Consider the following 142,499-nt stretch of genomic DNA (forward strand, 5'->3'; position numbering starts at 1 on the left):
GATGGTCCTTCTCCTCTTTAGTCCTCTTTAGTCCTCATGTTACTGACCTGCTGCCAATTAACCTCCAGCTGTTTCTTTTTAGCAATACTTACTTTTCCAGCCTTTTGTTGCCAACGTTTCTGAGACGTGTTGCGGCCATGAAATTCAAAATGGCCTTGTTTTTTTTCCCCCTTAAAACGGTACATTTCCTCCGTTGAAACATTTCATATGTTTTCTATGTTCTACTGTGAAGAACATACGGGGGTATGAGATTTGCAAATCATTGCGTTCTGTTTTTATTGACGTTTTATTATTTACATTTTACACAGCGTCCCAACTTTTTCAGAACTGGGGCTGTACAAACTGACAAGGATGCTGGCATTGAAAGTGGTATTAGCATGAAAGTTTAATGATTGGAATTTGACCTGTTTGAGCAGTGGGTACAGATAAGGAGGTCAGAGAGCTGGACGGACTAAAAGACCGATGTGCTGCGTCGCTCTCTTCAGGTTGAGATGAAGAAAGGGCTCGTTCCCAACGCACCTCCACGAGCAGGTCGTCCAACAGAAAATAGACCAGAACGTCGTTGAAAGAAGCTTAAACTTTTTAAACTCAAAATTCATCGCACAATAAATCTTGGCTTACATGTTAATTATAAAGATTAATATTGAAGCCGTTCCGGGTGGATGTTTCCTTTAATGAAAGATTAATTACGGTAGGGACACATAAATAACACAGAAAGTAACATTCTTGAAATACGCCTGGCTTCGTGTCGAGGATGCATATTTATTTGCTTCTTTATGGATGAAGATTTACCTCAGAGTGGCCGACGGATCATGACCTGCGCAGTAAAGCGTAATGATTTAGTGATGTTGTCCAGCACCTTGTGTCCTGTCCAAATAACTAATGATCCACACCAAAAAATATCACCTCCTGTTAATGTCAGCGGGGTTTTTTTCCCTGCCAGTTTGGATGAAATGTTTGTTTGTTTGGAGAGATGACTGACCATGGGTCAATATTTATCGATTCACCTTGCTCTCTCCCCTCTTTTTTCCCCCTCGCTTGTCCTTCCTTTCAGGTTTTGTGCATGATTACAGCTCCTGTCACCATGATCCTGTCCTCCAAGCAGGACGCTTCTTTCGCGTTCGCCTCTCTCGCCATCGTGTTCTCCGTCTACATCACTCTAGTCGTGCTCTTCGTCCCCAAGGTAAAACACAGGCTCGTCAACACGAATAAGGCGCTATGGTATAGATATTGTAGAGAAGTGGTCACCGACCCTCTGTGATCTTCCTTCCTGAAGACTTTCGCTTCAACCGTAATCGTGCCCACCTGACCGTCTAATCGTTGCCTTACGTTCTTGTTCGCGATCAACTAGATCATGTGCGTTAGATTTTGGTTGGAGATGAAACCTACAGGAAGATAGATCTCGAGGAAGAGGGATGTATATCTGTATGCATATCTGTATTTATTTTTGTCTGGATGGCGCTGTAGATGCGAAGGTTAATCACACGTGGCGAGTGGCAGTCCGATCAGCAGGAGACCATGAAGACCGGCTCGTCCACTAATAACAACGACGAAGAAAAATCCCGCCAGCTGGAGCGAGAGAACAAAGAGCTGCAGAAGATCATCCAAGAGGTCAACTATCAGGCGACAATCTTTCACTTTAACCAAGTTTCTTGGCTGACAATGGTGGCCTTTTGCTCTTAAATGAGTAACAGATTGTTTTTTGTTTGAATTAACCAATGTACAATATGCATGCGTGGACATTCTTATGATTTAAATCAATGTGTAATATTTTAATTAATCGTTTACTTTCGAGACTCACAGGCTAATCGATTTGGTAAAGTAAGGGAAATTTATAACTACCAGTTCTGAATATTTGAATCATCACAAACTCCATTCAGGAGACACCACTCGGATCAGGAATACTCCCTGGGTGTGGATAGAGTTCCAGAAGTCGATATTAGAAAAATAAAATATATTTAAAAAAAAAAAAGAAATCTCATAAGCAAATCTGTTTGCGATTTTTCAACAACTCGACGAGGCTTGAGGGACGTGTGCGATGATCCGCTAAACTGGTAGCTCTAAGCTTCTAGTAGTTTTTTAATAAAACGGGTCTCAAACTAGAAGAAGAAAACTTCTTCTTCCAGAAGAAAAAGGACTTGTGGGTGAAATATTGTTTTCTCAATAAAAATCCCATCGAACCAGGGACTCTAGAGCTCTCTTTACAATCTGTAGCGATCTAGTCATATCATGTATTTCATAACGTCCTCTCTCAACGATGGCAATACAGACCAAACGGATAAAAAGAAAGCCCCAGAAGTCCTTCGCATGCCTTGAACTCTTTCCGATGGTGGGTGGGTATGTACCTGGTGGAGGTAGCCATCTGAAGACCATTTCACCTTCTGACACTCAGATGATATCAAAATGACATCAGTTGTATACGTATGCATTGTTAAAATGATTGAGCCAAGCGCGTGGTGTAACGTGGATGCAAGTGTGTAACCTCCGTGGGATCTAATAATTAGGACGAATCCAAAGACCACAGTCTGAGTCCATAGCGTCGAAAGTGGTCAAAACAGACAGACAAGGTAGTACAAGACAACTCGATGATCAGAAATCTAAGAAATCCATTAAAAAAAAAACAACCCAGGGTCGAGCTAGTAAAACATCTCAATCTTCCGTACTAGAAATCATGGATTAGACACAACAAGACTTCCCGAAGTTAAGTGGGAAGAAAGCGGGTATAAAGACACAAGTCAAACAAGGATCCGGTGCACATAATCAGAACAAAAACGAGACCAATAATAAGGATTGAGACAGGACCCAGACATGGTTGCAGTGGGAACTTTGACGTGAATAGAAAGGGCGCTATCGTGGCGGTTCAGTGGTTATGACAGTGTGAAGTCTCTGGGCCACTGCTCAAACGGTCATGAGTTCAAATCCCAGTACCGCAGCTGTTGGGTTCTTGAGCGAGAATTTTAATCTGCTCTAGGGGTGCCATATCATGGATAGTCCTGTGCGCCAACCCCAACTATGACCAAGCTAGGACATGTGAAGGATAAATGTGGAGCACGGTGGTGGAGCAGGTAGAGTTGTGGCCTTACAGCTCCGTAATCCCGTGTTCAGTCTTGAGCTCAGGTCACTGCCTGTGCAGAGTCTTGTATGCTTTCTCCATGTCTGTAGGGGTTTCCTCTGCGTTCTCCAGTTTCATCCTACCTCTCAAATAACATCCTGGTAGATGCACTGGCTACACTATATTACCACTAGGTGCGAATGTGTGTGCATGTTGCCCTGCGATGGACTAGCATGCCATCCCATCCCTCATGCCCAGGATCCAATATCGACCCTGATCAGGATAAATCGGTTACTGAAGATGAACGAATGAATATCCATGTTGAATATTTGTCTCCATTTTTTTTGCTTTTTCTAACAGAAAGAAGAGCGCGTGTCCGAACTGAGGAACCAGCTCTCGGAGCGGCAAGCCTTGCGCTCCCGAAGACGTCCGTCGTCCACCAACCTGAATCACAGCATCCCTTCTCTTCCAATCACTCACACTGACCCCAAATCTCTCCTACCTCCACCAGGATACCCTCTTCCCATCTCGGACAATCATTCTCTTCCTCCGACCTTCTCCAACTCTACCAGCGTTTACCAGCCGGACGGCAAGATCAGCCGCAACAACTGCCACGCCAGCCGCCTGCAGCTCCTCTACAAGTGAGGCAACAAAAGCTCAAGGAACGTGGCGGGAAGAAGACCTGAACTAAAAGGGGGAAGGGGCACGACTTTGTTCATCATCTACCTGTTTCCTTGTCTTATACCTTGGTGTTCGTTCCCTCATTCTGAAACATCTAGGTGGAGAAACATGCAGCTAGACCTCATCACATCATGTCAAAGTTGCTCTCATTGGAGCTGCATTTGCAGTGGTATGGGACTATTCCTTCTCTGAGAAAGGCTATCTCTGGGTGACTTGCAAAAGATGTGTAGCCTTCCTCGGAAAAGATTCAGAGAGTGGATCATAAATCCCTAATATGAGGTATCTGGTATCTTAAATGGTTTCCATCTCCATAGCTGAGCTATCTGATCACTTAGCATGTCTCGGCATGTTCTAATAGAGCTGGAAAGTGCTTTTCTTTTATGTAGGAAATGTAAGAGGTGGGTCTGAATTGGTGTTGCATCTTCCTGAACAATAATTATTATAGTCTCACCCACCCCCACCCCCCCCCCCTCCAGCCCCCCGCCCCCAATCTTAAACCTTAAGGCTTTTTTCCCCACCGGACGTAGTACAAGGGAAATCCGTCAATTTCGCAACCGTGTTCGTTTACCATGACATCATTGCTCATCCCCTGGGGCGTGCAGCTAGAAGTGTTGCATAATTAACCCGTGAAAAGCATTTACCTGCTCTTTGTTGCGTTCTTCCACACAACGGGTGTTTCTTTTGCTTCTGGCTATTTTCAAGTTGAGCAGGAGGTGGCAGAGCTGTTCTGATCTGAACTTTCGGGTGGATCCATCGCTTTAAGGAGTAATGGTCAAACATAATAAGCATTATGTTGGTGGAGTGTGTTTAATGACCTTGCTGGTCTTCAGCGGGTGAGCAAGGCGTCGTCAGGATCGTGGCGTTTTATCCTCTTATTATACGCACCTTGAAGTTGTCAAGCACAGTGTTACGAAGCACCATCGCACACCCTGACCCTGGAACCGGGTTCTGTTTAAGAGAAATTAAAAACCCGAAGGTATTTTCACCTCCCGAGCATGTTTTGTTTTCTTTCAAGGCCTGATCTGAACAGATGCTCAGAAATGACGTGCACGGGTCGCTCGGCCTCCCACAGTTTAGTGCAGTAAATGTTGCAGCGTTTGCAGATATTGCATTGTTGCGTGTTCAAAAGCCTGTCGCTTTAGACTGCAAGTGTGTGATTTGATTGATTTTTTTTTTTTTTTTTTTTAGCTCAACTTGTATCCGACCCACAGATTTAGATTTAATCTACGAGCCGCTATAATCCAGTTAGCTTCTTAACGACACTTGCATAGAAGCGTATTCCTGTCATGCAGTCCAGCGATGTTTTAAAGTTGTTATATATTATAAACCCCCCCCCCCCCGAAAGCCCTTATAGTTCAGTGAAGAGAGGGGATTGCTGTAGAATGCATCACATGAGTCACAAAACAACACCCCCCCCACACACACACACTTCTTTCTGTCACGTCTTACAGTTTCCTCTCAGAACAAATCCTAGACTTGTGGTTTCATACTGGCTTTTGATGAAAAAACCCAGGGTGGAGGTACTTTTTCTGAGCAAGCTCTTACCTGTTCTGTTCTGTCTCCTTGCATTGTGCAGTCTTTCTAAGTATGTGCGAGGTGGGGTGTCATTCTTTTGAAATACCAGCTTGGATCCACGGCCTGTGTGACTTTTAACTTGACTCACGGCCTTTGATTCGCCACAGAATCGGTTCCTGAAAGGATTCTGTGCAAGACGCAGCACGGTGTTATTTATCTGTTTACATGAAAAAGCTTGTGACTAAGGCACATAAACAGGAAATTTGATTTTTATACTTTATTATCTCCCACTCATTCTTAGATGGCAGCATTTCTGGCATCTTCAAAGCCGATCGACAAGAAACTCCAGCTATAATCGTCCAGACGTCGCACATGCGAAGTGTGTACCTGTTAACTGTATTCTCTTGCACATACGGTATAAAGTGTGTACGGTAAATCGTATTCCCATGTGGTATTGAAAGTATATTTATATTCACCATTATAGACTTCAGATGTTCACATTCTGTCAGATGCAACAGAATTGGTGTCTATGGATAAATAAAGAGAATTGTTTTTCTACTATAGTGCGTGAGTCTTTTTAGTCTTTTTTTTTTTTACTGCGTTTTTAGTTGACCTTTATATTCTTCGGTAAAATACATGTGGAGAGTGTGTATGTTGTCCCCGGGACATCTGGAGAAATTACCTGCCGAGGCATTACTGAACGTGTGCTTTGCTTTTGTATCATATGTAGTTATATATATATATATATATATATATATATATATATATATATATATATATATTGGGGGGGGGGGGGGGGGGGGGGCTTTGAGTTACATGCTTTGTACTGTGACCTTGGGTTATATAAATGTGAGTGAATGAATGAATGAACAAGCAAATAAATAAATAAAGTTGGTAAGAAAAGTAAACAAATACATAAATAAACAAATAAAGTAAGTAAAAGTAAAAAGCTAAGTAAAGTAGGTAAAATTAAAAAAGTAAGTGCAAATAAGTAAGTAAATGTAAGAAAGTAAAGTGAGGAAAATAAATAATAGTAAAATTCAATTACGTTAAAAAAAAGTAAGTAAAACTAACAAAGTTATTAAGTTAAGTAAGTAAAAGTAAAGCATGTAAATAAATAATACAAGTAAATAAAGTAAGAAAGTGAGCTATTAACTAAGGTAAATAAGTAAGTAAAAAATAAGAAAGTAACAGTATGAGTTAAGTAAGGGAAAGTAAGTTAGTGAAATAAGTAAATTAAGTAAGTAAAAGTACAATAATAAGTTAAGAAAGTAAAGTAAGGAAATAAATCATGAAATGAAGTAAAGTATGAAGGTTATTAAGTAAGTGAAGTAAATAAGTAAATGTAAGGAAATGAGTAAATTAAGAAGGTTGAGTAAGAAAAAGTAAAATAGCAAGTAAGTAAATAAGTCAAATAAGCTGGCCTAAGTCAAAGTCAGACGTTAAATAAAGTACCTAAATAAAGTAAGTAAGTAAAAGTAAGTAAGTAAGTAAATAAATAAATAATGCAAGAAAGTTAGTATGCAAAAGTAAAAAAGGAGGTTATTGAGTAGATAAGCGAAAGTACGTATGAAATGTGAGAAATGAAATAAAGTACCTAAGTAAATGAAGTAACTAAACAGTAAAGTAAGTAAATGAATAATCAGTAAGAAAGTAAGAACGTGTGTCAGAGTAAAAAAATAAATGTTGAGTCAGTAAGTAAAAGTGAATATGTAAAAGTAAGAATGTAAAAGTGATAAATAAATAAATAAATAAATAAATAAATAAATGTTGAGTCAGTAAGTAAGTAAAAGTGAATATGTAAAAGTAAGAAAGTATGTAAAAGTGATAAATAAATAAATAAATGTTGAGTCAGTAAGTAAAAGTGAATATGTAAAAGTAAGAAAGTATGTAAAAGTAATAAATAAATAAATAAATAAATAAATGTTGAGTCAGTAAGTAAAAGTGAATATGTAAAAGTAAGAAAGTATGTAAAAGTAATAAATAAATAAATAAATAAATAAATAAATAGCTGTTGTCAGTAAGTAAAAGTGAATATGTAAAAGTAAGAAAGTATGTAAAAGTGATAAATAAATAAATAACTGTTGAGTCAGTAAGTAAAAGTGAATACGTAAAAGTAAGACAGTAAGTTATTAATCACGTCAGTTAAAATAAGTACAATAAGTACTTTGTGCCTGTCAGAGTACTGAGAAATGAAATTTGTCTCTAGTTATACAGTTTAGACTCAATCTATTTTTAAATGGCTCCTAAAAATGCTTTTTATGTTTCTTACAGAGCATTGTAAGTGATAACTCGTGCTCAGATACTCCGCATTGCTTGCTTTTTAAAGTTCGAGTGCACATTTATTATTACTGTTAAAATAATTGACGTCAAAAACTTCGGAAAAGTCACGTGGGCCGTGACAATGTCTGGCGAGCGCGTGCGGGAAACGGCGTAGAGGTCATTTCTGCACTGTGCTGTCTAAAGCCCAGAGGCTCTCATTACCCCAAACCTGTTTGACTGACAGTCCTTCTCCATAGCTGTCCTTCCTCTTCAGTCTCTCCTTCCTCTCTTACTGTAAATCTGGTCTATTAAAAGAACATCCTCACCTTTTCTCAAGGTCGTCATTTTCCAGGTTACCTGACCCCAGGGTGCGGTGGCGGAGGATGTGGCCTACAGAGGAGGACCTGCTGATGGAGTCAGCGCATGGCAAAATGACGGAGTTCCCCCTTTCACAGAAAAATCACTCCCCCTGATGTAAGGAGATGCAGTTCAAATGGAAAATGCAGTGCATGCGAAAAATTATGCACGGCGCGATTCAGACCCTTACTTCACCATTGCGCGGCATTTTTAACGCTTGGGGAATTACGACCTCAACAAAGTTTACATCTAAATGCAAGTCAAACCTAAACGCATTACTGATGTACATTACATAACTCAAAGTTTTTATTTAGCACGGCTTGACCACATCCTCTCTTCAATCAGTCATGGTCAACTGTCATCATGGTATATCTGGGGCAACTGGTATTTCACTGTGGTTAATGAAATACACCACATACATGATGATAAATTGAGTAATAATATGAGAAATACAGCTTCGCTTCTGCATACACACAATACAGTTCAAATGTTCTTGATGGCGTAAAATTCAGCTTTAATTTTAGATTACGGTAACTTCGTTTTTTTCCGACACAGATCACGCGTCAGGGCGTTCTTTTTCTCACCAACATGACAAGTTGCGTATTTTTTTGCGTTTATATGTAAATTATGTTATGTTGTGTTCTACGTGTTATGTTGATAATGACAGATAATCTAACCCTTAGACAAAAGGGTCCTTTAGGGATCGTTAAAGGATTGTTTGTGACAAACTAAAGAACCTTTCAAGATTAGGTCTTTAGATTGAACTTTTCAAAAATCTATTATGTTTTTTTTGTTTGTTTTTTTTTGCTTGAATGATTGCATTAGATCAGAAATGAAGACTTATTCATTCCTTATGTAATGATATAAATCTACTTCAACTCAACTCAGTTCAGTTTTATTTGTATAGCGCTTTTAACAATGGACATTTGACCCAAAGCAGCTTCACGGAAATACTTTAAATGTGTCGCTAATGAGCAAGCCAGAGGCAATGGTGGCAAGGAAAACCTCCCGTAGACGAAGGGACTCTAAAGGGAACCCATCCTCGTCTGGGTAACACCAGATAGTGCAAGTTTGAATAAATAAATCCCTTCTACGAATATATAATACGACATGGTCCATTAGTTCAGCTGTGTAACCAGGAAAAGTCTTTCCAGTTTTTACATGAAGGCTGTTTTGTTGAATTCTTTAGTTGTGAGTGTTTAAACTGAACTTTGCAGAATGAAATCCTGGCACCGAATGTTTTGCGAGAAACTTAGTATGTGACATCCTAACATATCATTTAAAAAAAAACCAAAACAAAACAAAAAAAAAACAACGCACGTAATAAATAGTATTAAGAATTGTAAGGATTTCAGAAATCTTCCCGTCGTTCCAACCAAAAACAAGTCAGTAAAATTCCAAGACAACACAAAGGATTGATTCTTTTTTTCAGTTTTATTGTTTGTTTGTTTTTGAATTACAAGTTGCATATTAAAAAAAACACACTCAATAAATATAGAATAAATAAATAAATACGTTTATAATAAATATGCATTAAATCATAAAAAATTAATTATCATTTTTCACTTCCTGATCTGTTACGGTAGGAATCTCCTCAAGCATAAGATTTGAGTTGAAGTGATAACTCATTTGCGTGTATGTTTTAATGTAAAACAACAGTTCTTCAGTCAGGCTCTGCCTTGCAAAAGTTCCAAAATGACAATCTTTTAGATCTTTATAAGGAGAACGTTCCGAAGAAGGTTTTCCCGCCGGCGCTCTCCACTTTGGGCAGCAGCTTCTCGTCCATGGCGGTGCGCAGTCGGTCTCCGGCCTCCAGGTTGAACGCGGCCCCGAGGTAGACGGCGCCGTACCAGTATTTCTGGTACTCTTCGGTTGTTTTCTTGCAGGCCGATCTGGTGGCGCTCAGCAACGGCTTCCATGAGCTGTAAGAGTCAGACCAGCGAGACACTTTGTGGCTCATGTGCATCACCTCGCCCTCGGTCTCGTCGCTCTCGGCTTTACAGAGCAGACGGTACGAGGCCTGGCTGTAGACGAAGTAGAGGCCGTCGTGGAGAATCTTGATCTCGTTGTCCTCCAGTTTCAAGCCTAAAGAGAAGGACTGGTCTGCGTTGTCGAACCACTGCATAGATACGTTCGAAACCTGCGGGTTGTAGTGACCTTCGGGGAAAGAAGAACGCAAATTAGACGTGTTTTCTCGTCCCTTTGAAAGGGTTAATACAGCTGCCACATCAAATCGGATTTTTCCCCCCACAAGTTAGAATGGCAAGAATTTCAATTCGGCTCAAATCGAATACATTTCAGCGGCAAGTTGATTTTCTTTTGTCTTAGTCTAGGACTGGAAATTGAAATCCCTTTGGCGCATTCCTAACCAATGTTTCCTTTGGAGCGTTGTTTATCGCAGTAGCTCATGACTCCGGTCTTACCTGAGAGATGGATCGCAGCCTTCGCAGTCTGGGAAATCTGCCTGAGAGAGTGCTTGATTTCTGATGCGAAGAGAGAAAAGAAACGTTAGCGTCCCGAATTTCAGAAGAAGGTTCAGAGCGAAAAGTGACGAATGAACTTTTAATGAACAAAAGTCGAATGGAACTCACCTTGGGTCTCGTCTGGTTTGTTCTGCGTCTGTTAAATGAACGAGAGAGAAACAGGAGCTGTGTTATTGAAGAGGTAAATATTAACACGCTACAGAGCGGCGTCACGTCTCTATTCCTGCGTCTCACCTTGTTTTGAGAAAAGCAGACAGCGGCGGCAGCGCAGAGAGCCACGGCGAGAAGGACTCCACAGGTTCTCCAAACTCCTGAAGAAGACCACGAGGCCTTCTCTCGTACGATCGTCACCCGGGGTCCGTCCACATCCAATACCACCTGACTGTCACTGGCCATCTCTGAGTCGTTTAGTAGTTAGTCCTTCAGGAGAAATCTAGTCGTTCTGATTGCAGCTCCTGCAGTTGATATTCAGAGTTCGGATATCTGACTTGGAGTTGAATTCGATCTTCGTGTCTGGCTTTCGTGATCGTTAATGGTACTCTCGTTCGCTCGTCTGCTTTTAAAGCCGAGAGATGCGGGTAGACATGAGGGGAAACTCCACTGATGTCAGACACTATACGCACTGAAAGGAGAACTAAGAGGAAGAAACCATTTGTGAAAGCCCACACACACACACATACCTCTGCTTAGCGCACACACACACACACACACACACACACACACATACACCCACATACACACAGAGTACTCTTATCTCTTTGTGCCCACACTTTTCTGCTAACTCTTTTGTGCGAACACAATCCATGCTTGTGTTGTAATATTTTGTTTTAAATTTATTTTATTATCATTTAATCTGAAGAAAAAATATAGAGGTTTTCTAGCTGTGGGATTTTTTATTTTTTCTTCCTGCTGCTGTCTCGTGTCTTGTGCTTTTTTTAGCTTTACTCTTCCTTCCTCCTTTCTCTTTCGGCCCAATTTCAGTTTCCTTCCGTGCTTTTCTTCTCGTTTGCCCCCCTGCCTTTCCTCAAAGTAAGCTGAACAGATTAGATTAGTCATGCATATTATTCTGTGCTCTTTAGTCTTTACTTGTCTGGTGGGATTTTGTGGTCAAGGTACACTTTAAATCTAAATCCTTTAAACATCCTTCAGTGGGCGCTTATGAGAAAACAAAACCTACTACAAAGACCCTTTTTTTTTTAGAACACTCAGTAGAGGATGCAAGGCTTTAACTGAATGAATCTGTGTAAGTGTATTATCAGGGCTGTTACCAGGATCAGACTTTTACTGCCGTCCAGATTATCATTTCATTTGAGTTGATGTGTTTGGGTGAGTTTTATTTGTTTTTTTTTTGTGCTAGTTCGCTAGTTTTCCATTTTGCTAATATGGAACATTTTGGAATATTCCCACCGCAAAATTTGACATCACCTGGGTGGGGGTTAAGGAGGAATCTTGAATATAGACAAATTGAACTAGTACTTCCTTTGATAAGACTACAACAAACCAAATCTAATATGATTGACCGTATTTTGAAACATAGTCACTCATTTCAAGCTTGAAATAGTCTTGGCAGTCTATTGACTGTCGACTATCGGCAGATAATTTTGCTACATGGAAGTATTCGTCTGCCAAATAGAAAATAAGAACATAAGAAGAATTCATGCTTGTATAGAAAATGTTTTAATAGTCTTCCATCCATCCATTTTTTGTACCGCTGATCCTACACAGGGTCACATGGAGCCTGGGGACTACACCAGGGAACTCTAAGCACAAGGCAGGGGACACCCTGGATTGCACAAACATTTACACACCCATTCACACACTACGGACAATTTAGAAATACCAATCAGACTACAACGTATGTCTTTGGACTGGGGGAGGAAACCAGAGTACTGGTAACCCGAGTACGATCAGCTGTCCAATTTTGTTTCAAATATTTTAAAATTCAGTTTGAGTCGATGAAGACTTTTGCCATCTTGAAATAATATTCCGATCATTTTTAAAATATATATATATATTTTCCTGTGCTGGGACGCATTGTGTGGCAAAATAAAATATAAAAAAAAAGATTAAATATCGAACCCTTGAGTACTCTTTAGTCCGTCGCTATGGAGAAATCTTCAAAGGTTCCACACAGAACACTAAAACAGAGTGTTTCAACATGAGTAAAAGATACACGCACTTAACTAAGTGTCCTATCGAGTAGTAGTACTACCAGGGCTGTAAAAAAATTTTCGTGACATCCAGCTTTATAATTCCCTCAGATTTTCAATTTGTGCCGGTCGAAAACCTTTGACAAATTCAAATCGAGAGTCGAAAACCTTTTTAAATTTCGAACACTGGCGAGCAGTTTCCTATATTGCGAGCTGTGGTCTGGCTATGTTGTAAAGCTGTGTTGTGACTCATTAAGCATCATGTTCCATGACTGGAAGGAATTATAGACAGTAAGTTAGTGAGCTTCGTTTTTAGTAAACTATGATAACGTCGAAGGAATCGGACCGGGGCTAACTGGAAGGACAGAGGGCGTCGCGTCCAGGCATTACATAACGTAATCTACGTTACCTGTTGATTTCTGTATCACGTTACGCGATGACGTGCTGTTAATACGCCAGTAAACGCTCATAGTACGCTCAACAACTAAAGACGTGAACAGCTATTACGTTTATATTGTTATAGCCCACTAAGGAGCTTACAGCTAGCTAATGTTACTGCAACTAGCAAGCTAATATCATCATTATGTGTGGTCTGGATTCAAAATGAGGTTTGCATTTTGCCAGTGGAAACATTTTAACTAAAGTTTTAACGTTTTAAGTAAAACCTTTAACTAACTTTTAACATTTTATTAAGATAAAATGCCTCATAAACACTCATATATACAGTATATATGTTCTTAAATACACCTAAACATTTACGGTATGCCATGTTAGCCTATAATTATAATTTGAGAACTGTCAAAAGGGGTTTAAAAAAAAATTGTTATTATTATTAGCTACGCAAACTCGGTGCACAATTTAGTACTTATTATTCCCGAATAAAAAGTGAGCTAAAATGACGAGCGAGTTAATTTTTCCGTTTTTTCATTTCCCACCCGTTACTGTGGTAGTTCATTCTTCTTTGAATTTTCTCTCTATATTTTCTGACATCAGACTTTCGTGCTTTCAAAATCTAAATATTCTTGAAAAGTAAGTCCTGGGGCCACACTTGGCTTAACTCTTTTACTCGTTTCCTTCCTTTAACTAAAAATAGGCCCCTGGTGCAACAGCGACTTTTTCATCTGTCCTAATACATTATGCAATTTCTCTCAGCTTCAAACACACGTGGGATGGCCAAGAGAGATCCTCTGCTGTTTCCGATTGTACGGTGCCATGACATTTTCCTATGACATTTAACATCGAAGGGTTAAAGAAGAAGAAATCACAGCAGTTGTGAGTGCAGGATTATAAAGTAAGGCTGTATTTGACATTTTGATCATACACTTCATCACTAGAGGACACTTTATACTCATCCAAAACATAAGATTAGCACAAGATAGACAACCTTGACCAATCAACATCCACGTTTTATTTACGCTCTGGCAAAAGAAGTCAGAGGAGAAAAAAATTCGAGCTGCCCATGTTTATACAATGGATAAACGTGCTAGCACAGTAGAACATCTTAAAGATACTGTATGTACACGGTCTAAATATTAAAGGTATTTCTGCCATTATCTGCGCTTAATAAACGGAATTTTTCAGAATTACCCGGAAATGCTTTTAAGAGTGCTTTTAAGAGTGTGGTTGCACGGTAACATGTCCGGTATGTTCTAATGTATTTTAATATTGTTAAATATTCTACGATGAAATTTCAAGAAAGTTTGTTTCGGAGGAATGTCAGATTTTAGATCATAGTGAGGACACAAACTATGGAATTAGATTTGTGCCAAGAGTATTGAACGCTAAACATGTTTACGAATGCGCTGCCAGAGTTCACATTTACGCTTTCAGAGAATTCGTTTACGTTTCGCACAAACCTCTCGTGGGGGTGGGGCTTAACTCTCATAATACTACTACACAGTACTCTCATTGGCTAGTGAGATTTGGATTGATGGCTACCTGATCTGGAAGTAGAGCTTGCAGTGGTGTGAATTTCTCTGTGTAGTTATAGTGTACATTGTAGTTGAGATGACTTACTTACTTAGTCAGTATATTACTTCGTGATTAATATTTGAGGTTTGGCAGTCTCATACGACTATTTTTTCGAGATGAGCTCTCAAGAGTTGCATCCTCATGATCCTCAGCTGGACACTCGACCTGTCAATCCTAATCTGACTAGCCAATGAGAGTAAATGGCTGTTAAGCCCCACCCACACGAGAGGTTTGTGCCAGAACGGCGGACATAAACTTGTGGAGTGTAAATGAAAACTCTGGCAGCGCATTCATAAACCATGATTATTGAAAAGGAAGCTGTTCACAAGGATTGCTGTTTATTTGAAGGCCATGTTAGGGAAGTGACAGTGGTTATGAAACCCTCCCTGAGATGACATGAGGAAGAAACCCTGCACCTTAGTATTAGTGTTTAGGAATGGTTGAGCTGTGAATGTAACATTCAGCACTTTACAGTTTTGCTAGCTTGGATTAAAAAAATTGTATGTCTTAGATCTCAAAACACAGGTTGACGTATTACAGCGGGTTGGTCTGGGAAGATGGATGACTTTGAAATAAACTTGTCCTGAGTTACAGTTACAGTTACAGAACTCACACACTTCTACACCAGTGGATTCTTTGGGTTCTTTATTCTTTGAAAAGAGTATCTCCCGAATGACTAAGTGTAAATTTACTTATCGTTTTATAGTAGTTTGGAAAAAAATAAGCCTCTATATAGGCCCACACATTACACACCAGAGCTATAAAGCATGACATCCTACATACTATGACATTCACACCAACCGGGGTGATTTCTTTAACTCTTTGCATATTTATTACCACAGGAAATGAAAGCATTGCTCATCAAATATCATATTTATATGAAATGCCCGCAATGTCATTTTAAAGAGTTCACTATGTCACCATACTTAACATATTATGTCATTTAAGAAATTGTGTAATGTGCAAATGTAAGCCGGTGTCGTTTTGTTTTGTTTTTCAGCATGACATTAGATGCCATGACGAATGTTAAAATCAGAATTCATGAGAAATGACATAGGTGCTTCATACATAACTATATTACAAGCTCTGAAGTGAGATGTTTTAGCATCAGTTTAGCATTGGGAGATCAAAGATGAACGTATATCCTAGCAGATATATATATATATATATATATATATATATATATATATATATATATTTATTTATATTTATATATATAGGACAACAACAATGTAGTACATCGCTGGTTTCATATAAAAGCTTTGCGTATGCTTTATACACATTATGTCTTCTGCAGCATCGTTGTTAGTTGGGTTTCTGTGTCTAGAGTATCGTGAATCTGTGTTCAGGTGGAAATTTCATTTTTCATCCTCTGGTAAAAAGAGTGCATTTTCTATAACAGCAGCCCTGACAGTAGTTCTGGCTGTAATTCAGATCACAGGTTTATATTAACGTGCTTCTTCTAAAATGTTATTGTTTCTATAGTAACACTTGTATGGCAGACAGTCCATTTATTTAAAAAAAAACAAAAAAAACAACGTAGTGAATTTTTCTGGGCCGAGATGTTAGGAAGAAGTCTCCGGTTTCTGACATCTTCAGGAATCTGGGCTTCATGCGGTTTCTTAATATTGCAGTTTCGGAACATTAAGGTTTTATGTAACGAGGCCAGCTACGTTTCTTTTTTGTTTGTTTGTTTGTTTGTTTGTTGAGAGGAAAAGTGAGGGAACGATTGTACATAACGATTATACCTGCTATAACAAGTCATACGTTTTTTTTGTAGACATTCCACAATCTTAATCGTAACTATAAATGTATAACAATATGATGTGTTGTACTGTAATTAAGACAAATTTCTAATCGTTAGTAAATTGCTGTGGTATAAGAGGAATAAAACACTCTGGGACGTATTGCTGTAGGAAATAAATCAGCTACTTCAGGGAGGTCATCATCATCTTTCCGGCGCCGTAGCAAGTAGAAGTACGACTCATCAGCTCTCTAGATCTGATCTTATCTTATCTTAGCTTAGCGGATCATATTGGATCATACTACGTACCTTTTCAATCAAATCTTCATCCATGGCTGGCATCTCTACATGTTATTGCCACAGACATTAATCTTGTTCCCTTTGCTATTGAGGTGTGCGGTGTCATCATGCCAAGATCTAAAGAGTTCTGTAAGGCCTTCAGAAAAAAGGTTGTGGACGCCTATGAGTCTGAAAAGGGATTTAAAAAGATCTCTAAATTATTTGAAATAATTTAGAGATGTAAGGAAAATCATCTACGAAAATGGTGAAGATTTCAAACGACTGGCAACCCAGCAAATTCAGCCCAAATTACGTTGCCCTTTGATTTAACCTGGATTATATTTACGGGAACTCATTTAAGTGTGTTTTACTTTTCTGGGTTTCTCAAAAACTATGTCGATATTCTTGTCTGTGGTAATGTAATCACATGCATGACAGGTGTAGTGGACAGAAATCCATCCATCCATCTTCTATAGCGCTTATCCTACAGGGTCACAGGGAACCTGGAGCCTATCATAGGGAGAATGGGGCACAAGGCGGGGTACACCCTGGACTGGGTGCCAATCCATCGCAGGGCACAAACACATACACACTCACACACTACGGACACCTTAGACACGCCGATCCGCCTACCATGCATGTCTTTGGACTGGGGGGGGAAACCGGAGTACCCGGAGGAAACCCCCGCAGCACGGGGAGAACATGCAAACTCCACACACACAGGGTGGCGGCAGGCATCGAACCCCCGACCCTGGAGGTGTGAGGCGAACATGCTAACCACAAAGCCACCGTGCGCCCTAGACAGAAATTAATACGAAAATAACACCGAAACATTCCGCTTACTTGCGCTTACTTGAGCTTTATTATTTGTTCTGAACTCAATTAAACGACGCACATACGGAGGGAGATTCATCATTTTTACATGTTCATTCATGCAAGAATTGCACATGCTGTCATTTTGTAGTTCAGTGAAAGTCAAGACAGAAACAAATAAAAGAAAAAGTCAAGACAACAAACGTTTGAAAAGTTCGCCGGTTAATTCAGCAAGAGAAGTACTATGAGAAGGGAAAGTCGGAATAGATGACGCTGTCTCGAGGTGTTGAGAGGTGACATGAACGCAGCAGTTCCACAGAATTTCACTGTGGTTCTTTTTTTTTTACCGCTGCAGCCAACCAAATATGGAACTGAGCGATTTTTTATAATGACACTTTTATACTGCACACTTTCTACTCTGCACAACGTTAAACACTGAACAAATTTAATGACGGTCGAGTCAAAGCAGAACGTTCTTTTTGATGTCATTGTTGTTATTATCTGTTTAAAATAGATTTAAGTGTGTGAAATGATGATGCAGTTTTGCAGAACCACACAAAAGGGTTTGATCATGGGATTGTGGGCGGAAACTAAACTAACCTGATGGTGTAAAAGATAGAAGCTTCCGTAGAACACCCGAAAGTGGGGCATTTTTAAATAGTACAGTGGAGTTCTACTTCTCTGTAAATGTTGGTGATAAGAAGTAGTATAGATCAGGGACCTGATAAGGGAGAGCCCCGTATTTTTTCCTCACATTTTTGGTCACATCTCTATAGAGCAGCTAAAGTGACTGTAGTTTTGTGGGGGGGTTTTTTTTGTTTTGTTTTGTTTATTTGTTTACTATATCAGATTCTTGAATCAGATTGGTGTTGATTAATTTTCTATAACAGCAGCTCGGCCAATCGTTTCAGCTCCAGTGTAGTGGATGGGTTTATTTGAATGTGTGTAGGGATTTAATATAAAGGGTTATAACCTATATCTCCTATAACCGAAGACGGAAATCGGTTAAACGCCGAAGGTTAAACGCGTGTTTTAGTTTCTGATTTGAATATCTGACTCAAATGAATAATATTTTTAAAAATAATTTATTTCTCTGACTCCATAGATTAATTTTCTACTTAGTGCTAGAAGTGTCAAATATCAGTGTTCTAATAAGATTTGCTCTAAAGAAGCAGCATGTATTGTAGGTGTTGTTTCCTAAAGCTGTTTGATATTTATGATTTCACCACAACCATGAAATATGGATTAAATAAACAACAAACATATGCTGAGGAATATTGTGATTAAACACAGTTCAGACGACCGGTTTTAGATCACCTGGAATCTCTGAAACACATTCCTGATCGTTTTAACCTTCATCAGATTACTGCCACCGTTTATACTATATAAATAATATCTACTACATGGGCTAGTTCTAATACATTATCGTTTCTATAGTAACAGCGCCTACACAGAGATACGACATAATCTAAGACTAATGATTAGAAAAACGAACAGATTTTATATATATATATATATATATATATATATATATATATATATATATATATATATATATATATATATATATATATATAGTGTTATTTAACATAGAAAAACTCCATTCGTATGGTGAAGTTTTCTGTTGTTTACCAACTACGAGAGAGAGAGAGAGAGCGAGAGAAATGAAGCTGGTGAAGGATTATAAGTGATAACAGGAAATAAGTTGACTTGTGGACATTCCACAAGTTTAAATGTAACTTTATACCACAGGGCGGTTGAATGCTCGAATCTGATTGGTCAGAAGGTGTGCATTATTATAGTAATGGGCGACGCACTGACATCACTAAACTTCTGCATTTTTCTTTTGTGATGCTTTTTTCAGTCTTTTACCGCAGCTTCTTTCAGTTGTCGTTTGTTTCGAGGGGTTTCTCTATTCAGTCTCAATTGCTGCTCAATTGGGTTAAGATCTGGTGACCGATTGGCCAGTCTAAAACCTTCCACTTTTTCCCCCTTATAAAGTCCTTTATTGAGTTGTCAGTGTGTTTTTTGGATCGTTGTCATGCTGCATGATGAAGTTCCTCCTGATTAATTCGGATGCGTTTCTCTGTAAATTATCAGACAAAACGTTCCTGTAAACTTCTGAATTCGTTCTGCTGCTCCCATCATGAGTTCCATCATCAATAAAGATTAGTGAGAATGTTCCAGAAGTGGCCATGCGAGCCCAAGCCATGACACTACCTCCACCATGTTTCACACGTGAACTCGTATGTGTTGGATCACGAGCAGATCCTTTCTTTCTCCACACCTTGGTAGAGGTTCATCTTCGTTCCAGAACAGTGGATTGTGAGACCTTCACCCCTGCCAGTTGGAGGTTGTTGGTGATGTTACTGTTGTTTTTGGGGGTTTTCTTCACAGCTCTCTGAATGTTTCTGTCATCAGTTGTTGTTGTTTTCCTTGGCCGACCCATTTGGTGTCTGTTTGTTAGTACACCAGCGGTTTCTTTATTTTTCAAGACATTCCAGATTGTTGTATCGGTTAGTGCAATGGCTCGGATCGATTTTCTCTCGTTTCTCAGCTCCAAAATGGCTTGCTTTTCTCCCATAGACAGCTCTCTGATCTTCATGTTTATTCTTTTTCTTTTTTTTTAACAACAAATGCAGTCTTCACAGGTAAAAACCTACGGATCAAACCAAGACTAGGCGTCCGGAGGTATTCATTCTTTAAACAATCAATTTAACAGGGCACACCTGGCACACAGGATCTCCTCTCTCACATGTTCTACGGCATTACATCTTTACTATAGACTGTTACAATTCACGATGTGTTGTACATTAATAAATTCAACATTATATTCATTAGCATATTGCTACGGTCCTAAGCAGAACAACACACTCCAGACCATGCAGTTATACAAAAAATAATCTACTTCAGGCTGGTCACAGCACTTCACTTCATCACACCAACCCGGTGTGGATTATTTCCTTATAACTGCACGCGTGTTGTGTGTTGTAGGTGGTCAAGCTCGGGGCAAACCGCTTCACACCTCATCATCATGGAAATCAATATATTAATGCCCAGAGAAGAACACTTCACTGAGTATCTCATGGTCTTGATACCAACAACCTGGCTGTAAGTTGTGGAACCACAACGTAATATGTCGTGAAACATCATACTAGCATTCGGTTAATTATTTGGGCAAGCAAAAAAAAAAAGTATTTGCTTTGAGAATTCTCATAAGGTGACGTGGGGTAATGGTATATGGTGACTATTTGTCTTGATGCATCATTCTGAGAATGAAATGGTTTATGAGCAATCTTCTCCATGCCCAGGTTACTTCCACTACGCTACAATTCTATTAATTTCTTAAAGTAATGAATTGTTTAATGGTAAAAAGATCTTGAGAAACTTAATTCGTGTTTTGTTGTTGTTGTTGTTGTTGTTGTTGTTGTTGTTTTAAGGTCACAGGCGCGACTCTGTATATCTGCACCTCACCGGACAGGTTCACTATAGTTTCAGTATTTATGTATGTGCTCTGTACACTCGTAGTCACTCCTTTAGCGCTCGGCTAAGCACTGTATTTATTAACTATCCCTCTCGTATGTGTGTCAGATTATTTGTTTAACAGTTCCCTAGCCGCTATGACAAAAGAAGTGAAACTGAGAAACAAAGACAAATAAAAGGAAACATGGTCAGAGTTCTTGTTTGCAATAGATATGGTTGATTCGAGGCTAAACCATGTGACATCTCTGTGACATCTCTGTGGCGGATGTCATCATGGGATAAGTCGCTCAGCATGACACCCCATGAGCCGGAGTGTATGTGCCATGAATGATGAACACTGTGGGTAAGGTGTGGGACGGAGAGACAATTCATCATCCTGATAATGATTAACTGGACTTCCTGTAGCCGTACACTGCAATGCTTCTGTGTCATTTTCTCACAGGCATATAAGGAATTCGATGAGATTGTGCCATACCATTAGTAAACATTATGCAATTCTAGGCGTAGATGTGTATTGCACACGCTTTACTACTTCCATGCCATATTAAGTAAAACGAATGATCTGGTTTCCTCTCAGCATGAAAAAGGAAATTTGTTGCTAAGAATTTGTTTAACACGTTTTTTTTTGGGGGGGGGGGGGGGGGTTCGATGGCAGCTACTAGGAAGAATCTACAGAAATCTATAAATCTGACACATTTTTGTGTGATTGTGTGATATATGTTTCATGTTTTATAGTACTGATGTCTTTAAAGAAAGAAAGAAAGAAAGAAAGAAAGAAAGAAAGAATGCAAAGAATCTATATTTCAATATTTCAAAACGTGTACAAAAATATCCAGCCAGACTGAGATTTGGAAAATTTTCAGTGTTCACCTCTTTGACCCTTTCCTTAAACAAACAAAACTTTTAGACCAAAACTTCCAACATATCTTATGAAATTCTGGTCTTCTTCAGAATGCTGTATTTTCATGAGTCAGCTTGGTTACACACATCCTACTTTCCCTTACTACTACTATTACCACTAAAATTACTACTACTATTACTGCGGCTGCCACTATTACTGCTAGTACTGCTAATACTGCTACTGTTACTACTACTACTACTGCTAATACTGCTACTGTTACTACTACTACTACTACTACTACTACTGCTGCTGCTGCTAATACTGCTACTATTACTACTACTAATACTGCTACTATTACTACTACTACTACTACTACTGCTAATACTGCTACTATTACTACTGCTAATACTGCTACTATTACTACTGCTAATACTGCTAATACTGCTACTATTACTACTGCTAATACTGCTACTATTACTACTGCTAATACTGCTACTATTACTACTACTGCTAATACTGCTACTATTACTACTACTACTAATACTGCTACTATTACTACTGCTAATACTGCTAATACTGCTACTATTACTACTACTGCTAATACTACTACTATTACTACTACTAATACTGCTAATACTGCTACTATTACTACTACTGCTAATACTGATACTATCACTACTACTAATACTGCTACTATTACTACTGCTAATACTGCTAATACTGCTACTATTACTACTACTGCTAATACTGCTACTGTTACTACTACTACTACTGCTAATACTGCTACTATTACTACTGCTAATACTGCTACTATTACTACTACTGCTAATACTGCTACTATTACTACTGCTAATACTGCTACTACTACTACTACTACTACTACTGCTAATACTGCTACTATTACTACTGCTAATACTGCTAATACTGCTACTATTACTACTACTGCTAATACTGCTACTGTTACTACTACTACTACTGCTAATACTGCTACTATTACTACTGCTAATACTGCTACTATTACTACTGCTAATACTGCTAATACTGCTACTATTACTACTGCTAATACTGCTACTATTACTACTACTGCTAATACTGCTACTATTACTACTGCTAATACTGCTACTACTACTACTACTACTGCTAATACTGCTACTATTACTACTGCTAATACTGCTACTATTACTACTACTAATACTGCTACTATTACTACTGCTAATACTGCTAATACTGCTACTATTACTACTACTAATACTGCTACTATTACTACTGCTAATACTGCTAATACTGCTACTATTACTACTGCTAATACTGCTAATACTGCTACTATTACTACTACTACTACTACTACTACTACTGCTAATACTGCTGCTAAAACTACTACTACTACTACTACTACTACTACTAATAATAATAATAATAATAATAATAATAATAATAATAATAATACTGCTACTATTACTACTACTAATACTGCTACTATTACTACTGCTAATACTGCTAATACTGCTACTATTACTACTACTACTACTACTACTACTACTGCTAATACTGCTGCTAAAACTACTACTACTACTACTACTACTACTAATAATAATAATAATAATAATAATAATAATAATAATAATAATAATACTGCTACTATTACTACTATTACTACTACTATTACTGCTCCTACTATTACTAATATGTCTTTTAATATGACTATGTGGCATGATTGATAAAGCAAACCAGAAATTGTCTAGGGTTGTTAATGTAGCTAGTGCAATTGTAGGTAAGACACAAAGACAACTGAATGATATATATTGATCAAAAGTTCAACCAAAAGCACTGGTTATTATAGAGGATTCTTCTAATCCCTTACATTCTAAATTTCAGTTGTCAGAATTGTAAATGTTGAGACCTGACTATGAGTAGAGGTGGATATGTATGCATATATTGTATACGTACACATGGGAATGTTATTCTTTTAATTGTTTTATATATTTTATGTATATTGTTATGTTGTGTTGGTGTCCTTGTGTATAGTGAAACCAAAGACAACAACATCAACAACAACAACAACAACAACAACAACAACAATAATAATAATAATAATAGCAGAAGAATATTATGATAGCAAAAGACATACCTACAAGTTGATGTGGTCAGCCCATCCATCCATTTACTGTACTGCTTATCCTACACAGGGTCGCAAGGCAGGCATAAGGCAGGGGTCACCCTGCACGGAGTGCCAACCCACCACAGTACACAATCACACACAAACACTCACACACCCATTCACATACTACAGACAATCTGGAAATTCCAATCAACCTACAATGCACATCTTAGTGCTGGTGGGAGGAAACCAGAGTAACCAGAAGAGACCCCCGAAGCACAGGAAGAACATGTAAACTCCATGTACGCAGAGGGGAGGGGAGAGTTGAACCCCCAATCCCAGAGTTACGAGGCAAACGTGCAAAATCTAATTTTGTTATTTGGATTTAATGGTCAAAAATAAATATAATGCAGTTCAGGGGAATATTGGAGCAGCCATTAACAGTATTAAAAACAAGCAGAACAGTATTAAAGTGATTTGTTTGTTTCTTTGTTTATTATTAATACCCTCCACAAGATTCCTATAGACCATCTCTAAAATATGCTTGCTCACGCCAACGTGCTTCGGCCTCCGAATTGGATGCAATCTCTGCATTGCCTTTTTAAAAACATGATCTACATTTTCAACAAAACTCGAATGACTATCTATAAATGTTCCTAAGTAAACTACTGACTAAAACTACTGACTATTTCTACCTGGTATCCATCGAGTATCAAGGGTTGCAAGGGTTTCATTCATTTTTTAATGGAAATGCATGTAGTATAAAATGTTTTGTTGTTGTTGTTGTTTTGTAATGGCTTTAGAAGGGGCAGAACAGTGTTAGGGGCAATGTTGGCTCTGTGGTTAAAGGCTTTGGGTTACTGATCAGAAGGTCAGAAGTTCAAGCCCCAACACTGCCAAGCTACCACTGCTGGGCCCTTGAGCAAGACCCTTAACACTCAGTTGTATAAATGGGATAAATGTAAGTCACTCTGGATACCCCCCCCCCCCTCGAAATGTATATATTAGTTTGTGTAAGTGGGACTTTCCCATCACTGCTCCTGAATAACACACTTGTTTTTAGCCAGGTGGTGGTGTTACCTGAGGAGCGGAGGGAGCAAAGCGAAACTCCCCACACTTTGAAGCTTAAAGGTGTGGAGGAGGGTTTCTGTGCTTACTCATAAGTGCATAACTATTTGATCTGTTATGCACAGGCAAGCCCCTCTCTATTTAATTTCCCCTTTCATGGAACATATGACTTGAAAAAGAGAAGCGTGCTAGGAAATATGCATAGATAAGGATGCAAAGCTTCATCTCTATCTGTAAAGTGAATGAATTAAGACGGTTATAAGAAGGTGTGAAATTCAAAACATGACTTCCCAGATCTGCCAGATTTGATTCACTGTTTCCAAGTCTGTCATGCTTAAGACCCATGTTATTCCCCTGTACACTTTTTTTTTACAGTCCATATAGTATGTACTACACACTTACAAGCAATGGTAGAATATATATATATATATATATATATATATATATATATATATATATATATATATATATATATATATATATATATATGGAATGAATTCACAGAATAACTCATCTCCCTGTACCTGTAGGTGGCAGTGTAGCGGCTTCAGCATTAAATCCAGAGTTGTGTTGAGTGAGACGACAATGCAATACCCACCTCCAGACCTGGAGTTTCCCCATGTGCAACACTGTATAAACTACACACAGGCCACAGGACTGGATTTCCACACATATATGGAAGGGAAGTGTGTTTTTCCTTCTTGACAAATAAAGCATTTCCTCGTCTTGCGCTAAAGCATGTCATCGCACGTGTTCATTATTTTTGACATTTTTCCAGTTGGGAATTTTGTTAAGCAGGCTGAGACAATAAGTAAGTATAACACAATATCCTGTAGCTAGCTCCTTTCTCAGACCTTGTCGTATATTAAGTATTTGTTAAGCTAATACTACAAACTTTGAGAATCTTAAATGGGGCCACATTAAAAGGAAATGTTTACTGCAAATCAATACAAAGTTCTTTTGATGGATCAACTTTATACTACGATGAAACATTCCTATCCTGATGGGCGTGGTCAAATGGACAAATGGACTTTGGCAGCTTTTTATTAGAAACATATTGCTCAGAGTAATTGTTCTGTCTGCCATTTTCCCTCCTGAATCTCCATTTCCAATTTTTGTCCCTTGAACAGAATTATGGGCTTGCCTTTCCCATAAATATGACGTGTGCAACGCTCGTCCAAATGTGTCCAAAATAAGGTGAACATAGAGGAGCTGTCCATTTGAACGGATTGTCTGGATTTCATCTGGGAGTGACAATGTTTTTGAAGTGTCCATTACAACAATATTGTGTTTGTTGAATGTTGCTCTATACAGTATTACATAACTGATAATCCCTCGAGGCTCAGTAATTGGTCCTCTGGTGTTTCTAATTTTAGGGTGGGGAAAAAAGGTTCATTAGCGCTCGCAGTTCCTCTCTCTACTCTCTACAGGGATAATCGCCATCTTTGCATCTGCCTTTTAGAAATTAATTAACTCCCGCACCATTGCATGTCCCGACAACGTCCATCATGTTCGGGTGATGAAATAGTGCCTTTTGTTTAAGTGTAACCTGAGGGATTCATTTAATCTGTCAATCAAAGGATTCCCAATGCGAAGCCTTAAGTGTTAACTCTCCAGCTCTTAAATATGTAGTTAATCATCTGCAAGGAATCTGAATTTCTCACCTCTAATGAGAAATAATCTGTTTTAAACAATCACACTACATGGCCAAAAGTATGTGGACACCTGACCATCACACCCATATGTTCTTGCTGAACATCCCATTCCAGCTTTAGTCCTTCTTTTGCTGTTATAATAACCTCCACTCTTCTGGGAAGGCTTTCCACTGGATTTTGTAGCGTGGCTGTGGGATTTGTGCACAAAAAGTACATTGTTTTGATCCTCGAATCCTTTATAAACAGGGAATATGCTCATGTGTTTTCCTGTGTCCGTGTGGGTTTCCTCCGGGTTCTCCGGTTTCCTCCGACATCCTAAAAACCTGTACGCGAATTGGCTAAGCTAAATCACCCCCTAGGTGTGTGTGTGTGTGCGTGTGTGTGTGTGTAGACTGTCACTCCATCCAAAGTGTATTCCCGACCTCAACTTATTTATTCTTTTATTTGAGATGAATGAATGAATGAATAAAAGAACATAGCATTATTATTGTGTGCCATATCAATCATACTTGCTGTTTTTAATGTCTTACAATTTAACCATATAAATGTTTAGTGTGTGTGTGTGTGTGTGAGAGAGAGAGAGAGAGAGAGAGAGAGAGAGAGCATTAACATCTCTAAAACAGGCAGGGAAAGTGTCTGTGAGTGTGTGTGTGTGTGTGTGAGAGAGAGAGAGAGAGAGAGAGAGAGCTCTCTAAAAGAGGCAGGGAAAGTGAAGCAAGGCAGAGCGTTCCCGTGTGACGTCACGCTTACGTAACGGGAAGTCAGTGTGATCCCGGAAGTAAAGATGGCGACTGCCTACGAGAGGTTTAACCTGTAAGTTGCGATGTAATTATTACTTGTAAAGTCCGAGCGTGTGTCTAAATTGTCTGCGGTTGTTATTTTTTAACTTGTTCGGTGCTGTTTTTTTCTGTACCGGAAGTATTTCGGCGTGTTTTTCCGCTTTAGAATAGGCGCTGTATTTCAGGTTTACTGCTGAGCCATTCAAAGTCACTGGCTGCTCCCATGACAGCTCTAATTTCAGGCAAATTCTCAGCGTTTGCAGCTGTGTGAACCTCATCAACAACTCCATTACACTCTGATGAGTGTGTGCTTGGCTTTTGGTTGTCCTATAGTCAGTATCTGAATGCTTAGCTCAGCTGAAATGCACTAGTGTGCTTTTAATGTGGGTTACAAAATCCAGCAATCAACTATTTACACATTTTTCATTTATTTCTGAAATATACTTTTATATCTTATTACTTACTAGATTCATTACACATGGAATGAAATATTTCAAGCCTTTTTTTTTTGGTTGTTGTTGTTTTAATCTCGATGATTACGGCTTACAGCTCATGGACATCAAAAATCCAGTATCTCGAAATATTCGAATAAAGAATTTATAATCCAGAAATGTCCTGATGACCTGAGACGACTCTAATCAGCGAATTAACTCAAAACACCTGTAAAGATTTCCTGAGGCTTTAATCTCTCAGTCTGGATCAGTACACAATCACAATCACGGGGAAGATGAATGTAAATGCTGCATTTCATTTGGAAATCAAGGTTCCAGAGTCTGGGGGAAGAGAGGAGAGGAACAGAATCCGAGCTGCTTGAAGTCCAGTGTGACGTTTCCACGGTCAGTGATGATTTGGGTTGCCAGGTCATCTGCTGGTGTTGGTCCAGAGTGTTTTCTCAAGTGGAGAGTCGATGCAGCGTCTACCAGGAGATTTTAGAGCACTACATGCTTCCATCTTCTGACCAGCTTTATGGAGATGCTGATTTCCTTTCCCAGCAGGACTCGGCACCTGCCCATTAAATGTAAACGCACAAATGTTATTGCTAAATAACAGACCGTGGTTGTGGGCAGTAAGACCTCTTTTTAGTTATCATTTCCATTTAGGTTGTTTGAAGGCTCTCAATATCTATCCATTTACATTTTACAAACATTTTCCGTACAGCTTATCCTACACAGGGTTGTGGGGGACACCCTGGACACCCTGGGGACACCCTGGACACCCTGGGGACACCCTGGACAGGGTTCCAAGACAATTTGGAAATGTCAATCAGCCTGCAAATGCATGTCTTTAGATTGGGGTAGGAAACCCCTGAAGAACATGCGGTGAGAAGATGCAAACTCCACACACACGCAGGACGGAGGCAGGAGTCGAACCCCAAAACCCAAGTTGCGAGGCAAATATGCTAACCACTAAGCTAACAAGGCTCGATATGGAACGCAATATTGATCCACAGTCCCAAATCCTATCCTTATCAGGGTCTTAAATTGTGTCAGCCGAAGAAGAAAATAATTCTGTACGCTAAAAAAAAAAAAAAAGTCAAAGAAACAAACAGATCATCTTTGCGACAAGGTCAGCTGACGAGCGCGTTTTTGACTCCAGATAAAGGCAATTTGTGCGTTAGCAACCCTGTATTCTTTCAAACCTGTTTTTATTTGCAATCCTGAAGGCCCAGAGCGGTAGTATTACAGAAAAGCACAACACGACTGCCTATATTTTTGCTTTTATGTTTATGGCCTGACGTTCCATGCTTACACTGCTGTTTGCGGTTAGCAGCAAATTTCAAGTGCACATGAAATGTATTGCTCAGCAGTTTTGCAAGGAGCGAGCAGGGAAGCCTTCTTTACAGACCGCACCAGCAACTGCAGCGAGCCTGTCATTTGTAAGAATCTGTAGGAGTAGTTCCTGAACACTTTTCACTAAAAATAAAATCGTCTACTGTACGAGAAGCTACTAGCACCCAAAATACTCAAAACCAAACAAACAGAGCTTTCAGTTGCATCACTTTCTGCCTCATAAAAACATACAATTAGCGGAAGTTCATTTCTGCAAGCGGTTTCTTTCTGAGCACAGACTGAAACTTGATTCGCATCCATATCTCTAGCTATGTAAGGAAAACGGAAAGGAAGTACAGTTTTGCAAGAGCTGCAATGAGCCGTCCTGACAGAAATGAGATCTGCACGGCAGGAAATTAAGCCCCGAACGTAACCGGCGTCTAACGCGAACGAGAAATGCTTTGTTTATCAGGTTAGGGGTTTATTCGAACACCCTGAGTAATTTGTCCACTACAGGAATGCAGGCTAATATTTCCCCCCTCTCCATTTCCATCTCCTCCTTGTACAGGCACGTGACCCCTGATAAGTTTCACATCGAGGCCTGTGATGATGGCGCTAACGACGTGCTGGTCATCGACAGGGCTTCCATGGAGATGACGCTCACAGGTAAGACCCGCGGGACAGATAAACAGGAAGCGTAGAGAGGGAACAGAGGAATCGAAAAAGGACCTTGCGGATCTATTCGTGTACACGGAATACGGTGAAACCAAAAAAAAAAAAAAAAAAAAAAAAAGTGTGCAGGTGTGTTTTTGTAATAAAACGCTCCAACCTTGTCGTTATTTATTTATTTATTTATTTATTTATTTATTTGGGACGCACTATCGGTCTACGTAAAGTACAATTAAATGTAAACGTGTGTGATCTATAAAAGCACAGCTGTTGAAGGACATTATAGACAGTATGTTAAAATCGTTTTCTCTTACACCACGGCGCTGATGAATTCTCCATTCTGATTGGTCAGAAGGCGTTGAGTAATCTTTCGTAACAGCAGCTGTGACGGTAGATCCGACCGCAAGGCAAGTCACGGGATTATGTTAACGCGCTCATTCGAATTCTTTCATTCATTGGTTCGTTCATGGAAGGAGTCTCCGCTCTAAGGAGTCAGAGCTCTAACGTAAGCAATGACGTTTCACGTTAAATGTAACTATAACCGGATAAAATGTACACCGTGTCGTGTGTAGGTTTTCTTCCCCTTCCTCCCCTTCCCCACTTGTTTTATTTCCTTTCTTAACGTTTAATCCGTTCACGTCCTAGCAAGGTCGCGGATCGGACGTGTTCTGACGCGTGTTTCTCTTTTTTTTTTTTCCCCTTAAAGGTGTTATGAACATCCCACCATCAGGAGTCACCAGACCCATCTGCGGCATCATGGGAACTATTCGCCTCGTGGCTGGTAGGTTCCGCTTTTAATAAACAATGGCCTGAGAATGGGAGCGTCTCGCAGATCTAGCGCTCTCCGGAGTTCAGCTCCGTCCAATCAAAGCAGTCGGTGTCATTTGGTGAAACGGATGACGCGCTTCAGCTGAGCGCAGAACCGTTTTTAAGCTCGTCACTGATGCACGGCTTTTTAAAATGAACTAGACCGTCCCGCACACTCGATTCCTTCTGTTAAGGAGGAGGAAGAAATGAAAAATGTTCAGGAGGTAAATGGATCCCTGTGGGGTTCTGTAGAGAGTAAGATTTTGCTGCTTTGCTTCCTCTCTGAGAGTGGAACACGCCGTGGTAGGCGTGTATTCACGTTTATATTTGCTTATTAGTATTTATTAAGTGTTCTTTAGGTAATTAAGGGTGCCTAGAGAGGTTCTGCCTCTACATAGAACCAACAAGCAGGACACACAGACCTTTTAAAAGCGCTATATGGAATCGATGATGTTCTTCTCAGGAAAAATAATATAATATTAACCCATTAAGCTAACACTAAGCATGATAATGTTTCACACTAAATGACACCATTTTTGCTGTTTCATGATGTAACCGCACTGGTGAGTCACTACATAATCTTGCACACACACACAGGTCTCTCATCCTCCAACAACCGATTACAATATAGGTAATGAGAGTCGTGTCTCCGTAGTGTCAGGCGATCAGACAAAATTGGTCGTGACGTCGGGAACGGAGGGATGGCTGCTCTCTCTCTCCTGTCAATCACAGCGACATTAGCCAATCGTGGGCGTCTGTAAGCTCATACACACTGTCGGTCAAAAGTTTGTGGACACGCGACTGAAATGTTTCTCGTGATCTTAAAAGCCTTTTGATCTGAAGGGGTGCGATTAAACGCGTGAAATCGGTGTCATAGATAAAAATATAATCGTGCCGACGTATTCATTTCTTTCATTAGAAAACGATTTATTTATTTATTTATTTATTTATTTATGTATTTTTTTAAATAAACGGAGGACTCGCAGCGAAATATTCCGGAAAGCAGCCGATAAGAGTCCGGCGTCGGTGTGAACTCCTTTAATACTGTTTAAAAAGCATCTCAGGGAAATTCCTCAAGAAATCAGTCGAGAAAACGCCAAGAATACATTTCTGGAATATTCTAGGCGAAAAGGGCGTCGACTTTGAAGATGATAAAATACTCAATTATTTTGGATTTTTTTTTTTTATCACGACATAATTCCCATCGCTCCATTTGTGTTACTCCAGAGTTTTGATGAGTTTTTTATTATTATTATTATTATTATTATTATTATAATAAAATGTGGAGAAACAAATAATAAAAATAAAAGAATGAGTGTGTGTAAGCGTTTGACTGGTGGTGTATGTGGAAGAGGGCTGATAGCGCTTTCCTCCAGGTGTGACGCAGCGGTTTGAAAAGATGCGGCTGGCTGGCTTCACACGTCTCGGAGGAAACACGTGCTAGTCTTCACCCGCCTTGATTTGGTAGCTGTTGTGTGATAGGGAAGAGCTGGCTGCTGGATTGGAATTAGCAAGACCAAAATGGCGGCAAATTAGCGTTCGGTGACCTCGTTTATCGCGGATTATCATATCACCCACCTGTTTTTGGGTTTGTGCTTGCAGGGATGTACCTCATCGTCATCACCAGGAAGAAGAAAGTAGGCGACTTGTTCGGCCACGCGGTCTGGAAGGCCGTAGAGTTCGACCTCGTACCGTACAAGAAGACCATCTTACACCTCTCAGAAACCCAGGTGACCAGCGCTGAAAGCACAACCTTTCCTACTGAATTATTTACATGCAGACATGACCGAGTGTCTCACTGCTTCATAATCAGTTCTACACTGTGGCTCGTCTCTGGAGAAATATCCGGATCTGTTTGGAGCCTGTGATGATGACGATATCTCATTACAGCCATGCCGACTAGGTGCATTATTTATTAATCAGAGCTAACTCGGGCTTTAAAGAAGCAGTATGTATGTATTTTTTTTTTTATTTAATTATTATTTTTTTTATCCAAACATATACCTGGCACAAATCTTCCCTTTAACCTTACATGTACTCAGTCGAACAAGACGTGCTTAATAATTTAGTTTAGCACTGGCGCGACGAGGCTACTCTAGCTAAAAGGTCATGGATTCATATACAGCCTCCGGTTTAGCATAATGATAACTTGGCGTTTAAATCGTCACACGCCGGTCTCGAAGTATCGACGCTTTTATCTTTTTTGTTAAATAACTTGAACATCTCAAACTGTGCGCTTGTAAAGGTGCCAGACGCAATTCTCGTAGCGTTTCGGCGTTTAACCCCGTCTCTTCCTCCACGCAGACGCAGGACAACAAGACGTTCCTGTCCATGATCAACAACGTCCTGAGCACGGACGGCTTCTACTTCTGCACCAACTACGACCTGACGCACACGCAGCAGCGCCTCGCCAACACCAGCCCCGAATTCCAGGAGATGAGCCTGCTCGAGCGAGTGAGACACCCACCCACACACACACACACACACACACACACAGATGCAGACAGTGACAGAGGGACACACAGATGACAGCAGTTTCAACAGTTTAATGCAGTCATTAGTGTAATATCAGGATTTGTAGTATTGACCGCATTATAGATAATAATAATAATAATAATAATGAAGAGATGAGCGTTTCAAAGCAGCGTCTCGGAGTCGTCTTGTCATTACTGTAACGCTGACACAACCTGAAAACACTCCATCACTCTGCACAGTGAGTCTCATTCATATTGAAAGAGTGTCACAGGAGAAGCGGTGTCGAAACACACACACACACACACACACACACACACACACACGCTCTTACTCGTAAACACGTTGATCTGGATTTTCTCCTCTGATCAACCTGTATAAAAAGCATAGAAATGGAAACGCTGATTTAACATTAGAGATATTTTTCTGACAGGAAGTGGACTTTCGGGAAGGCCTTATAAGGTGACGGAAGTAAATGGAGAGGTGAAAGAAAAAAACGATGAACCTAAACTATATGAACACGTCAGGAAAGTGTTATCGAGGCCTAAACTATAAGAGTCCATAATAATAATACAAAGAAGCAGAAGAAAGAAACAATTCCAATAAGGTTACGAGCACTTGGTGCTTGGACCCCTAATTGCTCTCCTATGCAAGTGTGGGCCGTGTAAACGTTTTGTTATACTCTTCTGTCATATTTTTACATGGTTATATTTATAATAAAAGAATATATTCTTATTATTGTAATTCATGGTGGCTTAGTGGTTAGCATTATTGACAATATCTTGAATACAGACACATTGTTGTAATAATTCTCATTATTTAGGATGTTATAAAGTGAAATACGTTAATGATTTTAAATGTATTTCTAGACGTGTTTACTAATCGGAAGCTTATAGGCGGCTGATCTGTTCTATCCACGGATAGATTTAGCTTATTTAAAAACACACGTCAAAACACGTACGCCAAGGAAACGTATAGCTGGTTTAGTCTCGGTTTTACTTCTGAGCTTCAGGGTCTCCGGCTAGATCCTGAGCTCGGGTTACCAAGGGAGATTCTGTGCAGTTTCGCGTGTGTTCCCCCGTTTTCGCGTGGGTTTCCCACTCGGCTAAATTCGTGTCAGAGCAGCGGCACGTGCTGACTCAGACGAGGATGGCGGAAAACCCTTGCAGACGCTGCTGTAGGCATGGCATCCTCCATTCACCGTGAAGCTATAAAGGAGCTTCCATGCTGCGCACTCTCGGTTTCAGAATCAACAACTTGAGCTCCATTTTAAGAATTAGTAAATAGTGTAATGTGAGCGTTTTGATTATTTTGCACATTTATCGCGATGTATTATTTACCTCTGATATTAACAGTGCAGCCTAAGGACACGTCAAAGCAGGAAATGCAGTCCGTGTGTACTGTGTGTAACTGTTAACTGAAGAGATCCGGAGTTCAAAGCCCAGACGATACCACGGCCAGACGAGGGTCCTAGAGAGCAAAACTAGCTGTGGGTGGGACGGATGACTACTCTGTCTCCCCTGTCAATCACATGGACACCGACCAGTCATCGGTCATCTGTGAGCGCATGTATGAGGAAGAGGGCAGATAGCGCTTTCTTCCGAGTGTGTGACGCAGCATGAACGGCAGATTTTAATAAGACGGTTTTACAGTCTGGTTGCATGGCTTCACATGTCTCAGAGGAAGCACGTGCTAGAATTCATCCTCCCTGGGCTGAAGTGGGGAAGATGATTTCTTCTTCTTCTTCTTCTTCTTCTTCTTTATTCCTCCTTCTTCTCCTTCTTCTTCTCCCCCACAGTCTTTTTACACATTGTATAGCTTTGCTTCGTCTAATACAACTGTAGGCGTGTGGTTATCCAGTGGTGTCTTGTCTAATACAACTGTAGGCGTGTATGTGGTTATCTGGTGGTTTAGGTTATTACACTTATAGAACTTTTAACACTTCTACATCACGATCTCTCATTTTTCCACCCTATCTTCCACTGTCTAGCTCTTTTTTTTTTTTTTTTTCTTTTTCTCTCCCCTCTTTCATTTTATCTCTGTCGTTTGCTACCTGTACTGAGATCACGCCTACCCTCCGAGACTCCCTCAGTGTTCGATCAGTTAAGGCCCCGAGTGTTATACCAGTGGCGCACCGCACATCCAGGCTGATCCGTATCTCTCTGAAGTGAGTCATGCTTACAGCTGTTCTCACACAATACCCCGGAAATGTCTTCACTCCTCCGTTTGTTCTTTTCGCAGGCTGATCAGAGGTTTGTGTGGAATGGAAACCTGTTGAGAGACTTCGCAGCACAACCTGAGGTACCGATTCACAACTCACAAGTGACTTCACTTTTACTCGATAAGGAAGCATGTGCCGATATGAAGGATGGGTGAAATATCCTGCAGGCTCCTTGCACAGGTCTAGAAATTCTATTTAAGTATCGAATATTTTTTTTTTTTTTTTTTTTTTTCTTTCCCCCCAAGTTTCAGAAAAGTACAGGTGCAACTAAAAAAAAAAAAAAAAAAAAAATTCATACCATGGAAAAGTTTGGGTTTTTTCCGTAATTAAATTTTAAAAAGCGGAACTGTCATATAGTCTAGATTCATTACACACAAAGTGAAATATTTCAAGCCTTTCTTTGCTTTAATCGCGATGACTACGGCTTACAGCTCATGGAAATCAAAAATCCAGCACCTCGAAATATTAGAATAATATAGCCCTGACCTTAATCACACTTTTCCGTTAACGCGCTTGTTCTAAAATGTTACCGTTTCTATAGTGACACGGGCTTGTAAGGTGAACGCTGTACCTAAACAAATACGTGGAGGAAACGTGTGTGTGTGTGTATATGTATATATGTATTTTCTCATAGAAACATAGGAAAGGTTTCAGTACAGAGAGGTTCTGGGTTTCTCGGTAGTTTGTCTGAGCGAGAGAAAAGAGAACGAGGGCGTCCGTTCATAGCTGCTATAAGAAAATAAGAGATAACAGGAACTGGATTGTTTCACGGACATTCCGCGATACCGAGGAAATAAAAATGGACATAAAGTAGCCGTAGAAGTATCGGCGTCACTGATTTGTTTTTGTTTAAGAGCACGTTTTTGTTCAGAGCTTTTAGTTCTGTCCTGAAGGAAAAATTGCCACGTTTCAATTAAAGACAATATTATCGGTGTACTACAATCTAAACAGGGCAGGATTTCTGCTCCTTACTTAGCCAGCCTTCTTTCAAGTGACGATTCTTTCCAACCCACGACTCTGTCAGCACATGCCTACGTATAATACACGAGATTATCACCTTTGTAACCCCACTGACTTGAGATCCGTGTTGATTTCTGCGCATTCTACTTTTTAGCTCCACAAATTCACCTTTCCTGTCATCCATGGCTGTATCCTTCGATGGCAAACCTGCCACCCTTATAAAGGCCAGTGTTTGTGTAAGTCGTGTCTAGCCTTAACTCTGCTCACCAGTTATCGTGATGAAGCCGTGCTGCATTAATGGCAAGATATTCCAATGGATCCTCATCTCCAGGAGGAGCTGCTTCCGAGCCGGTGTGCGCTACTACGTCCGAGGTAGGCGGCGTCCCGGCACACGGCAGCACGCACACGTTAATCTGTACAGCCTGACATTTCACGAATGCGTACCCTTTCTGTTTTCAGGGATCGACTCGGAAGGACACGCTGCTAACTTTGTGGAGACGGAGCAGATCGTGCAGTATAATAACAGCAGAGCCTCCTTTGTGCAGGTCATTAAAAGCCAGTATGAATCAGCGTTTATTAGCAAGCCGTTAAAAGAGCAGCATTAGTGGGGTTTGAGCTGTGAAATGATTCAGGAGCTGCTATTCAACGCGCCCGATGAGTAAGACGAAACGCCATCCAGGCAGCTCTGGTCAAACGTGGAGGAAACGACCGAAATCTCTAATGAGTTCATTTGTGTTAGCGAAAACCTTAATGATTTTTTTTTTTTTTTTGAAGGCACTTCTTGAACACCTCTAATCACCCACACGGAGTTGTTGTTACGGCGAAGTGTAGAATGATCAGTTCTGAGTGGTCAGAGGTTGGAAGACAAATCACAAGTTATATATTTATTTATTGTTTCTATAGTGACAGCGTACGCAGGGACGCCTGGTGAATGTTCCAAAGAAACGGATTTTAATTGTTGAGAGAGAGAGAGAGAGAGAGAGAGACAGTGAGAGAGAGAGAGAGACAGTGAGAGAGAGAGAGACAGTGAGAGAGAGAGAGAGACAGTGAGAGAGAGAGAGAGAGAGAGACAGTGAGAGAGAGAGAGAGACAGTGAGAGAGAGAGAGACACGGTGAGAGAGAGAGAGAGAGATACAAAGTGAGAGAGTGAGAGAGATACAAACCGAGAGAGAGGGAGAGATACAAAGCGAGAGAGAGACAGTGAGAGAGAGAGAGACAGAGAGAGAGAGATACAAAGTGAGAGAGAGAGAGAGACAGAGAGAGAGAGAGAGATACAAACCGAGAGAGAGAGTGAGAGAGACAGTGAGGGAGAGATACAAACAGAGAGAGAGAGAGATACAAAGCGAGAGAGAGACAGTGAGAGAGAGATACAAATCGAGAGAGAGACAGTGAGAGAGAGATACAAATCGAGAGAGAGACAGTGAGAGGGAGATACAAACCGAGAGAGAGAGAGAGACAGTGAGAGGGAGATACAAACTGAGAGTGAGAGAGAGACAGAGAGAGAGACAGTGAGAGAGAGAGAGAGAGAGAGAGAGACAGTGAGCGAGAGATACAAACCGAGAGAGAGAGAGAGAGAGAGACTGAGAGAGAGATACAAACTGAGAGAGAGAGAGACGGAGACAGTGAGAGAGAGATACAAACTGAGAGAGAGAGACAGTGAGAGAGAGATACAAACTGAGAGTGAGAGAGAGAGAGAGACAGTGAGCGAGAGATACAAACCGAGAGAGAGTGAGAGAGACAGTGAGACAGACGTTTTGAATGGATAAAAGTGTGTGTGTGTGTGCGCGTGTGTGTTTGCGTGCGTGCGTAAATGTTCTACTTGACATCACTTTCTCTCTTTCCCCGTCTCTAACAGACTCGAGGCTCCATGCCTTTCTTCTGGTCCCAGAGACCCAACCTGAAGTACAAGCCCAAGCCACAGATCAGCAGCAGCACCAATCACGTGAGGCCTCTTCTGAGTTTTCTTTCTTTCTTTCTTTTATTTTTTAATGCTGTTACACAGGCTTTAAGTGAGAGAGACCTTCCCACATGCGTCTCTTTCCACGTCCCAGTGTGTCGTAGATCCGGGTTTCCCAACTCTCTCTCTCTCTCTCACTCTCTCTCTCTCACACTCTCTCTCTCTCTCTCTCTCTCTCTCTCTCTCTCTCTCTCTCTCATTCAGGGGAAAAGAAAAAAAAAACAATCTTCAGTCTGAAATAAAAACTTAAAAGGGAGGAAAGGACTAAAACAAAGCGCTTTTTATATATATATATAAAATACAGACCTCTGTGCATTTTAATCTGTTTTTTTTTATTAAAACACGCTTAGTCGAAAAATCAAAACTTTTTAATTAAAATTGGAAAGGAATTTCCGTGAGTAAGATTCATTAATGAACATGACTAATTAACAGTCATTCCTTTTAACACGTGCGCGGGAAGTAAATAACGATGAATATGTGACGATAGAGATGTAGAAGTACTGCATGTCCAGTGGCCCAGTGTCCGTTATATACACATTTTAGCATCGCCGGCATGTCTTCATCATCGCTCTATTATAAACCGTACACACTTCGACGTCAATTATCTATAAAACCAAAAACTACTCCTTACAGTCCGTCTCCGTCGCTCGTGTCGTCAGATTTGGAGCGGTGTGTTTTTTCTGAGGTTGTGAGGGATTTTTCTGAGCTAACATTACAATTTATATAGCGCTTTTTTTAGTCACTCAAAGCGCTTTACATAGTACGGGGGTGGGAGAGGAATCTCCTGAACCAGCACTAGTGTGTAGCATCCACCTGGATGATGTGGCGGCAGCCGCAGTGCACCAGAACACCCACCACACACCAGATATTAGTGGAGAGGACAGAGTGATGGGGGACACGATAGAGAAGGGCCGATGGGGGAATTTCTCCAGGACCCCGGGGTTACACCCATACTCTTTACTATAAATATCCTGGGATTTTTAATGAGCACAGAGTCAGGACCCCGGTTTAACGTCTCATCCGAAAGACGCATGAGCATTACTCATTAACATTACTCATTTCATCACCTCACGCTGTAACCTTCAGCACTTCATTCAATTACAAAATGTTTATTTATACTTTACCAAAGTGCTAGTTTGTGGATCAGGCTTTTTTACTGGATAGCGCTATCGACCGTAGCGGGCCCACGATGCATGCTACTAAGAATGACTTCACATTCAGGAGTGATGGGGATTTAGTGTGGATTTCCCGAGTACCGCGATGAAAATAAACACCTTCATAACGGTTTAATATTATATTCTACTTTATTCCACAGTTCTCAGTCTGATTGGTCAAACGGTGTTGATTAATTATCTATGACAGCATGGCCTAAACAGTCATTCTGCATGTAACATAAGTGACAGGTTTATATTCATGTCGATATAATTAGTTTATATTCATGCATCAATGTGCGCTTTATAATATGCTCTTTAAAATGATATATTTAGTTGTTTGTTGGAGATGTTTATTTACCATTTTATGGAAGGAGTCTCCAGCGTCAGTGCTGTGTAACAGTCAGAACAGGCGGTGGGGTTTTTTTGTTTGTTGGTTTGTTTGTTTTATTTAGCTGTGTTTTTTGTTTTTGTTTGTTTGGTAGTTTATAGCTGCTGTAACACAATTGACAACAGGAACGAACTTGCTTCATGGACATTCCACAACATTAAAATTATACAATAATAATAATAATTATCCAAGTATAAATGAATAAAATGTTCTTTAATAATTAGAAGATTGTAATTTTTTTTTAAGCACGGCTGCTGTGGTATAAGAGGAATAAAACCCTACCGGATGAAAAGTAATCGAATGGTTAATAGTAATTCTACATCGTCACACACACACCACGTCGTTTGGGATTTTCCTCCCAACGAATGATCCGTTTCTCGTATCCAAACGGATTATAAGTTGCAACCAAGGATCACAAACTCTTCACGGAGTTCGGGGATTTCAAAAGATCTGTTGAAGAGAAAAACGCTCAACATCTGTAGCTCAGATCCACAGCGCCATCTGCTGGATGGAAACTTCCCGATGCTGCGTTGATCACGTCGTACCTCTGAACTCGTCTCGGCTAGGAAACACTTTAACAAATATTTTAATATTTCCCGTAGCTCGACGGATTCCAGAGGCATTTCGACTCCCAAGTCATCATTTACGGGAAGCAAGTGATTCTGAATTTGGTAAATATTTAAAATAATTTTTTTAATTTAAAAAAAAAAAATTTTTAGTATACCCTGAATGGCTGTGCATGGTGTTTTAAGGTTTGACATGTCAATCTTTTTTTTATTTATTTTGTTCTGTAGGTCAATCAGAAGGGTTCAGAGTTGCCTCTCGAGCAGGCGTTCGCCAAATTGGCGAACAACATGGATAACGGGATCATCAAGTAAGGACGCAGCTCGCTTGCGGTTTTGAATCTGTAATAACCCGGTCACTGTTCGAGTGCTCCGGATTGAATAACTTTCCTCACTGCAGGTACATCGCCTTCGATTTCCATAAGGAGTGCAGTAAGATGAGATGGCATCGCCTGCAGATCTTGGTGGACACCGTGGCTGAGATGCAGGATGAATTCGGGTGGGTCACGACCCTCCCTGTTTTCTTCACCTCACGAGTATTTTGAATCCGTGCGTCAGAGCGGCCTTGTAGCTCGTTTAACGGACACTGCGGCTCTGCAGGTACTTCATGCTGAGCTCGGACGGGAAGGTGGTGGTGGAGCAGAGCGGAACGTTCCGCAGTAACTGCATGGACTGCCTGGATCGTACCAATGTGATTCAGAGTCTTTTGGCCAGGCGTTCTCTGCAGAGCCAGCTCCAGGTGAGAGAAGTGCCACGTTCTATAGTGCAGGGATACTATGCACTGTGTGTTATAGTGTAGGGATGACCGTTTGCGTTATGATTGTGTTAAGAATACATTAATTCGGGAATAAAACACAGCTGGATGTACCGTTATAGGAAAAGAATCCATTCAGCCACCTTGTCGATTTATTTTCCAATAACAGTATGTCCTGGTGTGTGTTTTATTCCTCTTATACCACAACTTTATATTTATTAAAGAGCAACATACCATTTTGTTGCATTTTATAGTTGCGTTTAATGTCGCACTAAACAAACGAGCTCCTTCGTTATAGCACCGTTATACCTTCGTTTCCTCACCATCACTCGAAGTTAATAAGACGAAAAGGAAAAGCAGCTTCACAGCTCAGAAACTGGAACGCGTAAACCCATCCGTCCTGAAGACGTTCCCATGTCGGAAAAAATGACTTACAAAGCACCGATGCTGGAGACTCCTTTAACACATGTTCGTGTTCCCGAGTGTCCGGCAATTTAACAGTATCAACGATTATCCCTTTTTATTTGTTAAATAATGGCACATTTTAAGTCGGTTTATTATTATTATTATTATTATTATTATTATTATTATTAGTCCCTGTGAATGAGCTTTTAATTCTGATCAATGGGATTCCAAAATTCCACAGCTCTCTGCTGTTAATTAGTTAATAGTACAAATACAACCATTCGTTTTTTAGTTATTGAACGTGGTAATGCGTAATGAAATGTGAAAAGTTGATGCTAAGAGATGTTACAACTTTAAGAGTGCGTAGGTATTACCATTTGAACAAAGCAAAATGACCAGGATATTTATTTATTTATTTATTTATTTTTAAATGAATATATTAGATCAGGGGTTCCCAAACTTTTCCAGGGCGAGGCCCCCCAAATGGCATTAAATTTGACCGAGGCCCCCCTTTTGCACGATGTCTTTAAAACACATAAAAAATACAGACTTCTGAATATATCCCCCCTTTTTTAAAATTAATAATTACATCTTTACGTTACATTACATTAGGAATTGATTGTGTGTGTGTGTGTGTGTGTGTGTGTGTGTGTGTGTGTGTGTGTGTGTGTGTGTGTGTGTGTGTGTGGTTGTCTGAAAGTGAGAAAGAGAAAACGCACTAGTGGGAGCGATGGGCTTGGTGGCTCCGACCAAATTGTCGAGGCCCCCAGGCGCCCCCTGGTGGCCCCACTTTGAAAACCACTGTATTAGATGCTGGTTGGTTGTAGATTCTGATGAATTTATGTTGTTTTAGAGGATGGGAGTCCTTCATGCCGGCCAGAAGATTGAAGAGCAAGCTGATTTTGAGAAGATCTACAAGAACGGTGTTTATACGTCTCTTTCCTAACCTAACGACGCTGTACATAAATTAGTGACATTCTTTATAATAATAATAATAATAATAACCTGCTGTCTTCTATAACACTTCTCCTATATTCGTTTAGCCTGGGCTGACAACGCTAACGCGTGTGCTAAGCAGTACGCAGGCACTGGAGCGCTAAAGACTGACTTCACCAGGTATGTGTATTCGCTCTGTAAGGAATAAACCACTCGGGGTTGTACTGTTCTAGGAAAATAGGCAATAACAAGGTGGTTTTGATGTGGAGGTACTGTTGCTAAGCGGATGTTGCGCATATCCTGAAGTGTGCCACAAGTTATACCGCAACTTTTATTCGTTATTAAAGAACAGCGCGTCATAGAACGGGCAACGTCCTCCACTTTCAAGGCTTTCCTGTGTCATTAAACCGAAAGATACAGCTGACTGTTACAAAGTGCTGAAACTAGAGACTCCTTCCGAAAATGCTAAATCATAAACAGTGAACGATTGCATGTCATCATTCTTGTTAAATAATAATGTCTTTTTAATTCCGTTTACTATTAGACTCGAATTATGTACAATCACGTATTCATTTTGTCTTCTGGATAGCGTGTAAATATCGTCTGAAGGGCAGAACTAAATGAAAACTATAGCCGCAAGCAGCAACGGCGGATTCCTCCTCGAGATCGCGGAGCATTTCAAAATCGACACGGTAGAGAAACGTATCCCACAGATACAGCATCTCTACACATTTGGATCAGTGGCAGGTTTGAAGTTCGTTTCTGTAGTTTTCTTACAAGAGGTCGTCGTAGAGGAAAATCGGGAGGCGGCGAGACTTTTGGAGCGCACGAGGACTGTAGAGGAAGGGCGCTGATCAGAGTTCAGCCGAGCATGCGTATTTCAGATCGTCACAACGAATCCATTTTTCGTCTTCCCTTCACCCGGCTCTCGCATTTTCTTCGTCTTCGTATGAACCGCTGATTGAGTCGGAGTGTCCGTTTTGTGACTGGCGGATTACATCCACGTTATTTGTCATTGTTTTTGGAGATATGAGGTTTCCATGGTAGCATACTGCCACGGTAACAGACTGTAGTGTCCTCTTTGTGTGTGGCACAGATCAAGACCATAGGTTAACGTTCCATTGATTTATGGACAGAAATGCGTGCGACAGCTTGTCAATTCACCAATATGTAAATAGTTTGGCCAATTTTTATTTGATTCGTTATTGCTCATCACCTTATCGAAAGACATGTATCGCACATATATGTACCAGAGTTCATGTCGATCGGACGTACGGTTCAGAAGATTTTTGTAGTTTTGGACAAATTTCCAATGTACTGGAAAATCTATCATGGCGGACTTTATGGGTCCCAGTAGCTTTTGTTCCCCATGAGAAATAAGGCATGTATACCAATTTTCAGACTTTTGGACTTATTGGGCGGAGGGAAAATCATGTAGATTTGGGCGTGGCCTGTAGCGCCACCTACGGGCTCATAGCCTGTAGTATTAATGTGCCAAATTTCTAAACTTTTTACCATTCAGACATTGAGTTATTGGGCACTTTAGGGAGATAAGGAGAAGAAGAATACTAACAATAACAAAATAAGATATTTAAACAAAATAATAACGATTTATACCGATCATCCTGATCAAAAGTTTACACCCCCTTGGATCTTACTGTATCGCGTTGCCTTCTTGAGCGTCGGTGAACGTTCGCGCCTTTCGTGATAGTCGTGTACGAGTCCCTCAGTCGTCCTCGGTGTGAGAAGACGGATCTCGACATCATATAGTCGCCGTTGGAAAGGAGTTAAATATGCAGAAGATGCTGGAAAAGTAAAGAATGTGCAGGACCTGGAGGATTTTTCTGAAGAACAGTGGGGCGGTTTAACTGCTCAGGACGAACAAGGGACTCATGAAGAACTCTCACAAAACATAAACACAGTCTCTGATCATCCAGGTAACGACACACGGGATTAATAATCAAGCGCGTGTAAACGTTTGAACTGGCTCATTTGTGTAAATTGAGTTATTATTGTGTCTGGTGGACCAGATGTAAACATCTGTTATGTGAAATAGATCATTCAGGGCAGGAATAAATAAAAAAAACTAAATACAATTTTAATGATCAGTCTTGTTTTGTTTTATTATTAACATTTTTGCAGATTCGGCAAGGCGTACGTAAACTTATGACCTCAACTGTAGAACGTCTGCTATACAAATCCCTGTGAACTCGCTGTGAATTCTTTTATAATCATCATCTAATCAGACCAATCAGATACGGCGATGCAACAGCGCTGCAGTATAAGCTTAAAAATGAATGTCCAAGTGCTTCTGTTTATTAACGCTGACTCTTTCTTATTAACGCTCAGGACTGGGAAGAGGACTCACTGGGGTTTGTTAATGGACGGCTGGAATTCCATGATCCGATATTACAAAAACAACTTCTCAGACGGCTTCCGACAGGTAAGCGCGACCGATTTTTGTCTTTCGGTTCGGTGTTGTTTATTAACGACGACGAGGAATCGTCCGTCTGCGTGATGTTAAGTCCGTGACTGTGTTTGGACTCCATGTTAGGACTCCATTGACCTCTTCCTTGGCAACTACTCTGTGGATGAATCGGAGAGCCTGACACCACTTCAAGTGCAGAAAGACTGGAAATTCCTCACGGTCATTATTTATTTATTTTTCCTCCCCGAGTTCAATTGAAATAATGCAAAAACTGGAGAATTTTGCGTTTCCACGGAAACCGCCGTAGCACTTGTTTACTTACCCAAGCGTTCTGTAATCGTGTAAATCATAGGCTGTGCGTTAAGGATGTGATTACGACTGAGTGCTTGTTCTTCTTGCTCCTTTAGTTACCCATCATCATGCTGGTGGCCTTCTCCATGTGCATCCTGTGCCTGCTTATGGCTGGTAAGAAAAAAAAAAAAACAGTCCATAAAATTCTAGCGTATTTAAATCAACAACCGAGGACGCGTGAGAATGAGCGATCCGAAGTAAGTTGTCTGTAAACGTGACGGTTGTCGGACGTTAACACACCTCTCTCTCTCTCGCTCTCAGGCGACACGTGGACCGAGACGCTAGCGTACATCGTGTTCTGGGGCATAGCCAGCGCTCTCACGGCTGCTGTCATCCTCTTTAACGGGAAGGAATTTGTCGACGCACCCAAGCTGGTCCAGAAAGAGAAGATGGACTGAAAGTAGACCTGCACTCCTTTTTTTTTTTCCTCTCTCTCCTTCTTCTTCTTCTTCTTCTTCCTTCTCATCTTTCTGGAGTGTGTACTGACCTGCCTGTTGTCCTGTATCTGCAGTCTGTCTCTCTTTATTACAGGAAATAACCTCGATGAACCACTTGACATAGGGTCCAATGATATTAGCACTCGACGCTTCAGTCGCAGTGGCATTAAAGGTCCAAAATAATCCGAGTCCATTCAAGTCAGTCGGGAAAAATTTAATAGCAGTTCGTCAACTAAAAAAGAAAGAAGGAAATTCTTGAAATTTCGACTTTGAATCATTTAATAATCGGGTTCGGAGTCTCTGTGATAGTATTGAAGCGAATCAAATATGAAGGGAATTTAGAAAAATGAACCAAATTGTATGTGGGAATTCCTTAAACAGGATATAATTCCTTAAAGGTTTTTTTTTTTTTAAATAAAAGCCTCGGTTTTCAGTAATATACAGGGTGTCCCTCAAGTCCAGCACCATCGCAGGAATAAAAAAAAAAAACGGCAAAACATAAGCTCGATGTCCACCATTGTCTCAATGAACGAATTCCTACGTGTTGACGTATTTGGATGCCTCACGGTCTGTGTCTGAACGTATGAAAATGTGCATCAACACTACGCTGGTGGACTGACGGTGGACAGCCTGTATATTAAAGAATCATTCAAAACGTTTCAGCGAAGTCTGTATGATTTTGATATCGAGTACAGTTCTGTAAGACCGCAGTGGACTCGGACGCTTCACACAGCACGAGCTCTTCAGTGGACCGTTTGTTATATTTCACAGATTCACCGAGCAATATTATTACCGTACCAAAGTCCTTTCGGTTGGCGTTCTGCTGCCTAGACGTGGGATGTTGTATACCGACGTCGATTCCAACAAGATGCACTGTGCAGTGATGGATTGCTCTAGAGAGCGCGTACACTCTCGGAAACAAAGGTACCAAACTTCACGTCTCCTCGTCGTCGGAGTAACACGTCACGCGGCCACTTTTATTAAGAACGTCTGTACCCCGTGCTCATTCATGCAGTTATTCAATCAGCCCAATCATGTAGAAGGTGAAGACGGGGGCGGGGTGGCGGGGGGGGGGGTTGAGAATCGACCCGGTGATGTTTTTACATTCTTCACGTGTACGTTTACGCCCGACGTAGTCTCAGATTCCTGTTGTTTGCTGACAGGAGCGGAACTCGATGTGGTTCTCTGCCGTTGTAGCCCACGTTTGGCAGGTTCGGCACGTTTGAGATGCTTTCCTGCTCACCGAAGAGTAAATAGGGTTTATTTGTGTTTAAAGAGTGGTTATTTGAGTTACTGTAGCCTTCCTCTCAGCTCAGTCTTCTGACCCTCTCTCGTCAACAAGATGCTTCCGCCTGCAGAAATGCCACTCACTGGATTTTGTTGTTGTTGTTGTTGTTGTTGTTGTTTTCCGTACCACTCTATATAAACTCTAGAGTCTGCTGTGTGCAGGAGTGTACCGTCTTGCGCCAACACAGTTATTCCGATATTTAATATGAACATTAACCGAAGGTGTTTTTTTTTTGGGGGGGGGGGGGGGGGGTATACGGTGCTGCTGCGTCATGATTGGCTGATTTGGATATTTGCATGAATGAGCAGGGATAAGTGTTCCTAATAAAGTGTACATGCTGTTGATCATTAATCGGTCCTCACTGCTCTAGAAGCTAGCGAAATGAACAGTTTAGTACCTTTTCATTCTGAAGTGTATAACCAACTCCATGTCTCTATATACTCTTAGAAAGGAGAAAAAAAAAAAGAAAGGGTGCTGAAGTGTACCGTTCCTTGATGCTGCGGTGGTACCCTTTTACCTTTTGAACCCTTTTACTGTGTATATTTCACCTGGATATAGTGTGTATGTGTATATATACAACGTTCTAGGTAATGGAAATACATATTAAAGGTACAAAGGGCATTCATCGGAATACGCTTGGCATTACCACAGCAGCAAGGAAAGGTACACTTTAGTACCCTTTCATTTATTTATTTATTTTTTGCTGAGAGTGTACAACCGGGCAAATTTCTATCTAATGATGTATAACACTGTGTAACACTCCTCATCATTTACACACCTTTCCTCTTTTACCTCTTCGCTGCTTCTCTACGTCTTCTTCAGTGCTGTGTTTATAGCTTTGCCTTTTCGTGCGTGGCATAAGCTACGAGACAAAAGGCATAGCTTTTACGCAGACGCTAGTTTAGTTGAGTTAGTTAGTTAGTTAGTTAGTTAGTTAGTTAGTTTTCTCAGCACTTTACTGATGATTTTCCGTTCAGCAGAACACGACGCTAATAGATTCATGACGCACATTCCCTGCTAACGGCTGCAGCGTCCTCCTTCGATTTATCGGCAATGACCGACGGTGATGGTGTAATAATTTTATTACGTTACAGGATTTCTTTTGTTCTTTATTACGCTGCTTATTTAACGACGTGGGCAAAATTTCCATCTCGTCTCGAATCATTTTGTTCTCTTTAAGGGCACTGAAAATGAATGTATTCCTGTGAAGTCTAGCTTATCTAGGAGGATCCAATTTGACTTGGTGTAATGAATGAAATCAGTTCGGACTCCCTGACGCGCACACGCAGTTCTAGTCCGGTTTTAGTTTCGGTAAATGCATTTGAACACGTCACGCCTATATATCCTCTGCTAGAAATGCCGTCAGTTACACGTTTGAGCACAACGTCTTGAGACATCCTGGTTGTTCTGGTTTGATCTGTAATTTGTAAATTGTACATTGGTATAATAAACGCACCACTTATAAATAGGACGTTGTAATTATGTACTTGTATGGTTTACAATTATTGAGCTGGGAATGAATTGCATAGAATGGATCACACACACACTGTTATGGTGGACTCCTCTGTTAGTGTCACCTCTGACCCGCAGCTAGAATACGGCATTCCCACTGTAACGGTTCTGGAGTTTAGTATAATATGGTCGATTGTATTTATTTTTTGGACTTCTCGCTGTTCTGCAAATGTACTCCCGATTCATTCCGAGAGGTCACGGACGCCTCAGTTCTCACCTCTTTGTAATAAAATCTCTGATTACCGTGTGTGCAAGCTGGAGTGCGGAGCTCCGTGTCGATGTCGATCGTATTACCAGGTCTTCAGAATGAATCGCTGGCTTAAAACACGTGTGCAGAGTCATGCGTGGTCTTTTGAAGCACTTTATTAGGGATATCTGCACACCTGCCCATTCATACCGTTATCCAGTCAGCCAGTTACGTGGCCTGTACCTACTGTAACCTCGGATTCCTGTTCTTCCTGACAGGAATGTGGTCTTGAGTTGTCGTAGGTCATCCACTTCAAGGTTTGGGATGCTTTTCCGCTCGCCACATTCTGTGTAAACTCTAGAGACGGTTGTGTGTGGAAGATCCCAGGAGGTCAGCAGTTTCTGAAATACTCAAATCAGCCTGTGTGATAACAACAAACCCATTCTGATATTTGATGTAAACGTTGATTGAAGCTCTTCGGTATCTGCATGAATTTATGTTTCGTGTTGCTGCCACCTGATTGGTTGACTGGATGATCGCATGAATGAACCGATGTGTAGCTGTTTCTAATGAGGTGGCCAGTGCGTGCGTGATTTATGTACGGAATAAAACACTTGGGGGTGTGCTCTTGTAGGAAAATAACGAACGTAGGGGGCGGTGTGATTCGTAATCGTATAAGTTTCCAATGATTATTTTCCAGCACGTCTTGAAGTGTTTTTATTCCTCTCACACCCCAGCATTATTTATTCACAAACTCTGTGGTATTAACAGTTATAGTTACTTATGTACTGAAACTCATTGAGTAACGGCGTCGGATTTCCCGTAAACTGCACCGTTACGACTTACACACACACAGGCCGCCGTTACACACGGCTGCTACGCAGGAAGTCCATCTATAACCGGTTACCATTGAGGTGAGATCTAATGCAGTGTACGGACAGTATGTCGATATTAAAGCAGTAATATTTTCTGACACAGAATCCATTTCTCTCAGAAGGAATGACTATTTCAGTCGTTTTCTTGACATTATCGGTCATCGACCTCCATACAGAAACTGCCATGAAAAAGCCTGGGAAAGTAAACAGGCCCAGCGCGTAATGGATTAGTCTTCTCCCGCCCAAAAGCCAATATATCAGACAAAGACAAATTCCGATGAGGCAAATCCCATGTAAACATCAAGCACCAATTTTGAGCCTCATTAAGCAAATTAATGATTTGCATTTAATCAATCCTGCCCAAACTCCGAGCAGGAGAATTTTCCAGACCGTTTCCAGATTTATCACCGGCGTCACAATGAACAATCAATCGAAATTTGAGTGTTCTGTTTGTTCCTGAGACAAGATCTGAATGCAGAGTATTTTTTGCCGGGATATATCCGTGGATGCAGTTTATTATCTCTTATGGAGAACGTGAAAAGAGGTGAATTCCACATGTGAATTTATCAAAGCACATGTGGAAATATGTTCAAATAATGAACCATTTGAAAAGAAAATCACATGACCTCATTTACACGTGAAAAACGAGGTGTAAGTAAAACCATGGGTGAAAATTTTTTTTTTTTAAATCATGAAAAAAAACACACGTTTTATTCAAAAATAAAACTGAATGTGAAATTTTGAATAGATGCAAAACATGAAAAATTCAAACGTGAAAATAAAACAAACAAAAAAAAAAGACAATTTTTTAAACAGTTATTTATCTAAAGCTATCTAAAAATGTTACTATAATTTTTTTTTTTTTCTCCAAATGACAAAGAATAAAACCACAAAGATTTTAAACATGAAAATAAATTAATGTGAAAATTAAAGGGGGGATGGGGGGGAAGACACTGATAGTACATGAACCTCCATATGTCAAATTAATACGTCAAAATAAAACCGTGTGGAAAATTGAACGTGAAAATAAAATCACATGGAAAAAATGAAAACAAGAAAATAAAACTACATGCAGTGTGTTTGAACAATTTGTGAAACAAAGGAAACATGTAAGAAAATCTGGAGACATGCTCTACGAGAAATAAATAAATAAAAAATCACCAGATCTGTGAAACATAACGTGAGAACGTGAACGTGTGTAAAAACCGCGTGTGATAAGATTCATATGTGAGTCATGTGCTTCTTCACACATGACGTTCATGAGACATTTTTGTAACTGCTAACAGTAACATAGCGTCATCATACATGTGTTGTGGAATTAAAAGTTCACACGCTTTGACTCACCATGTTGATCTCAACCATCTGCTGGAGGGAAGGATCTTGAGCATCTGGTGGCCAGAGTGTGAGGGATGAGCGACGATTCCTGGATCTCACTTCCCGGATCTGGACGTGAGCTTGTTCTGGCACCAGGCTTCCACATGTGAGATGTCTTCTACCAGTCACATCTGTAATTACTGCGCTCCAAGCTCAGGTTGACAAATAGGATCCTAGCACATTGTCTGCTGACCTGATGGGACAACTGCAGTAAGTCCAACAATGTGTCTGTAATCAATGTTTTATTAGAAGGTATTTGTTTTTTGTGCAAAATCTCACACATTAATTGCTGCCTTCCGCTACACTGATCCATTTCATTTTAAAAATGCAGAGTAGCAGTATAGTCATTGCATGTAGATATATCTGGACCCTGTGATCTGAAACCTCAAAATGCTTCCCTAGAAGGCAGATGAAAGATGAGAATTTGCCAACTGGGATTAATTGTTGAATCGGTCTTGCGTTCTGCAAGAACATTGAGTGCTAATATAAAACCCCTTTACTACTCCGAGTTCTCTGGGTAATAATTTCCTCGTTTGTGCCTGTGGCTTTGTATTTATTACACCAAGCCTTCAGAACACAGAGTGTTTCCTGTTTCAACACTGAGCAGTGGAATACAGAATGAGTGTGATTGCAGGGTGAATGAATCAGTGCAGGGTGACGGAATAGAAAAGAGGGTACTTTTAGATGAATACAGGCCAAGAGCTTCAGTTAATGCTCACATCAAACATTAGAATGGGGGGGGATTAGATATGAATGACTGACTCGTGGAATATTTCTTGGTTCCAGATGGGCTGGTTTGAATATTTTCCAAAAATTGAGTTTACACAGAATGGTGCAAGAAACAAAAAACATCCAGCGAGAGGCAGTTCTGGATGCAGAAACGTCTTGTTGATGAGAGAGGGTCAGAGGAGAATGGCCAGACTGGTTTGAGCTGACAGGAAGGCTATGGTAACTCAAATAATCACTCTTTACTACCATGGTGAGAAAAGAAAAGAAAAGCATCTCAGAATGCACGACACTTTGAACTTTGAGGTGGGTGTTTGAACAGCAGAAGACCACAATGGGTTCCAGTGCTGTCAGCCGAGACCAGGAATCTGAGGGTCTCGGGACGCACGTTCACCTCACGCCTCCAGGATTGGAGGTCCGATTGCCGTCGCAGCCTTGCATGTTCTCCCCATGCCGTACTCCAGTTTCCTCCCCCAGTCCAAAGATTGGACATGCATGTTCAAAGTGTCCGTAGTGTACTGTATGAATAGGTGTGAATGTGTGTGTGCATTGGATTGGCACCCTGTCCAGGGTGTACCCTGCCCTGTACCCCATGCTCTGTGGGATAGGCTCCAGATTCCCTGTGACGCAGTAGGATAAGCGGTATAGAAGATGGATGGATTGCTTGGTCTTTTTCCAAAAAAAAGTGAATGGCACTGTAAATGTATGTACTCAAAATAGCTCATAATATTGTAGTGGGGGGAAATCATTATCCATCCATCCATCTTCTATACCGCTTATCCTTTTCAGGGTCACGGGGAACCTGGAGTCTATCCCAGGGAGCATGGGGCACAAGGCGGGGTACACCCTGGACAGGGTGCCGGTCCATCACAGGGCTCAATCACATACACACTCACACACCCATTCATACACTACGGACACTTTAGACACGCCAATCAATCAAGCTACCGTGCATGTCTTTGGACTGGGGGAGGGAAAATCATTATAGTTTGCAAAATTTATTTACAAATTAAAAACATAAAAGTTGTGATTGTTGCATAAGTATTCACCCCCACTGATATGAAACCCTTACATTGGTTATTTTTTGGAAAGAGACATGTTTATAGCATCAAACTTTAAAGAATTACATTATTAGCACATTTTGTCAGTATCTAAGTGTATGGCCCAGTGTTTATTGTTCTATTTTACCCCGTAGTGTAATAACAGAGACTAGATGTTTTTTTTAGTCCAATCTAATCCGGAAAGGGCCGGTGTGGGTGCAGGTTTTCATTCCAACCAAGCAGAAGCCACACCTGAGTCTATTGAAAGCCAAGCTTAACTGATTAAACAGGTGGAATCAGGTGTGGCTCTCGAATGATTAGAATGAAAATCCACACCGGCCCTTTGCGGATAAGATTGGACATCCCTGTTTTAGTCTCTTTCAGGATTACAATGTCCCCGTCCACAGGGTTTGAAAGAGTGATGAGGATGAAAATGATGTAACTGATATGCTACAACCTTCAAGGTCATCATATCTCAATCCAACAGAACACCATATGGAAGATTTTGTAGCGACGTGTCAGACTGCGCCTCTCTACCATCACCATCGAACCACGAACCATCTTTAGGAAAAACAGTATTCATCCCTCCACTACAGTTCCAAAGCACACTGACACTGTTCCACTGTTGGCCCAAGTTCTTACTGAGATGCTTTATGTTGTTTGGGTTTTTTTTCCCCATTTAATCTGTCTGTAATTCTGGCAATCAAGATTCAATCCTTGTCATCTTTCATGGATATTTTCTCCCTGTTTCAATGCCTTCTTGTCTATAGCCTCTGCCCCTACAGTGCCTCTTAATCCCACACTCGGGGCCAGTCCCTGCTTAAGTAAGTTAACAAAGACAGCTGCCTGGAGCACCATCTTGAAAGGGGTGCCATTTTATTCAGCCTTCAGCTGTATGTTGAATTGATTCGAGTGCTCAAAATGTAGTCAGCGCCTGAGCGTCGCCATTTAAAGAGCCACTTTAATTCTTCACACACGGCAAGACACGACTGACGGCTTTGTCTGGTCAGGTCAGATGTATCTGGCTAGCTCTTCTGGTCAACTGGAATAAAAAATGTTGTCAAAAAACATTTTCCTAAAGAATTAAATTCAAATTTGGGATATTTATTATAATTGTTATTATGTTTGTAATTATTTCTGGTAGGGTGGCACATAGTAGTCTAGTGTCATCTCTAGTGCATGTTCAGAGTTTATGAATGTGTTGAGCATGGCAATGTTGTATAATTTAGGTGAAAGTATGTATGTGTGTATATATATATATATATATATATATATATATATATATATATATATATATATATATATATATATATATATATTTCATTTGTATAATTTATAAAACCCACGGACACAAAAAAATCAACCTGTAGTTCAAAACTATTCAGCGAACTGCTAACACTGAACTGGAATTCCGTGATGTACCCAAAAAAAAAAAAAAAAAAACTTGGCGCGAGCCGAAGTACCCGTATGTTCGAATTTCCAAACGCGTTCTCCACTTAAAAAAAAAACAAGGTAGACACCAGAGGTCACTTCTCGGCCGCCGTAATATATATGTTACCCCTCTGAAAAAAGTAAACACTACCCTTAAAGATTTAAAGACACTTCCCGACACGCGTGTTTTGGTTATGTGAGATTTCGTTCCTGCGCGCCTGTGACAGAAATACATTTAAAAGGGTAAGTTTGTGATTTATTCGCCTTAAAACCCGAGTAAGGGGGAAGAAAAAAAAAAGTGCTCGAGCTGCATACATGTCATTTACTGCCTCGTGAATGCAGCTAACGTTAGCTGGCTAGCTGCACGAGACAAAAGGTAACTAGGCTACAGTTTAGCAGTGTACAATCTGCGGGCTGTTTATATTTATAAATGTATATATATATTGTTTTAACAAGAACATATATTAATACAAATAATTGAGATGCATTAGTATATCGAGGGCCTGTAATCAACTCTAGCTAATATCAGCTAGCTGTGTTTACGTTATGAATAACATCAGTGTGTGTGAGAGAGAGTTTGGTTAAAGCTTTATGAAGTTATTTCTGATTAAAATAAGTGAAAGTGACTGGGTTAGTTGAACACGTGTATATTTTATGTTTACTGTTTAAGGAAAAACAACCTGATGGATTGTCTGGTGAGGCGCGTTGTATATTTTGTTACAGGTTTAATATATTTGAGGAGAAAGAGTTAAAGGTGCAATTGTCGCTTTTTTAAAAAATTATTATTATTTTCTTCGTTGCTTGTATAAATAACCTAAGGATAAAATGATTAACAACAACAACGCATTAAGCCGCGGTCTTGAGAAAGTGTATTAAGTGGCTGAGAACACCGTCTTCCCGAACTGGAATAAAGTCGGTGTGATGTTGGACATTCGATATTCGCTATGTGGAAATTAAGGGACCGTCTCTAAAGTTACATACGACATTGTTAAACACGATTCTAACTTCAATAGCATTTGAAGGGAATGACTTACAGTCATATAACCAACTGTAGTTGGTCGTGTGACTGGACATCATTCCCTTCAAATGCTATTGAGCTTTAAATTATGGTATATTTTGTGTATGGGCCCATTCTGTAGTGTGAAACATGGCAATATTTATATATGATTTAATAGCTAATTTTTTTTTTTTAATATCAAAAATCTAGTCTCATACCTGACACCTAGATGAACACTTTACAGTTGGTAGTTGACTGTAAGTCATTCCCTTCAAATGTTATTGAAGTTAGAAACGTGTTTAATAATGTCGTATGTCACTTTAGAGACGGTCCCTTAATTTCCGCATATCCGCGAATATCGAACGTCCAACCAACTTTATTCCAGTTCTTCTGGCCCGGAAGGTTTGTTTTTGTGTTTGGATGCACCGCTAGATGTGTTCACACGCACCCGGTTTTAGTCATCCCGAGGGAGTTCAATCAATTTGCAGATTCAGAAAGTACTGTTTGTGTGTACCTTAAATATGGGATTCAAATATTCGTTTATACGTGCGTTACGTACAATTCGAACAAAACGTCTGTGCAAGAGCAAGACGTAAATAAATATACGCCACACTGCATTTCTGGCTTTTCCCGATTATTTCAGATCTACACCGCTCCTTTCAGTCGGCTCGATTGAGGGGTTTTCCATGAACCCTTTGAGCTATCGATCCGATCACTAACTTTGGATTATTTGGTTGCATGTAAACGTACCTGCTGTAGATCCTTGGGGTGGGAAAGGTTCAAGTGTTGAATCCACCTAAGTGTTAGAAACCTAATCTTAGACGTAACAGTCGACCGATTGATCGGTTTTGCAGATTAAGCAGTACAGAGAACTGATTGTTTATCGAAAAAAATCCACACCGATAGTTTTTCTATTCAAGAAGGGTCCTTGGTCATTATACGGTACGAGAGCGGCCTCTACAGGTGAAATTAAGACTATCACTGACTAATTTTGTCGTGTTATTTGCAGTGGTTTTTTGTATTCATTTCGGACGTCTCTATTTTTATTTGTTATTTGGAGTGTTACTTTTTGGTTCAGTTTGGATGTATATCTTTTATTTACTTTAATATTTAGTAATAGTACATATACATTAATATTTATTTAATTTTAAAGCGATATTTTACTTTGAGTGTCATGTTTACGTTCAGTATCGATTGTAAAAACGATCAGTTGATTAATCAGGTATCAACAGGTACCGTCCAACTTGCTTATCGGTGCCGGTAAAATCCACTACCAGATTTCAACCTCTACTTAGAAAGGGGGAAAAAAGTACTAATCTTGCCTAATGTACGTTTAACATTTAAAAAATGGGAGGTATGTTTGAGAAAATCCACAGGAAAGAGAGGAAAGAATTTCAGTTTTTCAGAGTTTCCCCGCACTTTTTCCACGATAGCTGTTAAACTCTCCATTCTGATTGGTCAGAAGGTGTTGATTTAAGAAAACGCTTATTTAACAGTCAGGGCAACCTTTCCGCTTTGTGGTTCCTTAGTAACGTGACGAGCTGCATTTTTGTAACTCTTATTCATTTCAAGCGTGAGGCTGGTGAAGGAGTGACCGCTTATAGCTGCTTTAATATACGCGATAAGAGGAGCGAACTTGTTTTGCAGAACACTGTGTAACTATAAAACTGGTTAAAAAGCACGCCACGTCGTTTGTTAATAAATGATAAGTTCATCGTCTCCGAATCGCTCTGGTTTAAGAGGAAGAGATTGCAACACATGCAGTTAATCAACGGCCAGCTTCGCATCACCCTGTTGCTGATTATTTTCCCCATAACAACACTTTAACGCCTTCCAGACTAAGCCCTGCCCATCGTTCTAGACAAACCGGAATCAAATGGGACGCATGGTGTTTGTACAAGCTGTTTGACAGTAATTCTGATCACGTTTTTGTTGTTTTTGGATGATGTAAGTAGGATGTCATGTCATGTGTCGTTTATGTAAATACAAGTTAAATATGAATCCTTTGTTGTTGTTGTTCTGTATGATAATTACAGCGTTATATTGTTAGTATTGGCGAATTGCTGTGCTATAAGAGGAACGAAACACATCAGGATGTGTGTTACAGGAAAATAAGATAAGATGAGATAAATTTTATTGATCCCACGCTGGGGAAATTCCCTTTATCTTTTATAACTTTCCTATAACAGCGTACACATCGTGTTTTTTTTTTTTTCCCCCTCACGTATTATTTTATATCTTGTTACTTTTTTACTATCCCGTCGACTCGTGAAGGTGATACCGAGAGGGGTGAGGTGCTTGTGTGAGAGCTTGTATGCAGAATAATTAAGGTTTCAAGGAAAGCTCGGTTAGGTTCTTGTTTGCGTGTCAAGTCTCTGGTAGGAACAGCTGTGGAAGTAATAATTGTGTCTCCTCCATGTGTGCAGATGGACGTGGTGTGTTTCCGCCTGCCTGGCCACAGCGACGCCGCTCTGAGGAACATGAACTCGTTGCGGGAGCAGCGGCACTTCTGCGACATCACCATCATGGCCGGAGGCAGGCAGATGTTCCGGGGTCACAAAGTGGTGCTGGCTGCCGGATCGGCTTTCCTCAGGGACCAGTTTTTACTGAACCCCTTCGCAGAGCTACAGGTGTGACCCGGGAGAAACCGCTGGGCAGATATCTGGGGTTTTTTTTTTTGGGGGGGTGGTTCTGAAGTCTCCAAGGGGTCTGTAGTAAGGGACGTGAGAGCAGTAATTAACGATGCAATAGGTGTTTATTATTTACGTATCTCTGAACCTGATCTAAACGTTTCTCAATGTGTTGAGTGTAGCACCATTTCACCGTCACTCATGAAGCCGAGAAGCTCATCGTACGGTACACTTGGGTTAAGTTTTGTCGGCTACCTGTTTTTAACCTCGTTGCTTTTTGTTTTTAGACCATGTGACTGAACGAGTACAGTGTGGAGGGTTCGACATGAATGAACTAATTTCCCCACCCTGTATAATAATAATAATAATAATAATAATAATAATTTTCAAGATATTTCAGGAAGCATTTCAATGTATTGGTAGTTTCTACATTTTAGGCTCGGTAAATGAACTCGACTAGTTTAAGTAGAGCACAGGCACGGAGGCGTAAGTGAGGGTCGGTTTGCAGGGGGGTGGGATCAACCCCCTCCTGAGGAATTCCAGTACTCAAGTACTCACTCCTTCTGTGTAGTACTGGAGCAGAATGCACTCCTGTAGTCCGTCGTTAATTACGTCTTGTCTTCTGTTCTACTCGAAGCTCGCAAAACCAAATAACACTGCGATGTTCTGTCTGAAGTAACTAGTAACAAAGTCCCTCCTGTTTTATTTGTTGTTGTTGTTGTTGTTTTTCTGCAGCAGGTGTCAGTGCTGCACAGCTCCACGGTGATCCGCGAGCTGCTGCAGTCCTGCTACACGGGCGTCCTGCAGTTCAGCGCCAAAGAGATCGTAAATTACTTAACGGCGGCCAGCTACCTCCAAATGGAGCACGTGGTGGAGAAGTGCCGAATGGCCTTGAGTCAGTACCTGCAGTCTAAGAGCGGCATTTCAGGAGTGAGTCCGATTCAATCCAACGCTTTCGGATTTCATGCCCGTTCGTCTCTTTTACGTTTGACTCATTTGGATGTCACTTGTGCAGGGTGTAAAATCAGAGGAGTCCCATGCGATGGCGGCGATCGTCAGCGGAAGCACTCGTTCTCTGGACGATACGTCGCCTCCTCCTGAGCGTGCCTTGTCGCTGCAGCCTCACAGCTCGGAGGAGGATCCGCAGGTCTCGGGAGTCGAGCAGGCCGCTGTTCAGCAGCACAAAGATGAGGCCGATTTGTCCATAGAGCGGGTAAATATCTGTTATCGGCTTTTTCGGATATCTTGGGTCAAACCCAGGCCGAGGAGACTTCAGGAGCGTCTACAAGTGTTTGCTATAAAACCTTCAAGAAAATATTTCAGCACTGAATCGAATCGTTGAGTCGTTTAAATCGATCGTTCAGTTTTTTTTTTTTGGCTAAATCAATAAGGTACTGATGTGTGACTAACGTTTCAATGTTGCAGCTTCGAGCCTCGGAGGACGAAGAGAGCAGAAACGACTTCAGCGTGTTCGAGGTGCGCATCAGGGACGAGCACCACGACGCCGAGGACAACGCAGGAATCCAGGAGGACGGCGGAGACGTGTTCGCCTTACGCCAGGCCGTACATCCGCACGCAGAGGATCCGAGCAGGGATGAAGGTGGCGCGCCAGGAAGCAGCCCACGCGGTGGAGTGCGCATCTGGAGGCGGAGATTCGGGGAGCCCAGGGGCGGCCGTGGGCGGGGCTTCAAGCACAGGAAGCGATACACCTATCGCGAACGAAGGCCTTTGGGGAACTTTCAGCAGGCTTGGCGCTTTCCCACCTCCGAGGAGATCATGGGGAGTTTCGGAGCGGGGATCGGGCAAGACTACATGGCTCTCGGAGAGGGTCCGATGCGGGTGGATTACCAGCCGTCGGAAGGCCAAGGAGACGCGGCAGGTTCGGATGGCGGCCCTGGTCACTTTAGCATGGACGGAGTCAACGCTGAGGACGACGTCGGAGTCGTATCGTTGGCCAATAACGAAGACGATGGCGGTGAGGACTCTGTGGCGGTCGTGGGCTCCACGTCCTGCGTGACCGGCTCGGTGGCGTGCGAGCAGTGCGGCCTGGCGTTTTCTTCCGTGGAAGATTTAGCCGCGCACTCGCGCTCCACCCACCTGCTGTACGTGTGCCCGTGCTGCGGCAAACACTTCAGCCAGACCAGCAACCTGAACCGCCACATGGCCGTCCACCGCTCGGCCAAGCTCCACAGCTGCCCGCTGTGCCACAAGACCTTCACGCAGAAGTCCACGCTGTCCGACCACATGAACATGCACAGTGGACAGCGGCCGCACGTCTGCGCCTTCTGCCGCATCTGCTTCGCCCACAAACCCGCGCTGCGGCGCCACCTGAAGGAGCAGCACGGCAAGACCACCGCGCAGAACTACCTGGAGATCCAGAGAGAGTGCGAGGAGCCGGCTATAGCAGGAGGAGGAGGCGTTTAAGATGACTCTCTTTTTCAGGAGGGGATCTAGACGAGCATTATTGATCTGGTGAGGATCAAGGGCCAGAGTCTGACAGAATCTTAACCTTCTACAACGTGTGAATCCACACTCGAACACACACGCACACATCATGTGTTGATGGTTTTTTAAATTGACCAATTACGCTAATCAATCAAGACTTGTTTGGTGTCTGACATTTTGCTTCTTTCATTATGCACTGGAGCTTCCGGGATAGTTTAGTGAACAAGTTACAGGTTCTTGACCTTTACTATCCAACTTCGTCTCCATTTTACTGACCGCTGTTTTGAGTAATTTTATATTTTAGTACTCGAGTACAAAAAAGGGGGAAGGGGGGGGGGGTTAAGAAAGAACTTACTCAGTATTTTACGTAGTTTACACGACAAAGCGGGCGACCGACTGAATAATTTTTCTAACTTTATACTGCCTCGTTTCTCAATCCGGATACGAACGGATTTATTTGAAAATCATTCACAGCAGCTTTCTCGCTCACACACACATTTTTGGTATCGATGTGGGGGAAAAAATAAATACAACTTTACTAACAGACTGATACACGAGGCTCATTAACAGTATCGCGTAAAACCAAAGCAGGTGATTTTAAAATAAATGAATGTAAAAAAAAGTGTTTAATTTTGTTTTATCGTTATTTATCTTTCTTCCCGTCTTTATCCGTACAAATGCTCACTACATATAGGATCGAACGTAGATGCGCAGTAGAAACGTGTATTTTAACGAAACACGCACTCGGTATTCCCTGTTGCGTTTTTACACGCCGCGGGATTAAAGTATCGGCACCCTCGGCTGTGCTTACTCTCGCGCAGACATTAATGCCGTCGCCGCAAACGACCTTTAATTAAACCGGCTGTATTTACAAATGAGTTGGTCGTTGTTGTTTTTTACATTAGCCTCACCGCTCCAGAGCAAAACCGGATGACCAAACATTGTCTTGGCTGATCGCTTGCCCTTGAGGGGAAAGTATTAAAAAAAAAAAGTCCTTCTTCAGAGTCAGAAGACACAGAGGGATGCGAGGAGCCTTAAAGATCCAGAAGTCAGAGTCTGGCCTTAAGTCTGAACGTCAGATTATTTACGTCGATGCCTCACTAGCCACGTCCTGTTCAGCTCATTCACGAGGGCCTGGGTCTTGAGACGTGTGAACTTCCGTGCCTCATTGATAAATTAGTATCTGAACACTGTGCTGACAGACTGCATTGTGGAGAATAAACAAAAACGAGAACAAAACCCGTGTCGGTGTAATGGTCTGTACGTGCGTTCGGTAAATATCCTGTGACTAGTCGATTAACCCGGTTAGCAACAAGCCGGTAACGTTGTGATTGAGTGTAATGTGTTTTGTTTCATGTTGTGTCTTTAGCTACAGTATGTTGTCATTTACAACCAATTAAAAAACAAAACAGGGAACCTTTTAATGGATTTCTTTCCTTCATTTTTCTGCAAAGCATTACGGACTTATTAAAAAAAAAAAAAAAAAGACGACTTGTACACACGTTTGTGTCTGGATGTTTTGTGTTGTCTGTCCTAAGTTAGCAGGATGTTAGCTTTCATACCACAGCGGCGTTGTGTGAGGGAGCGGTCGATTTTCTGTCAGTTTAGCAGCTTTACATTTTTATTATTATTATTATTATTATTATTATTTACACAGGGACTTATATGGAGGATGATCTACATACACTGATTTATTTATTTATTATTTTTTTATGTGTGCAGTCATGGATATGGTGAAGTTTTTGGAAGGAGTCTCCAGTGTCAGTCTGAGGTCAAGCTTAAACTTGAGGTTTTCCACCAGGTGAACGTCTTTGTGACTGACGGACTCTGCAGTTTCTCAGTAACGTAACAAACTGCACTTTTTCTCTCTTGTTAATGTCTAGAGGGGAAAAAACAGAGGTTACTGATTTATCACTGTTACGTAATAATTAATTTCACAGACGTTCCATGGACATAAAATTTAAATAGAAATAGATTTTAAAAACTCATTCTTTATTTTTATTTCCCCACATTTTATAATAATAATAATAATAATAATAAAGTCGGAGTAACACAAATGGAGCTATGGGAATTATGTTGTGATTAAAAAAATCAAAAATAAATCAAAGTAATTGAGTATTTTAGTATCTTCAAAGTGGACGCACTTTTCACCTAGAATATTCCAGAAATGTATTCTTGGGGAATTTCCCTGAGATGATTTTTAAACAGTATTAAAGGAGTTCACACCGACGCCGGACTCTTATCGGCTGCTTTTCGGAATATTTCCCTCCGAGTCGTCCGTTTAAATGAATATTTTTTGGTAAATAAAATGTTAGTTTTCTAATTGAAAGAAACGAATACGTCGGCACGATTATATTTTTGTCTACGACACCGATTTCACACGTTTAATCGCACCCCTTCAGATCGAAAGGCTTTTAAGATCATGAGAAACATTTCAGTCGAGTGTCCACAAACTTTTGACCGCTAGTATACGTGTGTAGCATTTTCGGTAAATTGCTGCGGTATAAGAAGATAGGCTGTAGGATGTACTGTTAAAGGGAAATGATCTCCTCCATCGTGGATTATTTTGCCAGAACAGCATGCCCTGTTAATTACTGAATCCTTGTCGTACGTCGGATGTGTTAGCAGATACGCGTCCCTCTTTACAAAGCCGTGTTAACTTTATTGAGCACGGTAATACCGAAACACACTGAAGCTGATTACTGTACAAACTATAAATACATCCTTTACACACTAAAGTATTTTAATGAACCGATTATGATTTGCATGAAATAAAAACAACAACAAGCAGAAAATCAACAGCAGTGCTGCATACAAATAAAATGAGAGTGTGTGTGTGTGTGTGTGTGTGAGAAATGCTCAAATGAAATCTTCACTGTAGACGACTTGATTCCGCTTGTCCCTGTACGAACCCTTGGCGCTGTTCTGCACAGCTGCAAAATAACAACAACAAAAAAAACAAGGCGAAAATAAACACAAGATTTGTTTGAAATGACAAAAGGTGACAAGTTGAAGAAGAAGAAGAAGAAGAAGAAACCCTGGTGGCTCTGTTATGTATTACTGGCGTATCGGCACAAAGTTCTTCTCTATCTGATAATGAAACTTTTCCATCACGATGGGCGTGGCTTCTTCTACAATTCCCTTCTTCTAAGGGTCAGTGAATGGTTGCTAGGATGGTTTTTCCTTTAATTAGTGTAGCTAATTAGTGAACCTCTGGTGCACGTCGGTGTTACTCACCCAGAGAACCCCAGACGGATTTCCCCGTAGCTGCATCCAGCATGGGCTGCTTCCTAGCGATGCTGACTTTGATCGTGACGTCACCCACGGCGGTGTTGTTCAGCTAAAATCGGAGAACCGCATTAGCATTTTGTAACGAACGTTAATAAAAGCATGTCCAAGTGCTGGGATTTTGACGCTGACCTCTACTACAGCCTGATCTGCTGACTCCATCTTCTCAAAGGTGACGAACGCGCAGCTTGGAGAGAGGGGAGAAAAAAAAAAAAAAAACACCCAAGAATTCACACTGAGGTCATACACACATTTGTGATTCTGTAAAGAAAATGCCTTCCCGAGGTGCAAATGAACTCGGAAGCTTGCTTGGTAACTTCGGGTCATGTCGCTAAACGTGCTGAGAGAGTTCGGTGTCAGTAAGTTTAAAAGAAAAAAAAAAAGTGTTGCTAAGAAATGGCTTCACCTCCTGTTTTAGCAATTTTGAGGTCAGATTTGTTTACATGGTCTGGACGAAACTGTCCCCATGATCAAAAATCCCAGAAACATGGTTTGTTCTGGCTGAGCTCATGATGATGTGATGTAAAATTTTGTGACAACTGGACAACATTTGTAGAAGTAGTAAAAAAAAAAAAAAAAAATGACAATCTCGGTATCCACTGAACTCCGCATAAGCCAAGGAATCTGAAGTTATTGTAATAGCGTTTCCAAATTTGCTCTGGCGGTGGTGCTACGGTGTTTGAGTGACGTACACCAAAATGACTCTGCAGGTTGCTGAGACTGTCGTCTATCACTGTGCCAAATTTCCTAAAAAGTGTGCAAAGCCTTCTATGGGCTGCCATAGACTCCCTTGTGGAAGAAGAAGAAGAAGCAGGCAGCATACAATTCCAGTAGGATGCTTGGCCCCCTAATAATAATAAGAAAACATCTACAGTTCCAACAGTGTGTCTATGCGCACCTTTGGTGCTTGGCCCCCTAATAATAATAATAATAATAATAATAATAAGCAGAAAACATCTACTGTTCCAACAGTACCTTTGATGCTTGGGCCCCTAAACAGAAGAAATCTGCAGTGCCATGCTACAGGCTTCAAAAAATGTTCTCTTGCATTGTCACAGAGCTTTACCAGGTTAAATCTCATTCGTACTTGCGTGGAGAGTCCATGGACAGGTCGATGATGGTGCCATGCTGAGAGAAAGCTGTACGCAGGCTCTCTTCCACCATGCCTGCACCGTAAACGTACACCGTGTTTCCTTTCCTCATGCCTCGCCGTTCCGGGTACGAGTCTGTACCTGAATTAGGACGGGAGCCTTCATTGGAGCAAACTCAATATAACTCAGAAGGAAAGAAAATTCCACACAACACATTAATTAAAAAAATAAAAGGTTTGCTAATGATTAAAGTAAACAAAAGACTATTCTGTATCATTATTATTAATGCAATCTGTTACAAATTCTTTAGTATAACTATTACGGTGTTATTGACCATTATGGGATTTACGTCTGAAGGGTCCGTCTCGGTCTCGCTCTCGGTCTCGTTCTCGCTCTCGGTCTCGTTCGCGGTCTCTGTCTCTTTCCCTGTCCCGCTCCCGGTCTCGCTCTCGGTCTCGGCTCCTGTCTCGGGTCCTCTCTCGTTCCCGCTCTCTGTCTCGGCCACGCTCTCGCTCCCTGTCTCGCTCCCTGTCTCGTTCCAGATCCCTGTCCCGGTCGCGCTCGAAATCCCGGTTAGATGCTCCGCCACCTTCGTCCTCGTCACGTGGGCGTTCAGCCGGGCCGACAAAGCTGCAGCAGGAAGCGAAGATCAATTTTAGTATCACAACATGCCCAACTAACTTCCACACAGAGTGTCGTTTAAACTTACTTGTCATACAGAGCCTTTCTGTGGGTTCTTTTGGCCGACTGTAAAAGGGAAAAGTCGATTCGTTTACATACACGAGTTTAGATGACAACGCTGTGTAGCGAGATTAAAATCAACCTGACCTCAGAAAGCTCCTCGTCTGTAGAGACGCTTCTCTGAAATGGCAGGAATGCTGGAACTGGACCTTTCTCAGGATCCTAAGGTTAAAAAAAATAATAATAATGCTTGGAGTAGAAATACATGAGGTAAAATGCTGCGAGACATGCAGCTAGATGAAACTGTATGTGTTGACGAGATAAAAACAGGAACGAGACGACTTCAGCAGCATGGTGGTTTCTTACCTTTAATTTACCCTCAAGTGTTCGCGATCGCTTGAACCCCGAGTTCTTGTTCTCCGATTTGATGGCACTTATGGCGCCAGATTTGATGAGCATCTTGGCCTGCTCGGTGGCCGTCGCTGTGTCCACCACAGGCTGATCCGACAAGGCTTCGGAGAAACAGAGCACAACCAGACATTCGAATCAGGGCAAGGAAATGAGGTGTGATATAAATCATAAAGTAACATTTGCTCACTGCGACTATGACTTTCGTACTGATTCATGCTCAGGTTCATTTTACAGCCAGGAATGAAAAAGTGACTCACTGCGTTTAAGTCCAGTCTGACTCGTCTGATTGCTGGAGCTCTGTTTCTTAAGCGCAAGCAGGGCTTTTTTCTGCCGTGAAAGAAAACAAAGTTTTTTTGTTGTTTGTTTATTTTGCGCATTTATCTGCTTGTCTAAAACTGCCTAAATACTCAGACCCAGATTAACACTGACCCATGATCCAGAGCTAGAATCAGGGCCGTTAGCTGGACTGTTAATCATCCGGGGCTGAGCCCAGATTCTTCTCTGTTTAAAAACATACTTCTAAATAGACTGTTTCCATGCATTGTTTCCAGCTCAGCTAGTAGCGTAGAGTTTAGCTCCTACAGTGCCATGCAAGGTACATTATCTTTACTTATGAAACCGAATTAAAGTTCAAATAATCCCACAGGTCCACAAGTGCATGTTGGTCAAGGTGTACATCCATTTCTATAGCATTATTTCACCTAGATTGGATTTTACTCGGATCTAATCTCCTCCTATTAAAGCACAACCCCATAAAACTACGTGTCTAGATAAAATAATAGAGCTGTTTATAATGTGATTCCACATGAACGTTGGACACCTTCCCATGCTGCAACACCTGCATGCATTTCTACCTTTTTCTTTAATTTGGCGTATTTCTTCTGCAGCGTTTCCTCCTCCTCTGTCAGTGAGTTTGGAAACAGCGCCATGTTCCAGTCAGGGCTGCAGGGAGGGGTAAAATATAGAGTTAGTTATTTTTAACCATCACAACAAACTGAACTAACCCACAGTTAATACTTTAGCAAGCTAGTGAGCTGTGAGAAGTGTTTTCGGTTGTGAGCTAGCGCGGGAACACTGCGGAATTTTGGGCTACGTTTTAATTCAAAAACAAACAAAAAGTTAAACTTTTTTTATGTTTTAGCTGTTAATATATATTTTTGCACTGGTTGCTACAAATATTATACTGCAAAAGACTGTACTTAAAACATATACATAAATGTTTGTTACTTCAAATCTCTCCTGGACGCAGGATTGGGAATCGCACTGTTTGAACGTCATTCGACGCATAGATATGACGTAATCTGTTGTCGTTTGTTCATACTAGTCATAGTGAGCGGAATCGGTTTGCTACTACGCGGTTAATCTGGTTTTAATAAATGCTGGTTTTAATAAATATTATAACGTTTAAAATGGCGTCCCTGGGTTTTTTTTCTTTATTTATTTTTTTTAAAAAAAAACAGGTGCTGTGTGTGTTTTAATTTTAATTTGAATCAAAATAATTCATAATTAAACATGAGACAGAGCACTGTGTTTGCTGAGTTTGGTTTGGTGTGTGAAATAATGAACTCTTGTTTTAACTCTTTATTCTGTGGCATAGTGTGCACCTTAGTAAAAGTCTACTTTTGTTTATAATTAGCTTTATTTTTTTTAAATAGTCTTCTCTTTATTTTTTATTTTAGAAATATGTACAGTGTGAATGAAAAGCATGTTTTTGTTTAAAGTGTTAAAAAAAACTCTTGTTGAATACATGTAAGCTATTATTATTATTATTATTATTATTATTATTATTATTATTATTATTATTATTATTATTGATAGTAGTAGTAGTAGAAGAAGAAGAAGAATTAATATTAGTATTAGTATTTGCATGTTAACGTACTTTGAAAACGAACTTCCTGGGCTCACTTCCTGTTCGTGCGTCGTTTGTTTTCTGCAACTTCAGTGACTGAGAGCAGCAGTTTGGGATGGAGAAGATAGGTGAGTTAGCAAGAGACACATTTGAGTGTATGTTGAATATATTATATATTTTTCTTTAATTCGAGTAATATGTAAAAATATATATATATATTTATATAATAATTATAACAGCGGGGTTCATTTTAAAATGGCTAAGAAAAATGACAGCCAGCTGATTGAATCCCAAATGGATTCCGGTTCCCTGTGTATGTGCACTAGGTAGGGTGTGAGGGAATGGGATTATGCACCCTATGTAGTGCACTCAGTGTGTGAGAGGAAGTCATTTGGGATTCTGTACACGGTTAGCTAACTTGGCTAGCGTGAATAATTCATTGTGAGTGTTGTGTGTTTTGTAGGTAGTGTGTGTTTGTTTTTGTTGTTGTGCTAAAAATTTCTGCCAGATTTAGCAAGAAGGTTGAGAGATTTAATTTAGGGTTCATTTTAGCATGGCTTCCTAGTGCAGCCTGCCTCCATTTCCTTATTGTGTGTGTGTGTGTGTGTGTGTGTGTGTGTGTGTGTGTGTGTGTGTGTGTGTGTGTATAGACTTGCCAGCCCCTGGTCCTGATGATCTTCCCCTGGCCCTGCTGGAGATGGGCTGTTCAGGGAGGTTTGAGTTCCTCACACACCCACAGCCCAGACACACACCCTTCCCTGCACAGAGCACGGTGAGAAAACCCCCAAACCTGATGCTTTTCACATTCACTCATCAGGAGGTCACTTTGATTCACTTACAGATCATGCCATCTTAAACGGTCCAATGACTGCGAAGTTGTTTGATAACCTCTTATGTATTGGCATTGCAAAACCACCAGGTTTATTATTATTATTATTATTATTATTATTATTATTATTATTATTTCATTTTACAGCTCAGAAGTGACTGCGTTTATCACAGAAGAAACAACACCACAGCTCTGTTTGACACTGTACATTTGTAAAACACCCACCTGAACACTGTACTTCCATATTCCTATAAAAATCTATTCACGCATACCCGCTGTACATCTGCACCAGTATGATAGATCTGGCTGGTTCTTCAAATCTGTCCCTCGAGAGCTACTGTCCTGCAGAGTTCACCTCCACCCGCAAACTCTCGGGTTTTTACAGAAGAATCCTACTGTAGAGGACTTATTTCTGTCAAAATTTCAGGTTCGTATCTGGTCCCCTACCAGAGATATTCAACCTGAAAGTGAGGGGGAAAACCTAAAAAAAATTAAGACTGAGACTCAAACCCCTCCCATTAAAAATTGTCCTAAAAGTGGAACTGTCAGCAATCTCTTGAGCATTACATTTAGACTTAAATTCTAAATGTTTAATGTTCTCTCTCTCTCTCTCTCTCTCTCTATATATATATATATATATATATATATATATATATATATAACACATTATAGCACCCTCCACTAATATTGGCACCCTTGGTAAATATGAGTAAAGAAGGCTGTGGAAAAATTGTCTTTATAGTTTAACATTTTGATCTTTTGTTAAAAAAATCCACTGCTCTCATGGATATCAAACAATTGTAAACACAACACAGGTTTATCCAAAAAAATATATCTTTGTTAAATATAGGTGTGCAACAATGATTGGCTTTTTTTTAACAGCTCTGAGTCTTCTCCTATAATTCCTGATGAGGTTGGAGGGTCTTATTCGTTACAGGGTGTTACAGCGGCAGCTCGGCAGTGTTAGCGTTTGAATCCCAGACCTTCTGATCAGTAACCCAGAATCTTAACCACTGACACACCTCTGCCTCTTTTATTCCTTGGAGATCCTTAAAGAGTTTCTGGGATTCATGGTTCTTTTGTTCTTTCAGCTTCCTCATGGGCTTCCTCCATTCAGTCTGGACCTGAAGATGGAGGTAGAGAAACGTTTCCTGCGGGATCCCGCGTGGATGCCCATACATGATACAACAGACGCCTTCCAGAAGTTTCTTAAGTATGAATCCATATATCTTGATCATGCTCTTAGATGGGGAAAAAAAAAAAAAACATGCATAAGCCTGTACATCCTAGATTCAGATCTACTTAAATATGCATCAGGATTGAAATTATATATTTATTTATTTGTTTGTTTTATTTTTTTTTAATCTCTCAGACTGACTAAAAAGGACAGACAAGTGGACTCACTGTTGCAGTGTTCGTTGTCTCCTCTGCACTCGGGCCTGTCTGTAGTGAGAGATCCCACCACTGGCATGCTGTTGGATTTCACAGAGGTAAAACAAAACGTGTCCACATTAACCCTTATGCTCAGCTCACACCTAATGTATAATCATATACTAGATATACAGCGTGTCCCAAAAGTCTCCGTACATACGGGACTATGTTTGCCAGCACCGCGTCGGTTGTTCCTTCGTCAGCGGGTGTTCGTGGGCGTCCCCTTCTCGGTCGGTCCGCATCACGTCCAGTCTTTTTGAAGTCCATCGCAACCTCGCAACAGCTTCCCGATCCAGCCATGAAAACGATTTCCGTATGTTCATCTTTTGTCAGATGCATTCTTAACTTCTATCTGCCAAAAAAAAACCTAATATAAATAAAGTATGAAACATTTTGGAATTTAAAAAAAAAAAGTGTTAATCGCCCCTATGTATGGAGTCTTTTGGGACCCCCTGTAATGCGCACGCACACACACACACCCAAGTATGGAGAGGAATTGTTGTATCGCTGATAATTCAGGAATACAATGCTCCGGACTTTATAGTTATATTTTTCTGAAACTAAAGAGGTGGATTTGATGCTTCAAATCCATATTAGTATTGGTATTTAGTACTGATATGTTTCTCTCACCGTCGAAGGTGTTACTGGAGCACACCGGCTTGTCGGCGAAGAACTCTTTATCCATGCAACGGCAGCCTGGACCTCCATCTGAGAGCCTGAGAGGCAGCAACACCAACTACCCCTTCCTACCAGGTATTTCGTTCTGTGAACATGATCTTCAGGTAGGTCAGTTAGACCTCAGAAAAGGGCTTGGACGTAATCACTCCATATGTTTAATATAGTTACATTGACATTTATTCATTTAGCAGATGCTATTATCCAAAGCGACTTACATACATACAGGTGCATCTAAATAAAATTAGAATGTCGTGGAAAAGTTTGTTTTTTTCCGTAATTTCGTTTAAAAAAAGTGGAACTTTCATATATTCTAGATTTATACTTTATTATTATGCGCGTATAAACACGCTGGTTGTAAATCGGGTTCGGGCCTTGCATGCGTTACGCGGATAAACCGACGAGGAGCTTCTGATGATCAGTGATTTTTGTTGCTTGTCAGCAGCTCGTGTAAATGCAGAGCTTCTGTTCTCTCCTCAGGTGGTATGGAGGAGCTGACGTTAGAGCAGATAAAGGAAAAGTCCGAGTTGGAGGAGGACATTGACTTTGAGAATGGTGAAAGTTTTTCTTTGACACTGTACGGCTTTGCAACATGGCTGTTCATCTTCAGTGCCTGTGTGCATTCTGTATAAGCACTTGTTCCAGGTAGGCGTGTGTATTTGATTTACGATCATCTCCCTTGTCTAGATTTACTGACGGTGCCTCCGGGGCTGAAAACCGGCATGAACTTCAGTAACAAAGGTTTAATCCTAATCCTGAAGCTATTTTCTACACACACATGTACTACACCTCTTCCCTCTCTGACTTATCACTCTGTCTGCTCTCAAAATACTACAGAAGCCAAAACTACAAAAGGAGACGTGAACCTGCTGTCCCTGCTATCTACGTTTGATGATATAATCGAACCTGTGCCCGAGGAGAAAGAGAGAGGCTCAGGAAGTGCAGAGGAGTCCAAACTCCACAGAACGAACAGCCTCGAGGATCTGGGCATTAAGGTAAACAGTGAACGAATCGGTATTCGCTCTGACGAGTACGGAATAAAACACTTCCCAGTTAATGTGTGAACACGCTGAAGTCGATTATTTCACTATAACAGCATGTGCGGAAGTGTCCGGTTCCACTTTTTATCCATTTCCAGTTACATCGAACGTTGCGGGATGTCCGTGAAACATTCTGGCAGCTATAAACGGTCGTTCCCTTACCAACCTCGATTTTTATTTAATAGATATTTGATTTTTTCTCTCTCTCTCTCTCTCGCTCTCTCTCTTCGTCTCTTGCAGGACACGCTGCCATCTCCTGCTCCCGCTGCAGCTTCACCGAGCAAGACAGACGGAGGAATACAGAAAAGCAGGGAAGAGAAGAAGGAAAGGAAGTGGGCTGTGCCTGTGGACATCAAATCTCCATGTGAGGATTTCTACAAACGCATCCCCGATCCTGCTTTTAAGGTACAGATTATACCCCGTGTTTAGATTATTACCCCGTGTTTAGATTATTACCCCGTGTTAAGATTATTACCCCGTGTTTAGGTTTTTACCCCGTGTTTAAATAATTACCCCGTGTTTAGATTATTACCCCGTGTTTAGGTTTTTACCCCGTGTTTAGATTATTACCCCGTGTTTAGGTTTTTACCCCGTGTTTAAATAATTACCCCGTGTTTAGATTATTACCCCGTGTTTAGATTATTACCCCGTGTTTGGATTTTACCCCGTGTTTAGATTATTACCCCGTGTTTAGGTTATTACCCCGTGTTTAGATTATTACCCCGTGTTTAGATTATTACCCCGTGTTTAGGTTATTACCCCGTGTTTAGATTATTACCCCGTGTTTAGATTATTACCCCGTGTTTAGGTTATTACCCCGTGTTTGGATTTTACCCCGTGTTTAGGTTATTACCCCGTGTTTAGATTATTACCCCGTGTTTGGATTTTACCCCGTGTTTAGGTTATTACCCCGTGTTTGGATTTTACCCCGTGTTTAGATTATTACCCCGTGTTTAGGTTATTACCCCGTGTTTGGATTTTACCCCGTGTTTAGATTATTACCCCGTGTTTAGATTATTACCCCGTGTTTGGATTTTACCCCGTGTTTAGGTTATTACCCCGTGTTTAGATTATTACCCCGTGTTTAGGTTATTACCCCGTGTTTAGGTTATTACCCCGTGTTTAGGTTATTACCCCGTGTTTGGATTTTACCCCGTGTTTAGATTATTACCCCGTGTTTAGACCAATGATTTGTTCTTAAGACCATTTAAAAGCTTTAATACTTTTTGCCCATTTTTTTTGCCCTGGAGTGTAGGTTATTAATTATTTGATTCGGGATCACTCCTGAGTAATTTATTAAAGCTGTGCAGAAATATCATGTTGCATTTGTTGCATATTTCTTAGAAAAAATGTTTTGTGGTTGCGTTTTTGTTGGTTTTAGTAATATAATTCCATTATAACAGTGTACCATTTATATGGCTGTATCATCACAGCCCTTTAAAGTAGTAAAACAAATCACCAACAGGACAGACTAGGATAATGAATTATTTCTCTGTGTGTGTGTTTTGTTTGTGTGTGTGTGTGTGTGTGTGTGTGTGTTTCAGTATCCGTTTGAGCTGGACGTGTTTCAGAAGCAGGCTATCCTCAGGCTCGAGGCTCACGACTCGGTGTTTGTGGCTGCTCACACCTCGGCGGGCAAGACTGTGGTGGCCGAGTACGCCATAGCGCTCTCGCAAAAACACATGACCAGGTGTGTGTGTGTTGAATCTGTACATAAAAACCCATTTTATCGTAACCTATTTTACCCATCTTTACCAAGGATGTCAATAATTTTGGAGCTGTGTGTGTAATTTTGGAGCCGTGTGAGTGAACTGTACATACAAACCCCCACCCCCGAATTTACATTTGGATAAAAGGGATCAGTAATAATGGGAAAAATGTGTGATTTATTAAATTATGAGGCATTTGGGGGAAATCTAAATGATGATGATGATGATGATGATGTCCTCCAAAACCCATCTTCCCTTTCAGAACCATCTACACGTCCCCCATTAAAGCTTTGTCCAATCAGAAATTCCGCGACTTTAAGAACACATTTGGTGACGTCGGGCTTTTGACTGGAGATGTTCAGCTAAACCCTGAGGCCTCCTGTCTCATCATGACCACTGAAATATTGAGGTAATCATGTGACCACGAACATTCATTAACATTCTGCGGTATAAGAGGAGAATGAACTTTTCATAACCCTGCCTCTCTCTCTCTCTCTCTCTCTCTCTCTCTCTCTCTGTCTGTGTCTCTCAGGTCTATGTTGTATAACGGATCAGAGGTCATTCGGGACCTGGAGTGGGTAATATTCGACGAGGTTCATTACATCAATGATGCAGAGGTGAGAAGTGCTTCAATTTGTACGCTGGATTGCCGTGTTTTGTATTTATTAGTGTAGTCTGGTTTACTTTTTGTCCTGTTAGTGTTGCCAGATAGAGTTTAAAAAAAAAAAAAAAAAAAAGTCTTTTAGTTTCAGAGACTATGGTCATTAAATGCTTCTGATGAGTCATTCTCAGTCTCTTTCCGTTTTCTCTCCGTTTCAGCGGGGGGTTGTGTGGGAGGAAGTGCTCATCATGCTGCCTGAACATGTTGGCATTATTTTGCTCAGTGCTACAGTGCCCAATGCAGTGGAGTTCAGCGAATGGATCGGGTACGTCATCTGATGCTTTCCCCCGTCACCCATATCGACGCTGTGTGTTAGGAGAGCACGTCTTACAAAGGATTTAGCCATTAGATATTCCTTTAACATGGATACAAATTGCTGCCACCTTTAAACGTTCATTTATTGACTTGCTTACTTAATTTATAAAAATGATAGAAAATACTTATTCTCCTCCCCTGCCAGGCGTATCAAGAAGAGGCCGATCTACGTGGTCAGTACGGTGAAGAGGCCGGTGCCACTTGAGCACTTCCTCTACACAGGGAACAGCACCAAGACCCAGAAAGAGCTCTTCCTCCTGCTGGATGCTACTGGAGCTTTCCTCACCAAAGGGTAAAGCTAAGAGACTCGTCTTCATAAGATGGAGTGGATTTTGTAGAATAGGGCAAGACAGTAGGACAGCAGAAAAAAGCACAAATTTTTCAGAAGGACTTGAAAAGAAGTGTGCAGTGGTGATGATTTGTAGAGGACTACAGATGGTGGGTTTTACCGATAAGTAAACGGGCGGTACCTACCTGCCGATAACCGATTAATCAACCGATAGTTTTGAAAATTGATACTGAATGAAAACAGAACACACAAGGTCAAATATTTCTGAACTTTATTACCAAAATAAACAGTTCTGAGTGTACCGTGAACATGCACTGTACTTTTAAAAAAAATTATTATTAGATGAAGTAAATATATAAATATTAATACGTATTAGCTATTAATAAATATTACATTTCAATAAAAGATATAAATCCGAACTGAACCTAAATGTAACGCTCCAAATAACAAATAAATATAGAGATGTCCAAAATGAATTAAAAAAAAAAAACAAACACTTCGAATAACACGACAAAATTAGTCAGCGATGGTTTTTATTTCGCCTCTAGAGGCCGCTGTCGTACTGAATAATGACGGCAGTAATCGGTATCAGTGCCGATTAATCGGCATAACTGATCGGTCCTGGGTATGCTGTTAGTCAGGTCTTAAAACAAACCAAGACCTGTTTTTCTCCTTCTAGTGTTTTCCGCTAGGCGTGTCGTGCTAGTAGTTATGGTAGGGTTAACGTTACGTTGAAAACCCCAAAGTTGTTTAATGCTGCGTGTTTTCAGCATTTAAACACTGCTCTAAAGACTTAATCATTAGGAGCTACGGGTAGACAGCCGAGCTCAGAGACCACAGTAACACTCGCAGGACAAAAACTCAACTAGCTCTAACAGGGTTTCTGAACGTGGCTTGTATATGATTATGATTATGACAAACATACATGCGATCAATAGAGAATCTTAATATATTCTCTAAGCGGACAGAATTTAAGGGTTGTTCGGTTTATACCAGGTGATTTTATCGTCCGGGAAATACGGTAAGAAGCCGCCATGTTTGTGCGTTTAGGTACTACGCAGCTGTGGAGGCTAAAAAGGAGCGCACCAGTAAACATGCCCAGTCTTTTGGTACGAAGAAGGCATCACAGAACACCACACCAAATCAGGTCTGTTCTTTTATTATTTTTTTTAATAATAAAGATTTTAGAGTACACGTTTAAAGTTAAACCTTTTGATGCGGAAGAGTCTTTCAAGTAGCTTTTATATGTTGGTGTCAAAATGGAGGATGTCATGAATGCACATACTGTATGTTCGCACTTATATTGTGTGTGAGTGTGTGTATATGACGTAAAAGCATGTGTATCCGTATCAGGACCGGGCCATATGGCAGACGCTGCTCAACTTCCTGTCAGAGAGGCAGCAGACTCCGGTGGTGGCGTTCACCTTCTCGCGCACACGCTGTGACGACAACGCTCGCTCGCTCACCTCTCTGGACCTGACCAGCTCGGTGGAGAAGAACGAGATCCACTCCTTCTTCCATAAGAGTCTGAGCAGGCTGAGAGGAGGAGACCGACAGCTCCCTCAGGTACAACAACACCCACGATCGCTCAGGGTTTCTGTTGAGCGCTCTAAACGTCAGTAAACCCTGCAGCGCTACCGAGAATTCATTTCGCTCCACTGCATCAACACACAAAGACACGCTGAATATTTTTTGCCTGCTAAGTGTTCTCTCATTTCTCGAAGGTGATGCATCTAGGCAGGTTGTCATGCTTCCACCTGGATTAAAACATTCTCGCCCAATAGAGGTCGACCGATAGTGGGTTTTAACCCTGCTGAATATATTTTACGCTTCATATCCTCTTACTTCAGGATCAGACAAGGCATGCGGAGCACTAAGCTGCTCAGAGGTGCGTGTCTGAATCCGCGTAATTAACCTCACATGTTTTTACAGCCAGTGCTTGGTTTAATAGACCGTGCTGGAGATATAGCGATAACAAAGTGGGGGGAAATCCAGCCAAGCAAACCTTGGGTTAAGAAGTGATAGTTCTGAGGTTCATTGTATGCGAGTCAGAAGCTAGAATTCTGCAGAAGACGAGGAAGTGAAAGGGTAACGGCTTGCCGTGCTGCACCTGGGGGTTTATTTGTAATTTGGTTTTTACTATCATTAGTTTAAGTTTTTTTTACAAGGGGGAAAATTTAAATGCGTCTTATTTTATATTCAAGACACGTTAATATCCTTCTTCATACGCTGTATTTGGGTGGGGGGGAACGGGGGGTATATATGGACCCTATGATTTTTGTCAGAGCCGTAGATTCTGATACTAGGCACATAAATGATGATGTTTTTGGTTCTCAGGTCCTGCTGATGAGGGACTTGCTGAAGAGAGGCGTTGCCGTGCACCACAGCGGCATCCTGCCGATCCTGAAGGAGGTCATCGAAATGCTTTTCTCTAGAGGCCTTGTAAAAGTGCGTCTTAAAACTTTGTTTGCTATACGTGTTGTTTCCGTGTACGCCTTATGACCGCATCCAGCGGTTTAAATATGTCCGATTTAAAACACGTCTCTGTGAGAAATTCAAAAGTATTTATTTTACTTTTAAGAATCCAAAAATGACGTCAAATGATTGTTCCATTGTGTGCTCTTTTAACTCAACTTTATGCCTAAAAAAAAAAAAAAAAGAAGTTTCAGCTGGTGTATTAAACATGTAACAGGCACGTTACTGTTTCTCATGCCACAGCACCGTAGATCAAAAGGTTTTTAAGATCATGAGAAACATTTCAGTCGAGCGTCCACAAACTTTGGACCAGTTGCGTAAGATTAATAATAAATGGACGAAGGAAACTACACACTCTAGCATGTTTCGCTGACGTTCCACAACGTTAAATGTAACTGTAAATGGATAAAAAATTATGATGGTTATCGTCAATGGCAGAGAGGAATAAAACACTACAGGACATGTTGATTTAGGCAAATAATCAACTTTGTGCTTCGTGGTGGTGGAAGTAATCTTATGTCATATCAGACTGCATCACCCCCCTAACCCCCCCCCCTTTACAGCACCCCTCCACGTGTTTTTTTTATTTTTTTTTTCTTCCTTATATAATGTATAAGAGCTAATGAGGTTCCATCATGATGCATGCCTTCTGTTCTTACGAGGACGGGCTGGAGGCATTTTGCAGTTTTTAATGAGACTTTTGAACGAGTTTTACTTCTCTCTAATGCCATTATTATGTGGAACTTTAATATCAAGTAATTCCACAAGGCTTGTTGATTTGCACATTACAAAACCCACTGGGGATTAGCTGTAACTAGCACTGCGATAAATGTGATTCAGTAATCACACAGTGCATGCAGATGATCACAGTGATGTTTCTCTCTTGCTTTCTCGCTCTCTCGTGCAGGTTCTATTCGCCACCGAAACGTTTGCGATGGGTGTGAACATGCCGGCCAGGACCGTGGTGTTCGACAGCATCCGCAAACACGATGGAACTGGATTCAGAAACCTTCATCCTGGTAAAAAAAAAACAACAAAAAAAACCAACCTTTTTATAATTTGCCCTCGTCATTTCTTTGTACTACTCTCCTGCTGGACCTACAGTCGGACCTACAGTCTAGAATTATTGGCACCCTTGGTTACGAGCGGTCGGGGGTGGGACGGGTGGTTGTTCTTGTTAATTAGGTCAATCTCCCACTGAAAACATGACCGAACTCGAACCTGTTAATTGAAGTAAATTTATTTGAAGAAAATAGGCAGCCCCAAATGTAAAATTTTGAACATGTCACTATTATTGTCACCCCTGCATTTAGAACTTTGAGCAAGGTCCTTTTGCCAACATAACCAGTGAGTCTATGATGCTTGACGAGATTGGAGAATAGCGAATGAGAAATCGGTACAATACAGATTCTTTCCAGATGCTCCAGCGTCTTCAGTCTTGTGAACTGTCTTTTTCAGCGAACTCAACAGGTTTAGGCTTGATGAATTAACCACGAAGACATTTTATCATAACCTTTTCCCCCACCAATAAGGGTGCCAATAATTCTGGAGCTGTGTGTGTGTGAGAGAGAGAGAGAGAGAAAATTCCATGCCTGCCAGGCTGTTCCTGTTTTTCATGACTATTCCTGATGACAATAATTAAGGAAGACTGAATTGATGCTCATTAGTGTTAGTAATTGCACAGATCACAGTGAATGGGCAACACAATTACGTGTGTACAAGAGAGATGTCTAATGTACATTCTCTTCATTGAAAGCTTTGTGAAATACTACAGGAGGCCTTTGATGTGCCTCTGTGTTTGTGCCGAGTGGGCGTAATCGCTTCGCATAGATGAGTGTAATGGCTTTGCACATCGTGATCAGTGAGAGGAAGAACATTGGAAATGACACATAGTTTAGCATTTAAACTAAAATGAGTTGAGATTAAATAATTGGATAAATAAATGAGAAAATGTGAGGTAGTCATAAGCTGAACATTACATGTCCAAATCTTATTACTAGAATTATTATTATTGAGTAACGTATTGGTATTTGATGTTAAGCGAGAGAGAGGGGTGGGAGTCTGTCACTGATGGAGGGATGTGTTTTTAATTCTGAGATCATCTGTGCAGCTTGATGCATGATCAACAACAGGACTAAATGCAAAGAGGCCACACCTCCTTCACTGTGATTGACAAGAACAGAGGCCACGCCTCCTTCACTGTGACTGACAGACGCAGAGGCCATGCCTCCTCCTTCGCTGTGACTGACGGAGGCTGAGCCTCCTCTGGTGTGACTGACAGAGGCCGCGCCTCCTTCGCTGTGACTGACAGACGTGGAGGCCACGCCTCTTTCACTGTGACTGATCTTCCCCAGAAGCCATGACTGTGTCTGAATAGCCCCAATACCCTACTATAAAGTAGGCGGAAAGCAGTATGCCAAAGAAGTAGTATGTTCGAATTTTCATAAGACAGTACCTGAGAAATTACCAGATGATTCTGCAGTATGGAACCAATGGACTCTCTAGACACTGTGCTATCCAATAAAGCAAAGGGACTGGTGCGGAACAGCTGCCAGAATCAAAAATGACGGAAGGCAGCGCATCGGGGCATCAGTAGGTACCGAATCGAAAGCAGTAGGTACCGAATCGAAAGCAGTAGGTACCGAATCGAAAGCAGTAGGTACTGAATCGAAAGCAGTAGGTACCGAATCGAAAGCAGTAGGTACCGAATCGAATGCAGTAGGTACTGAATCGAAAGCAGTAGGTACTGAGTCGAAAGCAGTAGGTACCGAATCGAAAGCAGTAGGTACCGAATCGAATGCAGTAGGTAGTGAATCGAATGCAGTAGGTACCGAACCGAAAGCAGTAGGTACCGAACCGAAAGCAGTAGGTACTGAACCAAAAGCAGTAGGTACCGAACCGAAAGCAGTAGGTACCGAACCGAAAGCAGTAGGTACCGAATCGAAAGCAGTAGGTAGTGAATCGAAAGCAGTAGGTACCGAATCGAAAGCAGTAGGTAGTGAATCGAAAGCAGTAGGTAGTGAATCGAAAGCAGTAGGTACCGAACCGAAAGCAGTAGGTACCGAACCGAAAGCAGTAGGTACCGAATCGAATGCAGTAGGTACCGAATCGAAAGCAGTAGGTACCGAATCGAATGCAGTAGGTACCGAATCGAAAGCAGTAGGTACTGTCCCAGTCTCTAGTGAAGTGGCCCCACCTACTTCAATAGGACACAGAAGCCATACCTCCTTTGTAGGAATTGACAGGGACAGAGGCCACGCCTCCTTCACTGTGACTGACTGACTGACCCAGAGGCCATGCCTCCTTTGTATCAATTCAATCCTGATCCTGTCACAACCTTTGCCTGAAAGAAAGAAAAGTAAACGCTAAACTAAGCCTGAAGTTAATTAATACGCAGTCAGAAAGATTTTGTGTGTGTGTGTGTGTGTGTGTGTGTGTGTGTGTGTGTGTGTGTGTTCTCATCTTCAGGTGAGTACATACAGATGGCGGGGAGAGCAGGCAGAAGAGGCCTGGATGCTACAGGCACGGTCATCATCCTCTGCAAGACTGGAGTTCACGAAATGGCGGACCTGCACACCATGATGCTGGTGGGTTCTGACACCGAGCGCACCTCCATTTTATTATTCACCGATTTTCATCTCCTCTTTAGAAGACGTTGCCCGGGGCATTTATTTGGTTTGATATAGCTGTTCACTTCCAGATTAGTGCTGTAAAGAATCAGACGTTTGAATCGGAAACAATTCCCAGCAGCTATAAACAGATGATCTCTTTAAGAGGATCTCTCTCTCTCTTCAAGTTAAGACGGAAAATGCAGATCATCACACTACAGAGAAAGCGTAAGCTTCCCTGAACCGAATCGTATCTGTGCGGAACTGAATCGTATCACATCGTCAGCGAATTGCAGCGTGTTGAATGTTTTTGTATCGTATCGTATACCGTGTATGGAGACGTGTACCGTATCGCCTGAAAGGTCTCATCACTGTTCCAGGTCTGTGAGTAGTGACGTGTTGGTGATTTTTTTTTTTCTTTCTAAAGTGGAATTGCAGGTGGTGAAAAAAAAAAAGGGTTGTCATAGCAATCAGGATCCATTGATACGAAGTGTGTTGTGGATTTTATTGATGAATTTTTTTTACACGTGCCGTTTGTGTTACATAAGAAGGGTTTTAAAACGTGAGTGCCTGCGTGGTGTGTGTGTGTGTGTGGGGGGGGGGTTTAGGGGATCCTATCTGGCTCTTCTCTGAATGTTAATCGGCGCCGTGGCGATGGGGGTCGTGCCGACCCGCTGCTCCATGGCAACAGCATCACCCTGATGGACTGAGAGATGTAATTACTCACAGCGGGACGGGAAGAGAGCTGCGATCTCCATCAAACCCATTTGACTTATTTTTTCACGTTCCTCAAAAAAGAACGAGCTGATGAAAATCGAGTTGTTTTTTTTTTCCTTTTTGACTTTATCTTCTCGGCTGTTGGATCATATCTGTCTTTGATTTGACCCGTTTGCAGTCTAACCCGATTCTCCGCGTTTCCTCAGGGAAAGCCGACGTTGCTGCAGTCCCAGTTCAGGCTGACTTACACCATGATCCTCAACCTGCTGCGAGTCGAGGCCCTCCGAGTCACCGACATGATGCGCAGGAGCTTCTCCGAGAACCACAGGGACACGCAGGTGGATACGTTTCCCAGCAGCACCTGCTCTTCAAAGATCTTTATTAAAATACCTGAAGTTTATCTGTACTTGGTTGTTTGTTTGTTTGTTTGTTTTAAACAGAGCATTAAATACAGGAAATACAATAAGGTGAAAATAATATATCGACTGTTGGAGAGTGAGCGCGGTATAAAAAGAATTCAAATCAGTTTTGACGGTTTTGTTCTATGTCCTGAAAAAAGAAAAAGAAAAGAAGCTCAATCTTTCAAACCCTTTCTGGTTTCTGCTAAGGTGAATTCGGTTGGACTGACCTGAGGGTTTTTTCTCTCTCAGATTTCTAGGAAAGATATGTAGCAGATGTAAGATGTAACATTTTGGCAAATTATCTCTGCAAATTTTCTGCCTTTGCATGCTGTCTCTCTCTCTATCTCTGTTTCTCTGTCTCTCTCTCTCTCTCTCTCTCTCTCTCTCTCTCTCCCTCTCTCTCTCCAGTTCAGTTCAGTTCAACAGGGCTTTATTGGCATGAATGTTAGAAATTACGTTGTTGCCAAAGCAAATAGTGCAGGTAGATTCAATTAAAAGTTACACAAATAAACAAAGTTAAACCGACCAAAAAAACCATCTCACTGTCTCTCTCGCTCTCTTGTATCTATCTCTATCTCACTGTCTCAATCTCTGGTTCTCAACATTTATCTCTGTCTCTCTCTCTCTCACTGTCTCCCTCTCTCAATCTCTCTCTATCTCTCTCTCTCTGTGTGTCTCTCTCTTTCAGACTAATGAGAGGAGGATATCCGAGTTGAAAAGTGAGCTTTCCTCTCTCCCACCTCTTGACACAGAGGGTCAGTTATCTGATCTGCTCTCATATTACCACACTTTGACAGAGCTACGCATTACAACAGAAGCCCTGCAGGTACGTGAACGAACACACACACACACGATCACAGACGCACACCATCACAGGCCTACACATGCTGTGCATAATATATGACGCCTCTGTAATCCCATAAACTAATACTTCTATACTGAGGTACATACTGAAGACTATTTATGTAAAAAAAAAAAAAAAGCACTTTTTTTTTTTTTTTTTTTGTACAAATGAGTTAAGAATAAGTTTTCCACGCCCACTGTCTCAGCAAGCAGTGATGGAGTCGGTGAACGGAATGAAGGCCTTGTCAGTGGGACGGGTCGTCCTGGTCAACAACGCTCAGCACTTCAACGCCCTGGCTGTCCTCTTACAGGTCTGTGTGTGAAGGCGTTTATATTTGTCTGTGTATATATATTTTTCATTGCCACAGCTCGAGAGCTCTTTAGCCGAGTTTGTTTAATGGACGTGTCTGCCATTCTGCCGCCCTCAGGTGTCCACTGACTCGGTGAATCGGACGTTCACTGCCCTCATCATTTGTGAGAAAGGCAACGAAGAAGCAGCAGGACCCGTTCAGAACAACCGGGTGTTCACACACCTTCACGACACCAGCCTTTTCACCCCAGAGGGTCAGTCTCGTACACGTCACCAACTCGAAATGGCTACTGTAAGAAAAAGACAAGATAAATTGTCCTCGTTGTTGACGTGTTTGTGTGTGTTTAGGTCCCTGCAGTCACACGGTGCAGAAGCTGAAGCCGCAGGACATTTCTGCAATCACAGTTAAGACCCTGAAAGTCATCCCAGAGAGGATTATCGATAACTATAACAAGAGACAACAGCCCCGCTTCAGGTGGACGAATGCATCTGTTTTGTGTCCGCTTGCACTTATTTCACGTTCTCAGATCATTAAAGTGAACTTTCCCGCTTTTCCCGCCAGACTGGATCCACCTGGTCAAGCCATTTCCACTGCAACTCAGGAGCTCCTGCGATTGGCCGAGGCCAACCAGAACGGCATCGCGACCCTCGACCCCGTGAATGACCTCCACCTGAAGGGTGTGGATGTGGTGGAGGGTGTGATGAGGCAGCGAGTCCTTCAGGACAGCCTCAAAGACTTCCACTGCACCCACTCACCCACCTTCACAGAGCAGGTATGTCTTGCTTTGTTCTTCCCTCACCTGTGCCTATGTTTACCTGTCTCACTCATTCTTGCCTGTCTACCAGCTGAGCGTCTGGTGAAAGACCACGTCAGGGCCATGGCACCAAAAGTTTGGGGTTCTTCTTGTTCTCTTGCTCCTTCTTTAAATCTTGGATTAAGTTTTTTCAGTCAATACTGTCATCTTATTAGGGGGCCAAGCACCGAAGGTGTGTAAGCACCCTATTGTTATTCTATGTTTTCTTCTTCATCTGGCTAGGGTTTCTATGGCAGCCCATAGAACTGTCTGGTAAAAAATTTGGCACACTGATTGGGGAAGGTCTAAGGAAGATTCTGACCAAATTTGGGCCAAAAGCTACCAATATTTTATGGCCACCATCAGGTCAAATTTTGGCCTAATTTAGAAGTACATTTTTTTTTGTCATAAATTTGTACCATGCGTCAAAAAAGTAAACCCGGGCATCCCTGGATTCCCTTGGTTGAGACGAGACGCACCCTATGACGTCCTTTTCCGCCATCTTGGATTTAGTGAAAAATGTTTTTTCGCTGTTCCTCCTACAAATTTTGTTCAATCATCACCAAATTTGGTGATCACACATCATCTTCAGACTAAGCCTAAATTTTGAATAGTCCAAACGGTTTGCCCCCATAATGGGCCAACGAGTCTGACTGCGAAGCTGGCAAACAGGAAGTGAGGCTGCATCTCAGCAATGACAGGCATTAGCAGGTATCTTCAGGACCATGACCTGAGGCTATACAACAAATTTCGTAACAGCACCAGCTACACCTGTAACGCACTGGCAAATGCAAAAAAAACAAAAACCAGGATGTGATTGTGTATCTCAGCAATGCGTCTACGCATAGTCATGAAATTTGATAATTATCTTCAGTACCATACCATGAATGTTTCCAAGAAGGTTCGTGACTGCACCACCTTGTGGTCAAGAACTGTATGAGCTTTTATTTTTTTTCCCCCATGTATCATTTGAAGAATCTGTGCTAAATTCACAGGTGTTTTTACTATAATTCCCTGGAGTTTGCCGGCGTGAACGAACGACAAGATCTGAAATTAAAGTGTACTTCCTGATGACCATCTTGGATTTTGTTAAGGGTCTTTTCACTACTCCTCCTACAAATTTTATTCTTTCATTTTTTATCCTTTTCATTAATACTAACGTTTTTACGTCCTTATTCGTAATTCTAAAAATCGCGTGGTTGTTTGTACACCTCACGTTGATTCACAAAAAAAAAATCAGAAGCATCTACTTACTATTAGTTACTTATACACAATCCTAAGTGCGTTCTTTCAAGCTGCTGCACATCTTTGTGTGGTATTAAAAACCGAATTATAATAGCTAATCCTTCTGGCCCCGGCTGCCATCCCTTCAGTCTCGGTGCATAAGAGGCTAATGTCTCATATGCTCCTGTTAATGTCATCCAGACTCCAGCGTTGGAGGAATGAGATTAAACTCATCTCCTGCCACTAATTTGAATTTACTCGGAGAAACGCGTCTGCGTGAGTGATTAACGACTGAGTGGATCGTCTAACAGCGGCTCCTTTTTTTTTTTTTTTTTGTCCTCAGTTTGCACGTGTGCAGGAGCGGATGAAACTGCAGGAAGAGCTGGACAAACTGCTGTACTTGATCTCGGATCAGTCACTGACTCTGCTGCCTGAGTACCACCAGAGGATTAAGGTCAGTGCCCGCTACGCTACCCGGCTATTACCGCTGCTTTCCTGATCGCTTCCCAAAGACATAGTGGCACATAGTAGAGCAGTTAGACTGTCTGTAATACGGAGGATGGAGTTTGATCAGTATAGTGAGAAATGTATTCTTATGAGTTACATAAATGTCATCCTCCTATATAAAGAAAACAGTGACATTTTGTAGTTAGTAAAACACTTTGGGGAGTGCTACTGGAGGAAAATAATCAGTGACTGAGGAGTGTGATGCGCCCGGACAGGAAGTGTCAATGTTACAGCCCTGAAGCTGATGTCTCAAACTGGTTTATTCCTCTTATACCACAGAGACTGGTCAATACTAACAATCTGACATGGTGAATGGAGTTTTATCTCTTCAATGCCCTCACCTCCTTTCTCTCTCTCTCTCTCTCTCTCTCTCAGTTGTTCCTAGATCTGAAAATCGATTCATGAAGAATGAAAGTCTTTTCATTCAGATCAGCTGTGTTATATTTCACTGTGACGTGCCTGCTTTATATGGAAGAATTGATTTTCTATCAATTATGTGTGAGTTTTCATGGCACTTCAGTGGGGAAAATAGTGTAGCATTTCTTCTCCCCTAATTGCTCTCTGTGTAGAGAAGAACTCTAGAGAAGTCTTCTCGCTGCGTAAGTCTCAGAACCTAAAAAGGTGGAAAATTGGTCTTTTTGTTTAGAAGTGTTCTAATTACGGAAACAAGCGATGGTACTTTTCCTTGTCGCGTATTTTCCGGAAGCGCAGTAGCACGGTGTAGTGTTGTATAACGGTTGTGTGATGTGAATATATTTCGGTGATCTGATCCACAGGTCCTGGAGGCTCTGAACTACATCGACGGTAGCGGAGCGGTGCAGCTGAAGGGTCGAGTGGCATGTCAGATCAGCAGTCATGAGCTCCTTCTCACAGAGCTGCTGTTTGAGAACACGCTGAGTCCTCTGGCCCCGGAGGAGAGCGCCGCCCTGCTGTCCTGCCTCGTGTTCACACAGAACACTCAGATAGAACCGCACATCCCCAACACAATCCAAGAGGTATTGCACAGGAACGCGTGTGTGTGTGTGTGTGCGCATTCTTGTAACACTGCTGATGTTCAATTTGCTATAGAAGTGTAGCAGGGTCCAGTGATTACAGCCTTCTGGAAGTTTCTCTCCCGTTCATTACCTTTGGCGGTATTGCCGAATGAAGAGATCTATGCTTCAGAACACACTGTCAGCCGGGGGAGGACACAAAAAATGTTAAAGAGCTTTAATTAATGTGTAATTTATGTATTTTATCGGGACATGCGTTAAAGGTGTGGATCAGGACTGTGATCCTGTGGGACCCAACAAAAACACTCGCACAGGCAGGTGGTTTTTACTCATGCAGGTGAGCTCGGACGTTTAGCGTGAAGCTCGCAGGACAAAGAAAAAACATATTTATTAACACAGTAGTGCTTCGGCATGTCCGGTAGCTCACACAATACAAAATAGTGGAGACATTGTTAGAGTCTCAACATTGGTAAAGTCTGATTCCACATGTGCAGTTGTCCAGTTATCCAGAAACGTTGGCAATATACAGTGTGATCTTCAAAATATCATATAACAAAACAAAATACTGAAACTGCCATTTAAATTGATATAACGTGAATGAGAAATCCGTCTATCCATCCATCCATCTCCCATACCTGATCATATCCCAAGGGACTCTGGGAACAAGGCGAGGGACACCCTAGACGGGATGCCAAAACTTCGCAGGGCATAATCGCACACACATTCACACACTAGAGGGGCCAATCAGCCTGCAGCGCATGTCTTTTGGACTGGGGGAGGAAACCGGAGTACCCGGAGGGATTTGAACCCCCAATCCTGGAGGTGTGAGGCGACAGTGCTATCCGCTAAGCCACCGTGCTCCACGTAATGAGAAATCGGTTCAGTTATCCACCGGTTTCTCATGTGACACGGAATTTTAAAAAATGTTCATTCGAGTACACTGCCAGTCTGTGTAATCAGAGTGCTTACTGACTCACTGCTGCCAGAGTGCAGTTGCTGGAACTGGCTGCTTCTGCTCCAAGCCTCCAGGAAGGGCAACACACCTGCTGAGCTCCACACACACACACACACACACACACACACACACACATGCTTGTTCATGTTCCAGAGCTGTTTAACAACACTGATAGAAGACAAGTTTTAAAGAGGGCCTGAAATAGTGATGAAAGGAAAGCGGTGTGTGTGTGAATGATTTATAGCATACGGGAGCGCCTCTGAAGGAAGGAGCAGAAGAGAATCGAGTAGAGACACGGATGCTCAATGACCTTGAGTTTTAATAACTTGAGCGATAACATCCCGACTGTTTGTCTCGTCTCCCCTCAAACAGGCGATCGATCGGGTGCTGGGCGTGGCTCAGCGTATCGGGGAGCTACAGCGCGACTGCGGCCTCGCTCAGACCACCGAAGACTTCGTGTCCCAGCTTAAGTTTGGCCTGACTGAGGTGGTGTACTGCTGGGCCAGAGGAATGGTGAGCACTGACCCAAAAACCCACACCGCTCGTCGCTGAGAGAACACTGGCCTCGTTTCCATGAGGATTTTTGCGAGGGTGTTTTTAAAAAAAAAAAATTTATTTTTTTTTTATAGGAATTTAACGGTGTGTTAAATAAGGAGTGCTGTTTTAGGAAAATAATCAATGACCGGCCTGGTGTGGTGAAACGGAGTGGCTGTTAACACACCGAAGTTGATTATTTTCCAATATCTCAGCACATCCTGCTTTTAATGTTGCGGAACGTCTGTGAAACGAGTCAGTTCCTGTTATCACTTACCGTATAGCAGCTATAAATAGTCTCTCAAATTCTCTCGGAAGTCCTTTTTCCTCTCTCTCTCTCTCTCTCTCTCTCTCTCTCTCTCAGTTAATAAGATAAAAAACGCAGCTTGTCTTGTTACCAAGAAGACCTAACGCACAAAATCCTCTGTTCTGAAGATGTTAGCATGGCGGAGACTCCTTCCATAAATGTAAAATCATTCATTTTGACATCTCCTTACGGAAAACCTACCGGATCACTGATTAGATTAGACATGTTTCTCTGATATAAATACCAACACATTTTTAATCTGTGTATCGTTCGGTTTAGATCAGGAGTGTCCAGTGTTATCCGGAAAGGGCCGGTGTGGGTGCAGGTTTTCATTGCAGCCAATCATAAGCCTGTGGAAAGCCATGATCAGCTGATTAAACAGGTGGAATCAGGTGTGGCTCCTGATTGGTTGGACTGAAAACCTGCACCCACACCGGCCCTTTCCATATAAGATCGGACACCCCTGTTTTAGATCACAAGTTCCCGAATCGCACCGGCCGCCGTATCGATTATTTTCCTCCAACAGTACACCGAGGCGTCTTTTTATGTTCTTTACTTGCTGTATATTATCACCTATCATCTGTGTACCATCACAGTTCTTTATCATGATAGATCACCACGCTTGTGGAGATATCAAACTGGAACACATTAACAGGTATAAACAGTGCATTGCATTACAGTAGTAAATCAGAGCGTGATGTGTGTGTGTGTGTGTGTGTGTGTGACAGCCCTTTGCGGAGATCGCCCAGCTGACAGACGTGCAGGAAGGGACGGTGGTGCGCTGCATTCAGAGACTGGACGAAGTCCTGAAGGAGGTTAGACAAGCGGCCCGAATCGTAGGTGATTCGGTTTTGGGCAGCAAGATGGAGAGAGCATCGCTGGCCATTCGCAGAGACATTGTCTTCACGGCGTCTCTTTACACGCACTGAGCGAGTGCGTGCTTCAGGGATGGCTGTGTGTGTGTGTTTACATAAAGATCCACATGCACTGTTGAAGGAGAAACGGAGAAAAGAAGAAAATCGTTTTCCATCTGTACTTATTAAAGATGGCACCTCAGAGCAACGAAGACAGCTGAAGATGAAGACTAAATCCATATGATTACAGGTTTGAAGTGGGTCCAGACATGTTTACATTTTGTATGTGTCTGTCTGTGATAGAGTAACGCAGTGATGTCTGATGAATTGGAAGTCAAAGACAAAGCCGGTCATGGCCTGTAATTTATTGTACAGTATTAAAACCCACTGTATCTAAAAGGAGCGATTAGTCCTCTCCACAGCACTACATGTCAACTCTAGTAAAACGAATACAGCTAGGTGACGGGGCTCCTAATGAACATTACACGGACTGTCTTATAAAGTGAAATCTCACTTTAAAAAAATAAATAAATAAAAAAAAGACAGTGATTTAAGGATGCAACTGAAATTGATTATTCATGAATTTACAGCACACGATATTCTCTGTCATGACAGTGCAGTAGAAATTGCTCTTAAGCCTTCTAAACTAGCACTTTCTCTGATCACGTAGCAGCTTTTCACAGAACGCCCTGCAACACAAATCCATCGGTGTAGCGTAACGTTACGCTCGGATCGATTTCGCAATTCCTCGTCGTCACACTTTACTTCCATACCTAGTACACCGTCACACTCCTAATAATCATGTTATTCATCATCGTTTTTTTTTTTTTCTTTCGTACAGCAATATTCTTGGCCGGCGAAACAGTCCGAGACGTGCTAGCTCGTCTCTGTCAACATCAATATGCATTTAGATGAGCTGTATTATAATTGTCAGATCACAGATGCATGTAGTGTGCATGTTTGCTGACTCCCCCCGCTTTCGGCAGAGATTCTTTTCTGAAATTGAAATCTTTTTTTTTTTTTTGAAAGCAGCTGTAACCCACTAATGTTCCTAGACAGTATATCGGCGAGCTAACGTGACTTCACTCAATACTAGACAAGTTAATTTCAATAAACCTTTTACAAGAATACACATGAATTGTTTTGCCACAAGACTGGATTGTTTTCAGCGTTTTTCATTGTAGCTTGGGAATCGTGTATATCTACGAACCGAGTGTATGAATGTGTGTGTTTGAGAATGGTGAGCTGAGATTTCTGCAGTAACCGGTAACCAAATATTACTTGTGTGTTGGACCATTCTCAGAGCCTCGGTTATATTGACGGGAGCAACATGGGTAGTGTTGATTGGGGTTTAAAACATCTCAATGTCACTCCTGGGTTATGAATAGTCCACCGATCAACAATATCCAGCCATCCCTGCTTTCCTCCCACCTCCTAAAAACATGCTAGTACATTAGCAATTAGGGTACCGAATTGTACTGTACAGACGTTTCTTTGTCACTGGGTTGGTACCATCAAGAGTGTGCATACCTTTTAGTATGTATTTTTATACCCTTAAATAATTGAAATTACATAAGGGTCATGAAACCTCCCTCTTTCAGCTCAAGTCTACCTCTCAATGTTTTTGAAAAATGCAGCTTAAATGGGCGTGGATGGCTGTGCGAAGAATGGAGGGGAGTGGGTGTGGCAGGGGAAGAAGAACCCCCCTCAGAACACTCAAAAAAAAAAAAAAAAGATGGATAGTGACACAGTTTGCAGATGAGGCAGAGGACGTCTCTCCTCCTGAATCCCCAAGGCTAAATGGAGACATAATAGATAGCAGTGCAGGTCCTCTGCCCTGTCTATTTAAACCATTACCCCTGGCGTGACTATGGAGGAAAACATCAAATAAAACCGTAGGCAGCACTTCTGGGTGGAGTTTCGGAATGGTAGCTAGCTAATAGACTCAAGCTTTTCACGAATAAAAAGGCGAAGGCTCTTCCCTTCAACACGGACTCTCGTTGAATAGTTTTGCACTCGGTGGTCCGTGGAGTTTTAAGCGGTTTAATTAGCTCAAAAGGTAAGTAAAACGGTCATGGTTAAAATTCGACACATACCTCATTTGAAGGGATGGAGAAGTCCTCGGGACTGAGTACCGCATCGTAGTGTAGACGCAAACTGCTTTCATGAGCAAGTCCGAAGTCCACGTTTCTCCAATTCTCGTAGCTCTCCTGAGAAAACACACTCAAACTCTTACACCACTGAAACAAACACCCGTGACCCGTTTGAACGCATGTCATCTAATACTCTAGGAAAGCACCACGTGCGGTCATGAATAATTAAGAGACAGAAGTACTATAGTACCTTGCCAGGTCACCACAAGTTATAATCATTATCTATGGATTCCTTAACTCCAGTTAAGGGCTATGTTTTGTTGTTGTGTGTGTTAGAGCAGGAACACAGCGCTCGACCCCAAGTATACACTTTATGGCCAAAAGTATAGGAGAACACCTTCTCATCACACCAATATGCACCCATTCCAAAACCGTGGGAATTAACATGGAGCTGGTCCATGTGCTGTTGCCTCCACTCTTCCGGGAAGGTTTTCCACTAGATTTTGGAGTGTGGCTGTGGGGATTTGTGCTCATTCAGCTACAAGAGCGTTAGTGAGGTCAGGCAATGATGTTGGGTGAGGAGAACTGAGGTGTTCAGTGGGGTTGATGTCAGGGCTCTGTGCAGGACACTCGAGCTCTTCCAGTCCAATCTTAACACACCATGGAGCTTGCACTGTGCACGGGACAATGTCATGCTGGAGCAGGCTTGGACGTCTTGGTTCCAGTGAAGACGTTATATGCAGTGATCTGTTTAGCGACAGTTTGGGAAACAACCACGGGTGTGACGGTCAGATGTGAGCAAACTTCTGGCCATAGAGTGGAGCTTTGACAGAGACCAGGCTGGATTTTTCAGCAGGGTGATTCACTGGATAGTGAATGTAGATACGCTAGAAGAGAAGTGATTAAAATGGCAGTGTATCTTTAGATCTTTATCTGTGGATTCATGTCTGGTTAAGGACCATGTTTTGGGAAAGATGACTGGTCATCCACAAATGAGGGTTGAATTTCAATCAGCTTGAGACTAGGAATGAAAAATCCATCAAAAAAAAAAAAATTCAAAGTGAAATTCAACCCTATTATGGTGTTTCCCAGACTGTCTTGTCTCTTTAAGACAGCCACACCGTGTATGTGATTAATTCAGTGTGATGCGATGCTCTGACAGGAGCCCATTTTCCCCTACATGTAGCTTGCTGCTCTGGTATTGTGTACACGGGGGGGAAAATACACTTGGCACCAACGAAGATTTCCTATTAGACCACAAAACCCAGGACTATAAAAGCTAAAATCATCGTTTTTCTTGATGTGAAGATGCTCTGATAGCCTGAAGGACTTCTCAGCCGTTTTAACGTCTTAACGGTTTAAAAAAAAGAAAAAAATCAATTTAAACAAAGGGCACGCGCGTCTGCCGTTATTTCCAACTGAACACTCGTCGCCTCAGATCCACTGCGCGTGATGTCGTCGGCAAAACACGGTAAGGTTGATTGATTATCCCGGTTTATTTACACACGTCATTGATAATGAATTAATTTTCTTGAAATTTGAACCCCCCTCAACCCCAAAAAAACGTCACGGACATGAAAATGGATTGCAACGTGCTAATTAATAACCTTGGTTAACAGTAAGTAACGCTGTCTATCTCTCTCTGTCTCTCTCTTTTAATACAGCCGCATAACGTGTGTAGGTTTTTATTATTTTCATTTACATTTTCACTTTACCAGACTCTAACACGGTCTAAATGTCAATGTTAAAAAAAAAATTGACATTATTAAGCTACACAGTATTAAAGCTACATATGTGCAATTGGCTACAAAGAACAGAAAGGGGGGAAATATGAATAATAAAGCGTCTCGCGGGGGCCGTATTCCAAATTGCTCTTTACTCCCTACATATGTGCACTACGTAGGATATTCATTAATGGTCTTGTGCGCCCTATGTAGTGCACTAGTTTTCGAATCCTTAGCCGTTTGGTATTCGGACAGTGATTGATAACGTATACAGAATGGAAAATCTGCATGATTTCAGTCTCTTCTGACGTTAAATGGTAACCGTTGAGATCAGTTTATTTATTTTTTGCAATTTGTTAATTTATTTACTTTTTTTGGCATATGCAGTTTTTAAAAGGACATCCGTCGAGATTTATAAGAATATACCGACTCAGAAAAACATAATTTGTGTGACTTTTTTATTATTATTATTATTATTATTATTATTATTATTATTATAATTATTATATAACTGGTGTATTTTAAGGTTTTTCAAACTTCAGTTTAGTAGAAAAAAATAAAAGAAGGAAAATTATATTCGTATGATGTTGTCCAAGTTGATTTAATGCAATTATGGGTTTTGTTTGGGTGTAATATCGTCTTTTTAAGCATTTACATGCAATATAATCTAATAATGATCATAATCATAATAATATTAATAATAATGAACAGAAACATCAGACAGGCAGACTAAAAGGACATGCTGTGACATATTGCAACACATTTTCTCTCTGCAGTGAGCTCCTGTTTAAAGCTGCAGTATTTCACAGATAAAGGTCTCACTTTGATTCAGAAATAATAAATAAATAAATAAAGAAGAAAAAAAAAAACGTTTTTTAGCAGCGGCTGCTGTGTGTCCGTGTCACATGACGAGGTGTCTGTCACTCCTTGTTTCCTGTTAACAGTCTGAAAAGGACAATCTTTTTCGTCACAGTGATGGAGAAACCCCTCACGCTCGTCTCTCTAGACGGACGAGGGTTTTTTTTCCCCCCCGTGGCTCGATGGCGTAGAGATGCTGTGGCGGTTCGTGTTCGCTGAGGGCCCTGAGAACGTTGCCGATTCGATTGTGTTTCTGTGTCACCGTCTGACGTTTTTCGTTCTGATTAGGGAGGCGTCGATACTGATACTATGATGGTTCCCCAGCATCACTACCCCTAGCCTAGGGTGCGTGTCTTCATGGGCATACGACTCGAAATTCGAAATCAAAGCAATGCGAACTGGGAAAATATCAAGAGGAAGAACTATAGCGAACTATATTCCTATAATACAGATAACCTGATCAAAAAGATCCGTCCATTTTCCGTACCGCTTATCCTACACAGAGTCGCGGGGAAGCGTGGAGCATATCCCTGGGAACTCGGGGCAGAAGTTGGGGTACACCCTGGACGCAGGGCACAATCACACACACACTCCGGACAATTTAGAGATGCCAGTCAGCCTACAACACGTGTCTTTGGACTGCGGGAGGAAACCGGAGTACTTGGAGGAAACCCCCGAAGCAAACACTAAGCCACCGTGCCTCAATCAAAACAATCTTAACTATAAAACTCAGAACAAAGCGCCAACGATGCAGGCTAGGTGAGAACAGACGTCTACAGACGAAGCTAGGCGAGCGAACATAGCAGCTCTTACCCAGGATGTTGTTCTTATTGATGATCCACAGTCGAACCTTGACAGCGAGGGCTTCTGATGACGATGAAACGTACTTGACTTACAGCTAAACAGAAGCACACCGCAGTCGTACTCGATTTAAGGTCACTAAAGTAGCTAGCCAATGAACTTCAGTGAAAATCAGCTCGCTAACGATAAAGAACGAGTCTAGAAACCGAAACCCGTTAACACAGACTCGTCACTATATAAAGCAGGGAAACATAAACAGAGCCGAATGAAATGTCCCATGATGCCCCTGAGTGATTAATACGAAGAGGTTACACATTTTGGTACCGATGGTGGTACCAAAGAATCTGCATCACTTTGGTTAGCATTGCTGAACTGATGATGATGGCAGGGGTTACAAAATGGCTTGTCCTCAAACGCCTTTCTCTTTCTCACGCACACACACGTACACCATCTATCGGTATCGCACACTGTCTAGTTCGGTGTTCATAGTGATTTGTAACGTGCATTTAATGAGCTCACAAAGCATTTTAATCGATATGGGATGAACCACCAGGAGAAGCATGCATTAAGCCCAGTTGATTTTGATGCAGCGTAGTTCTCTGGCTCGAGCGCTGTGGTACAATTGATCATAGTCACACACGGCGCACACACAATCAAGCGTCAGGGGATAAAAGAGTGAGTGTTAAAGACTGGTGGAAGAAACAAGCAATGTTAGGCATGCCAAGAAACATCAAGAACTGCGTAATCTGAGTAACGCAACACAACCAGAGGGGATGGCACAAGACTCATTCCACGTCTCCCTGAAACACGTTAACGGTTCTGTTTCCACGTGAAGTTATCGGTCGGGTGGCGTGTCGATGTCACAGGAGGACATGGTGATCGCTGTTGTAATTACAACGGCGTTTAACCGGGGGGAAATCTCAGCAATCTCAAACATAAAGGATTAACGGTCAGATTTTGCCGTTCGCTCTGAAAAACAAAAGAGCTAGAGCTTCCTGTTTCACTCATCATTGGTTGAGGTGAAACTAACTAGCTACAGTAGCTAATAATCTAGCTTGCTAACCGTCTTTGGTCACGTTTTTAAAGTCAGCGTTAATTATTTTGTATTTTATTTAGGAGTGCTCTTTTAAATGTCATCCAATTAGCCTTAATTAGCTCGGTACTGTACAGTTAAGGGCATACGTTTTTTTTAGGAGTTAATTTTTAGAACAACCCGTTAGAGACAGATTTATTTCAGGTTTAAATTTCTAAATGACCTTTAGAAGTTTCTGATTGGCCAGTTGTCATGATCAGGGGTTAATTGGGAGAGGCTGTATTTAAGAGCTTTTATGGTCAGTGCCATGGGAATCTCCAAGAACTTCAGAAAAAAAAAAAAAAAACATTTGTGCACCTCCGCAGGTCTGGCTCCTCCAAACACCTAAATGTACCATATATAGAAATCTTGGGACCACGCAGACACTACATCATTCCGGAAAGATGAACAAACTTTGGTCCGAAAGGTTCACGCAAAAAAAAAAAAAAAAAAGAACCCCAAGACAACAACAAAGGAGTTTGCGAAGGAGTCGGAGGAATCAGGGACTAAAGTATGTACATCCACCATTAAGAGAGATCTACATCACCGAGGACTGATGTAAATAAATAAATAAATAAATAAAAAGGAAGACTGAAGTTTGCAGATGATCACCAGCCTTTTGGAGGAGTGTTCTCTGGTCAGATGAAAGAAAAACTGAGCATTTTGTCCAGAATGATCAACTAGGTATGAAGGATTAGGGGTGAGGCTCCATGGGGGTGGTAGCATCATGTTCTGTGGGGTGTTTTGCTGGAAAAGGACTGGTGCACTTCAGAAAATAGAAGGAGGATTATCTAGAAATAGTTTTTTTGTAGGATTTGTTCATCGGTGACAAAATCTTGTAGAGACAACAACACAATTCCGAAAAGGGATGGTAATAAAACGAATGCTAACACCGCTGTAACAGAAGTGACGTGACAAAAATGTGAACGCCCTTTTTTACGCTGGGTCACCTGGTCGGAAAGCAGATTTATTTATTAAAAATTTAGCTCGAGTTATATTTATGGCGTCACGAGCGTGAACTAGAAACAGTATAAAATACAAAATGTACGCTGCATGTTTATCCTGTAGCCCTGAATAAAATGTAACAAAACTTTGTGAAAAGGTCCACTTCATGTAATCGCACACAGCGGTTACGCAATAATCAGTATATACTGTAGTAAATGTTACGCCCATTTCCTGTTATATTTACCCGCCCAGCGCAAGAGAAGCACATTAATAAATAAATGGTCCACACCTTGCTTACATAAACACACACGATTTGTGTCTGGTGTCAATTAAACCTTGCTCCATATCCGTATTTCAAGTCTTTTAATGACCTCCAAGGCTTTTAAATGCAGTTGCCAATATCTATGTTTTGTAATACTTGTGTAGATGGATTTTTAAAGCGCACCTATTACGGTTTTGAAACGTGCCTAATTTTGATTTAAAGGCCTCATACAATAGATTTACAGGCATCCGAGGTCAAAAAACATTTTAACGTGCTCATAATTTAAACTGCAGCATTACCGTCCCCGTAACCGTCCCCCAGTATCACAAACGACTCCATAAATGATTCTTTCTAAAGGATTCGCTCTAAACTCCCCCTTTCAGAGAGCATACTCTGCTCTGATTGGTCAGACGTCCCAGTCTGTTGTGATTGGTCGAAAAGGAAACAGCCACTACCCTAACGAGTTTCAGCTCAGAGGCGGGGTTTGTTGTTATAAACCTACCTTGATTAGTACAGGAAGTAAAGTCTGGAATCACTAACGAATCGTTTCAGCTGTTCAGAATCGGTTCCTTCTTTTGGGAGTCGATAACTCCATTTGTCGTGCGCTTTGATTTTTGAAACTTTGCAGACTTTTTACATTCACAAACACGCATAACACGCTACATGAAAGGTAATATTTGAAAAAACATAATATGTGCACTTTAACTATATATAATAAACGTCTTTGGATGGGAGTCTGTAAAAATGTTTTGTTTGTTTTTTACAGTATTTATTATGCATATATTTAAGTTAAACTATCCCCCCCACCCCCCCAACCTTATAACTGACCTTGAGTTTGTAGCCATGAGTTAGCTAGACAAAATTCTGTATCTGAAAAAAGGTATATATTAACGTATAACAGTATATAAAGAATATGCGTGGCTTGTGTTGGAAGATCGTTCACAACATACATGTGATACCGAATGTATAAATGGTGTTCAATCTAAATATTTATAGAAATATTACGTCTCAGTCCTGGTAACCAAATGAAAAGCGGCCATTTTATGAAGTAGTCTGTATAAAATCGAAACATGACGGATGAGAAATGGACCCTTTTTTGGTACGATATAGTTGGAATTATATTAAGGAATAATTGACTCCGGGCCGTTGAATGATTCGAACATAACGCACACAACGTGACGGCAATGCGGTTACACCTCTGCCGTGCATCATTGTCTAATCATTCAACCGGAGTCAGTTATTCCGCTTGTACCACAGTTACCACACCTCAGGATATTGTTCAGATGTTTTGTTTCAAGACATTTGTCAGGTTTTTGTCCTTTGTGTGTGGAAATAATTTATTACGCTTCCCATCTCAAGCCTCCGCTGCTAATTCCCAAAGCTTTTAGAGCTGGTAACTGAGGCTTGAGCAGTTATTGGAGAGAGAGAGAGAGAGAGAGAGAGAGAGAGAGAGTTCACAGTTGTTGTTTTTTTTGTTTCATGCTGATGATATAAAAATAGAACAAAAGAAATAAATAAATCTCAATAAGCCTACTTGTTCACAGGGTTTTCTGTCTCATTACTGCAATCACATGCTCTCTCTCGCTCTCCCTTCCTTTTTACTTGCTCTCTCTCTCTCCAATAACTGCACATCAACAGCTCAAGCCTCCGTGTTGCCTCAAGGCCGCAGTACCACCTCGGGTGCACGTAAATTTTCTAATAATTCAGTGGCCCGTCGTCAATTATTATGTAAATCGTCTGTCATTATGTTTATCGTTAGCTCTGGTGGACAGTCAGCTCATTTTTCCGTCATTTCAGTGAACTTGGCTCTAACGCTGTCAAGACCTGAGTGGAGCTCCTTTAGCTGTGCGTTCACCGAAAAATAATCGCGCACCTCAGAACGCCTGTCAGCCAATCGTAATCGAGAATTCAACAGCGCTCATCTCAGGGTTTGAGGTTTCTATCAGCAGACTAGTTCAAAACCACAAAAAATGAGAACAGGAAAATGTCAAACCAGGACCTTTGTCAAACCACAACGACCGCAGCGCAGACCTCTGGCAGGAAGAGTTTCATCACATGTAAAATTAATGACGCTTCTTTCTGCTTCAGACGCTGGCCTTTCTAAGACAACGTTGTGGAGTCAAGATTATATCATAGATAACTATTTTATGCTGATAAATGGTACATTTACAGGAAATGCATTTTGAAAGTTACATGTTTTGCACTTGTATAAGAGCGTCCTCGGTTTTCAGTGAGACATCACTTCCTGTGTTCGTCTGACTGCAGGTCTCGAGGAGGCAGCAGGAAGGCAGCCCATGACTCAGCCGCTGAACCAAATGGCTCCTCCGCCATACCTTGCGTCGCAGGACTCCAACATGCCCCCACACCCTCCTCCGCCCGGCTGCGGCCCCCAGCCTAACTACCCCCCTCCCCCTCCCCCTCCCGGCTCTGAAGGGTATTTACATGAGTCTCAGTTCCCTTCTGGAAACCCTCCGCCTCAGGCGGCCCCTAACGGTTACACGGTCCAGACGCATGGGCCCACCGGCTCGATGCCTCATCCTCCCGTGGGTTACCTGCAGCTCGGATATCCACTCCAACTGCAGCCCTGCACTGCTTATGTACCTGTGTATCCCATCGGAACAGGGGTGAGTCAGGGCCCGTTTCACACACTGTTCTTTTCTGAGCAACACTATGACATGACTCTTGTCTAGTATAGCAAAGCAGTGTGTTATTGTTTAGTGAATGTTTAGCGTGACGGTAAGGAAGGTGATGTATAACGTCTAGAGAACCGTAACAATTCATCAGACCAATTTCAGGTGTTGAGTAAATTCACAGCAGTTTTGGACAAGTAATGCATTTTGACAAGTGACCAAATTAAAGAAAGGGATTCGCTGATAGACTTTGACTTTCATACCCCACTGTATCTCCACCGACATCATTTGAAATATTCATCCCTCTTTCTCTTTCTCCCAGGGCCAGCCTTACATGCCTAATGGTACACCCCATGCAGGTGTTGCGCCAGGGCAGGTGCCAATGCAAATGCCCCCTGGCGTTGCTCTAATGGAGCCGCGGCGGCCCCCTCACGACTACCTGCCCATCGCAGTGCTCACCACCATCTGCTGCTTCTGGCCCACAGGCATCATCGCCATCATCAAAGCCGTGCAGGTGAGCCGGCCATGCAAACGAGCAATGTCCTGAATTCATTAGAATATTAAGAACTCTTCAGGCCAAACCTTTATAACAGCTCAAACTAAAAGACCGTATGGATTTATATATGTAGAAAACCTTCACAAATGGAATGCAGGAGCAGATGCAACGTTTTAAAATGTGCACAAAAACCCGACAGTGCGTTCTGAATTGAATCTGTTTATTGTGACACGCTCGTATGGATGTAACTACCAGTCATTTTTATAATGGATGAATCAGTGCTCTAATGAATAAATTTGCAAGAGATGATTGTATTTGACAAACAAACCATCTCCTAAATGTAACTATCGCCACCGCAATCTTGAACTCTCAAGCTTCATCTCAAATTTTGATGAAAAGCATCAGCAGAAAATCGTAGCTAATGAATTTAATGTGCGTCCTTGAAGACGAAACGATGAAATATTTAAAGTGTAAACGAGCCCCGGAGTAAACCGGTCACGTTTCATTAATTCATGAAGGCGATTTGAATGTAGAGTGAGTCCTATTCTTCATCCTTAAAAGCTGTTCAGATGACAGCTAAGGGAAGACACCCCTGAGGCAGGTTAACTGCTAAACCAGACATTAATGCACACGGCCTACCAGATAGACCACGATCGCATTCGTCTAAATCTAGAAGAAGCGTACGGTAGAAGCGGCATTAATCTCAGCTCAGTTCAACAAAATAGAGTGCCAGAGCATAGTTGCTTAAGAAATTTGTCTTCTTGTGTTTTTCTCAACCTTAACCTGCAACCACAAGTTTCTCGGTGTTCAAACATAACGCCACCGAGCACTTGGTAATCTGGCAGAACCTAGCAGAAGATGCTGTTTCTTCTGCGTTAGGTACGTACAGCTGTCGCTCGGGGCGACATGGTGTCGGCGGAGATCGCGTCACGCGAGGCACGTAACTTCTCCTTCATCAGCCTGGCAGTGGGCATTGCCTCCATCGTGCTCTGCACCATCCTGACGGTGGTGGTGATCATCGCCTCGCAGCACCACGACGAAGACTGGGAGCCGTAGACCCGTCCCAAAAGCCGCACCACACTACGGACTGAAGGCGGTACAGCCAGTATTCTGCTCATCACCCAGCACACTCACTACAACAGTCAAGGATAAAACCTAAAGCGTTATATAATCGTTTCCAGTGTTAGCCAACCGGCCCAGATTTACATCTTTAATTAATCTCTAATTGGACCTGGGACCGAATCACACCCATGGTTTCATCTGCAGAAAAGCTCCGCTAATCAGTTCAGTAATCTACAAACAACAAACAAGCCGACATTGTTCCATATAGGTTATGCACTGTGTTTGTTTTCGGTCCATTCTGTCATTGATTTGTGCCATTCATCTGTTTAGGTTCAGTGTTGTACAGTAGAAGTGAGGTATTTCCTGGCACTGACGAACACGATCACGCAGCCCGATCTGCTATTATTTACTCGTATTGTAATATAAAAGTGTTAGGTAGCTGAGCAGAAGCGATAATCATTCTTTACTCGGTTGAATAACAATAGAGTAGACTTTTACTACAGTCGGTGTGGAGAAAAAAAAAAAGAAGTACATGTTTAATAAGGCGAATATTGGTCTTTGCTGACAGAGAAACTATTCTGTTTCCAAACACTCGGTGGAATGTTATGACGACGAAAAATATTCTTCGCCGCTCAAATAAAGTGTTACTGCCTCATGGTAAAGGATATAGGAAGGATATATAATTATTGTGTGGCAGTGTTATGTTATGTATTATGCATTATTTATAACTTATTTGTTTGTGTATTCATTTAAGTATTTATTACTATTATTATTATTATTATTATTATCATGATCATTATTATATATTTATTATTATATTCAGCCATAGCTCTAGTGTTGAACTGAATTATTTTTATGGTTTGATAATTACGTATGATCATTACAGATCGCACAACGTCACAGTGCGGCGTATTTTTAGCTAAGCATGTTGCGACGCACTTTTCATGCACTGTGAGGGTGTAAATGCTGCTGCCTTCCTTCTGGGTTCGGTATAAAGAGTGAACGGGATTTAAGGGTGAATTAAAAAGAGAAAGAAGGAAAAAAAAAAAACAATACGACACATCGAGAGATCCTTTACAGACTTTTTCCCTTGTAAACGCTACACATTAAACAAACAAAATACATAGCGGAAAGTAAAGCGTTCACGATTTCTACAGCTCTATCGGCCGCCTCGTAACTTCCCGGATCCGAGCAGAATGCAGAGAGGCTTGCTTTCATCAGGATTGTTGTTCTGGTTTGCCTCAGGCTCGTCCCCTGAAAGCTTCCTCTCCTACGCTCAGAGCCACAGGAGATTTGTCACGGATAGTTTCAGAAATGCAGGAAAATGTCAAGTCCTCACAGGCTCGGTGAACACTGCATTACCCAACTGCTTATGCTTAACAATGAGAAGTGACAGACTCGCAGTGATGAGACGGCGTTCTGCGGCTGGAGGGTATGAGGTTAGAGGTCGTTGGCCGTCCGAATAATTGTCAGCGACAGGAAGGTCTGTGTAGTCATTACTGTTTCTGTAGATGTTTGGTGCTGCTGCTGAAAGCCATACCGTTTGATGAGGATACACTGTATGTAATGTAATGTCAAGTGAAGCAGCACTCACTGACGTTGATAAATTCCACTTTTACACAGACCTACCTGTGTGAGGGGATTTGAAAACGAACTCGTTCTACCAGCTCCAAATGCGCCTCCCATCAGCCACTCTGGCGGAACACACACTACACATGCACCTTTGGTATATTCTTTGAGATTTTGGTTGAAAGGAGATTTAGGTTTTTTTTTGTAAATTTCCCCCTTAAAGGAAAAATCCACCCTGAGCAGCTTGCATATTAATATTTATAATTAACACGTGATCTACAGTGGTATCTAAGATTTATTTCGCAGCGAAATTCTGAACGGACATTTTATTTTGGTTAACATCATTTTGGTTTTAACATTACCCACAATGCCATTGCAGTTACCAAACCTGCTGATTAGAGTGTTGCAGTGGGATTTAGCCCTTGTTTCATCTCTACACAAAGAGCGCGATACAGCAGAGCTGTATTGTCCTTGAAGCTGTGTTCACACATATAGCACATTTAATGGCTGCAAGTCGAAAGTCGCTGTACTATGAAGTCGCCAGCAGGCGTTCCGATCCGACTACTGGTTGCCATAGTAACATTGATCAGCGGGTGGCGCAGCTAGCGTTGAACTTTATGACAACAAAACCAGTTTTCTTGCCGCTAAAATGAAACATTCTGGATAGAGAGCGTTCGTATATAAAATTCACCAGAGAATATATGAAGGTTGTGCTCTTTGCCGTCGCGGCCATCTTTCTGCAGCGAAAGCACAAGCGAAACATTTCACAAAAGACTCGCAAGCAGCACGGCGGATCACGGATCACTTGCGCTCTTCTGTCTTCACTCCCATTGGTAGTCACTGCACCAAATCACTCCAAAATTTGCAGAAAGTTCGACTTTTCTCAACTTCGTCGTGTCGCCGGACACGCCCACATCTAGTAGTCCGCATCGTTCACCAGAATCTTTACGTACATCAGTAATATTCCAGTATGAACGTGTTTAATGTGCTTCAGGGTGAAGTTTTCCTTTGGTTTTTCTCTGAGTAGATATGTGTTGATATGAGCTGCCAGGCTGGTTGTTGGGATTGTCCTGGTGCTTTTATTTCAAACCCAGTACAAATGAAGTATCCAAAAATTGGTTGAAGATTGGTTGGAAATCTCAAGCCCATGCCACTTTGCTCCTCTCACTAATTTATGTATTTATTTATTTATTTTTCCTAGCGACACCCATGTTTCTCTTCAGTACTTAAACGATATTTGGCCAACAGTGTATCAAATCGGATCTTTTCTGCTCTCGTTTTCTTAAATCTGTCCATTTTTAGATAACGAGCTTTAATGTAAATGCAAATGACTACAGATGTATCGATGTACCTATTTTAATTACTATTTAAAGAAAAAAAAAAAAAAAAAACCCGGAAAAAAAAAAACAGAACAGAAACCCGTGGAAACAGTTGAGAAATTTTTGGCTGTGTATAAAATCATCCACCAGTGGAATCTGACTCGAAATGCATTGAACAGAAGATCTGTTTGTATTATAATGATTGAAGTATCTGCTGCCAGTGCATCGTATTGATGTTGTGGGTTCTCAGTACCTGGATAGAACTCCAGCAAAAAAATATATATAAATGCTTTTCTGCATTGATCTAATATAAATCTGGTCCTGTATTGTTACAGATGACTTTGCAAAAAAAAAAAAAAAAAAAAAAAAAAGTATGGTTCCCTATAGTTACTGCACTCTTAAGATTTTCTCTGAGCTTGTAAATGTGGCAGGTGGCTAGTCGAGAGAGCCTGCCCGATGACTTGTGTACCTGTGCTTCTAAGGTTTATTCTGTTGAATGATGCTATACATGCCTTTATTGTGTATGAATCCTGTTTAAATTAAAAATAAGCCACTGCAGGAATGAATTGTGGTGCAGATCTCTGTCTCGCCTCCTCCTCTCTCTCTGTTTCTCCTTGTGGCATTTTCTCTCCTTCGTCTCACATGTGCTTGCTATTTATAGATGACCTGTTTTTTTTTTTTTTCCTTTCGTTCGCTCTTTTTTCTCTCTCTTCTTGTCACCATGTTCGATGAAATACTATATGCATTCGAGCAACGCTTGTGCATTCTTCTAACACTTCTCATCTGGGAGATTTCGACTGTGTAGTAAGAGCTACATTCTGCCTTTTAACGTTCAGGGGCTTATATTAATCACTTCATTAATATAAGATGTGCATTCAGAGCCGAGAAAACGAATCCGAGGGCACTGGGAGAGGGGGTGAACTGGAATTGTAGTTATATTTGGCAAACTAGGCTGGCCAGACTAGTCTGCCAGAACACAGATGGTCGTTTAGCCCCCCAATGAGACGCAGCATCTTTGTGATCGTTTAAGCAGGAATCACGCTGCCTCCTCCATCACATGCTTCTGTCTTTCCAGCTCGAATTTTCGCCGCTTCTTTCGCCATGTCCATTTACTCACTGAGCAATCACTCCCAAAGTACATCACCGTGGATTAATGGCTGAAGCTTTGGCTGCTTTTCTTCTTGTGCTTGGTTACATTCCACTGTGCTGTATTACATTATTCCTGGCTGGACAATACGACCATATGTTATGATATATAGTCATGTGGAAAAAAAATAAGGGTTTTTTTTTTGTTTTTGTTTTTTACATATTTGGACAAGCAGACATTTGGTCCTCTTTGAAACAGGGCCTATTAATAAAGGTGATGCACGCTATCAAATGACGCACAAAATTGACATTTTGTAGTGATTCTTTTACAATGTAAATGAACAAAAAACAGATCAGTCACATGGAAATAGTATGTACACCCCTACATTTATCACACCTTGAAAATTTGAATCGGGTGTTCAAGATTGTGTGCCAGTGATTAGAAGCTGCTCAGGGAGTGCAGGTGGAGCCTGTCTTATTTATACCCCTCTCATATCTAGTGTCTGGTGTTCCCTTTGTTATTGAGGTGTGTGGTGTCATCATGCCAAGATCTAAAGAGTTCTCTAAGGTCTTCTGAAAATGGTTGTGGATGCCTATTGGTCTGGCAAGAGATTAAAAGATCTCCAAATTATTTGAAATAGATCATTCCACTGTGAGGAAAACCATCTACAAATAGTGCAGATTTCAAACGACTGCCAATTTACCAACGACCGGCAGTCTCAGTGAATTCAGCCTAAGAGCTGACTGTCTGATGCAAAAAGAAGTCTCCAAGAACCCCAAAGTTTCATCACAGGATCTGCTAGTAAGTCTTGCAGCTGTTGGTGTCAAAGTGCATGCTTCTACAATCAGAAAGAGATTGCACAGATTTGACCTGCATGGGAGGCGTGCCAGGAAAAAGCTTTTGCAAGATGACAGTTTGCTAATGAACATATAGGCAAAGACTAGGCCTTTTGGAATAATGTGCTCTGGACAGACGAATCAAAGATAGAGCAGAGACATGTTTGGCGCTGGCCAATGACAGCTGTCCAGGAGAAGCACCTCATACCAACTGTGAAGCGCGGTGGTGGAAATGTTATGGTTTGGGGTTGCTTCGCTGCCTCAGGGACTGGACAGCTTGCATTCACTGATTCGACTATGAATTCTGCATCGTATCAAAGAGTGCATGAAGATAATGTGAGGCCATCTGTCTGAATGTTGAAGTGGAACCCGAAAGTAGACCTTTCAACAGGATAATGATCCTAAGCCCACTAGAAAATCTACTAAGGAATGGCTCAAAAAGAAGAAATGGAGGGTTATGGTTCCTTGTGGTTTTGTTCAAGTATATCAACTTCATTAATTGGCACTGTTTCAAAGATGATTGATGATGAAAAGACGATGAATGTTTTTTTGTCTAAATATGTCAAAAAAGCCAGCAATTTCCATGAGGTGTACCTATTTTTTCACATGACTGTATGTTGTGATATAAGAACATCATGATTACATTACACTAATCTGTGTGCTTGGCTACATTACACTGTGCTGTTTTTCATTACACTGTTCTGTTTTTCATTACACTGTGCTGTGTTACGTTACACTGTGCTGTATTACATTACACTGTGCTGTGTTACGTTACACTGTGCTGTTTTTCATTACACTGTGCTGTATTACATTACACTGTGCTGTATTACATTACACTGTGCTGTTTTTCATTACACTGTGCTGTATTACATTACACTGTGCTGTGTTACGTTACACTGTGCTGTTTTTCATTACACTGTGCTGTATTACATTACACTGTGCTGTGTTACGTTACATTGTGCTGTGTTACGTTACACTGTGCTGTGTTACATTACACTGTGCTGTGTTACGTTACACTGTGCTGTGTTACGTTACACTGTGCTGTGTTACGTTACATTGTGCTGTGTTACGTTACACTGTGCTGTTTTTCATTACACTGTTCTGTTTTTCATTACACTGTGCTGTGTTACGTTGCACTGTGCTGTATTACATTACACTGTGCTGTGTTACGTTGCACTGTGCTGTATTACATTACACTGTGCTGTATTACATTACACTGTGCTGTGTTATGTTACATTGTGCTGTGTTACGTTGCACTGTGCTGTATTACATTACACTGTGCTGTATTACATTACACTGTGCTGTGTTACGTTACATTGTGCTGTGTTACGTTACACTGTGCTGTATTACATTACACTGTGCTGTATTACATTACACTGTGCTGTGTTACGTTGCACTGTGCTGTATTACATTACACTGTGCTGTGTTACGTTACATTGTGCTGTGTTACGTTACACTGTGCTGTATTACATTACACTGTGCTGTATTACATTACACTGTGCTGTGTTACGTTACATTGTGCTGTGTTACGTTGCACTGTGCTGTATTACATTACACTGTGCTGCATTACATTACATTGTGCTGTGTTACGTTGCACTGTGCTGTATTACATTACACTGTGCTGTATTACATTACACTGTGCTGTGTTACGTTGCACTGTGCTGTATTACATTACACTGTGCTGTGTTACGTTACATTGTGCTGTGTTACGTTACACTGTGCTGTGTTACATTACACTGTGCTGTGTTACATTACACTGTGCTGTTTTTCATTACACTGTGCTGTCTTACATTACACTGTGCTGTGTTACGTTACATTGTGCTGTGTTACGTTACACTGTGCTGTGTTATGTTACACTGTGCTGTGTTATGTTACACTGTGCTATTTTTCATTACACTGTGCTGTTTTTCATTACACTGTGCTGTGTTACGTTGCACTGTGCTGTATTACATTACACTGTGCTGTTTTTCATTACACTGTGCTGTTTTTCATTACACTGTGCTGTTTTTCATTACACTGTGCTGTATTACATTACACTGTGCTGTGTTACGTTACATTGTGCTGTTTTTCATTACACTGTGCTGTTTTTCATTACACTGTGCTGTGTTACGTTGCACTGTGCTGTTTTTCATTACACTGTTCTGTTTTTCATTACACTGTTCTGTTTTTCATTACACTGTTCTGTTTTTCATTACACTGTGCTGTGTTACATTACACTGTGCTGTGTTATGTTACACTGTGCTGTTTTTCTTTACACTGTTCTGTTTTTCGTTACACTGTGCTGTGTTATGTTACACTGTTCTGTTTTTCATTACACTGTGCTGTGTTACATTACACTGTGCTGTTTTTCATTACACTGTGCTGTGTTACATTACACTGTGCTGTGTTACATTACACTGTGCTGTGTTACATTACACTGTGCTGTTTTTCATTACACTGTGCTGTGTTGTCACACTGTGCTGTTTTTCATTACACTGTTCTGTGTTACGTTACACTGTGCTGTTTTTCATTACACTGTGCTATGTTATGTCACACTGTACTGTTTTTCGTTACACTCTGCTGTGTTACATTACACTATGCTATCTACCTCCCTGTCCTGTGTTACCTTTCACTATACTGCCTTCCTCACTGTCCTTGCATTGTGCTCTCTTTATTCCTGAGCTGTTACATTTCACTGTGCTGCCTTATTCACTGAAACTGTAATGTCACTGTATTACATTGCACTGTAACGCTTGCCCCCATGTGCTGGTTCGTTACATTATTGTTACCTTTTTTGGTGCATGGTATAACATTACATTGTGCTGGTTTCCTCTTTGTGCTGTTACATTCCCTTGTTCTCTATTAAACTGTGTTGTCATATGCTCTGCTGAATTAGAATGAGCTTTTTCCACATGCACTTCTGCACAGATTTACTGACTCGTTTTGTGATTCATGCTGACAGCCTAAGCATAATCTCTGAAATGCATCAGCGACTCTCTCTCTCGCTCTCTCTCTCTCTCTCTCTCTCGCTCGCTCGCTCGCTCTCTCTCTCTCTCTTCCTACACAACCTTTATGTAAGATCCACACTAGAACATCACAACTCACCACTTTAAATGAAGAAATATATATTTCACAAAGCAGCTTAACAAATAATTTAAAGAACATTTCTAGAACAGCATGCCCAGGTTTGTTCACATTGAGAACTGCTACAGAAATGTATTTTGGACAGTCTTTCCCAGTTCTAATCTCTCTACTGAAGGAGTTTGTATTGTACATATTGACAAAGACAAAGTGATGCCATTGTGCAGTGATTCCTCTCTGAATCTAGAGGTCCACACGGGGAACTGGGAAGCCTCTCTGATACAAGCAGCTTCACGTAGACGGCACTGTAGATCATCAAAAGCTGGTTCGCAATGTCCTGGAAGCATACACACATACAAATCAGTCAACAATGTGTATAAACCATGTACCATTCATTCATCTTCACTAAACACTTCAGCATCAGGGTCGTAGGGTCGCAGGATTCAGAGTCCATACACACACTTGCACAATTCCTCACACCTAGGGGCAATCTGAAGTCATCAATATACCAGCTGGCATTTTTTGGGTTGTGCGAAGAAACACATTGAGTTCATGTTAAACTCCATAACCCAAACTCAGGATCAAACAACGGACCGTCTAGCTGTGAGGCAGCAAGGGTGCTACCCCTGTAGCTACCTGCTATGCAATGGTGCTACCCCTGTACCATATTTTCAGTCTATAATTTGCTTCTTTCTAAGTCACATCAATGTAGAGGACATTCTTATTTATAGAAGAGCTAAGTATAGCTTAGCAGCAGCTGGGTAATGTCTCACGTTCACCTACACACTGGCTCAGTTTAATGATTTCTGCTTGCTATGACAACGGTGTTATTTAAAACTGAGACCATTAGTGAAGCACGGGAGTGAACTTCTCTATACCTCTGTACCTGATATGAGAGGGTAAAGTCCGGTAACAGACTAAATGTTTGGGTCAGTGTAACTTCTTCTCTTTTCTTGTGTGGAGAGCGACTCTCTCTGCCCGGTCCAAGCAGGGGGTACGCTTCATCAGGATCCTCGCTGATCTCTCCAGCGTCCGGCTCAGGGAGTGGGAATTCAGCCACTACGATGAGGTGGGACATTCTTTTCTTCAGTTTGTTCTAGAGAGTAAAATGGAGAAGATTTGTTCTTGATTTTATAATTGTGAAAACGTAAAATATTTCTATACATCCATCTTTTCATCCATTCATTTTCTATACCACTTATCCTCGAGGGTCACGGGGAACCTGGAGCCTATCCCAGGGATCATCGGGCACAAGGCGGGGTACACCATGGACAGGGTGACAATCCATCGCAGGGCACAATCACATACACATTCACACACCCATTCATACACTACGGACACTTTAGACACGCCAATCAGTCTAGCGTGCATGTGTTTGGACTGGGGGAGGAAACCGGAGTACCCGGAGGAAACCCCCGCAGCACGGGGAGAACACGCAAACTCCGCACACACAGGGCAGTGGCAGGAATCCCCCCAACCCTGGAGATATGAGGCGAACGTGCTAACCACTAAACCACCGTGTGCCCTTATTCGTATATAATATCTGAAAATAATTGCGCATATATATATATATAAAGCCTGCGTATGTCCAACACTATTTTGTATTGCTGGTTAAAAGTAGCCTACAAACCTTTATCTCATCTCTGACCAAGTCCAGCTCCTCTAAAGTTTCAGTCAGGGTTCGCAGGCATGGACCTAAGTCCCAGAACACACAACAAAGCTACGAGAAAGAGAGAGAGAGAGAGAGAGAGAGAGAGAGAGAGAGCAGACTGTTCATAAAAACTCTCATGCTGTGGTAGAAACATGTTTTTATCAGATAAAGTAGGAGTTTAACCTGATTCTGTATACAAATGCATAAAGGGAAAAAAGCAGTCTCAGTTTAGACCAGAACCAACAAAGCATTTCAGCAGTGTGAACCGAGTTCTTGGAAAATTTCTATAAAAAAGCCGTGGAAAAAAAAACTTTTCAGAGTTCAGAGATTAACTACAGGGCGAGAGCTATTATGTCAGTTTTAAAAGAGTTTCATAAATTTAAAAAAATATATATATATTTAAAGACGACTGGGTAGGGATGTATCCGTTTATTCCGCCTGAGTCAAATTCAAAACTGTGGCTCAAGTCAAAATTGGAGACATGATGTGCCACTATGAAACAAAATACAGTATAAGCACTTCAAACTGTCTCATTTATATCAATACACGATTTAATAATGGTTTTATGGTATGCTAATGGTTTAATAATGGTATGAAACGGTCACTGTCGTTGCTTCCATTAAGTTGTGTTAATTGCTTATTCAGATTTCGTGAGCATTTTACAGCATGTAATCCAGACTTTTGCGAATTTTACAAACGGTTTGGATTCACTCAAAATCCAATCAGGTGACGTTTCTTAAAACACTGACACGCCCTTCCTGACAGATCCATAACTTCAACTGAAAGACGAAAGAGCACATAGATCAAACACAGACAGTTTACTATTTAGGTTTCTTCTTGTGGCAGAACCTTACCTGCATTTTCCCAGTGCACTTTTCAATCCAGTCCGCTACCCCCAGGAGCAGACCGTACCCGATGAGCCGCTCGTTGACTTGCACCAGACGCACGTCGATATTCACGTTGATCTGTGCCGAGAAACGCGACAACGGTCTTAAATCATAGAACTGCTATACAAGCTTCACCTGACTCCACCTGTGCACTCAGGTGACCTTGGCAGAGATTATTTCTATATAAATCACTGTGATTCAAAGTTATCTCTGAAAATATATTATTAATATAGGCAGAAAAACACTTTAAAACAATACAAACTATAATTTCAACAAAACAGAAATTAGAAATCTTTCTAAGCTTCTCTGTGCCCATGATAGCCTCAGAGTCCTGTTCTTAGCTGACAGGAGTGGATGATGATGTGGTCTTCTGCTGTTGGAGCTATCCACCTGAAGCTTCGAGACTTGGTGCACGCTGAGATGCTTTTCTGCTCATCACGGTTGTAAAGAGTGATTATTTGAGTTACTATATCCTTCCTTGCAGCTCAAACCAATACATCCATATGTTTTTGTTGTTGTTCTTTTGCACACCAGCCTGTGTAAAATCTCTAGAGACTGTTGTGTGTGAAATTCCCAGGAGATTTCTGAAATTACCCCGGTGTCCGGCGCAATTCCCTCATTGGTCCTTCTCTATCACGGCCCCCTAATAATCCCCATCTCTGAATTGTCTACATCACTCTGTCCTCTCCACTAATATCTGGTGTGTGGTGGGTGTTCGGGCGCACTATGGCTGCCGTCACATCATCCAGGTGGATGCGACACCCTAATGGTGGTTCAGGATGATTCAAGTTGATCTTGCTAATGTTTGGTGTAGTTATGGGGTGATTTGTGCATGCAAGACTACACAATGCACATGACTGGAACGGTAAACCACGGTAAATACAGAAGTGGTCTTACACTCATAGATTGATTATTCAGACAACACATGTACAAATTTTCGAAGACAATAATTAAGCTCGTGGACTAGCTGGGAGTGAATTTCCCTTGGTGAGTTTGGAAGAGGACTTTGATATGAAGCGTTTTCCTGCCTCTTTGTTGCTGTAGTGGAAGACGAGGATGATGACGGCGGTGATGACGAGGACGACGATGCTCACACACAGACAGAGAACCCAGAGTTTCATGATGCTCTCATTGAGGTAAAGGTGCAGACTGGAGTACAGGGCACACCACAGCACCACATACATAATCTGCCGAGAGAAACCAGTCACGTCACACACATGCACACACTCCACGTCCTACTGAAATAACAACGTCAAATTCCGCAACAAACTCCGGAGCAGAGATGAGTGAGTCGTGAGTCATATGAAGGAACTGTGAGGCATTTAAATGAATTATGATTCATGAATGAAGTGAATTGCAACACCAATTCTGAAAAAGTTGGGGCAGTATGGAAAATGCAAAAAAAAAAAAAAAGAGTCATTTAAAAATTCAGTTCACCTGTATTTATACTGAAATCACATTATTAACACATTATTTGATGTTTTACTTTGTGAATTTTAATTTATTTTTGAAAATATACACTCATTACAAATCTGATGACTGCAACAGACTCCAAAAAAGTTGGGACAGTCGACTGTTTAGCACTGTGTAACATCGCCTTTTCTTTTAATAACACGTATTAAGCGTTTGGACGCTGAGTGAAGACACCGGTTGGTTAAGTTTAGCAAGAGGAATTTTCCCCCATTCATCCATTATACATTTCTTCAGCTGTGCAGCTGTACAGGGCCTTCGTTGAACTATTTTGCGCTTTATAATGCGCCACACATTCTCAATGGGAGACAGGTCAGGACTGCAGGCAGTTCATGCTAATACCCGCACTCTCTGCTTACGCAACCATGCGCTTGTAATCCGGGCAGAATGTGGTTCGTCATTTTCCTGCTTAGGATGGCAGCAGATGTTGCTCCAAAACGTGTACATATCTTTCTGCATTAATGATGCCCTTACAGATGTGCGAGTTACCCATGCCATGGGCACTGACACGCCCCCATATCATGACAGATGCTGGGTTTTGGACCTGATGCTGATAACAGCTTGGATGGTCCTTTTCCGCTTTGGCCCGGAGAACACGACGGCTGTTTTGTCCAAAAACTACTTGAAATGTCGACTCATCGGACCACAAAACACGATTCCACTGTGTTAATGTCCATCTCAGATGAGACCGAGCCCAGAGAAGTGGGCGGAGTTTCTGGACAGTTTTAATGTATGGCTTCTGCTTTGCGTAGTAAAGCTTTAACTTGCATCTGTGGATGCAGCGGCGAATGGTGTTGACTAACAAAGGTTTACCAAAGTATTCCCGAGCCCATGTCAGGATCTCCAATACAGACTCATGACGGTTTTTAAGACAGTGACGTCTGAGGGATCGGAGATCACGCGCATTCAGAAGTGGTTTTCGGCCTCGCCCTTTACACACCGAGATCTGATCGGATTCCTTGAATCTTTTGATTATATTGTGCACTGTAGAAGATGAAATGCCCAAAGTCCTACCGATTTGTATTTGGGGAATGTTGTTCTCAAAGCGTTGGATTATGACTCATCTGTTGGCAGATTGTCGAGCCTCGACCCGTCCTTGCCCTTGAAGGACTAGGCCTTTTTTGGAGGCTCCTTATATACTACGCTTAGACGATTGCCTCACCTGTTTCACATCACCTTCTTACTTCAACTTCTCCCATCGCTATTAGTCCTAAATTGCCCCGTCCCAACTTTTTTGGAACGTGTTGCATGCATCAATTTCAAAATAAACGTTTACCTATGTAGTTGATTAGGTATAACATCAAATACCTTGTCTTTATACGTCAAAGTACATTTACACATCTTTGTTTTTATTAGCCTTTCCCATACCGTCCCAACTTTTGCGGAATTGGCGTTGTATGTCACAGCCATGCTGTGAGTTGTATAACCAGAGACATCCTCCAGTTCTTGAATTCATTCTGCCGAGAGCACGTTTAGACATGTTTAAATGTTTAGCTTAAAATAATCTAATCTGGAATGAATTTCACCTCAAACATAGTCCATCAGCCAAGATATGTCTGGTATGTTATGATGTTTGTTTTCTTTTTACGTTTTGCTCTGGAGATAAATATCCACACATCCATCTCTCTCTCTCTCTCTCTCTCTCTCTCTCTCTCTCTCTCTCTCTCTCTTTCAGATCACACACAGTTCTTCAGTAATGTTGCACAGACTTGCTAATGTGGTTTGAGACACAGTGTGAATTTCAGGAATCTATAAAAAAAAAAAAATTCACAGTGTAGCTGAACGCTGTGATGTTTTTGAAGGTATCCATCCTGGACATGCGGAATTATCCCCCCCACCCCCCACCCCCCACCCCCCACACACACATATTTGTAAATACAGACATTTCGTGCTATTTTACAAAACACTTCATTCCAAATGGATGGTTCATATCAAATGAGATTACGTACCTACAATGTTATTTGAAGCAAGAATATTAAGCTATCTGCATTTATTTATGGAAAAATATGCATTACTCATACCCCCCAGTGCACAGCAAAACAACAAAACAAAAACAAGTATAAGACACTAAACATGTCATGGCTGATTGACTACATTTTAGTTATTTATCTTTAATAGCTTCCATCGGAAATTGTCTCTTACTGGGGCCAGGATGAAATGAAACAGAGACGAGTTGAAGAACAGGTATCTTTTGATGGAAGGATGTTCCAGCGCTGTCCTGAGAGGAGTCTCAAAGTCCTCAGCAGGGATCTGCGTTGGAGCCGAAAAAACAGTGGCACTGTAATATACAGTATAGTATTGCATGGCAGAAACATTCCTGGAGCAGGGGTGTCCAAATTTAGTCTATAGTCTATATCAGGGGTTCCCAGACTTTCCCAGGGCAAGGCCCCCCAAATGGCATTAACGTTTGACCGAGGCCCCCCTTTTGCGAGATGTGTGAATTTAAAACACATTAAAAATACAGACTTCTGAATATGCCCCCTTTTTTTTATTATTAATAATTACATCTTACATCTTTACATTACATTACATTAGAAATTGATTGTGTGTGTGTGTGTGTGTCTGAGAGTGAGAAAGAGAAAACATACTAGTGGGAGGGATGCGCACACCAAATTGTTGAGGCCCCCGGGTGCCCCCTGTCGGCCCCCAAGGGGGCTGCGGCCCCACGTTGAAAACCACTGGTCTATAGGACTCTGTGTGTATGTATATACATATATATATCCATCCATCCATTTTCTCTACCGCTTATCCTACACAGGGTCGCAGGGAGCCTGGGGCCTATCCTACAGGGGATGCGGGGGACACAATGGATGGGGTGACAACCTATCGCAGGGCACAATCGTACACACACACACACTCACACGCTAAGGACAATTTTAACGCTGTCAATCATCCTACAACACTTCTTTGGACTGGGAGAGTAGACTTCACGAAAGGTTTTCCATGCTTACTGGTTTCCAGCTCTTTGGAAATCGCCCCTTCTCACTGTTAACTTGACACTTTTTGCCTGTAGCCATGACTAAACATCATTCTGTAAATTCATTTGCAGGTGTAGTCAGGGGAAAAGGAAATCTCGTACAGTTTAGCTAACCGTGTTAACACATTCTGAGTCTGAAAAAGGAAAAATAACGTCTAACGTGTTGGCCACCTATCATTCCTTCTAGCAGAGAAGCCGCGTTTGGCCCTGGGGCCGGACTTTGGACACCCCTGTCCTAGATCTGTTTTGAGGCTGTACGTTTAAGAATGTAAAGAAGAGATGTTTAGAGAATACTAACGTGGAAGCCTTCTTCCTCCAGCTTTGTCAAGCAAAGTTCCAGGTCGAAGCTTGGTGTTAATATAGAGGGTGTTGTTATGGCCACTACACTCTGACCTGATAAACACACACACACACACACACACACACACACACATGCAAATATGCTCAAAGATGTAAGACTGAAAATGGACATTCGGTTCCAGCAGAAAAAGGGGAAAAAAAAGCCCTTTAAACGTCATATAAATGTACACTGTATGTGTAAAGTATTTAAATTCGCCTGTAAAATGCCATTATACGTCGTAAAATAAACAAGAAATAAATAAACAAGAAATAAACATTTCCCAAAGTGTTCTATTCCTCTTGAATCATAGAAAAATTGTATTAATTAATTGACCAGTGGCACATCATACTTTACATCATACTTTTGATCTGTTTATACCTACATTTCATGTTGTGTAGCCTTTGTTATCGCTTACGTTAAAGCAGCTCTAAGCAGTCATTACCTCTATTTGTTTTCGCTCTCTCTAGACGTTAATAAGCCAACAAATTCAGCTTGACGTGTTACATAAAAACCAGAAAGCGCAAAGTCCTCTGTCCTGAAGACTCGCGGAAAAACAAAAATACATACATGTCAAACAAATAAATCACAACGTGTTATTTTATCTGTCAGATCGTGTAGATCCTCCACCATGCAAGTCCTTCTTGAATGAATCAGTCGTCGCTATGGGAACAACGATGCGTTCGAGCGAGCGCGTTAATGTAGACGTGTGATTCGCCTCGCAGAAGTATAGAAAATGAATCGACGCCTTCTGTCCAATCAGATTCGAGACTTCGACAGCTCTCAGGTACACATACAGGATAATACAGGGCCACACAGCATGTAACACAGTAAAACAGGTTATATAAAGTATTCTGCCAAGATGTTTGTGTGAAGGGTTGGTATTGTAGCGCTTCATACGTGATCTGGTAACACGCTGTAGAACCACATCTCGGCTGATAACACCATACCACTCGTTAGGCGTGTGCGTTGCCGTCGGCGTTTTTTTTATCGTTTCACTTTCAGTTTTCTGCTGGTTTGCCATTTAGACTGAAAGAGTTATGGGGATGTTTTTTTTTGTATCTGACAGGAAGGTACATTATGTGTCATGGCTGGAAAGGCAAAACATGTTTAAGGTGTCATTAATGGTGTTGAATGAAAAATGTCAGTCCTTTATTTCTGTCTTTCTATAACAGAAATATGAGTCAGCAAATGATGAAGGAATATTATAATTCTGTAAATAAAATAAGTGAATCGTATACAGGTCGCACGGCACACTGTGCTATTATCAGTAACCGGACACGGACTTTTCTGTGTGGAAATAAAACGTTCATATTGTACGCCCGTTCGTAATCTTGTTAAGAGACAGTTGCGTATTATAAAATTGACTCTATTTATAACATTCGATTAGCCGGTTGGAAAATATATACGATCACTACTAAGGTCAGTGCATTTCTTCATAAATAAATAAAAAAGTACTGTTTTCTTTACACAACGTAATAGTGTAGTTAAGCTAACTAACTCTATCAAATCGTACACTGTGAAGCCAACCCATACGCGCTTGTTGAAAATCCCCTTCCAGACTGATTCCCCTCTTTGCTATAACGATACGCTCCACTCTTCTGGGAAGGCTTTCCGGTGCACTGTAAAACCCGGATAAGTCCGTTTAACTCAAAAAATTCGAGGAAACGAATTACCTCCAAAAGTTTTCAAGTTGATAAATCAATTTCTTTACGCCAAACACACTTCGATATGACGAAAATTCATTTTAAATGACAGCTTTGGAGTTCAATTTTTGCTATATTAAAGTGTGTTTGGCGTAAAGGAATTGACTTATCAAGTTGAAAACTGTTGAGGTAATTCGTTTCCTCGGATTTTTTTTGAGTTAAACGACCTCATCCGGTTTTACGGTGTGGATTTTTGGAGATTTCGCAACTCTGGCGTTTTTTTTTTTCTTTCCGTCTCGCAATTACGAGTTTACATCTCGTCTCCTCGCCATTTAGACGCCCAATTCACGACTAGTGACGCACCGAGAAAGCATCGATCGTGCCTATAAGTGGGCTGTATAAGAACAACATTCATCAGCCAGTCGAGACGTGGAAAACCAGATGCTACCGCACGCTCATCTGAAGTTAGTCACGTTTCAGGGACTGCATCGAGTCATATTACGAGTAAGAAATATCAGAATCGTGAGATGCTGACTCAAACTTGCGAGAGAGAGAGAGAGAGACAGAGAAAAGAGTCCGAATTGCAAGATATAAAGTCGCAACAGTGATAAATAAAGTTGCAATTACCTTCCGTAGTAAGTATCTTAATTATTCAAAACACTACTGTCTATAGGCATATTAATAATTGATTTCAATTAAGTTCAATGAAGACGTTTTGTTACTTCCTGTCAGAATTCACGGATGTGATAAGAAACACCGAGTCCAGGTTAATACACTGAACCAGATCCGTGTTCCACAGCGCTAGGTTAACTGTAACTTTATGTTATCCAGCAAGGAAAAGTCTTAAGGACAGAAGTCTTTGCGGTTTCTCGGAAACCTGACAAGCTGTGCGTCTTCTTACTCCCTTAACCTAAATAGAGAGAAAAAGAAATTGAGAACCACTGGTGAGGGAACAACTGTTTATAGCTGCCATGACGGAAGTGTTAACAGGAAATATCATGGTTTGCAGACGTTCCGTGAATGTTATTATAAATCCATATGGTGTGTTGTGAAACTTAATAACTGGTCAAATTGCCGTGCTGTAAATAATAACTCGGTGGTAAGAGTAACTCCGTTTCGCTTGTGGCTGCATCATATCACCGGGTCTTTGATTATTTTCCTATAACAGCACGTATACGATACTGACTTGTCTTACGATGTATATTATCCTCGCCCGTGTGTCTGTAGCTCACTGCATTAATCCGGGTGCACGCTGTGCCATTTTTAATAGGCCTTTGAGACTGTACGAACTTAAACCCCGCTGTAAGCCACGTCACACTGTAGGGTCTCGGCTGTCATCGGTGTCGCAGTGTACGACCGTCGAGGCGCGAAAAACGGACGGACGCACGCAAGAAGACGCACTGTATTTAATCAGAGGAAAAATTCTAGCGCAACGGCTGTCGGGGAACACGGCAAACTAGTGATCAAAGACTGCAGACTTTGCCCTAGGATTACAGGAGTCTTATAGGATTCTCAGAGGACCAAATGGTAGAGTGCGAACCCGGGTTTAGTCTCTAAAAGTCCGTATCTTTTCTATACTACGTGAGATGATACCCCATATGTCCCCGCAGGAGTTGGGGTCAGACATGATACAGCGCCCCTTGAGGCAGAGAGAGTTAAGGGCCCAACAGTGGCAGCTTGGCAGTGCTGTGGCTTGAACCCCCGACCTTCTGATCAGTAACCCAGAGCCTTAACCGCCAAGCCACCACTGCCCCAAATAATGTTGTTCTGTTAGTATAAAGTGAATGTTTAACCGCAACGTTAAACACCAGACTCTACATAGACTGCATTTCAGAATTGGGAAATCCCAGTGTCATGTTAGTGCAACATACCATTTGTCCATGTGGACGTTCCGCTGCTTGTTCTACGGACTCGGGTGTTTTCCGACGGTCGTGATCCGGATTCAGGATCAAACCCGTCTCTGTTCCGCTGACCGGCCCCGTCCGCCATGCTGAGAAAGTTTCGCGAGATCAATAATCTGTCTGATTGTTAGAAATCGTGTATATATAGATATATCTTTAGAGTTCGATTGTAGAAAACCGAACTGAATCAACGCACGAGAAGAAAACAAGAGCATGATTCATTTTCTTTCATCACAATCCAACTAAATCACTCATGTGTCATATGATTATCAGCGGTTGTTCAGCTGATAGTTACTTCTTCCAGGCAGACAAAGCTGTTCCTTCTTTCCTCTTGCTCACATCATTCACACTTCAGCTGGAGATTCCACGACAGCTTCATAATGAACTCTCGGCCGGTCCGAGCGATACTGCGGTTCAAGCCTGTTGTCTCGTTTAAACGTTCTAACGCGTTATCCAATCAGATTTTAAAGCCAGGTAGCTCGATGGCTCTTTTTTGTTGTTGTTTTTGGCTGCAGATTTGCAGATCTGCAGAAAGTAGTCATGTGTAGAACTAGGCAAAACAGAACGGGAAACACCGACCTGGAGCACTTCTTCTTTTATAGTTTCGTGAAACGTTTTTCATCAAAGAGAAAGATTCCTCAATGTACCTTCTCGACTTGGCTTGGTTCACCAGAACAGCATTTTTAAAAAAAAACAACAAAAAAAAAACATGAATGAATATCTCTAGAAGAATCTTCTGCTCCGCATAGAGCGGTTCATCCAACGCACAAGACTGAGAGCAGATACTACATGAGGATGCATAACCTGTGTATGTTTCCTATGTCGAAGTAAAGAGCTCAGCTCCTCCCATGCTGTGATCTGAACAAGATTGAAACTTACTGCACTGTAGATGAAGCAGTCAGTACAGCACCATATGCCCACCGCTCGCTGCTCTCTAACACTTCCCGATCTGCGAATGAGAAACATAGCACCAGAAAGAGAACAAGGACAAATGCCATTGAATAAAATGCAGCATCACACCATCTCTCTCTCTCTCTCATGCACTCTCTCTCTCACTCTATCTCTCTCTCTCTCACTCTCATGCGCTCTCTCACTCTGTCTCTCTCTCTCTCTCTCACTCTCATGCGCTCTCTCTCTCTCTCTCTCTCATGCGCTCTCTCTCTCACTCTCTCTCTCTCTCACTCTCATGCGCTCTCTCTCTCACTCTCTCTCTCTCTCTCTCTCTCTCTCTCTCTCTCTCTCTCTCTCTCTCTCTCACTCACACTTACTGCTGCTAGCTGTCAGGACAGGAAACACACATTAGAACGCTGACACGTCCATGTCTTCTTTCACTGTCGCATTTTGCATTTTCTGTTTGCTCCACATGCTCTTACTTCTCTTCCAGAGTTGATCTGAGCTAGCTCCGCCCACTCACCTGTCAGGTTCTTAACATCTCCGCTATTACCTTGTCGTCTTGATCTTCATTCTTTTCTTACGTGCTCTGCAAAACCCGTTCTCTTTCGCTCTCTTTCTCTCGACCCTCTAGGTTTGTCATCACTTCCTTCTTTGCATGCCTGCGACACCTTAGCAGCAGCAGCCCCTCCCCCCCTTTTTTTGTGCACATCTTTCTTTCCTCTTTCTCTTTCATGCCTCAACTCGTGACTCGGATCCACATAACCCGGGGAGCTCCGAGGAACTTCTCGGTGTGGCGTCCGGCTGAGAATCTCGATCATTCTTCAAAGTGATGCATCACTCAAAATTCCGTCTCATGGGAACGTCTCGATCGAAAACCCCTGGCAGAGTTGAAAATATTCTATTAAGAAATCGGTCTTTCTTAGATCAACTTCTGTCAATCGAAGCTACAGATTAAACTGTCGTCAACTTTGGGCTGGTGATCATGTGCTTCTGAATCACTGTCTCTCAAATCTTGGCTCTTTGTGGGGATTTCCCCTAACCTGTGTTTTTAAGTATAACCACAACTCAGTCTCGGTAAGCAAAAGGAAATCGTTTGCCTATTTCTGTTTTACATTTGCAGGCTCCCAAATATATATCAACACCTTTATCTGTCTTCTTCTACACGTCCATTGATGGAAAGGGACTACCACAGGACTCTTGTAATATCTGGTGGTCATTTGCACTGATAGATAGTGGGGGGGCTGTAGCAACAAATGTGCTACAGTCAGTAATAAAAACAACTTTTCCTGGATATAATGGCCAATAGGTGTAGCTACAACACGCCTGATGAAGTCCAAACTGATATTTGCATGTTGTTTCATAATGAAGAAGTTGTTTCATAATGAATAAGTCTCTCTGCTGCCCTCTTGAGGTACAGATCAGCAAACACAAGCAGATTAGTGCAGTTCTAGGTACCACTGAGATTTTGTTTTACGTAAATATGAGATATACGTTTTATGAACTATGTGTGTGTGTGTGTGTGTGTGTGTGTGTGCTGATAACTGCTTCAAATATATACCCTGCTAATCAGAAACACAGTATCACCTCATGTTGAAGCTTTAAAATATCATCAGTCAAGGTGGTGTTATTTTATATATGTGTGTTTGCCTGGGAAAACCTTTCACATGGTCACATTTTGACTATGTATAGTCCTAAATAGTTGTCCATGACGTTCTTTATCTCTTTTGCACATATCTCAATAGCTTTTTTTTTTTTTTTTTTTATCTCAAAAGTGAGAAGGGAGAAAATTGCATTGAATTTCATTCCAGTTCTGTGCCCAGCTCTACGTCTTATAATCTGATCTACTTATGGAAAATTCTGGCTGATTTTATAGAGTTTACAGTGGGAAACGAGCTCTGCTGATTTTGTTCTGCTGACTAGAAAGTTTCCCCAGAGTGCCACATATATCTGTATTGGACTTTATACCTGTGATGTACGCTGAGGCTGGACACTCTGTCATGTACACTATATGACTAAAGGTCTGTGAACACCTGACCATCACAGATATACACTACCGGTCAAGAGATTAGATGCAGTCATTCTTTATTTTTATTTCTTTTATCTCGACATTTTAGAATAATAATAATAATACTAATAAAGTCATCAAAACTCTGGAGTAACACAAATGGAACTATGGGAATTATGTTAATTATGAAAATTAATTGTGTGTTAAATTTAATTATGTTCAAGTAAAAAAAATCCAAAATAAATCAAAGTAATTGAGTATTTTATCATCTTCAAAGTCGACGCCCTTTTCGCCTAGAATATTCCAGAAATGTATTCTTGGCGTTTTCTCGAGCGATTTCTTGAGGAATTTCCCTGAGATGATTTTTAAACAGTATTAAAGGAGTTCACACCGACGCCGGACTCTTACCGGCTGCTTTTCACAATATTTCACTCCGAGTCGTCCATTTAAAAAGAGATTTATTTGGTAAATAAAATGTTAGTTTTCTAGTGAAAGAAATGAACACGTCGGAACGATATATATATTTTTGTCTACGACACCGATTTCACACATTTAATCACACACCTTCAGATCAAAAGGCTTTTAACATCATGAGAAACATTTCAGTCGAGTGTCCACAAACTATTGACCGGTGGTGTATAAATGAGTATTCCCCAAAAGGTTGGAAGCACAGAATTGTCTAGAATTTCGTTTCAGTGGAGCTAAGACGCCCAAACCTGTTCCTGTTCCAGCGTGACGATGCGCCTGTGCACAAAGCGAGCTCCATGACGACACGGTGTGTTAAGGTTGGACTGGAAGAACTCGAGTGTCCTGCACAGAGCCCTGACCTCAACCCCACTGAACACCTTTGGGATGAACAGGAACACCGACTGCACCCCAGGCCTCCTCACCTAACACCTCACGAATGCGCTTGTGGCGAAATGAGCACAAATACCCACAGCCAAAGGAGGAGTAAATCAGGATGTTCAACAAGCACGTATGGGTGTGATCGTCGGGTGTCCACATACTTTTGGAGAAGGGAAAATCATTAAATTGTGCATGACTCCAGAAATGGACTCTCTTGTTGAACTATCTACTAGAAAAGTATGCATGCATCTAAAGCAAAGGAGCCATTCCACCGAATGGGTGATGTTTGCATGTTGTAACTCTTAAAAATTAAACGTCATTTAAAAAAAAAAATCAACACTGAATCTAATAACACACACATTCCACTGTTCAAACTGTCCATTCGTCAATCTCAGGTCTCTTTATTTCCTTTTTTACAAGGTTTCAAAGTGGGAGATGGATGCATTTTTCTCAGTCCTGTTAACAAAGAATCATGTGTCTTTAAAAAAAAAAAAAAAAAAAAAAAGGATGTTTAAAAGCAGTGTCAATGAATTCCTTTGTTTTCCTCTCACAAAAGTGTTTATTTGAAAGAAATGGTTGGCTGCATGTTTAAATAATTGATATCTGTCATGAAAAATCACTATACATGCACACAAGGTGTGTCTGTTTTTAAAAATGCAAAGCCATTTATTGTTTTCATTTTAAAGGTGACCCAAACCTCAACACATGCTAACACATGCAAGCATCATGCTAACACATCCTAAAACATGCTAGCATCATGTTAAAACATGCTAGCATGATGCAATCGCATGCAAGCATCATGCTAACACATCCTAAAACATGCTAGCATCATGTTAAAACATGCTAGCATGATGCAATCGCATGCAAGCATCATGCTAACACATCCTAAAACATGCTAGCATCATGTTAAAACATGCTAGCATGATGCAATCGCATGCAAGCATCATGCTAACACATCCTAAAACATGCTAGCATCATGCTAAAACATGCTAGCATGATGCAATCGCATGCAAGCATCATGCTAACACATCCTAAAACATGCTAGCATCATGCTTAAACATGCTAGCATGATGCTAAAACATGCTAGCATCATTCTAAAACCTTCTAGCAACCTATCAGTCTGGCTCTCGAAAGTATTGGCACTCTACGGGGGCGGCTCTCGAAAGTATTGGCACCTATTCAGAATTTTGCCACTGCAAGCACCACTCACATTTTCTTCAGGAAATGTACCGGTCTAGTTAATTAAGCTATTGGATATATGATGGACATAACACAATTGAGAAAAGCGGTGGTTTAACTTTATTTTTTAGAGAATAACAATTTAATAACAGGAATGAATGCTGATTAACAGGAATGTGTATCTGTACTGGGTGTGTGTGTGTGTGTGTGCATCGCTTGAGTGTGTGTGAGACAGAGCTCTCTGAAGGAATGTGCTTATAGTTCATCACAGTGAAGAAGATGGAAAGAGAAAGAAGGAGAAGACAGAGAGAACGGAGATAGAGAGTGTGGCAGACGTATCTCCTTCCTCAAAAATATTCAGTTGCAGAAACTACATCCAACAGTGTTTTCGCTAGAATTGCACTCAATTCCTGAAAACAAACGTGCCTGGCCCTTTCTAAAAGGCCTTCTCTAGTTTGGCCCAGACTTCTCTCTCAATGTCCATGTGACGACCTGTGACTGGCGTCGGGGGCGGGATGATGCACACAATGTCCTCAAACAAGTACCAAAGGATGTCTTCGTGGGCTGGCCAGAAAAATCTTTTGCATACAACCGACCTCAAGATGTGTTTCACACCAGGGTACAGATCACCATCGTGCTTCAGCACACGCCATTTGCCAACAACTTCAAGACTTTCCCACTAAACTTCCATCACTGTGGGAGCCATGGGAGCTGTCTGCTGAACTTGAAAAGCTTTGCATTGAAGTTCAGGTTTTGTGTTGTCGTGCACAAGCTGACGTCCCTGTATATCGGTCCTCCGTGGGCTAGGGACACTACGTGATGGATCCTCATAATGGATGGAACATCATTGGGCATCTCTGAAACTGCTTTATCAACTGCTTCCTCACTGAGATAAAAACAACTGGATTTTTGTGTCTGTGCTTCTCTGTGGATGTACAGCTTGCTCTGGTGATAACCGGGGGCTGTGTGGAGGGGTGATGAGGTTTTGGAGGGCTTCTTTCCTGTCCCTGATCCTATGGTAATCCTCCCTCCATTTGCTGCAACGTCTGCGCTTTTCTCTCTCGCTGAGGTCATTGATTAGCTTCTTCCTGCCTGACTCGAGGGCCTTCCTGTATTTTTCCACATTCCTTCTCTAAATATTTCTGTCTCCTCTCAGGGTCTGCAGCACTTAGTGGTGGATTGGCTCCCTGTGAGCTCCCTATTCACATTGTAAAACTGATACTGTACGTCTACAACGTAAATAACGGTAACTGTAAAACTTACAAATCAAGTAAATCGTATTACATAAACTAATATTCACACTAATAAATCAATACACCAGAGGATGCTACTCACTCCTGTTACTGTTACTCAGTCCTGTTATGGTTTATATGAGTAACAGGACTTAGGTTTTAGCATAGAATTAGCAAATACATTAAATATAGCCACATGGAATACATGCTAATAGCATGAGGACGTGGAGTAAACTCTAGTGATTTACCAAAAATAAGTATTTTTTAAAAATAAACAAACAACATCTAAGAAATATTGTAGGGAGCAGGACAGTATGTTGAGATGGACCTTCTCAGACAATATCAGTTGCAATATCATCAAATAGACAGAAAAGAAAATGAGAGGATTTACTTTTGGTCTTCACATTGCCTTTAGGAGATCCAGATGATGCGACGTCCTGTTGGAAATGTGTCTTGTGGAATGTTCCTCGTTTTTCAGAGTGGGGAATGTGTTAGTGTTTCATTGTAAAGTATAGAGATAGAGAGTTGTCATGCAATAAATGCAATGTTTTTAGTGTTCTAAGGCTCTGGGTTACTGATCAGAAGGTTGGGGGTTCAAGCCCCAGCACTGCCAAGCTGCCACTGTTGGGTCCTTGAGCAAGGCCCTTAACCCTCTCTGCTCCAGGGGGCGCTGTATCATACCTGACCCTGTGCTCTGACCCCAACTTCCTGACATGCTGTTGTATGCGAAGAAAAGACTTTCACTGTACTGTGACAAATAAAAACTCATTATGTATTTAATTACACATTTTAAACTTGCAGTTAGCTTCATGCGCAGGAAACACTGCTTAATAATAAAATATATTTTAGACTTAATTCATGCATATTTATACATATTAGGTCCTTGGGACAGAAATGTCACCCATTCGGTGAAATGGCTGAAAAGAAGTTCTGTTAAATTTCTAACGCCACTAGACCTAGAAACTAAAGAGATTACAAATGTATGATTGATGTAAATAAGTGTCAATCGTGTAACTGTGGCTATAGAAGATATACTGTAGATGTTAAATATGATGCCACTAATGATGAATGACTTTCTAACTTGCAACATAATATTGGCACAATATTACAACGATGAAAAGGGGAAATGCGCATTGTGTGCGCATCCAGTACGCTACTCAATGCTGCAGGCTGATTTGATCACGTGACCTCCCGCCATCAGCCACAGATCATGTGACAATGTTTCAGACGAGGACGTGAATTAGCGACTGTCTTGTTTACCCGGTTTGTTTGTTTGTTTGTTGTTTTTTTTAATTAAAAGGCAAAACGACCGTTTGTTTGGACCTACAGCGAGCTTTCAGTACATAAAGAAGTCTCAAGAACCCAAGAGACAGGCAGAATGGGGTTATTTCTGTATCTGAGTGTATTTCGGATGTTCCTGTGGGCTTCTGCACTGCACTCAGAGGTAACACAAATATATTAGTATGTTTGTGTGTGTGTGTGTGTGTGTGTGTATATATATATATATATATATATATATATATATATATATATATATATATATATATATATATATATATATATAATGCTGAGTAGAGTTCTTCCTATTAAACCATTCTGTTTCATATATGTCCTCACGTTTGAACTTTAGAGAAGGAAAACGCTCTTCTTTGTTGACGTGAACGCCTTCAGTCATTTTCAAGGGCTGGTTTGTCCCGGTTAGGGTGGCGGTGGATTGACCGGAGTCTATCCCAGGAACCCTGGGTGTGATTCAGGAATGGATGGAAAGCTGTATCCTAGCTTGGGGGAAGGGGGGATAAATAACAGTAATTGAATAAGTATATATTATTACATATATAAGTATATACTGAGGCTCCCACATTTGATGGTTAACTTCTCAGAAAGGCTTTTTTGCACAAACTTGTGCACTGCTAATGCTTTTGTGGAGTAGATTGGCCTCAGTCACTTTTTAACCCGGTCACCCTTCATCACATGAGCTTTTATGCTGGATATAAATCAGTTTTACAAATTTATAAGCCTTTCGGTATCTTTCCATGTTTTATAACCATATTAAGACCAGAATATATGGTTATTTTGTTGCATGTGACAGTGAAGAGTCGTTTATTGTATTCCAGTCATGCATCGTTGTTTATTGTATTATTTAATGCTGCAGATGCAGATCAAGCCACTGATTTATGATGAGCAGTTGCTGTGGGTGAGCAACGGAGCAGGTGAGGTGAACACGTATCGTATCCCTCTGCTGACATTCACTTCTCGAGGCAGCCTGCTGGCCTTCACCGAGGCCAGGAAAGACTCGTCAGGTGACATCGGAGCAAAGTTTATCGCAATGAAACGCTCCATAAACAGAGGTGATTAAACGAACATGTACATCTGCACAGACAAACTGAAATTGGCATCAAACTCCACACCTTACATATTCCTCAGTTAATCAGTCCTTTCATATTTTTGCATTCTTTCAACCCCAAGGAGCAACATGGTCTCCTACATCCTTCATAGTGGATGATGGCATTCTGGTGGATGGCTTGAACCTTGGCTCGGTCGTAGTTGATGAGCAAACAAAGTCCGTGATCCTCATCTACTCTCTGTGCTTCCACCTATACAATTGCAGCCCCTCCAGCACCATGTTAGTGGAGAGTCTGGATGATGGTTTGACCTGGAGCAGTCCTCGAAATCTCTCTGTCCAGCTCGGGGTGAAGAGCTTTGCCCCTGGGCCGGGATTCGGCATTCAGGTGGGACTCTTCATGCTGTTCTAGCAGTCTCTTCTTAAGGTTTACTCTTGAAGCATCAATCAGAAACCAAAGCTTCATACACAGGTTCAATCACTGAGTATTGTGTGTTTCCTCTTCCAAAATGATACAATGCACATCTTGCTGCATGATCAACCATCCGATGTATGAAAGATACTGAACTGGACTGGTTATGCTGTCTTGGACACTTGCATCATTAAGAATTACTTGCAGAGAAGCCACACCTCCTTCACTTTGACTGACAGGAACAGAACCCACACCTCCTTCACTTTGACTGACAGGAACAGAACCCACACCTCCTTCACTTTGACTGACAGGAACAGAAGCCACACCTCCTTCACTTTGACTGACAGGAACAGAAGCCACACCTCCTTCACTTTGACTGACAAGAACAGAACCCACACCTCCTTCACTTTGACTGACAGGAACAGAACCCACACCTCCTTCACTTTGACTGACAGGAACAGAAGCCACACCTCCTTCACTTTGACTGACAGGAACAGAGGCCACGCCTAGATCATGTGATCATGTGTTTCTACAGAAACGCTTGAGTCCAGCAGCAGGCCGTTTGGTGGTGTGTGGTCACGGCACTATCGAGGGCGACGGGGTTTTCTGTATCCTGAGCGACGATCACGGGCGCAATTGGAGGTACGGAGGCTCACTGAAGAGCATCCCTTATAACCAGCCCAAACAGAGCCAGGACTTCAACCCTGATGAGTGTCAGGTATGAACACGGAAGGGGAGAAAGTTTGGGATATTTAGTAGAGTCGAGCTGAACATCAGTTTATTAGGAACATCTGTAAATCGTGCACGTTCATGCAATTATCCGCAGTGCACATAATCATGCAGACACAGGTCAAGAGCTTCGGTTAATGCTCACATCAGAATGGAGAAAATGTCAGTGATTTTGACCGAGTCCTGGATTTTGGTGCCAGAATGAAACGGTGCGGAAAACAAAAAAACATCCAGCTTTCTATTTAATACACATGAAAGTGTTTAAAGCTGGCCTACAGTTCATTTTCATGCGTGAAAAGTTCACATTGCTTTGATGCAGCCTCAACATTAATATAACTTTCATAATACGAATAATATTTGATAAATACCTCAATAAAGTTTGTCTAATGTCACATTCCTCGGCATCTCCAGCCTAGTCTCTGAATCAGCAGTGTGAAATCCTCATGATTTGTAATTCATTTAAAACTAGATCGTATAGTGAACAGTTATCGACAAGGGCCGAGGGTTTTATCCCCTCTACACGATATGTTAGATTCTGTGTTGTATCGGTTGATACAGAGTAACATACGAGTTATATCCGTATATTATGTAACAGCCTGTATGACCAATCACCTGAAAAAGGGAATCGCACAGCAACAAGACACACTTACATAGCCATAAATTAGAGGAAGAGCACTATGGGGCTTACTGCATAGATCTGCAGGTTCTCTGAGGAGAGCCGAGGATATTAAAAATAATTCATGCACTTGGTTCTGCTCCACTAATTTCATTCCAAGAGCGCTGATGTTTAGTACAACAGCACTGGGACGCTTCTCGGTGTGTATCGCTCTGCTTTCCGGTGTTCAGTACGTAAATGTCCAATTCTAGCAATAGTCTGTTAGAGTGCAACAGTTACTACACTTACTACAGGCTGTCAGTCTGTGTGTTGTCATGGCAACTTGCAGCGCTCCATCTGTCGCTTCTTTGGGAACTGTTTCCGTTGTCGGAGCTAAAACATGTCAAATGTTGGTCCATATTTTGTCAGTTAAGCTATATTCATTTCTTATTAATAGAACTGTTGTATAAAAGCAGTTCTGCTGCACTGAATATCAGCACGTGCCGACGTTATAATAATACAGGGTGTCCCAAAAGTCTCCATAAGTAGGGGACTATAACCTGTACGCCAGCACCACGTCGGATGTTCGTGGACGTCCATGTCTCGGTCGGTCTGCATCACTTCCAGTCGTTTTGAGTTTGTTAATAAGTTTGTCAACAGTGTTGTGTGTGTGGGTGTGTGTGGGTGTGATGTGCTCGCCATGTTTCCTGTTACAGTCATCGCAACCTTGTGACAGCTTCCTGATTCAGCCATGAGAACACTTTTCAAAACGTTCTTCTCTTGTCAAATGTGTTCTTCAAGGCTGAACAAATTTACGCACCCGGTCAAAAGTTTACACACATTAATTCTTTATTTTTATCATTTATTTTCCCCACGTTTTACAATAATAATAAAGTCATCAAAACTCTGGAGTAACACAAATGGAACTATGGGAATTATGTTGTGATAAAAAAAAAAAAAAATCCAAAATAAATCCAAATAATTGAGTATTTTAGTATCTTCAAAGTCGACGCCCTTTTCGCCTAGAATATTCCAGAAATGTATTCTTGGCGTTTTCTCGAGCGATTTCTTGAGGAATTTCCCTGAGATGATTTCTAAACAGTATTAAAGGAGTTCACACCGACGCCGGACTCTTATCGGCTGCTTTTCACAATATTTCACTCCGAGTCGTCCGTTTAAAAAATATATATATTTTTGTAAATAAGATGTTAGTTTTCTAACGAAAGAAAGAAATACGTTGGAACGGTTATATTTTTGTCTACGACATCGATTTGACACATTTAATCACACACCTTCAGATCAAAAGGCGTTTAAGACCACGAGAAAACATTTCAGTCGCGTGTCCACAAACTTTTGACTGGTGGTGTGTATATAATATAAACTAAGCATGAAAGATTTTGGCAGACATTTTGCTAAAAAGTGTTCATTCCCCCCGTGTATGGAGACTTTTGTGACACACTGTAGTATAAGCGCACTCTGCGATACTGTTAAGTGAATTCATTACAAATGAGACGGTGGTATTCACGCTGACGTCGCTCTCACCCCCAGCCGGTGGAGCTGCAGGACGGCAGCATCATGATCAACGTGCGGAACCAGAACAACTACCACTGCCGCTGCAGGATGGTGGTGCGCAGCCTGGACGGAGGAGAGACTCTGCCCGTGGAGGAGCTGAAGTTCGACCACACGCTGGTGGATCCCGTAGTGGCGGCTGGAGCTCTGCAGAAGGAGGACGTGCTGTTCTTCAGCAACCCGGCCAACTCCGAGAAGAGTGAGTGAGGGAGGAGGGGAGGACCTGGTGTCAAAGTGGTGTGAAGGAACTTTTAAACATAGCTGCACTTCTTGACCAGGGATAGAAACGCTACTCTGTAACCAAGGTAGCGGGGAGTGGGTGTGACATGGGGGATGTTTCAATTTGCATATCATGCATATTCGTAGGCCCGGAGATTTTAACGAGGTTTCTTGATCAGTATAAACATAATACATTTATTATTCTTTATAGATTATTTCTAATGACTTGCAGTTACGTTGTCATGGATACCGTTATTATGTAAGGTATAAAACACTTGGGGGCCTGATGTTATAGGAAAGTAATCAACGATGGGGTGGTGTGATGTGAAGCAAAGCGAAGGTTGATGATTTTCCTATAAACGCACATCCTGAAGTCCCAAACCACCCCCCCCCCCCCAAACCCCCCCATCTTTTACCATAACAATTTGGCAATGGTTATAGCTTATTTTTATCCATTTATATTTACAATTATGAAGGATGTTCATGGAAGTTCCTGTTATTGCTTGTGTTGTAGCAGCTTTAAACAGTACCCTCTCTTTATTTGCTCTCCTCAATGTTCCAGAAAGTGCACTGACACTGGAGGCTCCTTCCCGTTAATCTTAAATCAGTGTCTCGTCACCATATCGATGATTTTTCTTTGTTTAATAAGAAGACATGTTGTTTGTTTTTTTTTTAAATTATTATTAGGCGTAGGTCATGTGATGTGCAGCGCAGCTACTGTCAGAGCGCCACCTCAAACAGACCAATCAGAATGGAGAATTCAACAGCGCTTCTGTTTAATATAGGTTGTTGCGTAAATATAATCCCTGTTGTGTAACGTCTAACGTGCATTATCTCACCTCCAGGGGTGAACATGACTCTCCGCTGGTCTTTCACTAACGGGACGACGTGGGAAAACGAGGCCATGCAGATCTGGGCCGGGCCGAGCGCGTACTCCTCCATGACGTCTCTGGTCGGCAACGCCGTCGAAGATAGGAAGTACATCTACGTCATCTACGAGAAGGGCCACCTAGAATCCACCGAGTCGATCTCCGTCGCCAAAATCCACCTGTACGGCGGCAGGTAGAGCGAGAAGGCGGTGCGCTGCGGGAAAGAAAAAAGGAAACGGAAGTGAAACATCGCACGAAATTCAGGCGTGATCTGAATTTGCAGTAAATTGCTGAGATTGATCTGCTTGCTGTTTGCCACACGTGATCAAGGCATGACTCATTGTACACGGACAAAGAAATAGAAAAAGTCCTGAGATACCGCTTGATCGAATGTCTTCCAAAACTACAGACAAGAATATTTGATTCGGAGCTACGGTAGTTTTACGGATATCCATTTCAAGTGATCGATCGATTTTGTTATTCATTACTTTTTGTACCGAATGGTCACTTCTATCGTTGGTTATATTACATCGACACACGTTTCTGTACGAACTCGTGAACCACACGTTTCATGTCACGTGACGATCATTAGCATCCGAACTTTGCGGGATTTGAACTCCGCGAATGAGTTCATCAACTCAGGTGTCTTTTGTCCTCTGGCTTTTTCTTTTGAGCTTTATAGTTTTCTATAAAACTCTTCATACAGTACTGGACTTTGGGAATGATTGCAGTATTACCGTATAGTATGACAAAATGTGAATGAAAACCATTATACCATTATATTGCTCCAATAAATCTACGTGCCATTCTAGATTTTATATTAAATATATATTTCTCAGAATTATGTCGAAGAGTGCGTGTGTGTGCGTGTGTGTGCGTGTGTGTGCGTGTGCGTGCGAGTGCGTGCGAGTGCGTGCGAGTGCGTGCGAGTGCGTGCGAGTGCGTGTGAGTGCGTGCGAGTGCGTGTGCGTGCGTGTGTGTGAGTGCGTGTACGCACAGGCAACAGGGCCCATCCTGTTTGTGAGCTGACCTCAGCTTTAATGTATAAGGAATGAAGTGCCCATGGTATAAACAACTTAATACGAGGGAGATTTGTCATGCATGCGTTTTGAAATTGGGAAGAAGTCGGATGTAGAAACGTAACGAGAATCAGAACCTTTATCAGATATTCAGCAAATGTACAGGATACAAAAAATCTCCAAATAAGCACAAGCTCACAGGTTAACTCTTAAATGTGTATTATTATTTATTTATTTATTTTAAAAAAAAAACATTTTTTTGAGAAGTGTTCAGCGTTAAAATTTAGAAAACATAAATCTAACAATTCTGAAAATTTTCCACTAGGTTTCTTTGTTCTTAAATGAGCAACAGTGCGCTTTTTTTTTTTTTTTTTTTTTTTTTTTTTTAAATATTTAAAGCATGGAATTAGCAAATACACAACCACATTAATAGCGTGAGCTCATGAGGACTTTCTAATGATTTATTTCATAAAAAAAACTCGCTTTCAGTCTATAATTTGGGCAACAAGGTTGTACTTTTCTCGGTCAATGCCACTGTATTATTGAAAATAAAAGGGAAAAAAAAAAGGATAAGATTTTTTTATTTGTTGGGCTTTTCTTCTTCTCGTGATCTTCAGGAAATTCCAAATAAGTGTTCAGGTAATAGGGTTGAGTGAATTAAATAAAATGTACGTCTTTTATTACATTTTTTTGTAACCTATAATGGGCGACTTGTGGAAAAAGATGTTTCAAGCATGAGATGTTAAATGGATTCACACGTTGATGGAAAATACTAATCATTAAATCTTAGCTTTCAAGGTTAGGCGGTTACCTGTGTTTAAAATATCTTTTATCTTTACGTACATATTTGTAAATATAATATCAGTGGCACACAAAAATATCACCTCAATCGTAGAACGACGCACACGCAGATATATACCACGTGAATGCTATATGTATAATGCTACAGTAAGTAATAAATAAAGTGGAATTAGTCTTCTAAAGACTTTCGTGCCACTTTTTGTCGTTAAGTGTGCTACAATACATCCATACATCCATTTTCTATACCACTTATCCTTTTCAGGGTCACGGGGTGATCCTGGAGCCTATCCCAGGGAGCATCGGGCACAAGGCGGAGTACGTCCAGGACAGGGTGCCAATCCATCGCAGGGCACAATCACATACACACTCACACACCCATTCATACACTACGGACACTTTGGACTCGCCAATCAGCCTAGCGTGCATGTCTTTGGACTGGGGGAGGAAACCGGAGTACCCGGAGGAAACCCCCGCAGCACGGGGAGAACATGCGAACTCCACACACACAGGGCCACGGTTGGAATCGAACCCCCGACCCTGGAGGTGTGAGGCGAACATTGCTACAATACAATACACTTTAAAAGTAAAAGTCCAAACGCTTGTACTGCTTTTCAGGTTTAAGGACTGGACAAACATATTGCGCTTTTGTAGTATTTTTAATAAGGATGTGCACGGATATGTTCAGATATTTAACTCGCCGTATGCGCCGATACCCAACACGATACAGATTTGTCTGACAGGTTTCTCCGTGTGGATTGCACGAAACAAATAAACACGGCGATCACTCAATCACGTGTCCGCCGACAGATCCTTTCCGAGACATAAAACAATACAATACAGTCTGGTACAATACCACACTGCTCACCACTATAATACATCTGGTATGTGCGTTAAGGAAGAATACGCTGCAATAAACATGCACACACACACACACACACACACACACCCTGTACCCAGCCATGTTAAAAGCATCACTCAAAAGTGTAGCACCTATACAAACCCAAGCATGATAAAAGCATCTTCCTGCCTGCAAAGATAACATAAACCCCACTGATGTGCAGGTATGCAGTCACCAGCTAGACTGGGGTTTTTTGTACAGCATAAATATGTGAGGTCGAGTTTCTTGGAACTGCACTTGCTTGCGTTTTGATGTTTTGTCATGAATCTGATAGACTGATGGTTTAATACCAGAGACTAGGAAATACAATAAAGGAAAAGAAAAAAAAAAAACAGACTTTTCTGGGGTTTTAAACTCTCTTGTTCTCTTTTTGGAAACAGTAGTTATGACCAATTGTCTGATTGTGGTCCATGTGCCTCCTGAGCAACAGTTCTTTAAAAATTATAGCACCCCCACTGACACGCTTGTTCCAACCAAATGCCTACAGCCTACAGCGCATGTCTTTGGACGTGGGGAGGAAACTGGAGTACCCGGAGGAGCACAGGGACATGCGAATTCTGCGCACGCAAGGCAACAGTGCTGACCACTAAGCCACCGTGCTCACCTTATTCGAACTTTAAAAGGACAAATCCACCCTGAACGGCTTGCATATGAATCTTAACATGTGACCTTCAACTGCATCCAGGATTTATTTTTATAATAAAAGTCAGAGTTCGAGTTTCTGGTTGGTGTGTCCGTCTATTTTCACTTTAGTTAATGGTTTCCTGCATTTCCCACAATGCTGTGTGACTACATGGTGACTTTGTGGTTAGCACGTTCACCTCACACCTCCAGCGTCGGGGATTCGATTCCCATTGTGGCCCTGTGTGTGTGGAGTTTGCATGTTATCCCCGTGCTGCGGGGGTTATCTCCGGGTACTCCGATTTCCTCCCCCAGTCCAAAGACATGCATAGTAGGCTGATTTGCATGTCCAAAGTGTCCATAGTGTACAAATGTGTGTGATTGTGCCCTGTGATGGATTGGCACCCCGTCCAGGGTGTCCCCCACCTTGTACCCGATGCTCCCTGGGATAGGCTCTAGGTTTCCCATGACCCTGTAGAATAAGCGGTATAGAAGATGGATGGATGGATGGCTTAAAGAAAGCGATGCAGCAGCACTTTATTCAGTCCAGCTCTTTCACCTCCTCATTTGTAGTACAAGCGTGTAGTTGGATCGTATTCCAGAAAGTCTCCGCTGCTTCTCCGTCTGATTTCTCGATAATATGATATTGAACATCGCTTTTTTTTCAGGAATTTGGTGAGCAGCAAAAGAAGTGCTAGCTCTTTTGTTTTTAGGAGCTAACAGTGAAACCTGCCCGTGTCTCTCCTCTTAAACTCGATTGTAACTGCACCAGCGATAACGGTGTCCACCTGTGACGTCAGCACCACACACAGACGGTGACTTCTCACAGAAAATACACGAATTTAGCACCAGAATCACTAACATCACAGATATTTCATTCAAAACGTATTTCATGTGCATCAGAGTGAACTTTTCCTTTAATGACAATAGTTAGTTAGGAAAAGGTGAACTAGGACAGCTTCACCATGTGGATGTGTGTGTGAAACAGTGCCCCCCAGCGGCACTGACCTCTCACTGCATTCAGGTGTGTACTGAAGGTGAAGTCTGTTCTCCTTTCATTTTCATACACGGTGTGTATCCGTGTTCCTGCGGGATTTTTGTTTCACGGTGTCATAAAGCAGTGAAGTTTCTTTGCTCGACCTTTCAGTCATGTATTTTCAGATATGAAGCTCTCCGTGTGCTGGTGCTGTTGGATTCTTTGGGGTTGTTTTGCCGTCGCAGACGATGACAAGGTACAAAATAAATACATTTACGACTTTTAATTCCTGTCATTTCGATCAAACTTTACCGAATGTACATTTGTTGTGAAGAGCGTGTGTTGTTAACTTCCTGTAGCAGGAAAGGGACCACGTTTCCGTGTTGTTATTATTTACATACGATGGACAATTTCTGATTTAAAACAACAACAAACAAAACAAAACAGTATTCAACTGCTTTAGTGTGAGCTACCAGCTGTAGGGTTGCCAGATCGCGAGGGAGTCAACCGTTTTGTATGAGTTACTTACAGGTCAAAATTCTTTATGTCATATAATGGCTTTTTACCCAGCTGTAAACATGTTAACATTTTTATGTACATGCAGAAAAGGAGATGAGTATACACCGATCAGCCATATAACATTAACATTGATAATCTCGTTACAATTTCACCTCTCATGGGGTGGGATATATTTATTAGGCTGCAAGCGAACAGTCAGTTCTCGAAGTTGACGTGTTGGAAGCAGGAAAAATGGGAAAGCGTAAGGATCTGAGTGACTTTGACAAGGGAAAGATTGTGATGGCTAGACGACTGGGTCAAAGTATTTCTAAAGCGTAGGGTTTTGTGGGGTGTTCTCGGTATGCAATGGTTAGTACCTAACAAAAGCGGTCCAAGGAAGGACAACCGGTGAACCAGTGACACGGTTATCTGTGCCCAAGGCTCACTGATGCGTGTGTGGCATGAAGGCTAGCCCGTCTGTTCCGACCCCACAGAAGAGCTACTGTAAAGTTCATGCGAGTTTGTGCCCATGCTGACCCCTGTCCACAATGGGTACGTGAGCATTAGAACTGGACCATGGAGCAATGGAAGAAGCTGGCCTGGTCTGATGAATCACGCTTTCTTTTACATCATGTGGACAGGCACCAGGATGCACTATAGAAAGAAAACAGTAGGCAGTGTGATGCTCTGGGAAAACTTCTGCTGGGAAACTTTGGGTCCCGTTCTTGGTGCCAGATACACCAGTAATGGTGCCAGCAGACCTTCAGAGGTCTTCCGGAGTCCATGCCTTGACAGGTCAGAGATGTTTTGGTGGCAGAAAAAGGACCTACACAATATTATAATATAATAATATAACGTTTGTAAGGAATTAAGCACTTAAGAGTGCTGTTATAGGAAAATAATCAATAGTGGGGTTGTTTCATGTGGGATGGTGCGAAGCAGGGTTACTGTTACCACCCTATTATTTATTTATTTATTTATTTATTTTAAATCAGATTATAGTTATAGTTAATGTTGTCGAATGTCTTAAAAACAAGTTCCTGTTGTTACTGGTAGCCATCTGTCCTGAAGACTTTGCCGTGGTGGAAAACGTACCGACTCTTACAAAGCTCTGACACTAGAGACTCCTTCTACAGATGTTAAATAAACGTCTCCTTATATTAAAAAAAAAAAAAAACCTCATCATATCAGCAATTATATCTTCGTCCGTTTTTTAATCAGATTTTTATTAGCCTTTGATAATATGGAGCGTCTGACATATATGTCAGATATATAACCCATTTTGGATTTTTGTATACAAAACACCGTGTTAGCTGTTACCATAGAAACGATAACGTATGAGAATGCATTAATATACACCTGTATTTTGCTTTGCAGCTGTAATTACTGTCAGAGCTGATGTTATAAAAAAAAAAAATAAATAAATACTCAGTCAAAATCAGCTGTGTGGTATAATCTGAAGGATAAAACCCAGGTCTACCCAGACGTTATTTCATACCTGAAAGTGTCACGTTAAAGAAACACAGTATTCTGTTTTACATTGACTTTAAGTTGCAATTCAGTGAGAAAAACTACACGCAGAAATAGGCTTGATTGTTGAAGCAGGTGCGTGTAACTCAAAAGATTCAATTCAGTTCAATTTTATTTGTATTGTGCATTTTACAATGGACAGTGTCTCAAAGCAGCTTTACAGAAACAGAGAGAGATTTAGTTTTTTTGGAATTTTTCTTTTTCTTCTTTAATTTGCCCTCTCGTTCTCTATCAGATCAATCCTATTATTACTGAGGAGCAGTTGCTGTGGGTTGGCGGCGGGGCCGGGAAGGTGCACACATACCGGATTCCCCTGCTGAGCTTCACCCCCCGTGGACATTTGGTGGCGTTTGCAGAGGCTCGAAAGACATCCTCAACTGACATGGAGGCCAAATTTATAGCCATGCGACGCTCAACAGACAAAGGTGTGTTAGATTTACCCTGTACGGCTTCTGTTGCACATACAGAGCGGCTGACCTGCATTGATCACCTCTTTTGCGCTAGGAGCTACGTGGTCTCCTACTACCTTCATAGTGGACGATGGGATTCACACTGATGGCTCAAACTTGGGCTCTGTCGTTGTGGATGAAGAAACGGGATCCCTGATGCTGATCTATTCTCTGTGCTTCTACCGATACCAATGCAGCCCTTCTAGCACCATGTTAGTGGAGAGTCTGGATGATGGCGTGACCTGGAGCGCTCCTCGCAATCTCTCTGTCCATCTTGGGGTCAAGAGCTTCATCCCAGGGCCAGGATTTGGCATTCAGGTACCATCTCTAAACCTGTGTATTTTTTTTTTTGGATGGTTTCGTGTCAGTGTTTATCTGTATACATTCCTTACAGAACAAACGTCTGACGAACGGTAATGAAAAATCTCTGCTGTTTTGTATTAACACCAACAGAAACGCCACCCACCTGCGAAGGGCCGTTTGGTGGTGTGTGGTCACGGCACTATCGAGGGCGACGGGGTTTTCTGTATCCTGAGCGACGATCACGGGCGCACGTGGAGGAACGGAGGCTCACTGAAGAGCGTCCCTTATAACCAGCCCAAACAGAGCCAGGACTTCAACCCTGATGAATGTCAGGTAATAGACAATTTCTAACGCATGATCTGTTTTTGGATTCGATAGGCCCAAAGACTAACAGCAACCGTGACAACGATAATAGAATGGATACAAAGGGGAAAAAACACCTTTATTACTTGTGCTACTCGGAGAAATTGATTCTTTGTTCCGCCGAAATGTCCTCGCTTACTTGTGGAAGTAAACAACCGAATCATATTCGTACGTGAAAGACATCACCTCTTTATTCAAACTCTGCTAATGTTATGATTTGTGATTAGCTCCAGTACACGCTGACACAAGGATTTTTGACCCGAGTTCCTCTACTAATCTCACTTGTTCTCTTCATACTGTTATTTCCTCTGTACACTGTTGAGTTTCGTTTCCACTTGAGATTTTGTCCTGATTGTCTAAGCAGGCTGTTTGTTGCCACTCTGGCTTATTCTTGCACATAAAGGAACTATTTTCTGATTTGTCTAAAGCTATATTAGGATTGGGTTTCCGCAGTGGCACAACCAAAAAGCATTCATGTGTAGATCGCAAATTTCTAACACAGCTGTCTTTGGCCAAGAACAAATTTGGCCATGTTTGTTTGAGTGGCAGGGGCATACTGTCTTTCTCCTGTCGGTGATGGAGGCACACTAGCCATTTGTGGGCATCTGTGAGCTCATGTATGCAGAAGAGGGTAGATAGAGCCTCCCGCTGAGTGCCATGTCAAGTAGTTTTGGGGGAAGTGTTTTTTTTTGGAGAAAGCACTTGATAGCTTTTTTTCCTCCCTGATTTGTAGCTGTTGTATATCTTATTTTCTTTCTACCACACTGACGTCGCTCTCACCCCCAGCCGGTGGAGCTGCAGGACGGCAGCATCGCGATCAACGTGCGGAACCAGAACAACTACCACTGCCGCTGCAGGATGGTGGTGCGCAGCCTGGACGGAGGAGAGACTCTGCCCGTGGAGGAGCTGAAGTTCGACCACACGCTGGTGGATCCCGTAGTGGCGGCTGGAGCTCTGCAGAAGGAGGACGTGCTGTTCTTCAGCAACCCGGCCAACTCCGAGAAGAGTGAGTGAGGAGGGTTTAAAATGTTATGGGACGTGGATCTACGTGGTTGTGCTTGTGACACACCTGCTCCAGCTGTATTAGAGTTTAATAATGAGGTGTGCAAGGAAAAACCTCTCACTGTGCCCAGCTGCTGTTTGGAAACTGCGAAAGCGAAGCACAAATTGTAATCTTTGCCGTATTATTCAGCAGGATTGATTAAAGATAGGTAGCATGGTGTCGGTTAAACAAAAAAAAAAAAAAACAGAAAGCAAAGGTCTGGATGACTTTCCAACATGATTGTAAATTGGTACTCATTTAAACAGTACAGGCAGGTGTAACATTTACCATTTCAGATCAGTTCAGTATTAAAAGGTAAAAAAAAAGGAAGTTGTGTTATCAAACCATGTGACCTCATAGTTTGAATACTTCTAAATAAGACGGTATATGACAGGATGGATACCGTTTCAGAAAGAAACATCATTTTCTAATGTTCTCCTGTCGTTTCTGTCCTTCAGGGGTGAATCTGACTCTGCGCTGGTCTCTGACTGATGGGAACTCATGGGAAAAGAATACTTTTCAGATCTGGGAAGGGCCAAGTGGTTATTCCTGTTTAACATCTCTCAAAGATGACAAGAAATACATCTTTGCCATCTATGAAAAAGGGCATAAAGACTACTGCGAGACTGTCTCTTTAGCAAAAATCAGTCTGTATGGTGGCATGTAGGAGCCAAACTTCTATAGAGCACGGCTGTAGAGCCCAGCATGACCAGCGTGCGAATGTACAGTAGCATTGCTGATGAAGAATTTCTGAAATACTTGAACCAATTTAGCTCTTCACCAGGGATTATTTCTTTAACGACGCAATTCACACTTCTAAATTACACTCTAATGACTCGAATTCCTAATAACACGTTACTAAATTTCCCCTTGGGGATCAATAAAGTACTCTCTATCTCTAATGTGTCACTGTCATAAGACTTCACATCTGCAAGAGGCAGTAAGTGTGCTCCTTTAATGCTCTGGTACTTCTTCTCTACAAACTCCTGCCAATCACGCCAGTCCCTAACAACTCAATTGCTTTGGATGATGATCACAGACAAGATATGACTTTTAGTATTGTGTCATGACTTCCTGTAATTCAGTCTTGATTTTATAGCTCAGTATAGATCCCCCCCCCTCATAAAATCTGCAATATGATGACACTGAAGCATGCAACATGACAAATCAGTGGTGAGCGAATGACTGTTTATCACGGCTCTGACACGTGATAACAGGAACTTGTCTCTCAGGCATTCCACAACATTAAATCTAACCACTAATCTAATCTAAAAGTTGTAATCGTTGGCAGTTTGCTGTGCTGTAACAATAACACACTCCAGACCGTGCTTTTATATCAAAATAATGCATGTCGTGGAGGTAGCAGTACTCCACTTGTGCGTCGAGCCACATCGACCCCCCCCCTCCCAATTGTGTATTATTTTTACAACAGCATCTGTCTTGTTTTATTCCTTACTTAACACAATACAGTGATCAGTATTAAAAGTAATAGTATAGCCCTGAACGTGTATTTAATGTGCATTTGCATAGAATCGAACTGAACGAGACTACAAACTGATCGGCGCTCGGTGTTGATGTCAACGACTAACGATAACCTGCTCCAATAAACTATACAGGTATTGGAGAGAT

The 142,499-nt window shown here is 41.5% G+C and overlaps 10 protein-coding genes across 18 annotated transcripts in view; 7 read left to right on the forward strand and 3 right to left on the reverse strand.

The window, feature by feature from the left end:
- Positions 1-5,811, forward strand: part of gabbr1b (gamma-aminobutyric acid (GABA) B receptor, 1b) — a 99,107-nt gene extending 93,296 nt beyond the window's left edge. For both annotated transcript variants that reach the window (XM_017482470.3, XM_017482471.3), the window contains exons 21-23: positions 1,055-1,183; positions 1,468-1,611; positions 3,413-5,811. In XM_017482470.3, the coding sequence (XP_017337959.2) occupies positions 1,055-1,183; positions 1,468-1,611; positions 3,413-3,697 (558 nt within the window). In that variant the 3' untranslated portion in view covers positions 3,698-5,811. The remainder of the gene's footprint in view (positions 1-1,054; positions 1,184-1,467; positions 1,612-3,412) is intronic.
- Positions 5,812-9,325: 3,514 nt separating this feature from the next.
- tnfa (tumor necrosis factor a (TNF superfamily, member 2)) lies at positions 9,326-10,846 on the reverse strand. Its single transcript, NM_001200172.1, is given in 4 exon segments — positions 9,326-10,024; positions 10,291-10,350; positions 10,459-10,486; positions 10,585-10,846. Coding segments are annotated over 4 exon segments (693 nt in total). The 5' UTR covers positions 10,747-10,846; the 3' UTR covers positions 9,326-9,581.
- Positions 10,847-27,162: 16,316 nt separating this feature from the next.
- On the forward strand, positions 27,163-48,258 carry sacm1la (SAC1 like phosphatidylinositide phosphatase a). Its single transcript, XM_017482246.3, has 20 exons — positions 27,163-27,265; positions 29,569-29,666; positions 30,376-30,450; positions 32,079-32,206; positions 32,781-32,930; positions 35,190-35,249; positions 36,284-36,317; positions 36,400-36,501; positions 36,589-36,674; positions 37,985-38,071; positions 40,231-40,299; positions 40,423-40,502; positions 40,592-40,690; positions 40,792-40,930; positions 42,204-42,273; positions 42,394-42,466; positions 44,636-44,729; positions 44,841-44,933; positions 45,122-45,179; positions 45,327-48,258. The coding sequence occupies exons 1-20, from the start codon at positions 27,237-27,239 to the stop codon at positions 45,461-45,463; spliced, it is 1,761 nt and encodes a 586-aa protein (XP_017337735.1). The 5' UTR covers positions 27,163-27,236; the 3' UTR covers positions 45,464-48,258.
- A 5,710-nt stretch (positions 48,259-53,968) lies between these two features.
- LOC108272786 (zinc finger and BTB domain-containing protein 12) lies at positions 53,969-61,504 on the forward strand. Of its 2 annotated transcripts, none has more exons than XM_053684083.1 (5): positions 53,969-54,178; positions 57,359-57,562; positions 58,301-58,492; positions 58,578-58,775; positions 58,988-61,504. In XM_053684083.1, exons 2-5 carry the CDS (start codon positions 57,359-57,361, stop codon positions 59,984-59,986), a joined length of 1,593 nt encoding a protein of 530 aa, XP_053540058.1. In that variant the 5' UTR covers positions 53,969-54,178; the 3' UTR covers positions 59,987-61,504. The 2 variants fall into 2 exon arrangements, with proteins under 2 accessions (XP_053540058.1, XP_017337004.1); XM_017481515.3 differs by having other exon boundaries at positions 53,972-54,178; positions 58,298-58,492.
- A 1,228-nt stretch (positions 61,505-62,732) lies between these two features.
- nelfe (negative elongation factor complex member E) lies at positions 62,733-67,376 on the reverse strand. 3 transcript variants are annotated; one of them, XM_017481526.3, is made up of 11 exons: positions 67,358-67,376; positions 66,333-66,420; positions 65,736-65,805; positions 65,434-65,579; positions 65,215-65,289; positions 65,096-65,133; positions 64,721-65,016; positions 64,383-64,527; positions 63,428-63,482; positions 63,245-63,347; positions 62,733-62,940 (listed from the first exon to the last, which is right to left on the reverse strand). In XM_017481526.3, exons 2-11 carry the CDS (start codon positions 66,405-66,407, stop codon positions 62,867-62,869), a joined length of 1,077 nt encoding a protein of 358 aa, XP_017337015.1. In that variant the 5' UTR covers positions 66,408-66,420; positions 67,358-67,376; the 3' UTR covers positions 62,733-62,866. The 3 variants fall into 3 exon arrangements, with proteins under 3 accessions (XP_017337015.1, XP_017337016.1, XP_017337014.1); XM_017481527.3 differs by lacking the exon at positions 67,358-67,376 and adding an exon at positions 66,706-66,810 and having other exon boundaries at positions 64,736-65,016; XM_017481525.3 differs by lacking the exon at positions 67,358-67,376 and adding an exon at positions 66,706-66,810.
- On the forward strand, positions 67,349-89,935 carry skic2 (SKI2 subunit of superkiller complex). 2 transcript variants are annotated; one of them, XM_017481520.3, is made up of 29 exons: positions 67,349-67,455; positions 67,978-68,099; positions 69,248-69,369; positions 69,529-69,646; positions 70,226-70,340; positions 70,743-70,817; positions 70,950-71,003; positions 71,100-71,257; positions 71,543-71,707; positions 72,847-72,992; positions 73,274-73,420; positions 73,544-73,628; positions 73,831-73,937; positions 74,133-74,279; positions 75,327-75,423; positions 75,630-75,842; positions 76,614-76,724; positions 77,659-77,770; positions 80,220-80,338; positions 81,283-81,414; positions 82,166-82,303; positions 82,527-82,631; positions 82,749-82,884; positions 82,979-83,105; positions 83,193-83,403; positions 84,992-85,102; positions 85,932-86,150; positions 87,475-87,615; positions 88,672-89,935. In XM_017481520.3, the coding sequence occupies exons 1-29, from the start codon at positions 67,443-67,445 to the stop codon at positions 88,870-88,872; spliced, it is 3,747 nt and encodes a 1,248-aa protein (XP_017337009.2). In that variant the 5' UTR covers positions 67,349-67,442; the 3' UTR covers positions 88,873-89,935. The 2 variants fall into 2 exon arrangements, with proteins under 2 accessions (XP_017337009.2, XP_017337007.2); XM_017481518.3 differs by having other exon boundaries at positions 67,428-67,482.
- Positions 89,936-91,971: 2,036 nt separating this feature from the next.
- Positions 91,972-101,793, forward strand: prrt1 (proline-rich transmembrane protein 1). The gene is made up of 4 exons (XM_017481529.3): positions 91,972-92,361; positions 98,818-99,176; positions 99,505-99,696; positions 100,558-101,793. Exons 1-4 carry the CDS (start codon positions 92,343-92,345, stop codon positions 100,732-100,734), a joined length of 747 nt encoding a protein of 248 aa, XP_017337018.1. The 5' UTR covers positions 91,972-92,342; the 3' UTR covers positions 100,735-101,793.
- Positions 101,794-108,638: 6,845 nt separating this feature from the next.
- On the reverse strand, positions 108,639-121,348 carry LOC108272788 (transmembrane protein 268). 4 transcript variants are annotated; one of them, XM_017481522.3, is made up of 10 exons: positions 120,749-121,348; positions 120,360-120,429; positions 119,451-119,569; positions 115,895-115,989; positions 114,762-114,869; positions 112,178-112,336; positions 111,117-111,227; positions 110,242-110,331; positions 109,498-109,707; positions 108,639-108,948 (listed from the first exon to the last, which is right to left on the reverse strand). In XM_017481522.3, the coding sequence occupies exons 3-10, from the start codon at positions 119,566-119,568 to the stop codon at positions 108,781-108,783; spliced, it is 1,059 nt and encodes a 352-aa protein (XP_017337011.1). In that variant the 5' UTR covers position 119,569; positions 120,360-120,429; positions 120,749-121,348; the 3' UTR covers positions 108,639-108,780. The 4 variants fall into 4 exon arrangements, with proteins under 4 accessions (XP_017337011.1, XP_017337012.1, XP_017337010.1 ...); XM_017481523.3 differs by having other exon boundaries at positions 120,743-121,348; XM_017481521.3 differs by lacking the exon at positions 120,749-121,348 and having other exon boundaries at positions 120,360-120,536.
- A 5,524-nt stretch (positions 121,349-126,872) lies between these two features.
- On the forward strand, positions 126,873-133,181 carry neu1 (neuraminidase 1). Its single transcript, XM_017481422.3, has 6 exons — positions 126,873-127,080; positions 127,789-127,984; positions 128,103-128,365; positions 128,925-129,107; positions 131,262-131,481; positions 132,347-133,181. The coding sequence occupies exons 1-6, from the start codon at positions 127,015-127,017 to the stop codon at positions 132,565-132,567; spliced, it is 1,149 nt and encodes a 382-aa protein (XP_017336911.1). The 5' UTR covers positions 126,873-127,014; the 3' UTR covers positions 132,568-133,181.
- A 3,545-nt stretch (positions 133,182-136,726) lies between these two features.
- On the forward strand, positions 136,727-141,772 carry LOC108272741 (sialidase-1). The gene is made up of 6 exons (XM_017481423.3): positions 136,727-136,941; positions 138,949-139,138; positions 139,218-139,480; positions 139,616-139,798; positions 140,615-140,834; positions 141,329-141,772. Exons 1-6 carry the CDS (start codon positions 136,873-136,875, stop codon positions 141,535-141,537), a joined length of 1,134 nt encoding a protein of 377 aa, XP_017336912.1. The 5' UTR covers positions 136,727-136,872; the 3' UTR covers positions 141,538-141,772.
- Positions 141,773-142,499: the final 727 nt, after the last annotated feature.

The sequence above is a fragment of the Ictalurus punctatus genome, chromosome 12 (assembly GCF_001660625.3).
Source record: "Ictalurus punctatus breed USDA103 chromosome 12, Coco_2.0, whole genome shotgun sequence".
Taxonomy (NCBI): domain Eukaryota; kingdom Metazoa; phylum Chordata; class Actinopteri; order Siluriformes; family Ictaluridae; genus Ictalurus; species Ictalurus punctatus.

Excerpts from the sequence above, each read along its gene's own strand:
- sacm1la (XM_017482246.3), top strand. The coding sequence starts at position 27,237 with ATGGCGACTGCCTACGAGAGGTTTAACCT. Across the intron at positions 40,931-42,203 it reads CTCTGCAGAGCCAGCTCCAG|AGGATGGGAGTCCTTCATGC; the intron begins GTGAGAGAAGTG and ends ATGTTGTTTTAG. Across the intron at positions 44,730-44,840 it reads TCTCAGACGGCTTCCGACAG|GACTCCATTGACCTCTTCCT; the intron begins GTAAGCGCGACC and ends ACTCCATGTTAG.
- LOC108272786 (XM_017481515.3), top strand. The coding sequence starts at position 57,359 with ATGGACGTGGTGTGTTTCCGCCTGCCTGGCCACAGCGACGCCGCTCTG. Across the intron at positions 58,493-58,577 it reads CTAAGAGCGGCATTTCAGGA|GGTGTAAAATCAGAGGAGTC; the intron begins GTGAGTCCGATT and ends TCACTTGTGCAG. Across the intron at positions 58,776-58,987 it reads CCGATTTGTCCATAGAGCGG|CTTCGAGCCTCGGAGGACGA; the intron begins GTAAATATCTGT and ends TCAATGTTGCAG.
- neu1 (XM_017481422.3), top strand. The coding sequence starts at position 127,015 with ATGGGGTTATTTCTGTATCTGAGTGTATTTCGGATGTTCCTGTGGGCT. Across the intron at positions 127,081-127,788 it reads CTTCTGCACTGCACTCAGAG|ATGCAGATCAAGCCACTGAT; the intron begins GTAACACAAATA and ends TTAATGCTGCAG. Across the intron at positions 131,482-132,346 it reads CCCGGCCAACTCCGAGAAGA|GGGTGAACATGACTCTCCGC; the intron begins GTGAGTGAGGGA and ends TCTCACCTCCAG.
- nelfe (XM_017481526.3), bottom strand. The coding sequence starts at position 66,407 with ATGGCGCTGTTTCCAAACTCACTGACAGAGGAGGAGGAAACGCTGCAG. Across the intron at positions 65,806-66,332 it reads ACGCCAAATTAAAGAAAAAG|AAAAAAGCCCTGCTTGCGCT; the intron begins GTAGAAATGCAT and ends CTTTCACGGCAG. Across the intron at positions 64,528-64,720 it reads CAGACGTAAATCCCATAATG|GTACAGACTCGTACCCGGAA; the intron begins GTCAATAACACC and ends GTCCTAATTCAG.
- LOC108272741 (XM_017481423.3), top strand. The coding sequence starts at position 136,873 with ATGAAGCTCTCCGTGTGCTGGTGCTGTTGGATTCTTTGGGGTTGTTTT. Across the intron at positions 136,942-138,948 it reads CCGTCGCAGACGATGACAAG|ATCAATCCTATTATTACTGA; the intron begins GTACAAAATAAA and ends GTTCTCTATCAG. Across the intron at positions 140,835-141,328 it reads CCCGGCCAACTCCGAGAAGA|GGGTGAATCTGACTCTGCGC; the intron begins GTGAGTGAGGAG and ends TCTGTCCTTCAG.
- LOC108272788 (XM_017481521.3), bottom strand. The coding sequence starts at position 120,520 with ATGAGAGAGAGAGAGAGATGGTGTGATGCTGCATTTTATTCAATGGCA. Across the intron at positions 114,870-115,894 it reads TGGAGGAAGAAGGCTTCCAC|ATCCCTGCTGAGGACTTTGA; the intron begins GTTAGTATTCTC and ends GCTCCAACGCAG. Across the intron at positions 108,949-109,497 it reads ACTTTACCCTCTCATATCAG|GACATTGCGAACCAGCTTTT; the intron begins GTACAGAGGTAT and ends GTATGCTTCCAG.
- prrt1 (XM_017481529.3), top strand. Across the intron at positions 99,177-99,504 it reads TGTATCCCATCGGAACAGGG|GGCCAGCCTTACATGCCTAA; the intron begins GTGAGTCAGGGC and ends TCTTTCTCCCAG. Across the intron at positions 99,697-100,557 it reads CCATCATCAAAGCCGTGCAG|GTACGTACAGCTGTCGCTCG; the intron begins GTGAGCCGGCCA and ends CTTCTGCGTTAG.
- skic2 (XM_017481518.3), top strand. The coding sequence starts at position 67,443 with ATGGAGAAGATAGGTGAGTTAGCAAGAGACACATTTGAGT. Across the intron at positions 77,771-80,219 it reads ATTCAGAAACCTTCATCCTG|GTGAGTACATACAGATGGCG; the intron begins GTAAAAAAAAAA and ends TCTCATCTTCAG. Across the intron at positions 85,103-85,931 it reads AGTACCACCAGAGGATTAAG|GTCCTGGAGGCTCTGAACTA; the intron begins GTCAGTGCCCGC and ends TCTGATCCACAG.